Below are 144,179 nucleotides of genomic sequence, written 5' to 3' on the forward strand. Positions count from 1 at the left end.
TCAGCTCAGCTCTTGAAGTGGCAGCACTGACAGTGCCCTGCCACACATCTCCCCACTTAAACTGGCAGGCACCAACAGTGCTATGCCACAGTGACTCACGTTCATTTTTGCGTCAGCCAGGATTCTGAGATCTCTTTCCACTGTTGTGGTACTCAGAATGGTACCCCCCAGTCTGTAGGTGTGTTGGAGACTCTTTCTCCCCAGGTGCAACATCTTGTATTTATCCTTGTTAAATTGCATCCTATTCTGATTGGCCCACTTCCCCAATCTGTCCAAATCTACCTGAATTTGCTCCCTGCCCTCTTGTGTGTTTACTGTGTCCCATAGTTTAGTGCCATCTGCAAATTTGGACAAGGTGCTTTCAACACCTTCATCCAAATCTCTAATGAAACTATTTAACAGTACTGGTCCAAAGACAGAGCTTTGGGAGACACCACTGCCCACATCCCTCCAGGGAGAAACCGACCCATCCACCACCACTCTCTGGGTGCGTCCCATAAGCCAGTTTTTCACACACCTTACTGTGAAAAAATCCACATCGCAGCTACTCAGTTTTCACGTAACAATTGGTTGTGACACTGTGTCAAAAGTCTTTTTAAAATCCAGATAAATAATATCTACTTCCTCCCTTGCACCTAAAGCACTTTGTGACCTGATCATAAAAACAGACCAGGTTAGTCAGGTAGGATCTGCCTGCTATAAACCCATGCTGGTTGCCCCTTACCATTGTGTTACCCACTGGCCCCCTGCAAATGTCATCCTTTATGATTTTTATTAAGGTCTTGCCGAGAATAGAGGTGAGGCTAACTGGCCTATAATTACCTGGGTCCTCCTTCCTTCCCTTCTTGAAAATAGGGACCACATTGGCTCTTTTCCTCTGGGACCTGTCCCAAGTGCCATGAGCGCTCAAACAGCTGCGCCAGTGGTTCTTCTATGTCATCAGCCAATTGCCTTAGTACCCTTGGGTACAGATTGTCAGGGCCTGCTGACTTAAATATGTCCAATTCTTCCAAGTGCCCCTTCACTAGGTCAGTGCTGACCATTGGTGGACTGGTATTATTTTCACTCCAAACTAAAGACTCATTGGGAGGTGCAATTGTATCCATGTCCAGCAAAACAGAAGCAAAGAAATTATTTAAGAGCTCCACTTTTTCCATCCTAATGGATACTAATTTCTACTAATGAATTTGTTATTGTAAGGATTTGCCAAATAATTTGTGAACCTGAAACACTAAATACATTTTTAAGCAGTTAGCCCAGACTGAACTGCATGATGTACTTGAACTAGTTTTAATTGCAGTGCAGGATTGCCCCTTGTGTTGAAATACATGGGGTGTGGATATATACTGTATTCAGTTTATCATTACTAATAGTAAGGAAAATGTCACTTTTTTGCCTTAAATAAATCATCCTATTTTAGTAATAGAGCTTTCTATCTCCAAGTTTTAATGTGTCAATCTTGCAACTGAAATAAATCAATGTAGATCTGTTTAACTCCTGAGATCTATGTTAATTTACATTTGTTGAGGCTGTAGCTCAATATTGCTAGGAATATTCCTTTCCTATTTTACTTATTTGATCAGAATTTTGGGAGCACAATCACAGCAGAAAATTCTTTTAGTGTTTTTGAGGCATCTATACTTAATTTTTTTATAATGCAGTGGAGCAGAATATATAGTATGAAACCACATGTATTCTCTCTTTCCTGCAATTCAGTTTCCTTTCTTTTCATCTTAGGAGTTTACTGTACTTTGTAGTCATGGTTTAAGTTGCCATAGCTCTGCAATGCAGCGGAGCAATGCAGCTGTTGCACATTCCTGTGGAGGTTATGCCATTGAGAGTATAAACTTTTATACTGAAATTGTTTGCAATCATCATGGTTATGTAATTTCTTGATAATGAAAAAAAAAAGATAAGTGAATATTTGGTGCTTCCACAGCCATGCTTGATCATTCTTCACATTTGCACAAGCTACTAGGAACCAATCACTGTGAGAAGTCTAACCTGAAAGCTGAACACACTTTAGGGAATTCGGTTCTTTAAAATTCAATTAAATTTTAAATTCAGTAAGAAAGCAAAGGAAAAACTCCCACACTCTCAATCTATTCTAATTAGCTGCATCATTGCCAGTTCATTCAAAATAGAAAAGCCTTTAAAATTGAAGTAAATGTTAGCCTACTACTGCACTAACTACTGCAGTTCCATCTCTGGAAATGAAGATGAGGTAGTATTTTTTTTCATGGGGCAGTATTACTAACTGTACCAACTGAGGAAATAATCTGCTGCTGCTGAGGGGGATCTCATACTATACCCCTTCCCAAGACTATAGAAAAGTCATGCTGACCACTACTCAGGTCCTGACCACAATGAGGCATCCCCAGTATCTGTTTCTGCTGCTTTTCATAAGTGAATTTGTGTCTGTCACTATTCCTCACAGAATGTTCAGTATTAATTAATTTCACAAGTCTTGTCAACTTCACAGCACTAGTTATCTATGAGCATCATCCGTCTTTGGTGCAGAAGCTTCACAACTATATAAGCTAGATCTTTTTCTTTTTTCAGTTAAATAGATTTAGCATCCTGCAGCACTATTTCCTTTACAACTGTGATCAGCAACTTTTTTAAGCTGCAGGCTAGAGTGACCCAGTTCAGATCAAGGGACAGGCAGGACCTAGGACTCAGCTGCTACTGCTTAAGGTCTCTGCTGCTTCTCCCAGCCCCAGCAAGCCTTCCAGCCTTACTTACCAATCCCTCCCCACTCTTTCCCTTGCACTTGTGTCCCTGGTTGCACAGCTCCGAATGTGGTGGGGAATCAGCTTTTCATGGGACGGCAAAGGCTCTCTCCCATCCTGATGCTCTGCTCTCTGGGCAAGTTTCAGCAGTCTCCCCTGGCTTAGGCTGAGTCTGTGCCACCCTCTCTTCAGGGCTAGGGTCCGCTCCTCCTTTCCCTCCTCTGAGCTTTTCTTTTTTTTTTTTTTTCTTCTTTCCCCTCCCTCAGCTTTTATGGCTCAATAGCAGCTAACCTGGTCAACATTTAAACACTTCAATAAGAAGCATGTATTGTGCATTGCATACCCTCCTGTCTGGTAAAGCTTATGCACCCTCTGCAAAGTTTTACCTCCCTTTTCTTGCAGAGCTCTTAAGCACAGCTCATCCATTTGGTTTGCAGGCAGGTGAGCTTTGCAGCTGTTACATTATGGTTAGGGACCTGCCAAATTCATGGCAGAAGTGGGGTGTACTGTTACTCCTTTAATCTTGCGGGTTCCCCTCCCCCCCAGTGATTAGTGGAGGGTCTCCACTTGTGGCTTGCTCCTAATCAGCCGGGAGGTGAAAACTGCAGTTTTAAATATGGCACTATTTTTGCCTCCCACCATTGATTGGCTGAGGAGCCCCGGATGGCCCTGCTGTTTACTGCTGAGTGGGGAGCCAAAAATGACACCATGTTTAAAACCACTGTTTTAGCTTCTCTGCTGATCAGGAGGGAGCGGCAGGGTTTTTTGCTAATCAGCAGCGGGAGTGGGGGGCAAGGGGTGAGGTGTACACAGGAAAACATAAAAGATTAAATGAGCTATGAATTCAGTAAGTCCCTACTCAGGGTGATCGGGAGAGGTCCCAGACAATTGGAAAGGGCAAATATAGTGCCCATCTTTAAGAAAAGGAAGGAGGAGTATCTAGGGAACTATAAATTGCTCAGCCTCACCTCAATCCCTGGAAAAATCATTGAGCAGATCCTCAAAGAATTGATTTCTAAGCACTTGGAGGAAACGAAGGTGATTGGGAACAGTCAGCATGGATTCACCAAGGACAAGTTATGCCTGACCAACCTGATTGCCTTCTAGGATGAGATGACTGGCTCTGTGGATGCAGGGAGAACAATGGATGTGATATACCTTGATTTTAGCAAGGCTTTTGATATGGTCTCCCACAACATTCTCACAGGCAAGCTAAGGAAGTACAGGTTGGATGAATGGTCTGTAAGGTGGATAGAAAACTGGCTAAAGGATCAGGCTCAGAGGGTAGTAGTCAAGGTCTGATGTCTAGTTGGCAGCTGGTGTTGAGCGCCCCAGGGGTTGGTCCTGGGGCCAGTTTTGGTCAATATTTTCATCAATGACATGAAAGATGGGATAGACTGTGCCTTTGGCAACTTTGCAGATGACACCGAGCTGGGGAGAGTAATAGATACATTCGAGGGTAAGGCTAAAATTCAGAGGGATCCTGACAAATTTGAGGATTGGGCCAAAAGAAACCTCATGAGGTTCAATAAGGACAAATATAAAGTTTTGCACTTAAGATGGAAAAATCCCATGCACCAGTACAGGCTGGGGACCAACTGCCTAAGCAGCAGCTCTGCAGAAAAGGACCTGGGGTTTACAGTGGACAAAGCTGAATATTAACCAACAGTGTGTCCTTATTGCAAAGAAAGCTAATGGCATACTGGGATGCATTAGTAGGAGTATTGCCAGCAGATCAAGGGAAGTGATTATTCCCTTCTATTTGGCAATGGTGAGGCCACATCTGGAGTACTGTGTTCAGTTTTGGGCCCCCCACTACAGAAAGGATATAGACAAATTGGAGAGAGTCCACTAGAGGGCAACAAAAATGGTTAGGGGGCTGGGGCATGTGTATAGGTGCTGACTCCGTGGGTGCTCTGAGGTTCAAGCACTCACTGAAAAAAATAGCAGGTGCTGAGCACCCATAAGCCACGGTTGTTTTTTGGTTTTACATGTTAGATCTCTGCTTGCAAACATTAGAGAAAAAAACCAAAAAAACCCCAAAATGTGCTTTACTGGAAGGAGCACCATGTTCATTCAACCTGGCTCTGCAGTGTCTGTAAAGTTTGGGTGCTTCAGCTGGGCTTTTTGCACTTCTTTTAGCTGAAGCTGATTCAATCAGCTATAAGATTAAATTACCAAAAAGTCCTACTAAAGCACCTGATCTTTACAGATGTCAGGTAAGCCAATTGAAGTAATGCACTGCCTCTTCTTGGCATGTGCAGGGCTTGGCATAGGAATGTGCTGAATTTAAAATAAAGTGCCATGGAGGGGGGGGTTACATCTGCAAGAAACCACCAGCAAAAACCAATGTTGGTGCCTATGGGCACATGACTTCTGAGGAGAGGCTGAGAGAACTGGTCTTATTTAGTCTGCAGAAGAGAGGACTGAGAGGAGATTTGATGACAGCCTTCCACTACCTGAAAGGTAGTTCCAAAGAGGATGAGGCTAAACTATTCTCAATGGTGGTAGATGACAGAACAAGGAGCAGTGGTCTAAAGTAGCAGCAAGGGAAGTTTAGGTTAAATATTAGGAAAAACTTTCTCAGTAGGAGGGTAGTAAAACATTGGAACAGAGTACCCAGAGAGGTTGTAGACTCTCCATCCTTGGAGGTGTTTTAGACCTGGCTAGATAAAGCCTAGGCTGGGATGATCTATTTGGGGATGGTCCTGTTTTGAGCAGGGGGTTGGACTAGATGACCTCCTGGGATCTCTTCCAACCCTAATTTTCTACGATTCTAAGAAAAAGTAAATAGAGATTTGTTATTTACTATCTCTCGTAATACAGGAACCGGGGTCACAAAATGAAACTAGTAGGTAGTAAGTTTAAAACTAACAAAAGGAAGTTTTTTTCCCCCTCAGCATGTAATTGAAGTGTGGAACTCATTGCCGCAAGACGTTGTGGAAGCTGACAATTTAGCCAGATTCAAAAAAGAATCGAACAAATTCTTGGAGGAAAAGTGCATCAGTCTACATGAGATGCTAACTGTGCAGTAGCCTAATAGGACTGCACATTAGCGTGCAGGGCAAAACCCATGTTAATACACTACTGTGCAGTAGTATTTGGCTAGTGCACAGTTAGCATTGCTAAGTGTGCCAGTTACTGCACATTGATTTAGTACTTGGTTATGCAAGTACTAAATATAATTAAGGTAACTACAGCGCATTAATGACGTGTCCACGCATCTAGTAGCTATTAAGCACAGGAGTTTGGAGTTAGCCTCTCAATTAGAACTTCTTAGACCTTAATGATGGAGGCAGCAAATGAGAGAGAAACTGGGGGAGGGGCGCTAATTATACCCAATTCACTCTCCCCTTCAGCATCCATTCTTGACTACTGTGTGATCATCGTCTCTGAACCAAGACTTCTAGAGTTTTGCATGTCTTTTTGTCTCAGGCCAGCAGGCTACCCACACATCCCTGAGGAGGTCATTACCACCCCGCGCCTGAGGGGTGCTGTGGCGGGGGAGGGGCGGCCGGCTGGGCGCGGGGGAGACTCCACGGCGGGGGCGGAGGAGTGGGGGCCGCGGCCGTGACGCAGGACGCTGGCGGGCGGAGTCTGCGCAAGGAGCCGGGGGCAGCCCCTATTCCCGAACGCCAGCTCCGTGCGTTACGCCGTTTCCGTAGCCGTGTCCTCTGGTGCCTCCGCGGCGTCTCCAAGCGCGTCTCCAAGCGCTGCACATAAACAACATGGCGGCGGCGGCGGCGGTGGTGGCGGCAACGGCAACAGCAGCGACAGCCCCGCTTCCTGCCCGCGGGCTGTAGGCGGCGCGGGGGCTCCGGCGCGGGGAGCGGCCACCCCCGCCGCCGCCTGGAGCCGCTGGCAGCGCGGGGGCGGGCGCGGTTCCGGGCGGGGGCGATGCGCGCGGCGGGCCGGGCCGCGCTGTAGACAGCAGCGATGTCAGTGCAGAGCCCGCAGGCAGGCGGCAGCGGCGGGGCCGAGCTCCCCGCGCCCGCCGACCCGGGGCCGCTGCAGCCCGGCGTCCCGATGAGCGGCGACAGCTGCGTCCCCGCGCCCGCGGGGCAGGGGGCGGACGAGGACGACGACGGCCCGGCGGAGAAGGAGCGGGAGAAGCTGCCTCCCATCCGGCCCGCGGCCGGCAGCGCTGCCGGGGTAGGTGCGGGGCTGCTGCGACTCGTCGCCTCTCGGTCCGCGTGGTGCCAGGTGCTGTCCGAGCCTCCTTGCGGCTGAGAAACGGGCAGGAGAAGGAAGGGCTCGGAAACTAGGACAACAAGCAGCCGGCCACCCCGCTGGTTGCATCCAGGGGCGTGTTATTTCACCTGGGTTTTTTAATGGATTTATTCTTGGAAGCAGGGACAGTTAGTTGTGTTGGGCTCCGGGCACAGTAGTCGCTTCTTCTGGCTAGCAGGTGTAATATCAGCACCTTTAGGTGTGCCAGGGATCGGTGCGACTACCTGCCCCTGCTGTAGCCATCCTGGTGCCGCTCTTTAGCACCGTGTAGCCACATTTCCTTTGCTGGCGCGTGCACATGAATGAAATGCACTGTAAGGAGTAGAGCATGAATGACAGTGCAGTATGTTTCTGGTTTAATTTGCCATCTTGGAAAGAAAGTGGCACTAATGATTTTTCAGCCAGTAACGTCCCAGGATGGATCTCTTCTTTGGTTTGTTTAAACAGAGATCACCAAACATTTAATCACCAAACATGCCCTACTTTTGTGGTAGAATTAGTGCTGTTGGGTTCACAGAGAGCCCTCTAGTTTGACAGGTGTGTGGGGATGCATTAAATGATTCCACCTTCCGGTTATTTCTGAACTTGTTATAATGCAAAGGTTATATCTCAACCTTGTAGCTTTGATTTCCTCGTATACAATTTGTCTCTCTCTCTCTCTTTTTTTTAAGTAGCACAAACAAATTTAGATACGTTTCTTAGAACAAAACAGCAAAGAATGGTATCTCTAATCCTTTAACTTCAGAATTATGAAGCCTTTTAGTCCAGTCAGTTTAAATGGCATCCAGATTAGTAGAACTCATCTTTTTACACCATTTTAATGTGTTGAGTGTGAATAATGCTTGTGACAGTAAAGGAGTAATGGCAATGTTAAGCCAGGTAGTGTGGGTGGACTGTGAACTTCTCTGCATTATTCTGCTAGTCTCTTTGCCTAGAACATCCTTATTGCACTCTTTGGGTTCTCTTCAAAGAACGGTGCAGTTAGCAATTCAGAAGTTGACAGACAGTTGGGATTAGTTTGGGGTTTTTTTGTGTTTAGGATTCAAATCAGCACTTGGGCATGTTTTCAGTGATGGGCATATAACACCCATTGAGAATCATTCTGAGTCATGGAGCAAAAGCTTTATACACAGCTTTGATGAAGGTGGTGGATCTTGGGAAATTGTTGTACCAGACCTCACCCTTCATCAAACCCAGATGTCTAGTTCCAGAAATTTAGAAAGTATGCTGCCAGATTCATTGCTTAAATTGCTAATAGCACCAGAGTTGTGATTGAAACTTTGGGTATAAAGCACTAAACACAGATCACATATTTTAAAGGAGAGAGAGAAATTTCCGACCCAACCTCATTAAGCTGAAGTTAAGATAGTAGTTTGGTAATTTAAGGGAAAAAAAATCATATTAGAACATTTTAGTTTCTTTCAAAAATCAGAATCATGGTGTTGGTATGCAGCATCTAATGTATCCATTTAAAGTACTTTTGTTCAAATATGGAAATGCACAAACAACTCAAATACCATTAGCTGTGTTTCCCTATCCTTGTACATTCTCTCTCCAATTTAGCAACAGTCATATAGTAGCGTGCCTTACATCATCTGCTTTGACAATGAACCTTCTTGCTTTGTAATGCCAGAAAATCTTGCTTAGATTTTTTCACATGCTTGTTCCTTGTGTTAGAAATCCATTCAGTACTTGTGTAATGGGCATGGCTAGATTGTCTTGTGGTTGTTCCTTGAACTGATTACTGGAGTGAAGGTATGTCATTTTCCTTAGTCCCAGTTTTGGTGGTGAATGAAGAACAGGTAATACTCAACAAGGATGCTGCCAACTGCACTGCAGTTTTTCCCCTGTGGGTGTATGGGGGGAGGTGCTGTCACAGCTCAAAGACTGGCATTATGTTTGAATAAAAGATTTATCTTTAATTCTGGCTGTACCTCTTTGCATTGTGATCCTTCAAAGCGAAAAGTCAAGTGGAAGTAGGGAAGAAAGTTCTTGCTTGACCTTTCTCTTTTTTAAGCAGTATCTTGGGAGCTTAAAGTAGTCAGTGAATGTGTTGATCTTGCCATATGCTCAGTTCAGGCCTTTGATGCAGGTCAGGTGATTAGGGACTGATGCCTTCAGGATAGGAATCAAGGGGCACATCAAGACAGGAGCGCTTATGTGCGTTCCTCCAGGGACATATAGCAGTGGCACATAATTGTGCCGCTGCTATTTGTCCCTAGGGAATGTCCCTGCATGCGCACTCTGGTGTGTGGCAAATTGCCCTGGGCGGGGTAGGGGAGGCTGGGGTCCTCCCAGGGCTGCAGCGGCAGTGATCTGGGTGCTTAGAGCCTAACCGGCAGCCAGAGCATGGCTCTAGCTGGCCAGGCTCCAGTTTCAGGGAGTGCATGCTGCAGCCATGTGCACCACCCCTCTTTTTTTAGACCACATATATGTTTTCAGAGAACCTTTAGTTTAGCATCTTCTTTCCTTGCAGTGTGTGAAACGTAGCCTCCCAAGTCTCCCTTTACTACTTTGACTATCTCCTCTTGCCTGAGATTAACTTCAGTGACTACTTTTGCTTGGGATAAATTCAGAGAGGTGAGCTGTTCAATGTCTTGCCTGCTTCATATGGGGTTTAACCCTTTTGAAACTCTTTATTAATAATCTTGTGACAGAGGATGCAGAAAAGGCTGAAGTGCTTCTTCGCCTCGGGCTTCACGGGCAAGGTCAGTTCCAAGACTACTGCGCCAGGCAGCATGGTTTGGGGAGGAGGTGAGCAGCCAAAAGTGGTGAAAGAGAAGTTGATTAGGAACAGTCAGCATGGATTCACCAAGGGCAAGTCATGCCTGATCAAAGTGATTGCCTTCTATGATGAGATGACTGGCTCTGTGGATGCGGGGAGACCGCCGGTGGATGTGATATACCTTGATTTTAGCAAGGCTTTTGATATGGTCTCCCACAACATTCTTGCAGGCAAGCTAAGCAAGTACAGGCTGGAATATAAGGTGGATAGAAAACTGGTTGGAGCATTGAGCTCAGAGTAATCAATGGCTCGATGTCTAGGTGGCAGCCAGTATTAAGTAGTGTGTCCTAGGAGTAGGACCTGAGGCCATTTTTTTTCCAGTGTCTTCATCAGCGACCTGGAAGATGGCATAGAGTGCATCTTCAGCAATTTTGCAGATGACATCAAGCTGGGGGGAGTAATAGATAGGGTGGATGGTAGGGCTAGGATTCAGAGCGACTTAGACAAATTGGAGGATTGGGCCAAAAGAAATCTCATGAGGTTCAACAAGGAGAAGTGCAAAGTCCTGCACTTAAGACGGAACAGTCCCACATACCAGTACAGGCTGGGGGCTGACTGGTTGAGCAGCAGTTCTACGGAAAAGGACTTGGGGGTTACAGTGGACAATAAGTTGAATATGAGCCAACAGCACGCCCTTTTTGCCAAGGAGGTTAGCGGCATGCTGGGCTGCATTGGTAGGAGTGTTGACAGCTGGTCCAGGGAAGTGATAATTCCTCTCTGTTCAGCACTGGTGAAGCCACATCTGGAGTTCTGTGTTCAGTTTTGGGCCCCCTAATACAGAAATTGTGGACAAATTGGAGAGAGTCCAGCAGTGGGCAACAAAAATGGTGAGGGGGCTGGGGTACAGGGTATATGACTTATGAGGAAAGGCTGAGGGAGCTGGGCATTTATAGTACAGGCAGTCCTCATACTTACAACATAATTGGTGCCTGAAAACCATGTCTTAAGTTGAAACGTTGTAACCTGGAACTTATTTTCCCATAAGAAACAATATTATAAATGGGGGATTGGTTCCTGAACCAAGGCCCGATACCCTATTTTCACCAAAAATTACCCAGAATTTTGTACTCAGTCACTTAAAGATGAGTAATATACCTACAATAATGTATGTATATTGTAAATAGCAATCATATTGATTTGGAATGACTTCTTTGAAGTTACTTTGCTAGACTTTTTGAAGGGCTCTTTGTTGATTTTTTGAAGGGTTCTTGGCTGGGGTCTTCTCAGAAGTCTGGGCTGCAAGCTTTTCTGGAGTTTTGTCTGCTTTGTTAAAGAAAGTGTCCAAGGAAGTTTGGACAGATGTCCTCCAGAGAGATGGGCAATGCAGCAAACTTGTTCGCTGGTGTGGCATGGCATTGGATCAAGAGTTGTAAAGTTGAAACTGACATTAGAAAGTTGAAACAGGATGTCAATTTATAAATGTTGCAAGTGCAAAAAGTTGTAACTCGAAACATTGTAAGTTGAAGATTACTTGTATAAAGAAGAGGAGACTGAGTGGATTTAATAGCAGCCTTCAACTACCTGAAGGGGGGTTCCAAAGAGGATGGAGCTGACCTGTTCTCAGTGGTGGCAGATGGCCAGAACAAGGAGCAACAGTCTCAAATTCCAGCAAGGAAAGGTTAGGTTAGATATTAAGAAGAATTTTCTCACTAGGAGGGTAGTAAAACACTGAAACAGGTTACCCAGAGAGGTGGTGGAAACTCCATTCTTGGAGGTTTTTAAGACCCAGCTAGACAAAGCTTTGACTGGGATGATCTAGTTAGGGATGGTGCTGCTCTGAGCAGGGGGTTAGACTAGATGACCTCCTGAGGTCTCTTCCAACACTGATTTTCTATTATTCTAGTGCATAGAACTTGTTTTTGACCCCAGTTGCCTTTGTAATGCTCTTGTCAAAAAGATCCTATTTGCTCAATTTTTACATTGGTGTTGTACGGTTCTGTTCAATCCTAGAAAAGCCTGCCATTGTTGCCTGCATGAGAGAAGTTGCCCCTGCAAATGTCTACAACGTAGATCTGCGTGATTCTATTCTCTGTTATTTCATAATGGGTTAACCAATCTCTAAACCGATTTCTGGCTTTGCAGTTTGTATGCTCCAGAAATTATTTCAATGGTAACATAGCCTTTCTTGAGACTTAGTTTAATTTCAAAGTGTCCTTTACTTTCACTGGCCGATTCCTGCATATTTTTCCCTCAGGCTGTGGGGAAGACCTACTATCTTGTATTTACAGATACTTGTATAGAAGATGCAGAGAAGATATTTTAGTTTTTCTTTGTTTTAGTCTTTAAAAATGCCATTCCAGTTTGTGTGGTTGCCTGACACTTTGCGTGTTGACACTTTTATCTGCCTTATTAATATCTTTAGTATGTTAAGGGTTTGAAGTTGGAAATGGAAATATGGTAGTCTTGAAGTTCAGTGTCTTGCTATTCTAAACTTGTACAGTTTTGACTGAGTTATGGGCCAAGAAAAATGACCTTTTTTTATAAGCACAGTAAAGTTTTCAGTTATATAAAATTTCCAGCAGTATTCCAACTCCTGCCAGGTTGAAATGTGCAAATCTCTGGGCCTTGCTGAGGCTCTTGAGGTTACTGCAGAATGCATCTGTGGACTTACAGCTCTTCTCAGGACTCAAGCTACAGGATTGTTTCTCTAGAGGGGAGAAGATATGGGTAGGATACTGCACTAGTAATTTTATTTATTATTATTTGTATTTTATAGTATAAGGGATTTAGACTTTTGATAGATATAAAATGTTTAGTTTTATGTAGAAATCTGAAAAAAAAAATGCCATTTTAGTGGCATGGTTGGATGTGTTGATCAGATTAACCATTGGACTAATATGAGGATCAGAATCATCACTGACGAGAGAATGGATGTAAATCACTAAACACAGTAGAACTGAATTTGTCTGTGCCAGACGTGAGTTAAGGCTTTGGATTTTAGAGATGCAGGTTTCGATTTCTGCTCTGTTATGGATCTGTTATGTAACCTTGGGCAAGTTGCTTAATATTATGCTTTAAAATAGGGGTAATATTTCCTTTTTAAAACCCTGCAAAAGCGTAAAGTATTATTCTCAAGGGGGCTAAAATATTTAACATCTGCTTCTTTGAGATTTGAAAGCCGTAAACCATCCCTTACATGTTCCATCATAGTGCCTCATTTGGATTCAGTGCTGATTTCTAAAACTTATTATATCTACAGCAAGGGACAATGGTTCATTCAGCCTCTTTCCTGTCAGCACAGGCAGATCTTGAAGCAGCTTTTTTGATGTATTGGAAAATGTTCAGTCATTAACCTTTTATTTATAAGTTGACTGACAGTCAACACTGAAAACTTTTGAGTCATTGGCCTTCTAATTGGCTAGTAGTTTTACTTTACCAGCAAGCATCCCACATAAAAGTTCTTGGCCACATGGGGATATTTTTTTTTTTTTTTAAATACCAGATTTTATTTTTAGGCTCGGCTCTAAAAACAACCTTAATACATAATGTTGTTTTGATGTAGGAGTGTGAAATACTTTGCTGCATTCAACTCAGTTATAGTACAGTGTAATACAAAGATAATTATGAATTAAGTTGCAGGAGTTTATAACAAGAAGTTGATGTCATTCTAGCCATCTTGTTTGCTACTCGCACATTATCTGCAAAACTTGGCTATAAATTACTGAATAGCTTTTAAAACATAGAAAAAATGGAAAGTAGTTTTATGTTGGGTTTCATTATTCATTTGGAAGTATATGTGTTGAAAATATTTAAGTATTAATATGTTACTATTTCTTTTTCAAGAAATGCAGTATTTAAGTGTTCCATATAATAAATAATGAGTAAAATTACTTTTGTAATGATAGATATTAGTGCTTTATTGTATATACTTTTCCTGTGTGTAGGGGTTGGAGAGAGGAGCCAAAACTCAATTTTCCACGTTCAGCAATTTCATAACAACTATTAACCAAAAGAAAGAAGTCACTGAAAGCAGTAGTTCACCTACACAGCCTGTTATGTCCAACATCAAAAATGGTAAGAGAATAGAAATCGGTATTGTTCAGTCACTGGTTACTATTTATATTATGGTAATGCAAGGGTGTCTTTATTGCTTCAAGTTTCTCTTTATGGTGGGCACTGTCCAAGCACATTGTAAATGAGTCTATTCCTGAAGAGCTTGCATCCTGAAAGACAAGCTCTTACAGATAGATGAGGCAGTTACGGGGTTGGAGTCCTGTGTATTTATCCACTGTTTATAAGTATACAAGTGTTATGAACAGCTGTAATATAGTAGGCCAAATGGTAGTCACAATCACAGCTTGACACCAGCTTTGCCATTGTCAGATAGCAGATTTTGGTCAGTATCATGGCAGAAGTGGGTTTTAAAGAGGTACTTAAACTGAAGTAACATGACTTTTCAATGATTCTTTTTGTATAAATGTAATATAATGTGTCAGGATGGGAAAACAGGTATTTGTGGGGTAGGGAAATGGGTGATAAAGGCTTCTGTTTTCACAGAGTGCCAAGGGTCAATCTCAACACAAAATTATATGAAGTTAAATTCTGAAGAGTTTTGAAAATGAGAAATAGTGATTTTGTATTTGTGGTGATGAAGGGAAAGCCAGTACAGGGAAATGAAGGGGGTGCAGTACATTGAGTAATGAGCAAAGGAGAACCATTCTGAATGGTGGTAATTACTGCACACCAGCAGTCTCCGGCATCATGTGTATCAGCGTCCCCACGCTGAAAAATGGCTGATACACATTAAACTCCAGGTGCTTTAATTAGAGCCATTCTAATTAAAGTGCCCCCCCTCCTCCTGGAGCACATCTATAAACACCCCTTATATCTTGCAGTGTTGGATCCTGTGCTACTTTTGAGTGCCTGTATCCATTCTGAAAATACAGTGCTATGTGTATTAGAAGCTTTGAAACTGAAAGTTATTTCTTTATTGAACAGATTAATGTTGCAAAAGTAATGGAACACTTGAAATACAGAAGTCTGGTGTGACCCCTTGGATCTGCAGTTTGTCTTCATTTATTTACTTTGGATAGGATTCTCCATGCTGCCTAAGTCACTTTGCACCATTCAAGGAGAGCAAAACAGTCTTTAAGAAATTAGAAAAGACTAATGGAGAATTCTCTCTAAAGGAGAACTCTCTGCTGATAGAGCTGCAAGGCAGTTTGTTAGGCACAGGGCCAAATGAGTCAGAGATGGGGTGGTATTTTGTTAAGCAGGTCAGATCTGCACCCTTACCTCTACTAAAATAAGGTCATTTAGGACTACAGCCAGGCAACTGTAACTTGTATTAGAACCAGGGGCCCTGAACCAGGGAACTACAACCAGTTACTTATGACCATTCCTTTCATTCTTGTGATAATATAATACACATAAACTCAGTGTAAGCTAATGCAGTGCTGTCAGTCTGTGAAACTCTGAAAGAACTAAAATACCCGCTTCAAATCTCTATTGTGTTAATTTTGGACAATAGTGGTGAGAGTTTAACTGTCAATAACTACTTCACTGCTAACCATTTTTAATGGAAATGCAACTAATATTTATTCCAGAATCCCAAACCACTCTTTATCTTTCTGGTGTCAAAAGACCCATTTGTTTTCTATTCTACTATAAAACTCTAACTTCCTCTGAAAAGCTAAACAGTTCAATCTCAATTGCCAATTCGAGAATCTGTATCACATTTGAAAGACTGCAGGCACAGTTACATTAACATTAAAGAGATGCTTCAACATGAAATTTAAGATTTTTTTTTTTTTAACATAGCTATTTGTATATGTAAAGAATAGCTTTCATGCCTCTGGAGTACCAAAGGTCCAGCTTTCTATCAAGAATATAAATATTTTTTTGTTATAGTTATTACAGCATACAGTTGTAGAGGAGAAGCCACTTCAGATGTCTGTGGGGCATTGGAGATGTCAGGGGGGCATTAGGGGTACATGCCCCCTCAGATTTCTGTGCCAATAGTGGGGCACAGGCTGCAGCTTGGCTGGAGCCAGGACCCAACAGCAGTGGAGGTGGTGGCAGAGTAATTCCTGCTCCAGTGACAGGGCATGGGGCTGCAGCCCTGTTGGACCCAATGTCCAGCAGCAGTGCAGACAGTGGCAGAGTTGTGACCCCCACTGTGGTTGTGGCATGGAGTTGTGCCACCCCCTTCCCTACTGTCAGCACTTACATGTCACCTATGCTATGGGGTGACATGGACAGATGACAAGCCATTTGCCAAGTCCTATTGGCTTGTTTATTAGGATAAGGTAAGAGAATAGAAATCTGCATTGAGTACATGCATACATTTGGAGCCACTTTAAAAGGGGAGCTGTTGATGGGGAGTGCCCAGAAGCTGTTATGTCTACTTGTAACTATTAGATAAGAACAACTTGGGAGTGATACAAATGAACCAAAACTACTCCAACCTGAGGTGAAAGTGTTAAAATTGGAGCTGTTTTGCTACACTTGTATCTCCATGAAACTAAGGCCACAACTACTGCTGCAGTGATTCACAACCTTTCTGGAATCAAGGCACCCCTCCATAACTTTTGTGAATTGAGTGGCACCCTGTTTCAGAAACGAATTTTTAAATATATTTTTGCACATTATATTGCATTATGTTTACTTTCTTGTAGAGAGGGGTGGACAGTGGGGATGGGGGATTGGTTAAGAATCACTCAGCTACAGTATAGTTTGGAGCAAGAGTCCTGTCTCCTGCCCCTCTTTGGAAACGGCTCCAAATGTACTTGTGTCCATACCCTTAGATCAGGGGTGCTCAACCTCCAGCCCACAAGCCAAACAAGGCCCATAGAGCCATCACATCTGGCCCATGGGGACCCCCACAGCTTGGGAAATTTGGCAGTGGGGGAGCAGTGACTGTTAATGCAGCCATATTCCCAAACACCAAGTCCTGCACACCCAGTTGCAGCCAGGCCATGCTCCCTTCCAACCAGCAGGGCAGGGTTGGGGCTGGAACATGCCCCCTTTTCCCTGCAGAACTGGGCTGGGGTCAGGCCATGCCCCCTTTTCTTTGTGGGGCCAAGTTGGGGTGTAGCCATGCTGCCCTTCCCTCCCTCCCTCTGCAGGGCTGAGCCATGCCCTTCACCTCCCTGCCAGGTCACGCTTCTCCCCCTCCCTCCCCAAAGGCCTGGATGAAGCCCCCTCCCCCCTCTACAGGGCCAGGCTCAGGCTGGGCTGTCCCCTACCCCGCTCTGCATGGCAAGATGGTGTCCCCTCTGCTGATCCCAGGTACTAGATTGAAACCACCATCCAGCCTGTGGTCGGACCAAGCATTGCCATCTGAGCCTCCAGGGAAAAAGGTTGAGCACCACTGCTTTGGAGAAATCTCTTAAGCCAAATTATGCATGCTAGAACAGAGTTGCTTAGCTATTCATGCCTCATTAAGGTTTGTTACTCTGTTCTTCAGCAGACACCATTAATCCATCAAGCCAGTCTGTGGCACTTGTGGTTTGGGAAGCTGCTGTGTGTGGTACACAAGATCAGAGAGAGGCAAGGGAGCACAGGACAGAGAGTAAAAAGCAAAGCATCAGTCAGGATGGGGACCACAGGGAAAGAAGCAGAGCAGCAGATAGGATAGGAAGCACAGGACCAAGAACAAAATCAGAGCAGCAAATCAGGTGGGGAGAGAGATCTATGGCATTCAGGGAAGGCGTAGGGGTTAATCTGTGGCAGGTCTGTCAAAAACATTGGCTGCCCCCACTGCTCTTTAGGCTGTACTTAATTTTTTAACTTGATTGTATTCATTCAGAAACACATTTATTTAGGCTATTACAATATTTCTTCCTTTATTTACTCTTGCAGCTTTTGTATATCTAACTTTACACATGTGAGTGGTCTTCCTGATTTGATAGATGCAGGTATAAACACTTGCTAAGGTACTAGCAGGATTAGGACCCAAGTACATAAAATTAGTCATTATGTGACCAGGGAATTGCTTGACACAAAAGACTATATTTTATAGATTGAGCAAAGTCTGATATAACTTTGTGCTTTGAACAAAAACTTATTAAAATAAATGACAAATTTTGAAAGCTTTCCATTGATATTCCAGAAGTCACATGTGAATTATGACATTCTGTTAAATAAATTGAGTAGAGAAATGCTTATAAATGAATGCTTGTATATGTTTGATAAATTAAAGTGGAAGGAATATATTTTTATGAAAAAAATTAAATGGAATATGCACTGTTGCTAATGCAACATGAAAGCTAGGTTGAAGTACAGTTGCTGTAGTATCTGTTATAAAGGTTGAATTTGCAGAACAATTAATGTGTGTAAAATGAAATATCTTCATTAATGATCTTGATTGCTCTAATTCTGTTCTCCAATTAAATATAAACAAGGGTTGTTCACTTTGACTATTTTGGACAATTTCATCTGTTCAGTGTCTCAAAGTGATGGAAAAAGTCTACTGTTCTATACCTATTCATTTTTAATTTTGCTGTAATAATCATTTCCTGTTTGTCTCAGTAAGGCTTTTTTCCCTAAGAATTTGCAGGCACCCCCTTATTGTCATACTCTGATTAAGTGTTTGTATTCAGTGTAGCTAAGCAACAGGCTAAAAAGGATAACACGATATTACAAGAAAAGAAAAGGTTATCACTGCTTTAGCAGCTCAGTACAGAAGGTTCCAAGTTTTTGCTGAATAGAACTTAAATAACAGGTTTTCAACACTTTATACTTTTTCACCTTGCAGAGAGAGTGCCTATAAATCAACGATTTTTTTTAATATTCAAAAACATATCCTGTATTTAATATAAACATGTTTCTTTTTAAAAATAGATTATTTAGCTTTACATTTTAACAGAGGTTGTCAGTTTAAAGTTTCCCATCTGTATTGAATTTATTAAAATCAGTTTAATTTAAATAAAATAAATTATAGAGAGCCATTTGCTGTTAAAAGTTTTAAAGCAATTCAGGCCATCAGAGTGGTGGAAGTTTATAGGCTAAGTACCAAACCCACCATTTCAACCAATCTGGAAGAAGCTACTGCTGTTGTTGTCCCCAAAGGACAGTGAGTTCGTGCCCAGTGCGCTTGTGCCGATAAACACACAGGGGTGAAGGATCCAACTTAATCTTTATTTCTGCGCAGAAAGCGGTGCTTGGCAATCATTCGCAAAGCAAGCACACCCACCCAAGTGGGCATTAGCCTTATATAGCCTCTTCTAGCCTTACACACTATGCAGTTACTATAAGTTGCCTCTTTTGGTCCATGCGCACTTCACCCTAGCTACAGACCACTCCTTAGCCAGCTTGAACTTGTCTTCATGACAGTGTAATTTGCTGATGTGGCACCTGTTATTCAGCAAGCTCAGCCAGTAACCCCCCTTTCCAACTCCACCAGGGACCTCGCTGATATGGCCTTTCCTTCTAGCAAGGCCAGCAATTAAGCAACTAGGCAACAAGCGATCTCCCCCAGCCTAAACAACCTACTCTATGCCCTTGGTTAGATAAAATACTTTTTCAAAACATACAAAGCTGTTCCCAAAGTATAAAAAAACATATAAAAGTTTCAAGGGTACTCATCACTGTCATAGGGTCAGAGAGAATATTTTTTTCCTTTCTGTTTCATGTAGTTTAGTTCATTCAGAATGAAGAAAACTGACTGGGAGTTAAAACAGGCTTTCCTGCTTTTTTCATCTTCCAATCTGTGAATGAAAGCAGGATGTCAGCGGGTAGGTTTTTTATTACTCTAATTAATCTTGCGGGTCATAGGACACGTCCACACGAGCGTGCTTGTGCCTCTTGCCCCGCCTCAAACCCCTTAAGGCAGGGCAAGAGGCATGTGCGGGAACAAAAAAATGTTCCCTGCTCTGCAAACTTGCAGTACGGGAAGAAAATTAGACCCCTGGATACCCAGGGGTCTAAAAAAAAGCAAAGTATAAAAAAGCAGGGCAGGGCACGGTCCTCGACCATGACCTGAGGCAACTGGAGAGTCGGTTCTCCATAGAGACTCTCTTGCTGCCAGAGTGTCTCTATTGTTGGCCCCTCGCCCTGTTGCTGAAACATGTGGCCGGCCATGCCACATGTTTCAGCACCAGGGCTCCAGTGCCAGTGAGTAAGGAGTCGGCAGGGCTGGAGGAGGGGGGAAGGGACTGTGGGGGGAGACCCCAGCCACCCCCAAGCCCCCCGACCCCTGCCCTGTCTGGCCCCATCCCCCCCAAACCCCTGCCATCCCTGCCCGACCCCTTTAAAAACAAAAAAAACAAACCCCCCTGGCACTTACCTGCAGTTGGAGCTGCCTGTGGCCCTGCCCGCATAGTGCCGGGCAGGGTGACAACCCCAGCGGCCCCAGCTTGGGCACTCCTGCCCCTGCGTTGTCCTGTGCTTCCCTGGGGGGCTCTGCCAGGAGGCCCTGGAGCCCCCCCCCCCTGCTTCTAAGGTAAGCAGAGGCTTTTTTTTTTTTAACATTATTTTTTTTCTGTTCTTTTTCTGGGGTTTTTAAGTGATGGTGCCTGGGATTGTGGGGGTAGCCTTGGGGGCCTGGTGGTGCAAGTTTGGGGCTGGGTGGGGAAGCCATTGGGGGGGCTGCAGCAGCTGGTGGGGGGTGGGGCCAGGTGGAGCAGCAGTTGGGGGGGCTAGGGTGGGGCATGTGGGCCTTGCAGGGGGGGTGATAGTCCCTGCAGGGGCCATTTGGCCCCCATTGGGGGGCTGTACCCCTTGTGTGGGGGATGAACCCCTTGTTGGGGGGCCGTAGCCCTTGTGAGAGAGCCAAACCCCTTGTGTGAGGGCCACTGACCTGTGGGAGGGCAGCAAAATATGTATTCATTAATTCATGAAACCTGTATTTAGAGTTCACTTTATTATTATGATAAGAGACTTGCTTTAACACTGTAGATATATCAATAAAACATTGTCCAACTGATTGCTTTCTCTGTCTCTCTCTGTCTCTTTGTAGTGGTATTTTGTTTTACTTGTGGAGGAACATGGATTTGGGAGTATTTTAGAGTGATTTGGGGATTTTTTTTTTTTAATCGGGGATTTTTCAGTTTTCCAATAGGGAACACCAGAATTCCTGCTAGGGAGGCCAGTGGCAGGACCGGCCTGCTCAGAGCTAGCAGCACCTTAGACCCATGTGGCTGTGGCTGACCTCCTGGCCAAATGGGGCCAGGAGGACATGCTTTGATAGCTCAAAGCCAGGCACCACTCCCAGAACTTCTTCCAGGTGATAGCTGCCCAGATGGCCGGGCAGGGGGCACAAATGGCAGTAGTGCTGCACAAAGGCCAACCCTGCAACCGCAGTCCACTGGTAGCTGGTCCAGAGGGGCAGATGCCTCTACTGGCTCTGCACTCCCCATCTGAGTCTGGCAGGTGCACAGCAGGTCACAGCCAGGCAACAGCCCCCACTGCCAGCCTGCTGCATTGGGTAGAGGGTGTAGGGAACTCTCAGGGCTGCTTCAGCAGTCCAGCTGGCACAAGGGGTAGTGTCCCCAGGTACCAATTGGCTGGGCTCCAGAAGCTCCTGAGAGCTGGTATCCCTGAGCTACTTGCCAGGGCGGCTTTTTATACTGCTGAGGCCAGGACAGGGCGGCTTTTTATACTGCTGAGGCCAGGACAGGGCAGCTTTTTATACTGCTGGGGACAGCACAGGTGCTGGCCCTGGGCTCTAGCTCCCCCTGGCTGAAGATCCGGGAGGAGCCAGGCAGGGTTATTTTGCCCCTAGTGGCACAGTTTGCTCCACAAGAAAGTGCATGTCCAAGCACATGTGCTGAGGCAAAAAGCCCTGGCTCAAATTTGCACTGCTTCTATCTGAGCTGCTGCAAGCTCGTGTGCTTTCATGTGTGGACATGCCCATAGTAACCGGAGACAACCAGTTATTTTCACTAGCTACTGTTGATACTTCCTTTGTTTAATAAATGAGTTAATTTAAAATAGAAAACTTGTTTTGAAAAGGTAAAAAGAATATGATAGCTTTATTTTATTATAAAATAACTTTTAGAATGCTGTTTATATATAATTTTAATTGAATTCCAATTTCCAACCAAATGCAGATTGCAATTTATGTCAGTTTAAGAAGCCACGGAAATAAGAGATGCATCATTAGCTGTTTATTAATACTAAAAAGTATGAAAAAAATAAGACTGAAAAAATGTATGTAAAGTTCTATATCTCTTAGATGTGTATTGGCATAATGTCTAGTTGGCAAAAGAAATCTGTTGAATTCAGTATAAAGCTTAAATATAGTTGGTTACCAAATAAGTATTAATGGTTTTTAAAGAAAGAAAATCATCTCTTCTTTAGGAAAATAACTAAAGTATAAATGCAAAACAAGATTTAAATAAATCAAGGTTTCCTGCTTGCAGAATTAAACCATAATTAAAATCAGTGATTTAAGTCACTTTGGGTTAAATTAATCCACTCTCTTTCTAGAACATGATGTTATGCTATTTAGTAGAACGATTGTGCTTCTTATGCCTGGTGGGACTGTTGGAACATTGGTTTCAGTTTTTAAATTAGCATCTCATTCTCCTCTTTGTTCTTTTTGATTACTACTTTTGTTTAAAAGTCCAGCTGTGAGAACAGGCAAGAAACAATATCTAGAATCAGTGTTGGTGTGAAGGCAGTTCTGATCTGTTATCTTCTGATGAATGGTGGCTGAGTAAACCACATCTGCATTTTGGCTCAGTCATTAATGTGGGTGAAAGTAACCTACCTTTTTTCTACAGCTGTGGTTTCCCAATTGAGATCAGTGGAATTGGCAGTAAATTAGCAATACCAGTACTTTGGTATTTGAACAATTAAAAAAATATCAGCGAGTGAAAATGGGTAATTCTTGTATTGCAAAGGAAAAAACATTGTACAAGCTCAGGTTTAATATGCATGTATTATACATAACTTGTTTGGTTGCTGTGTGAAACAAACAAACATACCCCAAAGTTCTTGAACACTGAAACACTTATTAGTATAAACAAAGACAAAACAAGATTTTCAAATGAGTTCTAAAGGCTGTAAATATTAGGGGTGTGCAAAACAGGATGTGAATCGATTCGGATTCAGATTTGGCCCGAATTGTGGACAGTGATTTGATTTCTTGATTCAGATCACTGTCCCTGATTCGATTAGGCCAAATCCAAATCTGAAGATTCGATTGCTGATTCAGAGAATCAGGGTTTCCACCATAGACACAGCTTTAAATGTTTTTTTCTACATACCTCGAGGTACCAGGCTCAACTCATGAACGGTGCCATACTGGGGCAGATGGAGAGTCCCACTGGAGTGCGGCCGGGGGGGTTCGTGCTCGGCAGCGAACCCGGAAATGGACCAGAATACTTCCGGTCCACTTCCAGGTCCACTGCTGAGTGTGCTGGAGTCCTCCCTGCGCCCTTCCAGCTCAGCAATCAACCATGGTGGGACCCCAGGAGGCACCAGTCACCGAGCAGGAGGGGGGGGGAGTGCACCTCAGCGTGCTCCCCGATGGACCCGTAAGTGGACCTGAAGCGCTTCTGGTCCACTTCTGGGTCTGCTGCCCCCCCCCCCCCCTTTGCTCCTGTGAGATGCTCCATCTGCCCCACCATTGCAGCATTCACAAGCCATCTGGTACCTTGAGGTATATAGAAAAAATAAAGCTGCGTCTATGTCTGAATTTCTCCAAATTGAATCAGAGGGTTCTGATTCAATTTGGAGAGACTAAAGGGTCTTCGCATAGCCCCATTAAATATTTAATTAAGTGGTTTCTTTTAAATATGCTGCGTTAGACTTGCAATGGTTGGCAACATGTTGTCTGCAGAGCTACTGGATCTGGCCCATGGTGTTGATGGGGCTTCACCCACACAAGAGCCTGGCAGTGTGGAGCTGTGTCAGGTCTAGACACCTGAGAGCTGCACCCATGTCTCAGTCAGGAAGAAGTGGTGACAGAGACAAGTCATAGTAGCAGGTGGGTAGAAACACCAGCCTGTCTAAGACCCGAGCCAAGTTGTTCTGGCTTGTGGCTCTGAATACGTGCCAACTGCTGTATTAGAGTGTATTGATTAAAGGGAGGGCATGGGGAAAAAAAATTCAGGTATGGAGTTGGAGGAAAGAAACTTAAAACCCTTTTGTGTCTTTTTGGAGAAGTTCATATCTGCTAGTGAAGAAACATTGAATGTTTAGTACAGCAAAAATAAAGAAACTAGTGATGAATAACTAGCTTTCACTACAGCAGTGGTCCTCAATCCATGGCTCATAGGTAGGGGTCTGCCAAACTTGAAGTGGCTGCCAGCTGATTTTGCAGGCAGACGTAAGGCCTGGCAGCCATTTTCACAGGCAGTGTGTGATGGACGTCCCCTCCCCCCACCTCCCCAACGCCTGTGGCCGAAGGGCCCTGGAAGTTGCGCCCCTCCCTGCAGATTGCCAGATCACTCCAACCGCCACTTGCTTAACAACATGTCAATTAATGGCTTTCACAGACTTAAACAGGAGATTAAGGTCATGGGAGCCATTAATTGATGCATTATTAAGAAATCTAAGAACTTATTTAAGGTCTAAAATTAAATATCTTATTAAAATAAAGCTTGGCACACCATGAATTGTAAGTAATACTATCTATATACACTTTGTTAATTAATACCAACTATACACACTGAATTAAACTCTAAACTGAAATCTCTTATGAAAACAAAGCTATGCACAAATGAATTGTAACTAATACCAACTATATACCCCTTAATAAAGGACATTATAAAGAAGAGTTTAGTGAAACTGAATGCTAACCTTGAAACAGGTAGTTCATACTATTTATTAAATGTGAGCATGCTGCACCCAGCCACAGTTGCTGGAGGCACTCTCTGTGTTTCTGGAGTGAACACTTGTCCGTACACTGAGATGGCATGCTCGGCGTCCACCAAGTTAATTGGAATGGTAAGGCAGCATGTTGCCTGGGTGTAAAAATGTGAAAACTGGTCACAGACACAGTCCTAGAACAGGCACAGGCATCCAGCACTCTTTGACAAAGTACACGTTACCAGCACGTTCATTGTCATGTTCTCTCTGCCATCCCGGGATTGCTCTCAGTAGCTGAGGGTCAAAACTTAGCGAAGGCACCAGGTTGGGGTCCAAAATGCAAACAGCACTAAGGAAGGTGTAGTTGGTTTTCTTAGCCACAGTGGAAGTGACTGGTTGTCCCTGTAGTACCAGTTCAGATTCACAGCTGTTGCCTGGAACAGGTTCCTTCTGCACTGGTTTTCACAAGGGCAGCTTGACAGTTCTTGCGATGCCCTGTCTTCGACCCAGCTTATCAAATCCATCAGCTTGTATGCATGGTGGATCACAGTCTGCCATGTCAGGAGCTCTGTGATCCAGATGGCATTGTCAGCCACAAACATCATTTGATCTTCAATGCCACCTCACCCTAAGAGATCGCAAAGCTTGAGCAAGTACGGTGTGCTCGGTGTTTTTTCCAGCTCCTCACTCATAAACTGCTGGTAGTGCTGCATATGCTTGGTTTGATAATGGACTGTGTTGAACCACAAATTCCACCGTGTGGGCACAGACTGGTGGCAGTGGCAAGTGCCATGTGAATCCCCACTTTGGCTAGTGATGACCTCCCTATACCAGACCTTATGACCTGGACGGTACTTGAAGATTTTCTTGAAAAGGCTGTTCACCTTGGGGAACTGTGTGCCAGATGTCACTTACTAGAGACAAAATGTGCATGTTGCAGGTGACATGAACAGTGTTACGCAGCATTCCTTGGGTCACATGGGAGAAAGTTCCCATGTACATGTGCAAGACTATTTTGTAGCTGTGCTAGTCTGAGAGAGAGAGATGCACAAAGCTCTTGGGTCAGAAGTGATATATTTTGTTAGACCAACTAAATAATAGAAAAAAATTCCTTTCTTTGCAAGTTTTTATGCATAGACACCCTTCTTCAGGCTAAGGAGAATTCAGCCTGAGAGAATGTAAATGGCATTGTCAGACAGGAATGCTGAGATCTTGTTAAAGTCTGTCATAGCTGACAAATACCTTCACGATGACTTGGGACACGGTAGAAAAATTGACAGGTGAGGTGGACTGGTTCAGCTTGAAACACGGGCAGGTCCCAATCTGTCCAGCTCTGCAGTACAAATAAAATGGCATGTCATTATCTTGAGGGTTGGTGGCTTCATCACCTACAATGGAGAAGGAATGATACTCTGTCAAGGTGGCCTTCATGGACTGTATATGCAAAGCAATCACTGCAGGGAGATAGTGCTGGTGAAGTTTGTTGGCACATGGAAGGCATTTGGCACATTGTGGCTCAGGTAGTTTCTTAACTTCAGCTTTCTCCAGCAAGCTGTTCACCGCCACTTTAGCCTCTTCAAGGGAAAACGCCTCCTCTTACCTCGCCAAGTTGTGGTCCTTTTAAAGAGAGAGGACATGGTCACTTGCTTCTTGCTCTGACCTTCAGCCTCTGCAACAGCCGCCTTCTTCATGTGTGCCTTGGACTCCCAAGTGCCAATCTATGCAGGTTTTCCTGGACACATCCAGAGTTACATTTGCAGGAGCTACAGAAGAGTCTACCTCCATCTGTGTGCAAAGTCCTTGCAGTATATTGTCTTACACTGTCTAGCACTGAAACTTATTTGGCTGTCTTGGACGATTTTTAGCGTTCATCCCTGCTTTTCCTCAGGCAGGAGCATGCCTGTAGGAGTTTTAAAAGCCAGTGCCAAAATCCTCCCACTTCCTTGACTGGCCCCGGACTGGCTCCTGGACTGAGGCTGTATCAGGGGCTCAGTCTCCGATTTGCTCCCACTCTCCCTATCTCCGTGCTTCAGGACACAAGGGCTTCCCAACCTTTTCTGTTTTTGCAGCTTTTTCCACCCCCCCTCCACTCAGTAATTTTGCGCTTTTTTGCAGAGCCATTCTGAAATCATGGTTTCCACAAAAACTGAGAAATTACAATTTCGGTAGTTCCTTACTAATAGGCAACATGTTAAAAAGTTAAAACTGAAGTTGATGGGGAAAGCAAAGTATGATGTTATTCACAGTGTCTTACATACTCAATATTGCTACCTCTGGGATTGTTGCCTTATGGGCAGCAGTAGAAACAAGGATAACGATTATTATAATATTGTTATATTGTCATGATTATCTCAAGGTAGAACCTTTTTTATAAATTGGAAAGTAATTGAATTCTAGTCTAATTGTATTTGATGAGATACAGGTTAACAGAGCTTTTAGGTGCTGCCATGGATTAAAGGCCTTTTTTTTTTCTTGAGAGAGAGCAAAAAAGAAGCCAGACTTGCATGTGGTCTGAAATTTCATGACAGCTTTTACAAGATTAAGCATACCAATTGTCCTGAACAAATTCCAGTTTGCCTACTTCAGTCTTCCTTTAGATTACACTTGTGATATTTTTATTTTATTATGTGAAAAGTTCAGATTGACTTAACTTATTGTATGTCTTAGTTTTGAAAGAATTGATCTGACTTTTAGAGGTGCTGAGCATCTGCAGCTGCCACTTTTCTTAATGGGAATTTCTGGATGCTCAACAGTTCTTAGAAATCAAACCAAGCATAAATTTGTGTTCTGTTGCTGATGATGTGTTTTAATACTGTGGCAGTGAATGTGATGCCATAACATCTCTTTCTATAGCTGATTCTTTTAGTTGTTACTAGGGCTGTGCAAAATTTTGCTGAGTGTTTCATTTTGAAGCTGTTTCAACGTGTTTTGAACTTGAAACAGCAAAATCGAAACAAAAAAATAGCTTTGAAACTAAATGAGGGTATGCAAAACGTTTTGAATTTTGAAGCGGGCCAGTGGCGGGAGGCAGGGGAGAGCCAGGGCTGCGCTCCAAGTGGCTCCTCAGCCCCATGGACGTCAGCCCAGCAGTGGGAGGCAGAGCTCAGCCCTGGATCTGCCCACCTCCTGCCACCAGGCTGCGCTCTGTGGGTTGCAGGGGCCCATGGAGCTCAGCCTGGTGGCGGGAGGTAGAGCTCAACCCTGGCTCTGCCCACTTCCCACCACCAGGCTGTGCTCTGTAGGGCTGGTAGAGCCAATCAGAGCGCAGCCCTGGCTCTCCTATTGGCTCCACCAGCCCCACGGAGCGCAGCCTGGTGGCAGGAGGCAGGCGGAGCCAGGGCTGCGCTCCGCCTTCTGCTGCCGGGCTGAGTTCCATGGGGCTCCAGAGCCCCACGGAGCGCAGCGGGGAGGAGGACAGAGCCAAGGCTGTACTCCGCCTTCCACTGCCAGGCTGTGCTCTGTGGGGCTGGCAGAGTTGATTGGAGTGCAGCCTGGCAGTGGGGTGGCGGGCAGAGCCAGGGCTGTGCTCCACCTCCCGTTGGCGGGCTGAGCTCCATGGGGCTCCACAGCCCCATGGAGCGCAGCCCGGTGGTGGGAGGCAGGCAGAACCAAAGCTGTGCTCTGCCTCTCACCACCGAGCTGAGCTCCACGGGGCTGTGTAGCCATTCCAGAGCGCAGCCCTGGCTCTTCCCTGCTTTCCGCCACTGGGCCAGATGACAGGAGGCTGTCACTGCTGCCTGGGGCAAGCAGCAGCATCAGTCTTCCCCAGTGCTGGATGCAGGCTGCGCCCAGCGCTGGTCTGAGCCAGCAGTGGCAACCTCCTGTCATCTGGTGCAGATCCAGGGGTATGCACTCCCGAGAGGAGTCCAGCATAGCCCTGGAGCCCTCCCGGGGGTGTAGGCCCCCGCATCTGCACGCCAGATAACAAGAGGCTGCTGCTGCTGCCTAGGGCCAGCAGCAGCAACAGTCTTCCCTGGCACTGGGTGTAGGCTGTGCCCAGAGCCAGTTCCAGGCAGCATTAGTAGCCTCCTGTAATCCAGCGCACAGACCCAGGGGTCTGCACCTCTGGGAGGAGTCTGGCACAGCCTCACAACCCTCCCAGGGGTGCGGGCTGCCGGATCTGAACAACGGATGACAGGAGGCTGCCGGTGCCTGCAAGTGTCATGAGTTTTGCTTTTTCCAGTTTGAGGTGCAGTTTCTGAGAAACCTCTGTACCTATCTCCTTGAAACTTGGCAGGCTTCATGCCCTCAGAAGGGGCTCCCATTCCTGCAATTTTTATCCAAATCAGGCAAGAAATGACAGTTTTAGGCATTTTCATGTTTCCCCATTATCGCCTATGGGTGAAACATTGAAACGGCAAAACAGTTTGGACGAAACAAAACAAGACAGAGCTTTGAAACTAAACTAAACGACGAAATGAAACACTGTCCCTTCAAAACAGCAAAACAGATGTTGAAATAAAACAATGGTGTTTCACACAGCCCTAGATCATACATTCATAGATGTTAGGGTCGGAAGGGACCTCAGTAGATCATCGAGTCCGACCCCCTGCATAAGCAGGAAAGAGTGCTGGGTCTAGATGACCCCAGCTAGATGCTTATCTAACCTCCTCTTGAAGACCCCCAAGGGTAGGGGAGAGCACCACCTCCCTTGGGAGCCCGTTCCAGACCTTGGCCACTCGAACTGTGAAGAAGTTCTTCCTAATGTCCAATCTAAAACTGCTCTCTGCTAGCTTGTGGCCATTATTTCTTGTAACCACCGGGGGCGCCTTGGTGAATAAAACCTCACTGATTCCCTTCTGTGCCCCCGTGATGAACTTATAGGCAGCCACAAGGTTGCCTCTCAACCTTCTCTTGCGGAGGCTGAAAAGGTCCAGGTTCTCTAGTCTCTCCTTGTAGGGCTTGGCCTGCAAGCCCTTAACCATACGAGTGGCCCTTCTCTGGACTCTCTCCAGGTTATCCACATCCCTCTTGAAGTGCGGCGCCCAGAATTGCACGCAGTACTCCAACTGCGGTCTGACCAGCGTCCAATAGAGGGGAAGTATCACCTCCTTGGATCTATTCGTCATGCATCTGCTGATGCACGATAAAGTGCCATTGGCTTTTCTGATGGCTTTGTCACACTGCCGACTCATGTTCATCTTGGAGTCCACTAGGACTCCAATATCCCTTTCCACTTCCATGCCACCCAGCAGGTCATTCCCTAGGCAGTAGGTGTGCTGGACATTTTTCCTCCCGAGGTGCAGCACCTTGACTTTCTCCTTGTTGAACTGCATTCTGTTGTTTTCTGCCCACTTGTCCAACCTGTCCAGGTCTGCTTGCAGCTGTTCCCTGCCCTCTGGCGTGTCCACTTCTCCCCATAGCTTTGTGTCATCCGCAAACTTGGACAGAGTACATTTCACTCCTTCGTCCAAGTCGCTGATGAAGACATTAAAGAGTATCGGTCCAAGGACTGAGCCCTGCGGGACCCCACTGCCCACACCCTTCCAGGTCGAAACCGACCCATCCACCATGACTCTCTGGGTGCGACCCTCTAGCCAATTCGCCACCCACCGGACTGTGTAGTCATCCAAGTCACAGCCTCTTAACTTGTTCACCAGTATGGGGTGGGATTCCGTATCGAAGGCCTTCCTGAAGTCTAAGTATACGACATCCACCCCTCCTCCTGTGTCCAGGCATTTCATAACCTGGTCATTAAAAAAGACTAGATTAGTCAGGCACGATCTGCCTGCTACGAACCCGTGCTGGTTTCCCCTCAGCATAATTTGTCCTGCCGGGCTCTCACAAATGTGAACCTTGATAATTTTTTCAAAGATTTTGCCAAGGATGGATGGAGGTGAGACTGACTAACTTTGTTACCCCAAAGACAATTTTTGTTGCAAATTGCTACCCTGACATTTCTGCCAACAAAGTTGCCAGTAACTTTTGAAAGGGCTTCCTTGGTTATGTACCGAGATGTCAAACTTCTGAGCTCTAAGCAAGCTCTGACCCTGTTGGCTGCGTGAGAGTTGTTGGGCCAGTTTGCAGGCTGGATCGCAGCTGACCCCCTGTATCAAGTGCCAGGTTCTTCCCATGCGTTGCATTCCTCATGCACCAGCCCCACTCTGCGCATGGCCTGGACCCAGCACTGCACACCGCACAGGGGTTAGTTTGAGGCACAGGCTGCACAGTGTCCTGAACAGATGCTGGAGCCAGTGCACAGGGCAGATACAGAGAGGTGCCACGTGCTGCTCACACTCTCTGGGCTCCCTGTGCTGTGTGCAGCACTGGCATAGTCTGCATGCCACTTGCAGCACAAGCATCATTCTGGCCCAGCACATTGCATGCACAGCAGGCCATGGCCTGGTGACAGGCTCAGCATTGGGCACATGGAGCCAGCCTGGGGTGCATGCTGCATGTGGCTCCCCACTGGGCTGGCTGTGTGCTGACTCCAAGTCTGATCCGAATTGGACTGGCCCCAAAGCCAGCACACAGAGCCAGTTCAGTATGGGCAGTGCATGTTGCCCACATCCTCGGCTGGCCCACAGGCTATATGTTTGACATCCCTGTTTTATCCAAATTTGTTTGTGGGGAACTTCAGTGAGGCTACCCAATTATTGTTTATAGACCACAGCTAACTCTGCTTTTTCAGGAAGCACTGACCAGTAAACACCTGTAGAGGAAGGAGGCAGCCAAAAAACATCAGTGCACTGGACACAGGGAAAAATAGTATGAAACCATGTGGATCCTTTGCCACATCCCCTCTGAATTTGGAACCACCTTCGCCTATGTGGAGGTGAAGCTTTAGATACTTTTGGCAAGCTGCAAGTTTCTTTTTGCTTCAGCTAGAGTGGTTGGTCATCCCGTGTCCCCCCACCCATGAGTGGGCAGAGGGGAAGGAGTGCCCTTGAGTTAATTAGATTTTATAGAATATGATTGTATACTGAAGAGATGGAAGAGTACAGGAGCTCATGCAAATGAGAGAGAGGAAATACTATATCTTCACATGTTTGTGTAATTTGTTTAAACATCTTGTCTTTTCAACTGTGAATTCTTTAAGGCAAAAATAATCTTTTATTCTGCGTTTGTGCAGTATATTACAGAATGGTATCCCTGTCCTGACTGGGGGCATGAAGTACCACCATAATGCAAATTACACATAATGCTGATGGACAGCATTGGACGGCAGTGATCTATGATCTTCACATAGAATGTCAGAAACTTTAGGTGATCACTATAGAAGAAAATCTTTAAGTTATTTAATTTTAGAACATTTGGCTTTTGTAAAATCCATTGGAAATTCAAGCTATTTTCTTAACTTTTGTGTGCTTGCTGTTAGTGAAGGTTTCAAGAGTATTAATTTGCACATGCCATTAAATAAAAGAAGCCAACAGCATTTGGCTTATAATATAAACTCAAGGGTATTTTTTACCTGAAATAACAAATGTTCTACAATAGACTTCTATTTTGTTTGGTGTATTTGTAGGAAGATGGTTTGTCTGCCACTCATTTTTGTAGGCAGCATGACTGTAAATCATTATGCGTATATTTCAATTGCATTTAGAAATTCAGTAAGAGAAAGTTAAGATTACAGAGTTAAGAATTCAGAAGTTGGGGATGGTCAGTGTAAAGGCCACTTATGCATACTTAATTCTTCTTGTGCATATTCATTAAGAGAGTATTTCTGTAGAAAAATTGCTTTGTTCAGAACCCATTTCTCCTTTCTTAATTCTGAATTTCCCCAGGTGGAATTGCCTAAGGAAACTTGTTTTATCCTAAATACACTAGTATGCTGATATGCTTTCTGTCTTATTTCCCATTTGGGGTAATATCTATCTGGGAATAATATAGTAAAACAGAAAGCAGGTATACTTCATTAAAAATAACAAGAAGTTTTTATTGCTTTTGACTTTTTGCTTTACAGGCTAAAGTGTAAACTTTGATCCTTTGCTTACCCCTACTTCATATGCATTTATTTTGCTAGTCAACTTGAAAAGAAAATGTTATGTAAGTGATTATGATGTATTTAACCCTCTTTTAAAACTTTTTTTCAATAAGTGAGAGAGCTTCCTCCAATTTGCCTTGACGTTAGGCAAAAACAACGCATCTCGATAGAAACACTACCGCAGGAACTGAAAGCTCCAGTCCCTCCAGAACCTTCCCTTCCCGTACGAACCAAAACTGTGAAAGATTTCCAGTAAGTGTTGTAGATGTTTAAAGTGTATACTTTTATTTTGTTTGTTTTTCATTGCCTTTTTTGTTCGCTCTGTGGCTTTATTTTTTATTTTTTTATTTTATTATCTGGCTGAACTCCAGTGAGAACCAGTCAAAAATGGCAGCAGAATGTTAATCAGAACATAATTAATCAAATTAGTTCATTTAGGACATCGGGTTTAACGCATCAAAGCCACTTAAGGCTTGGTCTTTGGTACCCCTTTCCGTGAGCAAAACTCTGAGTGCGTCTAGTGGTCAGGGGTTTAGGTTGTAGCCGTGTTAGTCTAAGGATATAGGCAGACAAGGTTCCTTGGGTGAATTTGATATCTTTTATTAGACCAACCCAAATGGTTGGAGAATAGTTATTAAGCAAGCTTTCGGGTTCAAAAACCCTTCGTCAGGCTAAGAAAGCTGCAGCAGTGGGTGTGTGCTCTTCCTGGATGGAATGAAAAGTAAAGAAGCCAGGGGCTGGGCTGGGCTGGGCTGGGGAGTCGGTTGCCAGGCAGATTGTAATGTATCAAAAATCCAATGTCTATGTTTAGTCCCTGATCTCTAGTATCCAGCAGGTTGATGAAATGGAGCTCATAGGCTCATCTCTGGGATGTGTTGTGTAAATTTCCCTTGAGGATCAGGACTGAGAGATTGGAGAGAGAGTGGCCCTCCTGTGAGAAATGTGCCCCCACCGGTAATTGGGTGTTTCTGTCTTTGATGGATTTCCGGTGTGCGTTCATTCTGGTGCACAGTTGTTGTTTGGTCTCTCCTACATATCTTCCATCAGGGCATTTGGTGCATTGGATGAGGTATATTACATTTCTGGAGGTGCAGCTGTAAGATCCTGGGATGCTGATGGCTCTGTTGTGGGGTGTAGTAATAGTGGGGGGGGTGGAGATGTGGGGGCAGGTTTTGCATTTCTTGTCATGGCACGGTCTGGATCCTTTTGGTGTCTTCTGGGGTTGAGGAAGTTAGCTTCTGGTGATGAGGTTGGCGAGGTTCGGTGCTTGTCTGAAGGCTAGGATGGGTGACTCTGGGAAGATCTTTTTAAGAACAGGGTCTTTTTCTAATATGGGTTGCAATTTTTTGAGGATTTTCCGTACAGGTTCAAGGGATGGGTGATAGGTCATAACCAGCGGTGTGCGATTTGTGGGTGTTTTTCTTCTGTACTGCAGCAGTTCTTCACGTGGTATCCAGGTGGCTCTTTCAAACGTGCGATCTATCTCTCTGGAGGAGTGTCCTTGCTGGGTGAAAGCCTTTTTAAGATTGGTGAGGTGGCGATCCCGGGTGTTCTCTTCAGTACAAATTCAGTGGTATCTGAGGGCTTGGCTGTATATCACAGCTTTTTTGGTGTGTTTCGGGTGATTGCTGGTTCTGTGCAGATATGTATGTTGGTCTGTGGGTTTCTTGTATACTGTGGTATGTATTTTACCCTTCTGGATACTGATCCTTGTGTCTAAAAAGGGGATGTTGGTGCTGGAGTATTCTAAAGAAAGTTGGATGGAGGGATGGTGACTGTTGAATTTCTGGTGGAACTCAATCAGAGATTGCAGGTTCTCATTCCAAATGATGAAGATGTCATCGATATATCATAAGTACAGCAAGGGTTTGATGGTGCAGTTCTTGAGGAAGTCTTCTTCCAGGTGGCTCATAAAAAGGTTGGCATACTGTGGGGCCATTTTAGTGCCCATAGCTGTTCCCATCATCTGGAGGAAGTGTTGATTATTAAAAGTGAAATTGTTGTGTGTGAGGATGAAGTGTATAAGCTCAGTGATATCTTTGGGTCTGTATTCTGGGTTGTAATCTTGTTCCTGTAGATATGTAAGGCAGGCATGGATGCCATCCTGGTGTGGGATGTTGGTGTATAGGCTGGTAACGTCCATGGTGGCTAGGAGTGTGTTGCTGGGAAGGTGGTTTATGTTTTTAAGTTTCCATAGCAAGTCTGTGGTGTCTTGGACAAAACTTGCTCTGTGGGTGACAAGCGGTTTTAGGATGGATTCAACAAAACCTGATATTTCCTCAGTTAGGATCCCATGGTTGGATATGATAGGTCTGCCAGGGTTCCCTTGTTTGTGGATTTTAGGAAGCATGTAAAAAGTCCCTGGGTTAGGTAGCGGGGGGATCAAGGTCTGTAGTTTTTTTTGTAATCTTGGTGGAAATGATTTGATGGTATTGTTGAGTTTTTTGGTGAAAAGGGGAGTAGGATCTTCTTGTAGTGCTTTGTAGTAGGTGGTGTCAGAGAGCTGTCTGTTGGCTTCCTTTATGTAATCCTCACGGTTTAGGATGACTATGGCTCCTCCTTTATCTGCTGGTTTTATTACTATTTGGTGGTTGGATCTTAGAGATTCTATGGCCTTTTTCTCTGGTAGAGAGAGGTTGTGGTGGTGGCGGTGTGTGTTGCTGATTATTTCATTGTTCATTCTTTCCCTGAAGTAGTCAATGTAGTGGTCAAGGTTAGGGTTTCGTCCACTGCGAGGTGTCCAATCTGATGTTTTTTTGGGCTTTTTGGCATTGATCTTTTCTTGAATGTTGTCAGAGGATGAGTTGTTGGGAGTGGGTTCAGTTTGGTCGTGGAAATATTCTTTGAGGCGCAGGCGTCGAAAGAATTCTTCTAGTTCTCCACATTGAAGTATTTTATTAGGGTATTTTTCTGGACAGAAATTTAGGCCTTTAGCAAGGACAGATTTTTCAGTTTTGGTAAGCATGTGTGTGGAGAGATTGATAATATTTGTGGGTTGGTTGCTGCTTGCAGTTTCATCAAGTCTGAGGTTGGAAGGTCGTAAGGTGTTGGTGTTGTTCCTCTGATGGTTGTTTTGTGGCTGGGGAGCTTGTTCTTGGAGTAATTTGTTCCATTTCTTCTTTTTTATGTAGGATGAATGCTGTAGAAAGTTTTTCGTAGTCTCTTTGTATCCGCTGTATATTGTCGGGGAACATGCATGGATTTCTATCTTTTAAGTTGTTGTAGTGTATGACAATTTCCTTCCTGAGTTGGTCTCTTTTGGAGTAGAGTAGGTGAAGTAGATGATTTCTAATTTTCACCCTGCACTTGTCCATATTGAAACGCATCCTGTTTTTGTTAGCTCACCCTTGCAACCTACCCAGGTCTTGCTGCAGTCTTTCCCTCCCTACTAGCGTGCCCACCTCACCCCAAATTTTGGTATCATCAGCAAATTTTAAACAGGTTGCTTTTCAGCCCGTTGTCCAAATCGCTGATAAAGAAATTGAACAGTGCGGGCCCAAGGACCGAGGCCTGGGAGACACTGCTGCCCACTTCCCCCCAGGTCGAAAAAGACCCATCCACCACCACCCTCTGAGTACGACCCTTCAGCCAATTTGCAATCCATCTGACTGTGTAGGCATCAATGCCACAGTCGCCTAGTTTTACTTGAGTTAGGTCTATGCTAAGAAGTGCTGGCGCAACTGTGTTGGATTCAGTCGTGCTGACCAGAAAAGGTCTTTTGCTTGCTTAAGCCACAGACAGACATTAATTTGTAGCAGTAAGAGTTTCCCTAAAATCATTACAGCTAGAAAAATAGCCTGGAAGCTGGAATGTACATATGTCCAGTTCCCTGGCTGCCCTTATATGAGCCTATTAATTGACAGCCTTCCCTCTTCCCTCTGGGAAGGGGACGTGCTGTAAACAGGAAGTTTTACAGCTGGAGGCACAGGAAAGCAGGACAAGGGAGAGCTTCCATTACTCCCTGGAGCTCTTTTCTCTGTGGAGTCCCCAGTCTGGGGAAGAGGCACAGAGCAATACGAGGCTGTTCCACTCCTCTCCTGGATCACATCAGGAGGGAAGAAGAGTGCAGCATACAAGCATTCATTCTTGTGAGAGGAAGTTTCTCTTAGGAGAGATCTTTCTCCTGGAAGGGGCGTGTGTCCTTCTCAAGAAATGTAATGAATGTATTTACACTCTCTCCTGGTACAAACAGCGCCTGTACCAGGTCTTAGCTTATGTTCAGGGATGTTGGTAAAGCTACACCATACATTGCTCTATCTGTACATCTTGCATCTGTTTTAAAGGATTGTAGTGGCAGAGGCTCTTGTAGCAATGGTATTTACTAAAAGTAAAGCTTTGTTCCTACAGCTGCATCCATAGTACCAATATATTGTTATTTCATACTAGTAAAGTGTTCCTAGCGACTTTTCCTTGACTGTTCTAGTTTTCAGACAGATGGAAAAGATTGCTGTTGCTCTGGATGGCATATGAGCTCATCATTTTTAAATGCTTTGTTGCTTTTTTGTATGTTTAACATTTCTAGCATTCAGTAGGAGAAAAAAGTAATGCTTTTTGGTTGCCAGGTTTATTGAGCTTTTCTTCACTTGGAACATAATCCAGGTACCCCAGAGGAGCTGCTGGCAGAAGTATGTTTTTGGTCAGGCCTCAGGTGGTCAAAGAAATCTGAATATGGAAAATGTCTGAACTCTAAGCATTTATTTATCTGGAGTAAAATGTTCAGAAGTGTGTCTCACTAGGGCTATGTCTACAGGGCCTAACACACTACCATATAGAAATGGTAACAAGATGCCATGGCTGGTCTAATTAGGTGGGTCAGAGTGCTGTGCTAAGGCAGGTGCACAGTTTCTGGTACGTGAGCTAGCTCTTTTCTTTGTGTAGCCTAAGTGCTATTGACTCTCAGGCATACAGGCTCCTCAGTTGTTTAGGCCCTGATCTTGGAGGTATTTAGAGGCCTAACTCCTATTCATTTCAAAACGAGTTAGATACCCACAAATTGTGGGCCTAAAGCTATTTTGGAAAACGTTTTTTCCTGATAGCCCTTAGAGTGTGTGCTGCTGAAATCAGCAAATTAATCGCCCACAAAATATTAAAATACAGATTAGCTCTTACCTCATTGAAAAAGCCAAACTGAGGTTTTTATCACTCTTGCAAAAATAAGTTAAGAGTAAGACACTTGCTTCCTTGTTTTGAATGTATGGCTTTACAAAATATGTTCAACTTCATTGCAGGGAGCTTGAAGTTTTCTATTATTTCCAACTGGTAGTTTGTTTTAAAGGTATTTATATACTTTTCTCATAATAAAAGGACTTTGAAATCTCCCAGGTTTCAACAAAATGTAAATCCTTGAGCTTTGTTGTTGATTCAGTGAATACAAATGTCCAAATTTAATGTTAAATTAATGATTTTTTAAAAATCAGTTGAAAATATAAATCCATATTTGTAATACTTAGATTAACAGCTTTTTAAGATTTTAATTGTTGCTTTTATAACAATTATGGCAAAATAACCCTGCTATGTTGATCATTTCTTTTTAAAATGGAATACTTATAACCCAGTGAATGAAGAAATATTATTAATAGATATTGTTGTTCCCTAATCTTAGGGGATTCAGAACATGCATTTATTCTTTTGAGACACCAGTATCTTATAATTTTAAGGGGAGCTCTTAGAACAGAAGCAGCTTGCATGTCTATGTTCAGCTTCCTTAAAAATTTGTCTGGAGATGTCATACTGGAGTAAAAGGTATAATGCAGTTTGGGGATGGGGCAGGGGGTGTTGTGGGGAGGGGGGGGGGTTGTTGGTTTGTTTTTTTTTGATGAAGTACTTAATAACTGAACATAAGATTCTGTTAAAATATTTGTGTGTGCTCTTCCTTAGGGAGGATATGGAAAAAGCTAAGTCATCAGGGGATTGGAAAGCTGTACTTGACTTTTATTCAACAACTTTTGATTCTTTCCTGGAGATAAATGCTGCATTTAAGGTAGACACTAATTCATGATATTACTTAGCTATTGTAGCACTTTGAAAATAAAAAAGCACTAAAAAAGCATTAGTGTAAAACACCATGTATATCTCCTTTTAATTAAAAAAAAAAAAAAACAAAAACAGATGGGACTCATCTTTTTGTCTGTTACCTGTTGGTAGTAAGTTGCCACATCTATATGTGCCCCTACTGCGCAGCCATTAATGCGCTGTGTCAGTGGCACATGGTTACTTTTAGTTCCTATGTCACCAAAGCGATACACTGTAGCAAGGAAGCACATCACTACAGTGACACGGCTACAACGTCACAGTTTTTGCCTGCGAACACTTTGTCGCCATAGCATCTCATGTAGATACGCCCACGTGTTTCATCTTGCTTTGTTTATTACTCCCAGATTAAACAAACCAACATTTCAAGGAAACTTTTTGGCTGTAAAACTAAAGAAATACAAAAATTGGTGCTTAATAAAGCAAAGCAAACTTTTTCTAAAGCTGTTCCTTATGACCAAGTAATAGAAAAAAATAGCCATTTAGCCTGCATTATTCTAATATAATAAAAACCGTAGTCTGTCTGTCTGTCTGTCTGTAATGCTTTATTCTCACTCTGATTGGTTGTCTCAGCAGCCAATCACAATGCTGACTGAAACAACCAGTCGGAGTGCTCTGCACAGACAGACACATGGTGGAGCATTGCCATGACAGTGGGGACTGAGGAGCTGAAGCAGGGGAGCGAAGTGAGTTGTGCAAGCTTTCCCACCCCCCACCCCGCCAAGAAGGGGGAGGCAGTGGGGAAGAAGGGAGGGAGATGAGAGAGTTGGATGGGGAATGCGGGTTTCTGGTGGCAGCGCCTCTCCCCTGCCCTGCCCTGCTGTCACCACCTGGCCCCAACAACAGCTGGCAGAGAGGGGGAGGCAGCAGGGAAGGAGGAAGGAGAAAGAGACGGGAGGCAGGGAGTGGGGGATGTTGCATGTGGCCAGATGTGGACTGGTAGCAATGTGGGGTAAGAGGGGGAGGGCTACCACCACATACAAGTTCCCCTTCCCCCCCTGCCCTTGTTCCTGGGAGCTGGTGGTGGCACAGGGTAGAGTGGTGGGGGCAGGGGGGAGGGGCATACAGGGCCACATGGGAGTGGGGGGGGGGCGCATGACCAACCTAGAGACTGAATCCTTCTCTTCTCGAAACAAGTACAAGATAAGCTCCAGCAATAGGGTGTTCCTTGCCTTCTTAGGGAACTTTAGCTCAGTTTTGGAAGGTGAAAAGGTGCTTCATCCTTATTTCTATTAATTCTCAGTATTTATTCTAAGTCTGCATGTTATAATGCAAAATGAGCTTATGATGGAGAGTAGGATTTGACTTGAAGCCAGTAACTCATTTTATAGATGTGATCTAAGAGAAATTACAGCATAATGACTTTATTGCTATTGACAATTGCTCATTTATGCCAATGATTAGAAATTATAGGTTTCATAGCCTGTTATCAATTAATTGAGGCATCTAATATAATCTTATTACTTTAGACCAGGGGTAGGCAACGTTTTTTGGCTGGAGTGCCGAAAAACACCACAATGCCTACCTTGGAAGGTGCCTGAGTGCCAGCATGACAGAAAAACAAAATGAGGGCAACCGGTACATGGCAGGATGCCCTGCTTGTGCCCCTTGCCCCTCAGCCCTGCTGCCCTGTGCCCCAGCCCCCCAGCCCGGGCTCTGTGGCTGCCAGCAGCTACCCCAGCTCTGGGTAGCTGCTGGCGCCTGGGCTGCTCCCAGCAGGGCTTGCAGCATCCCAGCTGCCTGCTGGGAGCAGCCCAGGTTCCCAGCTGGCAGCAGCTCTCCAGAGCTAGGGCCAGCTGCAGCCGGGAGGCTCTAAACAGCTGTGCTGGACTCCAGTATCATCTCCGCGCCTCGGAGCGGGTGTTAGGGGAGGGGCCTGAGGCAGTGCAGCCCCAGTCTCTGCCCCGCTCCCAGCACAGAGGTGATAGCAGGGTTCCGGAGCCCAGCGCAGTTGTTTACAGTCAGCCCGGGCTCTGGGCAGCTGCAGCAAGCAGTGGGCAGGCTGCAAACATCTGCGCCAGGCTTCACAGCTCCGTCATCAGCTCCGTGCTGGTGGCAACTCCATGGGCACCTCGGGACGGGCTGTGCTGCCCTGCTGTCTGCCCTGAGGTGCCTGTGCAATCGCCACCAGCACAGAGCTGATGCCAGAGCTGTGGAGCCTTGCTCAGCTGTTTGCAGCCTGCCCGCTGCTTGCTGCAGCTGCTCAGAGCCCAGGCTGGCTGCAAACAGCTGCGCTGGGCCTTGGAGCTGATGCCGGAGCCCATCACAGCTGTTTGGAGCCTCCTGTCTGCAGCCAGCTCTGGCTCTGGGGAGCTGCTGCCAGCCGGGAGCATGGGCTGTTTCCAGCAGGCAGCTGGGACGCTGCAAACCCTGCTGGGAGCAGCCCGGGTTCCATCACTGGCAGCAGCTACCCAGAGCCGGGGCTGGCCATGGCGTGCCAAGCAAAATGGCCTTGCGAGCCATGCTCGGCATGCGTGCTGGGGGTTGCCAACCCCTGCTTTAGACTTTTGACACATTGGATTGATGCCAATTTTGTTTATATTTGAACTGTATACTCTTGTATTAGAATTGGAAAAATAGAACCAAATAAGAAACCTGTTCTTTTTTTTTATCAGTTGTTACAAATATATCATCAGTTTACTTTATTATCTGCCTTCTTCTTTCTAAAACTTGCTACTATGGCATAACAACTTGCTTTTAAGGGAAGTTAATATTGGAAATTAAACATTTACATTTTAAACAGTTTATGTATTGTGATTTTAAACTTGCAGAACGATGCTAATGCCCCATTTGATACCATTGAAGATTCTGGAATCAATGCTAAATTTGTGAATGTTGTTTACGATGCCTTACTAAATACCGTAAGTATAATACAATAATACTTCAAGTAAAAAAGGAAAAATGACATTAAAACTTCAGGAAATGCACAAGCTTGCCAAATTTGCTGCATGTCTCTCAAGAAGAGATACCATTCTTAGAAAATTCTCTCAGACTTTTAAAAAAATTCCATGAGAACTGCAGAATCTTGAAAATTTGATTCTGTTAAGAAAGCAACTTTTCAGATGCTATTAATGTTTAAGTTGTTATTGAACTCAAGGACCTCAATCAGAACCAAAAAGGTGTAATTCAAGAATAGGAAGGCAAGACTTCTGCCCAGAAATGTCTAATTTGGCACAAGATATAGAATAGAGTATACCACAGTAGAGTTTGCTACAGAAAAAAAATTCAAATTTTTTATTCTGACACCAGTCCACTTAGTTTTACTTTACTTTGAACAAAGATCCTAGTCTTCTACATTTTATGCACGATTCATTTGTATATACATTTATAATTCTAATGTGGAATTAACCAAAGTAGTTCTGATAATGATGATCCCAAAAGAGTATGCACAAATTTCCTCTTGATGTTAACTGCATTATCATTATTTTGAATTGTTCAAGACATAAATGTTGTAAACAGAATTGTTTTATTGCAGAACAGAAACCCTTTTCCTAATCCTTATAAATAAGAAAGTTTATCTTTCACTCATGATTCCATCATTCTAATCTTTTAAAACTGTAAAACAAAACAAACAAAAAAAAGTCTCTAACAATGCTGTTGTGTGTGTTTTTTTCTTTTTTCCTCCTCTTTTTTTTTCCCCTAGCCTCAAGATGTTCAGAAATCAGTCCTAAAGGGAATAATTAATGGTTTGCTACAGGAGTGGAAGGGGTAATTATGACTAGTGTTCACATTTGTATTGTCAGGGTTTATTCAAAACCAGCATATTGTGCATCTCATACACGACAAAGACCTAAAGTGTTGTATATTTGAGAAGTAAAATTCTGTGTTACAAATTATTTGATTTATAGATATTTTCATTTGGAAGACATTTCTGCTGATCTCCAGCTTGGACAAATCCCCACTCATTGATTGTTCAGATGTAACTGGAGCCATCACTTGTTCAAGGACTCTCCACCAATGTTGTACTATGTATTTCTTCCTTTGATTATGAGATACACATGCAGCTCAGAAACACCTTTTCACTGACCCCAAAATCCTTTTCCCATCAGAGAAATCTTGTTTTTTTTTAATCTGTTTTCTTCCATTGCCCTTCCATAAGGTAAATTGCAGTTCTTCCAAAGTAGCCCTCATGTCAGAGGCTTAAAGGGATGGATGTATTGGTAAATTTCTGTGGTTCCATGTACAGAATCCTCTTTCCCAGAGTAGTCTTGGTCATTCCTCCCTCTTTTGTTGGATACAGAGGAGAGGGAAATAAAAACAAGTTTTTTACTCCCACCAAAGTGGCTCAGCAGGCAGCAGTAGATTAAAACAAGAACTTTATCTGAATCTACTACTTAAGCATTTATAACTGGCTCCAAAAAAGGGCTGTTCTCACACTGAAATAATTTAAAAGTGGTAGCATCATCACTCTCTCCAAAACATACAGGAAAAACTAGCACATAGACTTCCTTATGAAATGTTTCCTTTAAGGAGCAGTAAAGTCAAATTAGGTACAAATTGTTGAACCAGCTTTAGCTAAAAAACTGGAGTCTGCTAGAGCACGGTAATTATCATGCTCCAGCAGACTTGATTAATCAAGTCTCCTTTAACACATTGTAATAATTACAACACATTGGAGCAGCCTCTTTGCATGTGTATAGGCGCCCATTGGGACCAACAGATCATAAACTTTTGTTGAAGTCCCAAAGGAAAGACAGCATCAATTCTAGAAATGCACAAAAACACATGGCAGAACTTGAACTTCCCCAGTCCTTCTATCATTAACCTCAGAGTAGGGATCCTTTAACCCAAAAAACAAAATTGCAGAACAAGAAGTCATTCACAGACTGGAATATATTAACCTTGATATCAGCAGGGACTATGGATTCTTATCCTATTACCTGGATTTGCTTTGGTGTCCCTTCAAGTGTTAACTTCTCCATTTGTCTCAGTTGATCTGTTCTACTCCCCCCAATTATCTCTCTTAGCAGTATTCTCTCCCTTTGTCCCTTTCCCTTCCACATAGTTTATTTTTCTGCCATTCCTTTCTTATAATTTGACAAAGTAGATTGTTGCCAAGAAAGCTCATGCCACTGAACCAGTTATTCTCTAAAGGTGCCTATAAACGTGCAGTGAGGTTGCTCTGACATGCTGTAATTACACCTTGTTGGAGCAGACTCAATTAATTGAGTCTGCTGGAGAGTGGTAATTACCATACTCCAGCAAACTCCAGCATCATGTGCATCAGCATCCCTGTGCTGAAAAATAGCAGCAGGGGTACTTTTAACTAAAGCTCATTTGAGCTTTAGTTAAAGCTCCCCTGCCACCACTTTTCAGTGTGGGGATCCTGATTCACCAGATGCTCCAGGCACTTTAATTAGAGCAGCTCTCAGAGCCACTCTAATTAAAGCGCCCCCTCTCCCCCTTGCTCTTTCTCTCCCTCTTTCCCCGTGACCCCCACTTCCCCCCCAGCATGTATATAAACACATTAAGGCCCCTGGCACATATTACACTTAAGATTCAATTAATCAGTTAATTACATCTTAAATAGTAACCCGGCCACATGTTCAGGCAGTTAATGCCACAACAAAAGCGGAAACTAGCCACAAAAATATTTACACAAAATGTGTTATAGTAATGTGGCTAATTTCTGTCATATCTTAAATTAAACATGTGGCAGAGTCCCTGCCATGCAGCCTGCATGTTGGGGTTTGGTTGACAGTTCCCCTGTGTCAGCAGGCTACTGGTCATATGATGCTCAAACTGGCTCTCATGGAGTCTTGGGGCTGAGACTGACAATCACCTGATGTGCCACCCCAGAGTTGGGACTGATCTGGGGTCTCAAACCTGCTCTGGTGCTGTCCCAGGGCTGGGACTGACCATTAGCTGATAGTCCATCTCAGCTTTAGGACAACACAATTCATGCTGGCCTGTGGGCACCAAACTTTCAATTTACCAGTGCAGGAGGAGCCTGCAGTCATAACCCCAGGCTCCCCCTGCACTAGCAAGTAGTAATGGCACAACTGGCATCTGATTCCTGAATCCCAAAATTGTGTGCCCTGCCTTGCATGCATGGCATAACAGGAGATGTATTTATTGGGATTGGGGATCAGGCCCTATTGTGCTATTAAGTGAGCATGTACTAGGGGCTGAAGTTGTCATCCTGCTCTAACTTCAGACTGACTTCATACTAACAGGGCTAACCACTTCTGTGCTTTTCTTTCATATGGCCACTTTTATTGGCCACCATTGACTCAGTCTGTTAGGAAATAAATACCTTTCTGCTTTTGGAAAGCTTATGAAACAAAGAAGCTGGTAACCCTTGAGCATCTTAACAGAGAAAAATGCCCTTTCGAGACACTTTTTTTTTTTTAACAAGGTCATGATTTAAGAACTCTTACATGTACATCTTTTAAGATTCTTCTGGGAAGGAAAGAACAGTATAAAAGGTCAAGTTCTTAATATTTGTCCTTAATGTAGAAGTTAGAAGAGTCAGAATGATGCATTCTCTTTTTAAATTAAATGCAATCATTCTGGTATACATTTGGAGGGCTCTTCAGGATCATAGATCCAGGTAGAAGAATGTCTCCTATTTTACATTTTCCTTAGCACCATGCATTGTGAGTATAACTACTTCAGAAGACCATTTCTGGCAAATCAGGTTGTTGAGTGTCTCTACCCAAGGGCTTATGATGATACTCTCTTGCTGCTTCTGAACAATCAGAGAAGGTGACTAACTGCCTGAGTAGTGGATCAACAGATGTGGTATTCCTGGAGAAGTAAAAAAGCTTAAGAGGCAAGACTCATTCTAACTGTTACTGTATGTCTATATTGTATATGTGATTCTGGGTATGATTGTTTGTTCTCAGGCCCCGAACAAAGGATGATCTTAGAGCATACTTTATACTTCTACAGGTAAGAGAAATAGAAACTTTTTATTTAAGTACATCAATCCACTTAATTCATTATGTATCATCCAGAAGACTGCAGACATAACTAAAATATATAATAAAGCAAACTGTAAATAGAGAGAGTTATAATATCATGCTGAAATATTCACAGCTTCATTTAGTAATGGAAAAGTCTGCTGCTCTGTGGGCTTTTGCTTGTAGAAATGAAAAGGCTTGTATTTCATTAATTCACCAAAAAAAAAAAAAGACAGAGAATTACTGCCTAAATACCATCTTGCAGGATGAGAGATCAAGGTACTTTTCTTATTTAGTCTGCTGCTGAGGTTTCTGTGGTGTTCAGTTTTCATGTCCACTACCTCAACAAGTTGTATTTAACACATTTTGAGCAGAATGCTGATGTTGCTCTAACAATTCAGGTTGTAATGTGGCAAGAAGCATACAGATTATCAGATAAATGGATCATAATCCAGTGGTTAGGTTGCCTGTGTTTGGTCGACATAGTATTTAGACATTTCTGCTATGGCTGCATTTCATTTGTAGTCTGAATTCTGCTAACAAAGACAAGGCCTGTAAATGCATTTTCTGCACAAATAGCAGTTTTCTGGTATTTGGGGAGAAGGTCAGCTGGGAATCCTAACTGGTACCAGAAATATGTTTCAAGTTTCAACTAGAAAGGGTCATACCCACCCTCTTTCTCACCAGTAGGGGCTGGGTCCTGAGGGTGGGGGATAGTGAGTCGTGAGTGAGGAACACCACCAGGGTTCAGCGAGCGGCCATGAGTGAGAAGCATTGGCAGGACCAGGGGGCTGTGGGTCAGGAATGAGGGACACCAGCAGGGTCAGGGGGCTGTAGGTCGGAGGCACCAGCGGGGCTTGTGGGTCAGGAGTGAGGGGCTACAGTATGGGAAGGGGCAGGGGTAGAGCACTGGCATATCAGGCCTGCTCAGCACCACAAAGCTACAGGGAGGGCAGCCAAAGCTGGACCTGTGTCCTCGTGAGCAAAGGGGTCAGGAGGTGCTCTGATTTTTCCATGATAAAAATCAAAATCAAAAGCCACAATGTAGGTATTTAGAATGTATTTTATTGTAATGATTGAGGCACTGGTAGGCCTCAAATTGTAAATATATCAACAAAACATTGTGTTCAGCTGACGCACATGCACACACACATGCATGCACACACACGCATTTCATTTTAATGGTGAAAAAGATGTGGATGTTAAGTGTTTTAATCAGAGAATTTGCATTTTTTTTAAACAGAGGAAACCAGGATCCTTGATCATAACTTTGAATTAAAATTGTAAATAAAATATGCGTTATTTTTTTTCTTGTCTTTATTATAGTAATTATTTTAATAGGTTGCAGTACTAACAGTGTTTTAATATATTTTGCAGAATCCTCAGTTTAGTAACACATCAACATATGTCATCTATGCTCACTTGCTAAGACAGACAGCAGCCTTGGCAGAAGCTGACCATCATTTTCTAGTTCACTGGTTTAAAAAGTAAGTAAATATTTTTCATTCAATAAGACTATGTTTATAGTACTTCCAAAGATGCTAAGTGCTTTTATAATCTAACAAGTTTTAGTTATATTAACTAGGGACTTTTTTAAAAGCATATTTGGGTGCTAACACAACCTTGCTTACAGTTTATACCTATTACAATATTAAGTAAAACATTTTAAAATATTTTCATTTATACAGATAAGGAGTAAATGCATTCAAGGCAAGGCAAATTAAGGATAAAGGTTTTTCTGAAAATCTGTTCAAAATTAAAAAATTAATACATATCTTTTTTTTCTAATATTCCCCTTGTATTTTTTTCAGCTTAGTATTGTAGCCTTGACTTGGTTGGTTTCACTATGGCATTTTTATATGCTAACTTGTTTATCGATCAATTAGGTTATATTCACTTAATTTTCACAAATTGTTTTAATCTGCAGTTTTCTAGCTAAATAAGTATTTAAGCATGTAGCTTTGAAAGATTTGATTTTTATTTATATTCTGTTACTGATTATGCTCTTTATATTCCAAAGCCTGCATGCAGATTGCAATACTTAAGGCCTGCTTATGGAGGAGTCCTCCAGGAGTAGATCCTGGCTCCACAGGAAGGGGGTGCTCAGGTGCCTTTTGGAGGACTATTCTTCTTCTGCCTATAAAGAGACCTCTCAGGGCAGTCTGCAAATGTAGTGGAAAAAGGAAGGAAAGAGCAGGTTGGGAGGTCATGCATAATTGTTCCCTCCCTACCTACTTCTAAATTATCAGACTAGAAAGTTAGTTCAGACCTAGATTGTTTTAACTTCAGCCTATATCTCGGTGGTAAAACCTGTGAACTCTGAAGCAGTTGTACTTATAGGGAACAACGGGGCTGTAGTTTCATCTATGATTTGTGACTTTTGCTTGACCATCCCTAGCATTTAAGGAAATCTCTTTCTATTTATCAGTGACTTTTTCAAACGTTTCTAAATAGAAAATTCCAAAAAAACTTTCAAAATGAAAAGACCCAGCATCATAGAGTCTCTGTATTGTTTTATATTATTAAACAGCCAATTAACTTTACTTAGCAAAGGAGTATTTCATACATTAGTGTTAAAAAGGTTGGTATCAGTTTAAACTATATCTAGTCTCTGTGGGATGCATTCACTAGGATTATTAAAAAATATAGCTCCCTGCCAATATTTAGCAATATGCAGATTTCATTAAACTTTATTTTTTGACTTTTTGTTGTGTGGTAAATACCTCAGAAAAGAACATTAGAATCTATTAATGTGAATTTCAGTATAGGCTGTAATAGCACAAGAGTAACTTAAGCATGTTTCTTCTAGGATTTCGCAAAAACGGTTCAAGCAGTTGATGGACAGGTTGCTGCAATTCATTTCTTTACGTCTGTTTCCTGCAAAACCTGAAGAATTTCCACCCATGATAAAATGTACCTGGTGGATTCCATCGGCAACCAAAGTCTTGTCTTTGTTTAGTAGGTTTTTTCCTAAACTTGAAGTATTTTCAATTCACGCTTCTATCAGAATGCACTTTGTTCTTTCTCCTACAAAGAGATCAGTGTCACTATATATAGAGCAACAAAACTGGAATGTCAGAAATTGATAAGGAGATAGAGACCACAGTTTCAACAAGCCATTTTAGTTGCTTTTTCTTGAGGAAAATTAATACACATCTTTCTTTTGCAACAGTAATCAATGATCCTTAAAACAGTAACAAACCAAAGTGAACAGGTTAAGATTTCACCTAGATTTACAGCAGGAAACCTTATTAAAGTGGTAACTGCCAAAATATCTATAAGTAGATCCAGATATGTAAAATGCTTGGGGGAACATATACACAAGATGGAACTTCGCTCCGATGAGTGCTAATTGGCATGCGTCAGAGCAGATAGCCTCCACGTCACACACATTCAGCATCTCTGCTTTTCAAAATGGCAGCAGGGGCGCTTTAACTAAAGCTTATTGAACAAGCTTTAGTTAAAGTGCCCCTGCCACCATTTTGAAGCGCAGGGTGCTGAATGCACATGATACAGCAGGCGCTTTACTTAAAACCACTCTCAGAACCACTCTAATTACAGCCCCTCCCCCACTCCACCCCAGCGCACATGTATAGATGCCCTACTTTCAGCGTCTGAGGGCATCTAAGTCCTGTAGTGTGATCCATAAAGACACCATTTCCCTGTTTAGGCACTGGGAAATTGTAAACGGTTATGCCTTCACAAATAAAGCCCTCCAGGTGCTTAATATTCTGCTATTGTACATTCCTGGAAGTACTGCCATCCTGGCAAGCTGTGTGGATCTGTGCCTGAGCACAGTTAGTAGTCACGAAGTAGGCATCCTGGTACTTAAAATTTCTGAGGGATCTAATCCAAGGGTTTAGAACATATCTGATGTGTCAACAGTACTGTGTTAAACACAAACCACAGGAGTTTTAGCTACTTTAATTAAAACCTGGCTGGAGGAAGTGTTGGTCGTGGTTCCACCTCTTTTATCATAGCTGAATGATTTGAAAGCTTGCTCAGAAAGTTGGAAACCTGGGTTCCATGCCGTTCTCAACCTGAAGAAGTTCAAATCTATCGGTGCAGTTGTATGTTAAAATTAGCACATGCTAACTGTAAGAAATGTAAGGCAGTATTAAAGTCAGCACCTGCTGTCAGCATTCGTATGTTAAGAGTTAATGTAGACAGTCCTTGGACTTATGACACAATTGGTTCTTGAAAACTGCCTCTTAAGTCGAAACATCATAACTTGGAGCCAATTTTCCCATAGGAACAATGTTATAAATGGGGGATTGGTTTCTGAACCAATACTCTATTTTCACCAAAAATAATCCAGAATTTTGTACTCGATCAACTATAGATGAGTAATATAGCTACATTAATGTATTTATATTGTAAATAGAAATCATATTGATTTGGAAGGACTTCTTTGAGGTGACTTTGCTGGACTGTTTGAAGGGTTCTTGGCTGGAGTCTTCTCAGGAGTCTTGGCTCCAGGTGTTTTTTGGAGTCTTGTCTGTTTTGTTAAAGAAAGTGTCCAAAGAAGTTTGGACAGATGCTCTTCAGGGAGATGGGTGACGCAGCGAACTTGTTCGCTGGCGTGGCGTGGCCTTGGATCAAGCATTGTGAAGTCGAAACTGACGTCAGAAAATTGAAACGGGTTGTCAATTTATAAACATCGTAAGTGCTGTTCGTTGTAACTTGAAACGTCTTTAAGTCGAGGACTGCCTGTACCCTCTCTCACATGCACAGCTGAGACTTGCCACTAAAGGGCCTGCAAGCCTGGGCCTGGTTAGAAACTGCTAAGTCTGTTCCATGCCTTCTGAGCTTGCTGACTCTCTAGTAGGAGTATAGGATCTAGGATGAGACCTGTGCCTTCCTGGAAGTTCACACAAACCCGACTGAGCCTGCATTGTCCCCACCGGACCCTGCGGCTGCCTGGTTGCTCCCCTCCTCCCACAGTTGCCTGACAGCTTCCCACCCACTTGACCCCACCCTTCTCCCTTCACTCTCTCCCTGCTTCCTCTTCCCCTTTTGTTCCCCCCCTGCACTCATCTCCCCTCTCTCCACTCGCATGTGACTGCTTGGTTGTCCCTGGCTGTCAGTCCAGGGCAATAGTTTTGGACAATACAATAGATAGTCCATGTGGGGAGCAGGAGCTAGAGGCAGTGCATCCTGGGATACTGAAGGCTACAAATTTCTGGTATTGGTCTTGTGGAGCAAACTAACATTTCTGCAATATGAGCTGCCTAATACTAACTGGAGATAATCCGCACCTGAGGAAGAATATTTTGAGATGCTTAGAGGGTATGTAGCTCATCTTTTCCTGCTTTAACATGTACACACTCCCATCTTAAGAGCATTTAATACACTTGAAGGTTAACATAGCAATACTCTGTCTCCCATCAAGCTTTTGGGAGACTGTTCATGTGTTTTGCATTAAAGAGAGCAATTGAGTAAAATAAGTAATCAGTGGTAGGAGTAGGGGCTTTCAGGCTGTTGATCCCAATGTCACATATGTATAACTCAGGGCTGCAGGTAGGAGCAAGGCAAGATTTGAAATGTACCCTTTCTTTTTACATGTTTCTTTTTGATTAGCTTTAGGTCTGAAAGAAATAGGTAGCTGTGTTAGTCAGGCAGAAGGCAGGGTAGCTATGCACCTTATAAACTGACTAAATTGGAGATCTAAGTAAGCCCTCTTCCTATGAAAGCTAATGCTATACACCTCTGATTTGGTTAGTCTCTAAAGGCGCCTATACATGTGCCCGATGCCTGCTCAAAGCGTTCTAATTAGAATGCATCAGAGCAGACTTGATTAGTCTAGTCTGCTGGAGTATACTAAGTCACATGCTCCAGCAGCCTTGGCATCACATGTATTTAGATGGTAATGGGGGCAAACATGCTTTAGTTAAAGTGCCCTTGCAGCCATTTTGCAGCATGGGACACTGAATGCACGAGGTGCTGTGGGCACTTTCATTAGGGCAGCTCTAATTAAAGTGCTTCCCACCCCAGAGCACATGTAAAGACGCCCTAAAGGTGCAGCTCTACCTCGCCTTCTGCCTAGTTTAGGCATCTTTTTGCTCAGCAGGCTTGCTGTTGCTGAATCCCATTTCCGATGCCTATTTTTCTGCATGCATTATATAGCAAATTTAGGGACAAGCCTGGGTTATTGAATTCCATTCTGGTAGCCAAACATTTGTGTGGGATGTTTTTAAATCTATAATGTCCCACTTACCTATGTATATATAATTGACTGAAGATCAGTTCCATTATGCTTTTAGTTGTGTGGGTTTGTGGGTTCTTTGTTTGTTTTGTTTTGTTTTGTTTTTCTCTTCCCCCTTGCCAGGATTGCAGTGAATTCTTAGGGGCATTGTATAATAGTGTTGTGTTACATCAGTAAGTTTGTTTGAAATATCTTTAACTAATTTATCAGGATGTTAAAGGTGAGGTAAGGTATCCAGGTTGTAGCTGTATAGGTCTAGAAGAAAAAGCAATCGGGGTTCATGGTAGAGGTAATATCTTTTACTAGATCAACTAGATTTTTCCAAAAAAAAAATTTTTTAATTGCAACCTTTTGGGCACAAATACCCCTTCATCAGGCATCGGAGACAAGATTGTAAAAGTTCTCCTGGGTATAAATGAAAGTTCATAGTTCATAGGATTTCACACATGAGTCAATAGATCGAAATACTCCTCTGGACAGGGTGAGGTAATGAATCGATTGTTTTCTTAATCAATATGCCTTTCGCTAATATCAGAGTAATGTGTTAACTCTGTTTAAAGCTATTATGATTAAGCTACACTTGGGGTCTTATTAGCGTTATAGACTTGCACTGGCATTCAAGATTCTTTAGATTTTTATGTTATATTTAAAAAAAGAAAGAAAAGGAAATGGAAAAAAATACTGTGGGATTTTGGTGTCTGTTATAAAAATAAGTCTCTGCTCATAAGCCTGAGCTTGATTTTTTTTTTTTTAAGTTTTAATGATAAAATCTGTTGAAGCTTTCTAAAATACCAAAAAATTAAATTTAAAAGTATATCCATAACCTTTCCTTAAACTAGAAATGTGTTTGAAATCAGCACAAGAAAGCAACTTCAGTGTCTACACTTATTATTCTTTTACTATATATATTTAAACCATTGATGTGATGATATAACATTTTATTATAATGGGGTAGTAATACCACTATGGGTAGTGTTGAAATAAGCTTACTGTTTTGCTAGGTGATTTTTGATAAATGAATTTCCACACACATTTGGTTTGTCTTCAGAATTGTCTCATTAGAGACAGTATTTTGGGAGAGTTCATAATATTGGTTCCATATATTTGCATTGCAGATGCTGCAAATAGTTTAGCTAGTCCTCCTATTATTTCATATACGGATTTCTACAATTCCACACTGGATCATATTGATCTAATGGAAGAATATCATAACTGGCAGTGCTATGGAAATTCTCACAGGTAAGAGAGGTAGATGATGTATTTTATTCAGTGTTGAATTTTAAAAAAACAAACACCCTATCTTCTTTTGGGTTTTTTTGGTTTTGGGGCATTTTTCGTAAGTATTGTATTATTCCTCAAAGTGGTTTAGACATTTTGGTTGAAATCCTTGTCCCAGTGAAATCATTGGATATTTCGCTATTGGCTTGAGTGGGGCAAGGATTCTACTATGCATGCGAATGAGATAACATGAAAGTTATAATATGTTTTTATTATTTGCTATTACTAACATAGACTTGTATTTTATACTAATTGGATATTTCTTAATATGATCTATGTAACATTGTAGAAAATTATTTTGGAGAATCACACATTATGGCAGGGGCAGGCAATTATTTTGGGTGGAGGGCTGCTTACCCAGTTTTGGCAAGCTGTCGAGGGCCACATGGGTAGCCCTGCCCCTTGACAGGTGCCTGGTTCCAAGTTGTTGACCAGGGGGCGAATGTCCCAAGGCCAGCACCGGCAGGGCCCAGAGTGGGGCACAGGCTAGCAGGGGTCTGTGAAGCCAGGCTGGGCTGCACCAGCAGGGAGAGAGGGGAGCTGGCCCAGCTCCACAGAGCCCCTGCTGGCCGGGACCCTGTACTCTTGCCACCCTGCTCTGGGCCCCACCAGCACTGGCCCTGGGACACCAGTGTGGGCCCCATGCTCCCGCACCTGCTCACTGTGTCCCCCTGAGCCCTGACCCTGCGCTCAGCACCAGCACCAGCAAACACTGCCCAGTGTGGCAAGTGGGGGGGCCGCTTTCCTCTGTGCTGAGCAGCTGCTGCTGCCGCAGCACAGCCTCAACGGGCAAGCCCAGAGCTGGCTTGGGACCCAGCCTGCCAGTGGGGTCAGGTTACAACCTGGTGCTGAATGCCAGGAAAAGCAGCTCCTCCCCCACCCCATGGCTGGCAGCCCATACTGCAGCTGCTCACAGCCCACGTGCAGTTGCGTGTGCCTGCTCAGGATGGCCCTGCGTGGGCTGCGAGCGGCTGCAGCAAGGAGCACCAGCCATGGGGCAGGGTGGGGGCTGCTTTTCCCTGCACTCAGCACCAGCTTGCTCCCTGCCTGCAGTTCTCCCCTGCCCTTCAGCTCTTCCCTCCGCCCCCCTTACCTGAGTTTCCTGCGCCAGTGCAGCCACAAGGAGCCATATGGTCCCAGGCCAGAAGCCCTGCTAGGTAGGGACTTCTGGCTGGGGGGGCGGGGCTGGGTAGGCCCTGCTGTTGCAGGAAGGCACTGGGGCTTCCCCTGGGTCCTACTGCCAGTGACTCCTGTTATCTTTGACAGGAACCAAAGACAGATAAATATTAATTTTCTAAATTTTTTTAGGGGCCGAATCTGGCCCGCAGGCTGTATTTTACCCACCCCTGCATTATGGGGAAAAAATTTACAATCCTTGAATCCTCCTTTGCCTGAAAAAGGGTGTTTAGGCCTGAAAGCTTGCAAAGAGAGACTTTTTTTTTTTTTGCTAGTATTTAGTTGGTCTAATAAAAGATGTCACCTATACCCCAAGAGTTTTGTCTACCTACACATTCAGGGGTGCATGCATTCCTTCCTCTCTTTTTCATGCACTTGTGATGAGACATCTAGCAGAATTTGCAGATTTGTTGGAGGTGTATGCATTTATATAAAGGTGTATTCTGCACCTGATTAGCATTTTACTGTGAACATTGTATCAAATAAACTTTCAGATGCTACATGCATCTCTTCAGTATTTGCCTCTGATCCTGCAAAATTTCAACTGCATGTTTAATTTTATACCTTGTCATTATTTTCAGTGAAGTCCTTTGGATTATTTTCAATGCATGAAGCTGTGCACATGTGTAAATCCTAACATGCTTGGAGACTTGCAAGAGAACTCTTACTATCATCTCTGTAAATCAGACTCCTCTAGGTTCTATATATAATCACCAGGGATCCTGGTTTTCCCTGATTAAAAAAAATCCCCAGTTTTTGGACTAAAAAATGTAACCCCAAATCCACATTTTTCTACGATTACAATGAAACACCACTAATAAAGAGAGAGATATTAGTGGTGCTTCATTTTAATCAAGGTAAATGTGGATTCTGGGTTACTTTTTTTAGTCTGAAAATTGGGGACTTTTTATCAGAGAAAACCAGAGAAAATCACTTCTAGTTATTTAAATGGAAGAAAACTTAATCTAAGTTATTTCAGTATTGTATTCATTTTTTTGCATCTTATTCAAGTTGTACAATGACATTAAGATTTCAGGTTCTCGTTGAGAGACAGGATATCTGTCTGGTTTACCAACATAATACTTAATTTGTTGAACTTTTGCAGAACTTTTAGCATAGAATTCTTTTCCTGAATTCTAAAAGAAATGTTGTGTTTAACTTCCCATCTATTTTATTACTTAGGTTTTCCTTCTGTCAGTACCCATTCATCATTTCTATAGCAGCAAAAAAAGTTATTATTCAGAGGGATTCAGAACAGCAGATGATAAGCATAGCACGTGTAAGTCTTTGTGATAAATGTCTTTTTCACAGTAATCACTATGATGTTATACAGTTTAATTTACTACTAATTCCATAGAAATATTTATTATCTCTGAAATGTAAGATTACTCCGGGAAAATAAAGGTAACTGTTTTACTACTCCTTGGATGCATCTACACGTGCAATTAGCACATAGCAATAAACTACAGTGCATTTTGCACCAAAGTTTTTCTCTCAGGCGCAGCATTTACACGTACACCTGGTACCACAGCATGTTGAGCCAAGGCAGAGCAGCCCTAGGCTGTCAGGAGTCCTGGAGGATCAGCCTGCCAGCCTGGGGCTGCTCCGCCCTGGCTCAACATACTGCAGAGGAGCTGGCTGGGGCACGAGAAGGGTGCAACAGTGTGCAGCTAGCTAGCAGGCAGCCTCCAAACTGTAGCACCCTCATGCCCCAGCCAGCCCCAGTCACTGTTTCCACATGGGCTTTAGTGTGTGTAACTACCCCACTGTAGGATAGTACTTGTCCTGGACAGCACTATCCTACAGTGGAGTTAGTTAATATACTGCTCCTGAATACCAGTGCATATATTGATGGTGACGCTTTACTGCAAAGCTAATTAGTCAGCTCCTCAGTAAAGCGCATGTGTAGATGCACCCCTTATCTTTAACTACAGTCATTGACAGACATTCGGTTAAAAGCATATTTGGGATCTGATCTGTGCCTGGCAGGAGGCATGATTGTGGGACTGGGGATCAAATTCCAATTGCACCATATTGCTAATGCTGATCAGTGCTTCAAGCCACAGAAACACATGTAGCCCCTGGTTGGACCTACTTAAAAGTTCTATTTTTTGAGGAGACGGGAGGAAGAGGATTTTAAGGACTTCCACAACACAGCACAACCAGTGCCTTTTATTTACTCTTCTTATTAAGATTATTTCAGTGTTACATTACAACTTTTGTCATTGCTTTTGACCAAACAACTGACATTCAAGAAGATGATATTTCACTGCTACTCTAAAGCAAGGATTCCACTCATTTAATTAATGCTATTGTCTGCCTTTCAGAAGTTTTTTAAAGCAAATTTGAGTGTAAAACTTATTTTCTTTTTTCTTTTTCTTTTTTTTCATTCTAAATAGCAAAGTCTTGTGGACAAAGTCTCTCGCAGGCAGAAACCTGACATGAATATGTTATTCCTAAATGTGAAAGTGAGGAGAACACACCTTGTTAGTGACTCACTTGATGAGGTACAGAGGATGTAAATGAAGATTGGTTTGTTGTGAAGTAACTCCGCCTTTTCAGTTCAAATAATAGGTTGTATTGAAAGCTTTTGTAATGAGAGCTGTGAATTCTTGTTATTGTTATGTGGTATTTGTAATTAAAGTATTGTATTGGTAAAGTAATAATGCAGAAGATTTTGAGATGATATCCTGAGCTTCAGTTTTTGTCATGGTGTTCCTGTATACCTACTAATCTCACACGTAGGCAAACCCTATATAAACATATGTACTTGCATGCCATCTAAATTTAGCTTAATTATTTATCATTAGGGATCCGGGTTTTCTGTTCACTGCAGAAAAACACAGTAAAACCTGGATTTTCCCTTTATTAGAAAAAAGTGTGGTAAATGGTGGGTTTCTTGCAGGCTGGCAGAGTTCCAGCTTGCAAGGAGCTGAGGGGAGCGGGAGAAGAGCAGTCAGGCAGGGGAGACACCATGTGCATGTGTGCACATACCTATGCACATGGCAGCCTGGAGAGCACCTCCTATAGCTCCTTGCATATAAGGTGGCAGGGGGGCCCATAGTAAGGAAAGGAGTTGAGTAGGGCTGGGGTGGTGCATGGGGCCTGGGGCTCAGGGCTGGAACGCACAGCTGCTGGACATGGGCTGGAAGTGGGATGGAGCTGCAGGCAGCTTGTCTGGGGGTGATGTGGGGCTGGCTTCCTGCTGCTGTGCAAATTCCTGCAGGTGGGGCTTGGGGGACACATGCCTCTTAAGTTTTGCACAGGGCAGGGGTGGGTGCCTCAGAGCTCCCTGCCCTGCTGCCCTCCCCATGAGGGCCTCCACGGTGCAGCAGGCAGGACCCAGCACAGTAGGCCAGAGCAGGGTGGGGAAGCTTGGTGCCGCAGCCAGGAGCCCTGCGCTACCATGGCAAAGCAGCCCCTACCTGCCAGGCAGTAGAGGGGTTGGTGTCATGAAGTTGTACCCCCTGCTGCTGCCAGGTGGGCAGGGGGCACCTTGCCATGGCAGTGTGGGGCTTACATCAGTGACACTGAGCCTACCCTTCCCACTCTGCCCTGCTGTGCCGGGTCCCACCTACTGGGCCGTGGAGGTGCCAATGGAAAGGGCAGCAAGGCAGGAAGCCCCAAGCCTACAGAGAGTAGCCCACATCCACCCCCCCAAACAGGCTCCGCTCTGGTTGTACTGCCCATGGGGGAGGGGAAGCCAGGCTCTGTGCTCCACTCCCTGGTCAGGTTGCAGCAGCTGCTGCTTCCCATAGGCAGCAGCTGCAGTTTGGGCACTAATGGTGGGGCAGTGGGCTGTAGACCTGGGTCCCTGGCCCTAGAGCCCTGGCAGCTGGGGTCCTCCTCTGGCAGGGCTGGGTGGGGTTAGGAATTGGGTGGGGAGTGAGGAGCCCTGATAGAACCCATGGGGCAGTGGGTAGGGAGAGTGAGGGGCACCAGCAGGGTCAAGGGGGCAGTAGGTGGGAAGTGAGGGGCAATGGCATGGGCAGGGCACCAGCATATCTGGCCTTCTCAACACCACAAAGCAGTGGGGAGGGACAGCCACAGCTGGACCCACATCCTGGTAAGCGAAGGGAGCAAGAGGGCTCTAATTTTCCATGATGAAAAAAACAAAATCAAACACCAAACTATATAGAATTTATTTTATTATAGTGATTGAGGCACTGGTAGGCTTCCACATTTCTGTAAAATTGTAACTATAACAATAAAACATTGTGTTCAACTGATACCTATACATATAGTGGAATTACATTGCAGAAAAACACGGGGGGGGTTAATCAGATCATTTGCAATTTTATTTATTTATTTATTTTTAGTAGAGACAACTAGGATCCCTATTGATCATATTGCATTATACTAAATGTTTATATAGGGGTGAAGTATGCTGCATGAGACTAGTTCTATTGTTCCACAGTAGTAGCTTCAACTTTTTCTAATCTCTCTCTCTCTCTCTATTTTGAAATTCTTTTTCCTTCACTGCCTTTTCTTTTCAGTTTTTAATTAGTTTAAGCTTTATTTTCCTAAATACTTATTCAAATTTTTAACTGATCCCTGTGTGTGTTCCTTTCATTTCTAAACAGCAGATTATTTTGAGTAGTATTGGGAAGAGAAACATATGTGTCTGTTTCTTTTCAGTCAGCCAAACCATGTTAATCATCATTAATCACATCTTGTTCCCTGATCTTCCTCAAAACCTAAAAATAGTCGGTTGGCTTTGAAAAATAATTGTAAATGATAAAAAGGTGAAAGAAAATTTCAAGACTGTCATTAAATAGTTAACATTTGTTAATCCATCAAATTTTAAGATTCTTCTATAATAATTTACCCTTATTATAAATGTACTTGCTTATAAATATAAATGCCTTCTTCCTTAGATTTTATTTCACTTCTGCTGCTTTTTTTCCATTTCTGCTGTCATAACACAGAAGTACTATGGAATCTCCCTTTGCATAGGCCATTCACTCTGTTTTGAAGAAAATGAAGGATGGTTTGTTTCATATATTTCAAATATTTGAAGCAATCTTTAGAAGATTAAAATTGAGGTTCAGATCAAATTATGCAGATATACAAAAATAAAAAAATCTTGTTACAATAGAAACTTACTGATGTGTGAATAAATGGAATGCAGGAGTTGTTATAACCAATGCTGCATTCTTGCTGACTTAATGTCTTCTCATTATTAGAAGAAAGTAGTTGGGTCATACTAATGCCTTTGGCTAATTGTGAAAATCTGTAATCTGAGGAAGATATAACAAAACCTTTTTCATAAAACCTTACACATGGAGACACATGGATAAAAACACCTGCCTACTGGGGCTGTGCGAAATTTCCCTGGCTGTTTTGTTTCAACACTGTTTTGACTCATTTCAAGCCTGAAACAGCTAAATCAAAATGAAACCAAGAACTTCAAAACAGCCTCAAAACGAAATGAGGGCAGCCAAAACATTTTGAAAGTTTCAAACTGTTTCGAGTTCCGAAGCTGAAGCTGGGCTTGCCTGCAGGGGAACGGAAAGTAAGGAGAGGGAGGGGGAATCGGGAGGAAGGACATAGTGAGGGCATGACTTAACACACTGGAAAAGAAGCTCCTTCAGGAGAGGAAAGGAAAGGTCTGTCACAGTTTGACTGCCTGAGATGCTGCTGGTGCTACTGTGCTGTTCTTCACTAAGTTATTATTTTGCCTGTTGTGATTTAAAGTGGTGGACTGGTCTGAGGCTGTAGGGGAGGAGGAGACCTCATTGGGGCACACTACCATGTTGTGTAGAGGCCCCAGCACCAGTGGGGGCAGACCTTAACATGCACCCAAAGTCACAGATGTCACAAGTTTTGCTTGTGCTGAGCTTGAGGTGCAGTTTCCCGGAAACCCCTGCACCTATCTCTTTGAAACTTGGCAGGCTTCATGCCCTCAGACGGGGCTACCATCCCTACTGTTTTCATCCAAATCTGCCAAAACTGACAAAGTTATAGGTAGTTTTGTACTTCCCCATTATAGCCTATGGGTGAAACGTCAAAAGAGCAAAACAGTTTCGACAAAACAAAACGGAACAGCACTTTGAAACAAAATGAAACTCTAAATGAAACACTGTCCTGTTGAAACAGCAAAATGGAAGTAGAAACGAAATGGTGCTGTTTCGCACGGCCCTACTGCCCACTAGTGTATTAGGTAGTAGGCCGCAGCTTTGTTAAAAGAGTTAAATTCTCAAGTAGATGGTACCTTAGTCCTATCAAGGAAGAAATGCTTCAGTGTAGAATGACATGAATTTGTCATAACAACAAGAGTCAAACACCCTTTGCTGGACCTCTCTAAAGCCATGTCTTCATAGTAGATATTCCCAGCAGCAGTGCCCTGCAGCATGCTGTGCTGCTCTGGGTAGGCTGCTGCTTTAAGTGGAAGCAGTGTAGCTGACTGCATAGTACTTTAAACAGGCTAATTGGCATCTTTGTGTGACACTGTCACTTATCCTATCTTCAAGCTAATTAGGCTACCTACATGGCTGATGACACCACTACCAGAGGTCTAACTTAAGTCACTTGGGGGATGCAGACAATTGCTAAGAGTTTCCCGTATGCGTACTATACCAATGATGAAGGACTAGAAAGAGCAGGTTCCCTAATGAAACCAAACTTTTCCAGAAAGTTACTGGATTCTATGCTTATGGTTCTACCAAACCTAGTCTGCTGTTTGGCATGTTATATGGAACAGTAGCCAAATGTTATGATGATTTGGTCCATGTCTTATCTACCAAATAGCTCTCAAGTTTTGACAGGAAAGTGGGGGAAAAACCCTCAGTTCACTAGTCATTTGTGTTCTGCAGGAAATTTCCTCTCCATTTCTCCCAGAAGAACAAATTGGTTAGGCCTGCAGGATAGTGGGAAGAGATGGTTCTTCCGTTTCCAGGACTGAGAACTCTGAGAGAGCTGTTTGAATGTTAATAAGATAGCAAACCCAGAAGAGCTGGGGTCAGGTGCTGGGAGTGGGAATTATCCTTCCTTTCCCAAACCATACAGTTTTTTACATGTAGGTTTAATGTATGAATTGGAGTTTAGTAAATGTGTATAAAATAAAAAAATATAAATGGCTATAGCTATAAAATATATATAAAAATAGCTATAGCTATCCAAAAATATTTCTACTTATATGTATGTGTATATATTACATTTTTTATATATAATGTCATAACATTGATCAAATGCAGTTCTTCATTTTTTTTAATAGCTGACAAGGAAGAGAGCAGATTTAAAAAAGAAGTTGAAAGTTACATTTGTAGGGGAGGCTGGACTTGATATGGGTGGTCTGACAAAAGAATGGTTTCTTCTCCTGATTCGCCAGATCTTTCACCCAGACTATGGTGAGTCCTCATAGTTAAGCTTTTAAAATTAATTAATTTAAAAATCAAAACAAATTAATTGAAACATTATCTTAAGCCTTTACGTTAATGGTCTCTGTTCAAGGAGCATATCTGAGTTATAGCAATGGGGGCAGAGAGGTGGGTCATTTTGTGAGAGTGGTGGATGGAGATGGAAGTAATGACCATTAACAGTTTCTAGTTGCAGCTGCAAAAGCAAAGGAGTGAAAACTACAGCTATATGTTGGTCATTTAAAAAAATAAGAAAAACTTCAGGCCTAGATATTGGATGAAGACCTGTGAGAAGTTGGCATTTGTTGAGACAGTTCAAGTGTGTTGGAAGAGCTGAAACTTCTTTTCACTGGTTTATCACATTAGACCAGTGGTTGCAAAGCTTTTGAGACTCAAGGCGCCCCTCCAGAAGTTTTTTGAACCGAGTGGCGGCCCATTTAAAAAACTAATTTATATATTACCTCCTTGCAGACGGGGCCAAGCTTGGGAGAGAGCAGACAAAGACAGCTTGATCCTGAACTTATCTGTTTATCTCCTTACATCTTGCTTATCTCCTCATCTGGTAGCACCCTTCTAAGAATCTTGTGGCACCTGTGTGCTACATCACCCCAATTAAGGATCACTGCATTAGAGAGTTTAGTAACCTCTGATCAGGGCAAGTTCTAGAATGTCAAGTGAAGGCAGTGAAATTAATTCTTTGGGGCTTGGGTCACCTTAAATCTAATTCAGTCCAATATGACCAGAGTAATATTAATCCATTCCTGGTACTTGCTCACAATGTCCATTACTGTTGCCTTTTCTGTCTGCTGGGAGCTGCTTTCTTCTGCATTGTCTGCCTTTGTTGAGTCCTCCACTGTAGCTGTTTGGGGAGGGAGGGCAGTGGTTGCATAGATTTACTGAGCTATTTAAGAACATGTGGCTGCAATTTTTTTGTGCCCAGCAAGGGGGAAAACTGCTGATTTTTGCAGCAGTCCAAATATAAATGGTTCAGAGTTTCAATAATCGTTTACTGTCTAAGAGACTTGGGGGTCATCATTGACCACAAGATGAACATGAGCCTTCAATGTGATGCTGCAGCTAGTAAAGCGACCAAAACGCTGGCTTGCATCCATAGATGCTTCTCAAGCAAATCCCAGGATGTCATTCTCCCCTTGTACTCAGCCTTGGTGAGCCCGCAGCTGGAGTACTGCGTTCAGTTTTGGGCCCCTCAATTCCAAAAAGATGTGGAGAAGCTTGAGAGAGTCCAGAGAAGAGCCATGCGCATGATCAGAGGTCAGGAAAACAGATCTTACGACAACAGGCTGAGAGCTATGGGGCTCTTCAGCCTGGAAAAGCGCAGGCTCAGGGGTGATCTGATGGCCACCTATAAGTTTAGCAGGAGTGACCACCAGTATCTGGGGGAACGTTTGTTCACCAGAGCGCCCCAAGGGATGACGAGGTCGAACAGTTATAAACTACTACAAGACCGTTTCAAGCTGGACATAAGGAAGAATTTGTTTACTGTCCGAGCCCCCAAGTTCTGGAATAACCTGCCATCGGAGGTGGTTCAGGCACCTACACTGAACACCTTCAAGAGAAATTTGGATGCTTATCTTGCTGGGATCCTATGGCCCCAGCTGACTTCCTGCCCCTCGGGCAGGGGGCTGGACTCGATGATCTTCCGAGGTCCCTTCCAACTCTAATGTCTATGAATCTATTAAGCTTTAGTAGTCTGATAGAGGTGCCTACATGAGAGTCCACTTCAAGTGCTTGGCAATATAAGTTCCACTGCTAGTGTACATGCGTTCAGTGTATACGCAGCAGAATTTTTCAATCATGTTTTCTTCAGAAATGGATCGCCGAACAGGGATAAGAAAGTATGTGAGGGTCTGGAAGGCTCTAGAACTGGATGGATTAGCCAAGTGTATCATTTCCAGATGATTTCTCTAAAGCAATAACATGAAATTAAAACTCTTTCCAAATGAAGAGGATATGATAGGAACATGGAAATGGATTGTATGCTGCTCCTAACTGAACAATTAAATCTGCTGTCTTCATATCAATGGAGTTTTGATCCAGTTGATTTACACTTAGGAATTTTTTATTTTGGAGGTGGTTCAAGCTGCTTGTATTGTGGGCTTGCCATTGTTGTAATTGATTTCAGTTCAATGGATATCATTGCAATGGAGGTTATCATTGGTCTGGAACATATCTGTTTGTTTGTTGTGATACACCTTTCACTGGCATTGCTATCAACTTTGCCTTTTGTGATAATAGGTCTTGTGACATGTGTTGCTGAATGTGTGGCAGCATTCTCCAAGGCTGTCTAGTAATATCGATGATGGAAAAGGAGGATAATGTCTAGCATGAATGCATATGTAGACATACCTTTGCAAAGGATGTGCGATCTCCATCACAGGAAGTTTTTTTATGTGTAAGTTAGATAGGGATGTTCTTGGCCTGAGCTGAAGGTTGGCCTTAGTGACCTCCTTGGTAACCATGTTTTTCTGTGGGTGCAGACACACATTAAGGCCCCACTAACATGCTTTATATAAAGTGCCATGAGTTGGGACCTTCCTTCCTCCCAACTTTGCCTGTTGGGTCAGGGAGGGGGCTGGAGCCAGCCTGCACTGACCCTGACCAGCAGGTGGGGGCACTCCAGAAGCCTCCAAGGAGGTTGCCAAACCACCCCTCATCCCCCCCCCTCCCCCCCGTCCCCAGCTCTGGGGCTGTCATCAGGGGAGGGAGGGAGAAGGAGGAGGGAGCTCCTGGCCGCTGAATGGCCAGAGCTGTGAAGGTTGGGGGCGGGGGGGAAATTGAGCCCCCTTGCCTTGCGGTCCCAACCCAGGGTAGCTGAGGGGGCCCATAAGGCAAAGGGGCTCTTCCCTCCCCCCTTGCCATTCATCAAGTAGGAGCTCCCACCCCTCTCCCCACCCCCTGTGTGGAAGAACATTGGAGGGAACACAACCTGATTTGTCCAGGGTTTATTTTTCACACAACTGGACATTTTAAAAGCACTCTGCAGCTGTGAACATGTTATGGTGTGGCTGTAGAGCTCTTTCAGGGGCCAGATTGCTCAAAAAATGTCACTTCTGTCTGCGCCCATCATAATAAAAATATGGAAGAATAAGACACAATTATGTGCTTTGGGGAAATGGTTTATTATGAATAAACATGAAAATAATTTTTATATTTTACAGGTATGTTTACATATCACAAGGATTCACACTGTCATTGGTTTAGCAGCTTTAAATGTGAAAACTACTCTGAATTCCGATTGGTTGGAGCTGTATCCTTTGTCCACAACAGAGTACTACATGATTAGTACCTTAATTAGTTAACTGTAAAAATAAAACAGCAGGAATGTCTGAAAAAAATACAACAGACTTTTTAAGCTTTTAGCATGGTTTTCCGTTTTCAGGTGACATCCCTTTTTAATTTTATATAGCCAAAATAGAATACACTGAAATTTGTAGAAGAAAACTAAAAATAAGAAAAATATATTTTAACTACTTGTGTATACGTAGGCATGATTACTAGGAATCAAGTACTTCAAAACTGGGGCCCATCATAATAAAAATATGGAAGAATAAGACACAATTATGTGCTTTGGGGAAATGGTTTATTATGAATAAATAATAAACCATTAATAATAAACCATAATAATTTTCCAAGGCTCCAGTTCCCTAGGGCAGCATTCAGCTGCGCTACCCATTACACTTTTTTTTTTCTGCCACCTACTGGGTCATACAGACAATAGTCGCCCTCATAGCACCTCCTTCATTACCAATTTGTGGGAATATCTTGAAATTGTCAGCTATAGAATGTCATGATCATCATAGGTCTTACCTAATGTTTTTCTATTTTTATTGAAGCATTGATATTAAGAATACAGAATTCTTGAAGTAAAATTACTGTATCTGTAGTTTTAATGTTAACCAGTTTGTCCTTGCGTTAGTGATATAGTATCTTGAGTGTAAAGGATTTCAAGAGTTCATCAAATTGCATTCTATAGTAATTTTAATCTTATTTACTTAAAGTATATCATATAGTTGCATTTAGATTTAAAAAATTATGGACGTGAAAAAAGGAACATAATTTTTTACTTAAATTAGTATTGTGAGTACTCTATGTATATTAAGTTGTTTATCTAAGATTGCCTAAAATTATTAAATAATAATAAGAAGGTGATTTTCCACTTAACATTTGACATTTATAGCTTATGGGACTCGCTGTATATAATAGTATTACCTTGGATATTCGCTTCCCACCCTGCTGTTACAAGAAACTGTTGAGTCCTCCCATTGTTCCTTGTGATCAAAATACTCCTGTAGGCATCTGTGATGTTACATTAGATGACCTGTATCAGATTATGCCTGTAAGTATAAATCATTATTTTAAAGGCTGATTTATTGAAATAGCTAGTTTAATTTGATTACTTGGTTGCTTCTGTTTTTGTTTAATGTACATATAATAGTTGCTTTTCAATATGTTTACAACTTTCTATACTATTTGCCTTTTAGGCTGCCTTTTTGTGCTAAATCTCTGCTTGCCTACTCCTAAAAGGTTGAACCAAAATATCCTTTCTATTATTTGAGTTTATGGGGAAAAACTGGAGGGCAACACAACTGCAGAATTGTATTATGGGAGACCCATACTATCCTGCAGTCAGTAGACATAGTAAAGTTATTGGGCATGCATCAGTTCTGGAGGAACAAAACTTTCCAAGCTACCTACACATGGCCCCATCCGTTATTTTGTGACCAAAATCCATGCTGGGGGCAGCATAAACTCAGTCTTAAACCTCTCCCCCTGGGTCAGGGGTTTCAAATGTATATGGCTCAGATGTGGCCTGTGGAACCCCTCCATCTGGCCTCCGGTGCTGCCCCATGGTCTGATCAGACCCACAAAGGGCATGGCACATGTCCATAGCACAGAACCGGTCCATGTGGCAGCTGAGTTTGACACCGTTACCTTGACATAACTGCCAGCCATTTCAGTTCCTTTCTTCACAAGTCTCAGTCTTGAATTGTAAAGTCAAAGATGATATTTGTATGCAGTTTCTTAAGTGAAGAAACAAAGAGATACCTAATTGAGGACAGGATCTTCAGCTTTTTTTGCCTTGCAAAAACCACTATATCTATGAGTAGCGTTCCCTTTTAAATACCAGCAACCCTAGTGCCTATTGCTTTCATTGTTGAGGAGGCAAAGCATTTTTTCAGATAAAGATATGCAGACACAGATTTACAAAATTTAGCTGGAACATATGATGGTGCAGGTAACTGCCTACTGGGATTTTCATGAGTTAGGTGGCTGCCATCTGTTGACTGTCCATGTAGGTGAAGAGTCTAACCTGCCTAGGTGCTTTTGAAAATACCATTAGGGGCACGTATACACAAGCCCGGTGCCTGCTCTAACGTGGTACCTTGATTAATTGGGTCTGCTGGAGCGTGCTAATTAACAAACTCCAGCAGTCTTGGCATCACGTGTATTCAGCGTCCCTGCACTTCAAAATGGCAGCAGGGGCACTTTAACTAAAGCTTATCAAACGGGATTTAGTTAAAGCACCCCCGCCACCATTTTGAAGTGTGGGATGCTGAATAGATGAGATGCTGCAAGCGTTTTAATTAGAGCGACTCTCAAGAGCCGCTCTAATTAAAGCACTCCCCGCTCCCCCCTCCCAACACACACACACTCAGAGCATGTGTGAAGATGCCCTAGGTGTTTATCTTCCTTGTTAGAAGGCTAAGTACATATTTAAAATGTGGCCCTTCATGTTCTCATGTCACAGGAGGAAGTTTATATGGGGTAGGCTGGACATAAAGGGTGCAGACAGAAGTGTAATTCCCAGATGTAACTCAGAAATATTTCTGCAAAGTGTTCTGAGTTACAACATTACCCCAGACCAAACAGAAGTTCACTGTTGGTTTCAGGGGGTAGGGGAATCTAGCTGCCTGCTGGGAGCCTGCACCCAGGTTCCCATAACAACAGCCAGGCTCTCTGCCAGTGCTTGCTGTCTTTAGAATGGGAGGGAGGAAAGGCAGCAGAAGAAGCTTGTTCTTGTAGCTCCCCAGCTAGTGCTGAAGGGTGGGGTAGGTAAATTGGAGCCCACCCACCTGGGGTGGGCAGAGGGGCTCTAGTACAACTGCCCCACTCTGCAGGGGGTGCTAAAAACCCACAGATTGAACTCCCTCCTCTCCCTTTCCCCACTCCCATTCTGAAAACAGCAACAGGCTGGGAGCTCAGTGGACACAAGTTACAAAAGATGCTACATTTTGAAGCATCTTTTTTCTGATACCTCATGCAGTTAGGGGTGAGATTTTCACCCAGTCAGCCACTTTTTAAGGTGTCAGCAGCCGTGCACTTCTGTTTGGTCATAGCTATAAACTGCTTTCTTGTCCAGATCAGGCAAAAATTGTCACTTCTGTCTGCACCCAAAGCAATGTTATTTATCTGGATAGAGTGAAGCCTTTCATTAGGTCATTATATAGGTGTTTGAGGAGGAGTTTTTCTTCCTCATTAACTTGCTTCTCCAGCTCCCCACTGTAAACAGGTAATATGCAAAAAGAGATCCTAATGTTCCCAAAGGAATACCACCTAAAAAAAATTGAAAAGCTATCTTAACAAGTTTGGCATCTGATCTTCACCCCATTGTCAAGGCTGTCATGATTTTGGTGGGGTTTTTTTTTTTAAAGAAAAGGTAAAGATAAGAAGTAAACTTCCACTACTGCCTAAAAGTTTCCGTAATTCATTTTCTGAGGACAAGCGTTCTGAAGAGCCATGCCTCTCTTAGAACGGATGATCATTTTCTTTGGCCCTTAGACTCCAGTTTGCTCATTGCAGACCTAGATACAGGTCTGCGTAATCCACTTAAATAACCGTGATAATCACAAAATCCCTTTTCTGGAATCATTTATTCTGGATGCCTGGTTTCTACTAATATTAGGGTTGGTGCTATACAGAAATCTTATAGCAGGATAACTTTCTGGGGGTTTGATCCAACTGATAAGAATTTGTATATGGCTTTTGTATTCTCCCACTGAGGAGTTTGTATGATTTCAGAATAGTTTCATAATGAGATGGAATGATTACCCACTAGAAATGGCTTGAAAAGGACACGGTGGAATTGTATCTAATTTGATAAATTTAGTGAACTTTTTTTGCAGGAGTTAGCTCATGGACTAAGTGAACTCCTATCCTATGAAGGCAATGTCGAAGAAGATTTCTATTCAACCTTCCAGGTACTATAAATAGTAAAATTCTGAGTGATTATCAAACTAGATAAATAGATCTGTCCATGTCTCCAATGGAGTGGTCCATCACCAAAAATGAATATGGATTGTTCAGCCTTTAGGTGGGTAAAGGATAAGAGGCTATAAGGTAATGGTGGCCAACCTTTGGCATACTTGCCACATGTGGCATGGGCAATCTTTGTGACATGCATCGAGAGATCAGGGGACAGGCAGGACAGCTACAGATAGGGCAGGAAGCAGAAAACAAAGCAACAGCAAGGGAAGGGGATCAGAGTGAGCACAGGGCTGACCTTGTGGCACATCTGCCAAAAAGGTTGGCCTCCAGTGCTATAAAGCTTGCCTGAATTTGAAAGTTACTGTGATCCAGACTTGCTTCAGTTTTGTGAAGCAATAGGTTGAACCACAATAGGGTCCTACTGTGACCCTGTTGTGGTCCAACCAGGCTTGCTTCAGTTTTGGAGGATTGTCTCAGTCTGAAAGTTGAGCTGAAAATATGATTTAGGTAGAGACTTGCCCAACTTAAAAGATTTATCTAGCCCTGAAATATACTGGGTAACTATTTGATATATTCAAGCCCAAAAGTCTGGCTTAGAGATCCCTGTTCCAGTTATGAAAGAGTTGGTATGATGTAGGAATTTAGCCTAGGTAAAGGTGTGTTCTAGCATATAGTCACTTTAGTTCAGTCGGGAAAATTGACTTTTAATCCCCATGCAAGCCTGAAAACATTTTAAATTGGACATCAGCTTATTCTTGTTCAGTTTATTTTGCTGTAGTTCAGTTATTGTTATCAAGTGGTATGGAAATATTCATAACATGAATTATTTTAGTTTCTATGGGACATACAATTAAGAGTTTATTTCTTCCAGCGTGCTTAATGGACATCTATACACATACTCCAGGGTGTGGGGAAGCGGGGTTAATTAGTGACTCTGAGAGCTGGGATGATCTGACTGGGGTGATCTAGTTGGGGATGGTCCTGCTTTGAGTAGGGGGTTGGACTAGATAGGTTAGATAACCTCCTGAGTTCCCTTCCAACCCTCATTTTCTATGATTCTATGAAAGCTGCTCTAATTAAAATTGAGATTTTTGAAATTAAAACTGTGGAGTCAGGTAGCCCCTTTGCTCTCTGCTTCCTTCCAACCTTTTCCCTTAGCAGCCCCTTCCCCCTTTCCTTACTGTCAGATACTGCTCTCCCTGAACGCGTGGAAATGAAGAGCAAATTTGAAAATAATAACTTTGAAATTAAATAAAGCTGTAGCAATTTGCATATAATACCCATACACTTACTTCATGGATGCATGTTACCTTTTTTTAAACTACTGCAAATTTTGGCACAGGTAATCCATAAACACTTTTCTACAGCACTATGCATAATATTAGTTCAAAACCAAAGCCTTGTGATTTACCACATAGTTTATTGGGCTGGGACCTACTCGTGTCAACAGCATTTCAAGCCATAATGACTCCAGAGGTCAGCTTGTGTGTATATACCAGATTACCCCTCCTTCCCCTCCCCACCATAGGAACCATGTGCTAATTTGCTTTAATTCATGACTACAACCAATTGTTTTTGTCATGAGTCCTGGGATGCTCTTAAAATTTATATGCAGATGCAAGGCAGCCTGATCCAGCTTCACCTCATGGAGGGTAGGGCCGCACTAATCATATGCTCCAGGCTGAGAAAGGGGGTGACAGAAAGATTCTGCATAAACTGTTTGGAGCTCTGCTTCATGATGTTTGCCAGGCATTTAAGGCTGCTGAAGTAACAGGAAACATTGGAAAAGGAAAAGAAAGGCACAGCTCAGCTGTGAGAGTAAAGAGGAAATTGATATTTATTCAATATGGTGGCTCACCATGGCTTGAAAAAGAGTCAGCGCTGAGGGAGAATAATTGCAATGGGCACTACCAAATATCTGATTCAGATGGGCTGTACTAACCTATCTTGTGGTAGGTTCCCACCAGCATGTTTGCCTTATGTGGGCCATGCATTGTGCAGTTATGCTCAGTGTTGGCTGCATTTAATCAACTTCATAGTTGGTTTCCATTGCTGAGCACATACAGCTTTTGGCAGTAGTTTAATGGTTGACAGTATATTTATTGAGGTTTCCTTGTATGCAGTTATAAGACATGGGGCTTTTTCCCCATGCCAGTTGGGAAGGAAAGCCTTGTATTCAAGTAAATATGATGTATGGCAAAACTGTATGGTTTGTATTGTGCAGAAAGTCAAACTAAATGGTCTTTATGATTCTTTCTACTCTGGTATTTATGAGTCTATTGATCTGTTCATCATAATTAATACTAATAGGAGTTACAGGTATTATAATGTTGTCTCTCTTCAGGTTTTTCAAGAAGAATTTGGAGCCATAAAATCTTATAACCTAAAACCAAATGGTGATAAAGTTCCAGTTACAAATCAGAATAGAAAAGGTACATTAAAGATACAATAAATCAAAAAGAAAATGCATCCTCTGTAATAAAAATATATGTAATTTCGTAGAGCAGTAAAAATTATTATGCTATTTTTAATTCTACTTAAACTGTATTTTAAATATTTCTGTATTACTTTAGCTCAATTTAAGATACAGTGCAGCAAAGGATTATCTGAAAGTTGTTACTTTATAATTGAAAGAAAATGAAATACTTTTCTTTTCAGAATATGTGCAGTTCTATGTTGACTTCCTTCTCAACAAATCAATCTACAAACAGTTTGCAGCATTCTATTATGGATTTCATAGCGTCTGTGCTTCTTATGCATTGATGGTAAGATTAAAGTGGAAAATGTTATAAGAAACTTTATTTAATATTGTTAATTTTGTATTTGTGATGCAGCATTGTTAAAGGTTGATCTGAATTTCCTAAATTATTTTTAGTAATTCAACTGGTTTTTGTTTTATTGTTCATAGAGACTCGAATTCAGCAACACATTTAAGCAAATGCCTAACTTTTAAGCATCTAAGACTGAAAATGACTAGAAGTGTGTTTAAGAAAATGAGCATATAATTAAATAATTAGGGTTCCACAATATTCTGTTTTCCAACTTTGTGTTCTTCTGAGGATTTTAAGTTCTTAAATCATTTTAATGAATTTCTTTTCTCAATACTGCTGATATGTGTATTTTATAATCTAATCCCCATTTAATGGATAAATACATTGACACAGCTTAAACTAAGATTTTGTTAGAGGGTACCCCAGGTTAAAAAAAAAAGACTTGATTTTTCAAAAGGACTTGGTACTCAACCACTCCCATTAAATCGGTGTTCTGTACTTTTGAAAACTGCAGCATTTATTTTGGTGCCCATGTTTAAATTTGGAGTTCACATTTATAGATACAGGCAGTCCTCAGACTTACTACACAATTGGTTCCTGAAAACCGCGTCTTAAGTCGAAACGTTGCAACTCAGAACCAATTTTCTCATAAAAAAACAATGTTATCAATGGGGGATTGGTTCCTGAACCAAGGCCCGATATGCTATTTTCACCAAAAATACCCCAGAACTTTGTATTCTGTCAATTATAGATGAGTAATATAGCTACATTAATGCATTTATATTGTAAATAGCAATCATATTGATTTGGAAGGACTTCTTTGAGGTGACTTTGCTGGACTTTTTGAAGAGTTCTTGTCTGGAGTCTTCTCAGAAGTCCTGGCTGCAGGTTTTTCTGGAGTCTTGTCCACTTTCTTAAAGAAAGTGTCCAAGGAAGTTTGGACAGATGTTCTCCAGGGAGATGAGCGACACAGCGAACTTCTTCACTGACATGGCGTTGCATCAGATCAAGCGTTGTAAAGCTGAAACTGATGTCATAAAGTTGAAACAAGGTGTCGATTTATAAAAGTTGTAAGTGCAAAACGTTGTAACTCGAAACATTGTAAGTCACCAACTGCCTGTACCCACATAATTATTTTTTTTTAATTTTGGCCTACATAGCCATAACTTTTTAGAAAGATCATGAATTGAACCCCTACTTTGTGATTTCAGTCTTCTTTCTCTCAAGTCTGTGGTCCCCAGGTTTTTGGTGTTCCATCTCTGTTTCTGTGACAGGTTTGCAGTAGTACCCTACAGTCTCATGTGCAGTAATCCAGATGGTGTCACCTGCTTAAGTCTGTGCGGGCCGGGAACGATCCGAGGCCCTTTTTTTGTGCCGCGGGCTGTGGCCAACAGCCCGGACACGCCGGGTCGGGGAAGGCAGGCGGCGCACTAGAATTAGGCACAGATGCTTAATGGTTGTTTAAGATTGTTTACTTACACCGAAGATGGTCACCGTGTAGGCTGGAACGTTTCCAGGAATACTTCGCTTAAATCCTAGTTTAAGAACTCGGACAGAACTCTGGATTCACTCACAATTCACTCACATGAAGATGTCAAGGCTCCGTGGAACTTTTGCGCGCAGGGAAGGGTACATCGAGGGATCGTTCAGCGACGGGGAGAAGAATCAATAGGTGATCAGTCTATCGATCAGCTTAGTCGCAAGTCAAATCTCCTTAGAGGCACTCTGCAGCGTGCTCGAAGTTCTCCGACTTGGGCGGAAACCACTCAAGCCTCTTATACGGCTAACAAGCCAATTGCTAGCCGCCACGTAGGAATAATTTAGAACTGACCAATAGTGGGGTACGAATTTAAATACAAAGGGCGGGAACTCCTTGCAACATGCATTTTTGTGTTGCAACGAAGAAATGCGCCCTGCAAAGAAAGCTACAAACGGCAGGAAAATAATTCAGCAGTGCCGAAGCACGCACACAAAAAAAAATCACACCCTTGGGTTGTGACAAAGTCCACTCTGTCCTCTTCCATTCTTATTCCATTTTCTTCTCATCTATGTATATTTGTCATCTTTTCTTATTCCTCTACACTTTCTTCCATTTCTCTCTTATAATCAGCTGGTTTGTGAAACCCACTGTTTTCAGCCCCTGAGTTCTCTCCTCTTTTACTTTTATCCCCCTTCCCCACAGATTCTCCATATTGTTATATTCTGCTTCTTCCCTTCCTTCCATCCCTTGTTTTACTCCCTCTGTCTCCCATCCCAACCCTACTGTCTCCTCCTTAGAATAATAGAAAATTAGGGTTGGAAGGGACCTCAGGAGGTCAGCTAGTCCAAGTCCCTCCTCAAAGCAGGACCATCCCCAACCAGATCATCACAGCCAAGGCTTTGTCTAGCTGGTTCTTAAAAACTTCCAAAGATGGAGAATCTACAACTTCTCTGAGTAATCTGTTCCAGTGTTCTACTACTCTCCTAGTGAGAAAATTCTTCCTAATTTCTATCTTAAACTTCCCTTGCTGCAACTTGAGACAGTTGCTCCTTGTCTGTCATCTGTCAACACTGAGAACAGTCTAGCTCTATCCACTTTAGAACCCCGCTTCAGTTAGTTGAGAGTTGCTACTAAATCTGCTTTCACTCTTCTCTTGACTAAATGAGTTCAGTTCCCTCAGCCTTTCCTCATAGGTCACATGCCCCAGCCCCCTCACCATTTGCATTGCCCTTTGCTGGACTCTTTCCAATTTGTCTACATCCTTTCTGTAGCAGGAGACCCAAAACTGAACACAGTACTCCAGATGTTGCCTTACCAGTGCTGAATAGAGGGGAATAATCACTTTCCTTGCCCTGCTGGCAACACTCCTACCGATGCAGGCCAATATGTCATTAGCTGCCTTGGCAACAAGGACACACTGTTGGCTCATATTCAGCTTATTGTCCACTGTAAACTGTAGGTCCTTTTCAGCAGAACTGTGCTACCCAGCCAGATAGCCCCCATCCTGGAGTGGTGCATGGGATTGTTCCATCCTAAGTTCAGGACTTTGCACTTGTCCTTGTTGAACCTCATGAGATTTCTTTTTGCCCAGTCCTCCCATTTTTCTGTCACTCTGAATCCTAACCCTACCCTCCAAGTACATATCTACTATTCCTCCCAGCTTGATGTCACCTGCAAACTTGCTGAGGGTGCACTCTATCCCATCTTGAGGTCATTGATGAACATATTGGAAAAAAACAGGCCCCAGGACAACCCCTGGGACACTCCATTTGATACTAGCTGCTAACCAGATCTTGAGCCATTGATTACTACCCTCTGAGCTCAATCCTCCAGCCAGTTTTCTATCCACCTTACAGTCCCTTCATCCAGCCCATACTTCCTTAATTTGCCTGCAAAAATGTGGGAGACCATATCAAAAGCCCTGCTGAAATTAAGGTATACCACATCCACAGAGCCAGTCATCTCATCATAGAAGGCAATCAAGTTGGTTAGGTATGCCTTGCCCTTGGTGAATCCATGCTGACTATTCATAATCACCTTCTCTTCCAAGTGCTTAGAAGTGGATTCCTGGAGGATCTGCTCCATGATTTTTCCAGGGATTGAGGTGAGGTTGACTGATCTGTAGTTCCCTGGATTCTCCTTTTTCCCATTCTTAAATATGGGTACTATGTTTGCCCTTTTCCAATAATCTAGAACCAATCCTGATCCGCATAAGTTCTCAAAGATAATGGCCAGCACCTCTGCAGTCATATCAACCAACTCCCTCAGCACCCTCAAGTACATCCTGTCTGGCCCTATGGACTTGTGTATGTCCAGCTTTTCTAAATAGATTAATAGATGCTAGGATCGGAAGGAACGTCAACAGATTATCGAGTCTGACCTCCTGCCCTAGGCAGGAAAGAGTGCCCCCAGCCAGATGCCTATCCAGCTTTCTGTTAAAGACCCACAAGGTAGAGGAGAGCACCACCTCCCTTGGAAGCCCATTCCAAATTCTGGTCACCCTTACTGTGAAGAAGTTCTTCCTGATGTCCAACCTAAATCTGCTCTCTGTCAGTTTGTGACCACTGTTCCTTGTTACCCCAATGCCACATAGAGGGGAAGTATCACCTCCTTGGTTCTATTTGTCATGCATCTACTGATGCACAATAAAGTGTGGTTAGCTTTGCTGATGATTTCATCTCACTGACGACTCATGTTCATCTCGGAGTCCGCTATGACTGAGAACCCTTTCCACTTCCGTGCTGCTGGGAGGATCATTCCCCAGCCAGTAGGTGTGCTTGCACTTCCTCCAGGTCACTCAGTTTCCCACTTACCTCAGGGCTTTGGTTTCTATCCCCCAGCGAACCTAGTTTAAAGCCCTCCTCACTAGACTAGCAAGCCTATCTGCGAAAGTGCTCTTCTATCTTTGTCAGGAGGGTCCCATCTCTTCCTAGCAATCCTTCTTGGAATGACAGCCCATGGTCAAAGAAGTCAAATCGCTGCTGGCGACACTACCTGTGCAGCCAGGCATTGATCAGAATAATGCACCCACTCTTGCCTGGGCTGTTCCCCTTGACCAGAAAGGATCAAAAAGATCCGCCCCCTTGACTTCCACGCCCTTCACCCTTGCACCCAGAGCCTTGTAGTCATTTCTGATCTGCTCAGGGACTCTTCTAGCAGTCTCATTGGTGCCCACATGTATGGTAGTAGTCAGAGGGCCAAATGAGTCTCAGTAATCCCTCCCTTGGGTCTGGGCTTCGGGCAAGCAGCAGACTTCCTGAGGCAACATATCAGGTCAGCAGATAGATCCCTCCATCCCCCACAGAAGGGAGTCTCTAACCACCACCACCACTCATTGCTGCTGCTTCTTGGTGGTGGTCTTGATCATGGTGGATGGGTAGGTTTTCGTGGTGGATGGGTCGGTTTCGACCTGGAAGGATATGGGCAGTGGGGTCCCTCAGGGCTCAGTCCTTGGACCGTTACTCTTTAATGTCTTCATCAGCAACTTGGACGAGGGAGTGAAGTGTACTATGTCCAAGTCTGCGGATGACACAAAACTGTGGGGAGAAGTGGACACGCCAGAGGGCAGGGAACAGCTGCAAGCAGACTTGGATAGGTTGGACAAGTGGGCAGAAAACAACAGAATGCAATTCAACAAGGAGAAATGCAAAGTGCTGCACCTAGGGAGGAAAAATGTCCAGCACACCTACAGCCTAGGGAATGACCTGCTGGGTGGCACGGAAGTGGAAAGGGATCTTGGAGTCCTAGTGGACTCCAAGATGAACATGAGTCAGCAGTGTGACGAAGCCATCAGAAAAGCTAATGGCACTTTATCATGCATCAGCAGATGCATGACGAATATATCCAAAGAGTTGATACTTCCCCTCCATCGGGCGCTGGTGAGACTGCAGTTGGAATACTGCGTGCAATTCTGGGCACCGCACTTCAAGAGGGATGTGGATAACCTGGAGAGGGTCCAGAGAAGGGCCACTTGTATGGTGAAGGGCTTGCAGGCCAAGCCCTATGAGGAGAGACTGGAGAACCTGGACCTTTTCAGCCTCCGCAAGAGAAGGTTGAGAGGCAACCTTGTGGCTGCCTATAAGTTCATCACGGGGGCACAGAATGGAATTGGTGAGGTCTTATTCACCAAGGCGCCCCTGGGGGTTACAAGAAATAATGGCCACAAGCTAGCAGAGAGCAGATTTAGACTGGACATTAGGAAGAACTTCTTCACAGTTCGAGTGGCCAAGGTCTGGAACGGGCTCCCAAGGGAGGTGGTGCTCTCCCCTACCCTGGGGGTCTTCAAGAGGAGGTTGGATATGCATCTAGCTGGAGTCATCTAGACCCAGCACTCTTTCCTGCCTATGCAGGGGGTTGGACTCAATGATCTATTGAGGTCCCTTCCGACCCTAACATCTATGAATCTGCCCACCCTGGGGAGGCCTGGCCTACCCTTCTCACCAATGGAATGAGCTCCTTGCCCTCTGTTGCTAGAGCTCCATATCTATGAGTTCCATTGCTATGATTCTGTGATTCTCCACTGCTGCACATGGAGATGAAGATTTCTGATTTCTGCCAGAGGTCACAAGCTTCCATCTTTCACCTTCCTGAGAGTCCACGTCCTCATCCTTTTCTAGCTCCTCTTCCACAGTCCCAGAGGTCTCCTCCAGTATCAAACTAATAAATTCCCCATGGCAGAGGATGCTTTGGAGCCTCACCACCTCCTCCTGTAGCTCTCTTGCCTGTTCCCTGAGAGACACCGCCAAGGGGCACCCCACCTGGCCGTCACGAGACAGAACCTGCAAGCACAGTCCCTACAGCACCAAACCTGGACCTGGGTGAAAGCCTCAATGGCGAGCAGTCCTGCCTGGGCAGAAACCTCACAGGTGCAAGCAGAGGCAGTGGCTCTGGCATTGCAGTGTCCTCCAGCCACTTCCCTGGGTCTCTTAATCTGTCTCTTCTCTCTTCCTGCCCTTCTTCCAAGCACACCTTCTCTAGTGAACTTGCCTGGAAGCTGGCCTGGCAAAGGGTTCCTCTTTTCCTGCTTCCTCACACTAAGCTTTCCCCTCAAACAGGAGTGGGGAGGGAAAGGTGCAAACCGCTTGCCCTGTTTGCTGCCCCTGCTTGTTTGCTCCCTGGTGGCACTGAGAGTCTCCTTTTGTACCCTGCTGGGCCTGGATTAACTCCACCCCCTTGCTAGGCTTTTGGCAGGCACAGGCAGCAATCACTCAGGAATCAGCAGTCACTAAACTAGCAATGTTCCCAGCTTCTCAGAGCGCACATCCCAAACACACAGCCCAGCCCACCCCACAAACTCTCAGCAAGCCAATGGCACAGGCAGCTCTGGATCACTTACCTTCCCTGGGCAGGATCTAGTGCCTGCTGCCTGGCGTCTCTTTCCCTTCCCCTTCTTTCTCTTGTTCCCAGCAAACTGCTTGCTTTATTTGCTCCCCCTGTTCGCTTCCTTCCTCATACATAGTTGATAATATGCAAAAAAAACTAATTAGTGACAGTTTTTATTAGAGTTGGGATAAACCTACAACTGTCTTGATTTAATAGGTAATTCTTTGGGCAAGTTGATGAATTTCTAATTATTCTTATCTTGGAAATTAATGGGAGGGGGGGTGGGGAAAAGGAAGAAAATCACCCAAAAGCCAGAATAAAGTATAAATCCATTTACCCTTCCATGGGTCTAGCATTTTCTGTATGGCTTGCCTCTACTTCCAGGGACCTACCCCTACCCTCCTGGGTCTAATATATATATTCACTGGAAGTAGAGGCAAGCCATAGGGAAAATGCTGGACCCATGGAAGGAAGAGGGAGCGTTATTTTAAATGGGTTATCTCGTGCTCTCTGTCTCTCTTATTTTTATTATTGGCTGTACATTGCCTCCCTCTGCTGACCACCTTTTTGCCATCCTTCTAGTATCCGCTTCCAAAGTGCTTTGTAAGCTGTGACAGAAGCTTAAGAACTGAGATCCAGATGTATTGAAATGAAATAAACACAGCTAGCTAGTAGTAGGGGAGAGAGCAGCTGCCTATCTCTCTCAGACAAACCTGAAACACTGAGCAAAACATTAATTTCCTGTGACAGGTTTTCTGAAGCCAGACCTTTCTATCCAAATTAGAACCATTGGTAGCTTTGGAGAACCTAAAAAAGAAACCCAGCAGCCAGTTCAAAAACTATTGTATGCTACCCACCTAGGAACCAGTTTCTGTAATGAGGATAGTGTCTGCGCTATCTGTAATGATCCATGAGCATGATCATCAATTACCATAAAGAATAAGACCATGTACTCCTTGGGAAACATTATGACAGTGTGTGTGCGTGTGTGTGTGTGTGAGATTGACCTCCAAAACCCCATATTCATATTAACTTCCACTGGAAGAATAGTAGAAGGCAGGGCAGGGTGGCACCTTAGATGCTAACTACATAAGCTTTCATAGTTGGTCTTGAAGGTGGTGTTACCCTTTCCTGGTTTTCTGCCTGACTTTAATCTAACATGACTAACTAGCTTTCTCTAGTATTGGAAGAATGTACAAGACCAAGAGTCAGGGATTCTTTTGTATTGTATCTTTTGTCCTTCCCCTTTTTTAAGTCAGAAAAAATTAAGAAGAGGAGGTGATGAGCATTTCTGCTTTCCAGTAAGGTTGGTCTAGTATGGCCATCTTCATCTAGAAATATTTTACTAAATGCAATGAAGCTTCATTATGGGGAATGAAAGTCCATTGAAATGCTTTGAAGTACTTTTAAAGCTTTTGCAGCAAACTATAATATGCAGCTGTGGTTTCAGAATTCATTTTTTATTTAGTCTATTTTCATATTTGCATTGCAATACCAGCTGAAGGCCCAAAGGAGGCAGCATGGTCTAATGGATGGGGCACTAGTATAGAAGTTGGGTCTTGTTCCCTGTCCTGAAATTGATCTGCTGCGCAACCAGAGGTGTCATTTCAATTCTCTGCACCTGTGTTTCACTTCCAAACTTTAGACTGTCTTGTTTATATTATAAACTCCTCAGGGCAGTGGTGCTTTTAACATTTTGAAGTGCTGATTTTCTTTGGGACGTCTGGTGCTACCAGACTACAAATAATAATGAAAATTAAAATCAGCGCCTCCTTTGTGCTAGGTGCCATGCAAACAAACTTGAATTTAAAGTTTCTGTCCCAAACCAGTTACGTGATTCCCTTTTTGTCATTGACATTTAATAATGTAACAAGCGTAATAAAAAAGGAAGCGTGAACACAGTAATAAGAATGCACAGAAGGATAATGCTAGCCAATACATTTTGCTCACTAGTAGTTTTTTCCTCAGTACATTCAAAAATCAGTTATAATTTTGAATCCTGTTATCATTATTTATCTTGAATAAGTGTTCTGCCAGTAAATGGTGTAATGCTTTTTTTTGGCAGTTGCTTCGTCCAGAAGAGGTTGAAATTCTTGTTTGTGGAAGCCCTGAACTGGACATGCATGCTCTACAGAAAAGCACCCAGTATGAGGGATACCAGAAAACTGATCTTACTATAAGGTAGACTTAATTTGTGCTTAAAAATCACATTTGTGTTCCCAATAATGCATCATTCTATGATATTTTCTAAAGGAGTATCAAATATATTTTAGACTTACTAATATATGACCAGTGTAAAAGAAATATTTCAAAATGAGATGAAGATGCTGTATTCAAATATTCTTAAATAGGAAAAATTACTGTAGTTAAACCTCCTTATTGATATCTTGCTCTTCACTGATTTCTTTCTGTACCTTTAAAAGGATGCAGCTTCAAGTCTATCCATTTTTAAAGAGCAATAATTTCAGTTATTTCACTGATCCACTGTGTGATCTTTTTACAATTATTTCTGTTTTCTAATAGCATATTAAGTGACGTCATCTACCTAGAACAGTGGTTCTCAACCTTTTAAGACTGCAGCCGCCCCTTTGAATGTTTAGCAGCACCCCATTAAAAACCCAAATTAAATATATTATAAACATTATAATTTTATTAATATGTTCTTAATGTATCTGATCATTATAATTTATATGCACCCTAGTGCCACCACTGCTGTGGCAAGGTGGAATTGCACCACATGCCTCTCTGAACCGGGTTGGGAAGCAGCTATGGTAGGAGCACATGAAGTAGTAACTTACAATCACTTGTATGGTTTCTTTTAACAATAATAAGATTTAACATGGTTCCAGACAGAAATATACCTGTTAAGTTACATTGCCTCTTTAAATAATATTTGGTTAAAAAAATTTGTAAGTTAGGGGTAAGAGCATGCATACCTCAGCGAACACATTATCTTCAGTCTATCCCACTACTACAGGTATAAAATCCAGCTCTGAATAAGAATTATTTATTGAGAAATGTCATTGACAATCTATTTTAAAATGCGTATAACCATGTGCATTACTTGCAAACTAAACTGTTTTTAAAACCATACGTATGTTGGTAGATCTGACTTTTCTTCTGCATTTAAATTTTGTATTAGTTTTACATTACATGGCAGTATTTGAGCCTAGGTTGTAAAGACAGCATTAAAGGCTGCTAGACATTAAAACCCACCTCCCACCCCCCACCCCAAAAAAATCACACTACTAGAAGCAGCAACGCGTTACTTTGACCCAGCTCCATAACATATATATATTGGATGCTTCAGCAGGGCTTTGTTGTGCTTTTATCTAAAGCCAATTCAATCAACTATTATATAGAAATGTCAAAAATGCCCCACTAAAGTGCCCTATCTATACAGATGTCAGGCAAGCTGGGCCCAATTAATGCACTGCCTCTTCTTGGCATGTGCTTGGCTCACCATGGGAGTGAGCAAAGTTTAAAATAAAGCGCCGGGTTTTTTTGTTTTGTTTTGTGCTTTTAACGTCTGTAAGCAGCCAAATTGCTTTTGTCAGGATAGTAATTTTATTTCCCCAATGTAGATACTTCTGGGAGGTAGTTCTAGGATTTCCACTTGACCTTCAAAAGAAGCTGCTTCATTTTGCTACTGGAAGTGACAGAGTACCTGTGGGAGGGATGGCAGATTTGAATTTCAAGATTTCAAAGAGTGAAACATCCACTAACTGGTACGTAACTTTTTATTTTGAGATGTTACATTTATTTTCCATGGAACTAGCATATTTGCGTGTGTTGTAAACAGACAAATGTAAATTGAATTTATAACTAAAAAACTGTATTAGATTATTTTAGCTTGAAATTTCAAATATTAAAACTAATAACTTTATTGTATGAATTTAACAGATTGTCATTTAATAATGTCAATTTCCTGAGCAGTGTTTACGTATGGAGTACAATTTTTGCTTTTGTAAATGAGTTGTTCTTATACCTTAGCATTGTTTGTTTGTTTCTTTTAATTACCAGCTCTAATTCTTGAAGAATTAATTCAAGAAACAGCTTTTCAGTCAAAAGAGTCCAACAGTGTCATCTGAGCACTGATCTTCACTCGTCTATTGATTTTACTCTGGCTCTTCACAAACATAAAGATCCACCTGCTTGGATCATATTGAAGCATCAAGGCAGTAATAGTGCCTAAAATTAAAGCCATTATATATATAAAATATGCTTTTCAAGGTATACATTATAGAAGGCTTCAAAGTTGACAAACACCTGCAGTACTGTTGATTTCTGTAAGATTTATGGATGCTCAATGTCCATAAATGCAGATTGTCTGACTTCCCAATGGTCTAGAACAGGTGTGTTTTAACCACCAGCTTTTGGGCCAAATGAGGCCCATGGAGCCATCACATCTGGTCCATGGGGCTCCCAGTGGGTTGGGAAATTTTGCAGCAGGGGTGTACTGGCCATTAAAACAGCCACCCTCTCCCCTGCACTAAAGTCCTGTGCTGGTCAGGGACAGGCTGGGCTGGCTGCAACCCCTTTCCCTGTAGGTACCATGGCCCCACCCCCTTCCTTCTCTGCAGACTTGGGTTGGGGCCTAGTCACGCACCTTTTCCCTGTGAGGCCCGGTGGGGCCTGGCCTCACCTCCTCCTTTCCCACTCCCCGTCCAGGGTCAGGCCATGTCCCCTTCCCTCCCTGCAGGGCCAGGTTAGGATCTGGCCATACCCCCACCTTCTCGCAGTGCTGGGCCCCTTCCTCTCCATGAGGCCAGGACAATGTCCTGTCCTCTGCAGGGCTGCACTGCAACTGGCCTACCCCTTGCCCCCTTCAACGTGGCCAGATAGTGCCTGCTGTGCCCACCCAGGCACCAGATGAGGCACACTGGCTGGATCTGGCCTGCAGACAGACTGAGCACTGCCAATCTAGCCCGCCAAGCAAAAAGGCTGAGCTCCACTGGTCTAGAGGTGTGGTGCCTCCTCCTTAACCTCTTTCTCAGACAGTGAAATTTAATTTACTGTGCCCTAATACTGGTGCACATTTAGACAGTAACGCTTTACTACGGAAGCTAATTAGTCAACTCCACAGTAAAGTGCATGTATGAATGCAAAGGCCTCCATGATGAAGGAACTGAGTTAGTGGAACAGTAACATGCCTTAAGAAGACATTTTTGCAAATTGTTCATGCTTGCAAGAGTGCACCCTTTAGGCTAGACCTAAAATTCCTGAGCTGTCTCCTTCCTAGACATGTCTATGGGAGTATGCCTTTGGTGTACAGTAAACCATGATTTTTACTGAGATATTAGCTTGAATTATTCAACCTTTCTTACAAAAACTATGGGCTCCTATAGACATGCGGGGAGCCTGGAATCCAGTGCATCAGAACAGACTTGATTAATCTTGTATTGGCCTAGCTGTTTGGGTCTTGGCCTAGAGGGGAGTGTGCTGACTCCAGGGCCATAGAGTTGCAAGTTCAAGCCTGGGTGTGTGCCTAGGCTCCTGGGTGGACCCCGGGGTCCAGGGATTTTATCACCAAAGAGGAGTATACCTCCATAGCAAGAGTACGTAGGGAGGCTGTTAGGAAGGCTAAGGCGGAGATGAAACTAGCGCTAGCAACAAGGATCAAGGACAACAGAAAGTCCTTTTTAAATACATAGGGAGCAAAAAGAAGGTACTAGGCAACATGGGGCCCCTGCAGAATATGCTTGGCAACCTGGTGGATGCACCAGATGAAAAAGCAAACCTTTTTAACAAATTATTTGCCTCCATTTTTCTGAGCAGGGACCGGAACTTTTCCCCCACCGGGATACAGATCAGACTCAGGAGTAACTTCGCCAGGCCTAGGGTCAGGGAGTATCAAGTTAAGGAACTTCTGGAGGGGCCGGACATGTTCAAATCAGCAGGTCCAGACCTTCTCCACCCCAGGGTGCTGAGGGAATTGGGGCCCTTGGCAAAGCTGTATGAGCACTCATGGTGCTCTGGCCAGGTGTCAGAAGACTGGAAGAAGGCCAGTGTGGTCCTCATTTTCAAAAAAGGGAGGACGCAGGCAACTACAGGCCCATTAGTCTTACTTCAGTCCTGGAGAAGCTCTTTGAAAAAATTATCCAGGAGCACATCTGGGAGGGACCAGCAGGGGGAGGATGCTCAAGGGCAACTAGCATGGGTCCATTAAGGGCAGGTCCTGTTAGACCAACCTGATAGCCTTCTACGATCAGGTCACAAAATCATTGGACACCACGGGTGTCGCAGTAGATGTCTTTCTGGACTTCAGGAGGGCCTTCGACACAGTCTCCCACCACATTCTCATTAAAAAGCTAGGTGACTGTGGTTTTGATGCTTACACAGGTAGGTTGCAAATTGGCTAGGGGGCCAAGCAAAACTCATGTCACGTCTAAGCGTTACAACATAGCGGGGTGAAAACTGCAGGGGTGGTAGCTCTTACTGAGGCCACAAAGCCTGCCAAGTTTCAAGAAGATCAGTGCAGGGGTTTGGAGGGAACTGCGGACAAGCAAAACGCGTGCCATGGGTGCTTATGGGACTGACTGTGTCCGTCTTGCGGCGGGGAGGGGAGACACTACTGCACGCCTGGCTGCTAAGCTGCTGTGTTACCAGTTACCAATCAATCAGTCATGATTTGCTCAGGGACCAGGGACTCTGGGACCGGCTCAATACACAGGAGCTAGCTACTACATAACGACTTAACAAGCGTCAATTAGCACCTACAAAACCAGGCTAAGGAGAGGAAAGAATCAATACAGACAACTGCCCCAAGACAGAGACAGCCTTGGCACGAGTTTTGCCTGTCAGCAGCTAGGGGTGCAGGGCCCCAGAACCCCCCTGCACCAATCTCCTTGACACCTCGCAGGGGTCGTGGCCTCAGCAGGGGCCACTATCGCTGCAGCTGTCACCCTGCTATGCCTTAACACACGCAGTGTCACCCATGGCACAAGGTTTTGCTTGTCCGCAGCTTGAGGTGCCGTTCCCCCCCAAACCCCTGCACCCATATCCTTGAAACTTGGCAGACTTTGTGGCCTCAGTAAGAGCTACCACCCCTGCTGTTTTAACCTCCCTGTGTTGTAACACACAGCTGTGACATGAGTTTGGCTTTTGAGAATTTGGGGTACAGTTCCCCCCAAACTCCTGCACTGATCTTCTTGAAACTTGACAGGTTTCATGCTCTCAGCAGATGTTACCATCCCTCCAAGTTTCATCCAAATCAGACAAAAAACAACAAAGTTATAGATATTTCATTGATTCCCCATTATACCCTATGGTCAGATCTCCAAGGTGGCTCCAAAGCTTCGGAGCCACTTCAGCCAGATTGAGGCAGAAACCCAGTCCGGAGCTCCGGATCAGATCACGGCCATCCAAAGCGGCTGGATCCAAAGCCAGATTGGATCGCTGCCTACTTGCACAGGCCTAGCTGGGGTCATTTGGGCTTAAACTTAGTAGGGGTCATAAAAGCCCTGTATTCATTCCTGCCCATGGCAGGGGGTTGGACTAGATGATATGCTCAGGTCCCCTCCAACCTTGCTTCTGTGAAACTATGAGTCTGCTGGAGCATGGAAATTGACGTGCTCTGGCAGCCTTCTGCGTCATGTGTATCAGTGTCCCTGCACTACAAAAATGGTGACGGGGCTCTTTGAAATAAAACACATTCAATGAGCTTTAGTTCAGAGTGCCCTGCTGCCATTTTTTCAGCATGGGGATGCTGATACACTTGATGTGCAAGCGTCTTTAAGAGTGCAGCTCGCTAATTAAAGCGCCCAGTGCCATGTCCCCCCAAAAATGTAAAAGCACTCTATGGTTCTTCAAGAGGTTTTGATCAAACATTCCATAATCTACCTTCTTTTCCATTACCACAAGAGTGATAATATCTAGATTTGATATTGGCAAAAAACTGGGGTTTGGTTGTGGTTGCTCTTGTTCTTTATACCCTCAAGACAGGAATCGGCAACCCCTGGCATGCGTATCAGAGCATGGCACATGAAACCATTTTGGTTGTCATTCCACAACTGGCCCAGGCTCTGGGCAGCTGCTGCTGGCCATGGAGCCCAGGCCACTCGCAGCAGGCAGCTAGGAGGCTACACATCCTGTTGCAAGCAGCCTGGGCTCCATGGCAGGCAGCAACTGCCCAGAGCTCTGACCAGATGTGGCAGGCAGCTGAGGGGTTGCAAACAGCTGAACTGGGCACTGGAGCCCCAGCACCGGCAGCGGCTGCACACACACCTAAGAGCGCACGGCAGGGAAGAGGCAGAGGCAGTGCAACCCTAGCCCCTCCTCCGCTGTCTACCTGGAGACACATGTGCAGATGCCTCCAACAATGAGTCAGGCCAGGGCTCAGTTGACCTTGCTACAGCTGTTTCCAGCCTCCCTGCCACCTGCTACAAGCAACCAGGTTCCATAGAGTACAGCAGTTGTGGACAGCTGTTGCTGGGAGCTGCAAGCCACTGCACCGAGGTCTGCAGCACCCCTGCCTGGCTTATAGCTGGCAGGGGAGAGGCTAGGGTTGCATTGCCCTGGCCCCTTCCCTGCTGTGTGCTAAGGCACACGTGCAGCCGCCACCAGTCATGGAACAAGGCTGGGACTCCAGACCTCAGTGCAGCTGTTTGCAGCCTGTCTGCTGCAAGCCTGGGCTCCATGGCCAGCAGAAGTTGCACATGCACCTTGTGGCACGCAGCAGGGCAAAGTAACCCCAGCCCCTACCCTGCCATCCGCCTAGAGGTGTCCATGCACCTGCCACCAGCAGTGAGGATTGGACCCCTTGCAGCTTTCCTCCCCCTCTCTCTCCTGCAGCACATCCCTACCCTTGACATGCCAAGCCAAGGCATGGGTTGAGGTTGGGGTATTTTTGGCACTCCAGCCAAAAAGTTGCTGACTCCTGCCCTCAGGAAGCATAAGGATGGTCGGGGAGCAGACATTGCCCCAAGCAAACTCTGCTGACAAAAAGAATGCAGTCCTTAGGATGTATGTTCAGTAGCAATGGAATAGATATGGAGAGCACACCTTAGAGAACTAGTATAACTTACTAAAATAAATTACTGTAATAAGTAACAAATTCTTCTAATGGGTTTTGTGAAAGCAATCTGCATGATTTAAAAGATATCAGTTCCTTATGATATCCTAGTTCTGTTTCATTTCTGTATAGAAAATGCACTATTTGTTTTTAACTTTTTTAGGTTACCTGTGGCCCATACCTGCTTCAACCAGCTTTGCCTCCCTCCTTACAAGAACAAAAAGGAACTGAAGCAGAAACTGACAATTGGAATTTCAAATGCAGAAGGTTTTGGTCTAGAATAAAATGAAAGACTTTACAAAAAAAAAACAGCATTTTTATGTAGCACTCACTTTCCTCTACTTGTGCCTTTAAGCTTTTGATGTTTCTGTCTCTTGATACTATGCCAGTCTTACCCAACTTGGAACACTGAAATTTTTTAATTAAATTTAAAAAGCATTCATTTTTGCTGTATGACAATACACTTACTGCTTGCTTTGGCACAGAGAATAATTTTAATAAAATATAGAAAGCTGATTTACTTGAGAGTAAAAATCTGACAGAGGTGACAAATTGAAGGTTATAGTTTTATCTTTGGTTATTCGTAATAGCACTTTACTCTTAATTTACATCATGCATGTTCCACTGGGAAAAGAAACATAAAAGAGTTTGTTAGTTAAGCCCAGTGGTGGGATGTTTTCAATTACTACACACAGTAGCAAAGCACATAACTGCCATTAACATGAAGTATGTGGCCATATTTTCATAGGGGCAAATAGCAATTTTAGTGTAGATAAAATGTATACAGTTTTAATATTCTAGTTTTAATTTCAAAAAAATTAAGCTGGATGTTTTAAGAAGCATGTAAATAAATGCCTCTGAAAGAATAGGGTTTTGATAGTGCCATTTACTGCTAAAGATTTATTTTTACAAAATATGGGGGTTTAGATGTTATATATTCAGCTTTTACAGATCAACAGGTTTGATTATATAGGAACGTCTATGGTAAAATTTTAAATTTTTAAGTTGATTCAAGGCAGACTATTAGTATTAAATAAATAAGCTGCATGTTCTTTCCATGAAATTGGCAGAAAACTAGTCAGTTTCATTTTAGTTTTGTAACCACAGATTACATAAAGCAATTGGATGAAGAAAGGAAGTTTAACTCATTTACTCACTTCAGAGATAAGTTATTTCCACAATGCATGGAAAAATTGTACACTGTGCTCCACTGTCATTGAATCAACAATTTTATGTTGGAAATGTTTTAGTAATATTTAAAGAAGCTCTGACAAAAGTGAATACAATAACATTTTATTAAAATGCTGTAGCTTTCATTTAACTTGAAGGTCAGAATTTAGACAGTGTTTTGGGTTTTTTTTCACTGCACGTATCGAAGTAAATGCCAGGTTACTCACGTTTTGAATGTTTTAGCTAATACAGTGGTGGAGAGAGACTTTTTGGCATAATTATAAGTCTATATTTATTCATAAGTTAAGACAGTTTATCAGCATGCGGCATAGTGTTTGTATATTTTTATATAAAGAAATATCTATTGCGTGTTCTATTTTTTTTTTTAACAGAACTAAAACCCAGATCCTCAAGGGTAATCAGGCATCCAACTCCCATTACAAACAACATTGTTTAAACATTTAGAATTTATCTTTTAGCATCAAATTTCTTTGTCTGTTGCATCAATATAATGTTATAAATAATTGGAATTTGCCTGATTGCTTTTGATAATCTGGGCATGCGTTGCTTATTTGCAATAACAGTAAAATGATTTAGATTAACTTTTTTATTTTTATTTTTTTTACTTTCTATACTGCTTGCACACAACCAGCATATTTCTATATGGTGAATAAACATCTAATTACTCTGTAATTCCAAAGCCAGTAATTCTGTAGTAAATACACATTTCATTCTATTTTTGTCCTTAAAGGTGGTGGATAATTTTACCATTTTTATTTTATTAGGAGCAGAAATAAGCACTGGTTTGTTTGAGTTTTTTAAAGCCTTTAATATTGGTCTAACTCTCTGCTCCTACATAAGACTGATGAAACTCCCATTGACTATAGAATTTGTTGGCCAGTGCTTTATAAAAGTACAGCTTTGGAATTGCTCTTTTATTCTGGACATCCCGAAAAAAAAAAAAAAAATCTGATTGCAGAGTTAAGGGAAGTGCTTCATCATTGCACTGCCTGAACTAGTAAGAAATTTCAAATACTAATACTAATAAGCACAAAAACAGTGGTTATATAAGAAATCAGAATTAAGTATATTTTTATTAATTTAAACTGGAAACAATTGTTGTTCTTTAGAGCCTAATTCATGGATAATAGTGCACATAAACGAGCCAAAATATTTTATGACTCAAGCCCGCATTTAATAAGTTTCTGCCCATCATCACTAAAACAAAAGCTTTACATTCCAGTCTTTTTTTATTGCAAAATTGCACTTTGTTCAGTTTTATTTATTAAAAGTTTCTTGGGGGCGGGGAGGTTACTGTGTAATATTACCTCAGAATTCTAAAAAGCTATTATATTAGCATCAGTTTTGAAATAAGGTAGCTAATTGTCACGCAGTTGCATTTTATATTTCCTGACATTAATACATTAGATATAATATGAATTTTGTATTTGTTAAATGAAAGCATTACACCGTATTTATTAAATAAGCCTCTAATCTCGTCACTTAATGTTATTTGCTCATCTACCTTTTGTTGTCCTTTTGTCTTGCTGTGTAATTTAGCAACCTTTTTTATCTCTGCAGTTGTTCTGTACATTGCCTAAGGAAATCTGCTTTGTATAAATTTGTTCATTACCAAGTATCTATTTTTATGTATTGAAATTGTGCAGTCATTAAATCAAATGTTTCCGTTTCTTAGCCTCACTTACTTAATTCCAAATTCATAGAAATTAATAATTTTCTGTTAAATCTATTCACTGAGTAAGACATCCTGAGTTACTAATACAGAGGTACCATAAAGCCTGTACCATATCTGTATTTTGAACTGTAAGTCTTGTATTGTTTATCATGCTATAACACAAGAATGTAAAACAATATTGATCCTGAATCTATTCTTCCTTCTTTTCCCTGAACTTTCAGCTTCAAAGCTGTTCTACCTTGTAATGTTTAGCTTGTAGAATGCTCTAGCCATAACTCTCCAGTCCCACTCTGACATCTAAAATGGAAAGGGCAGCTGCAGTGCTGGTTACTTTGGCTTTATGCTGCCTAAGGGTTCCCATGCAGAGGAATAACCTCCAGCCAGTTTCTAAGTCTTTCTATCCAGCTTTCTATCTCATTTGCAGCAGTGGAGTGCCACAAAAAGGATTGCATCTGGGAGAAGTAGTCCAGCTTCTGATCTTGACCATTAGTTTTTTCTTCCTGAGGTAGCAAGACAGATCTTTCTCCACTCCAACGTAGCCAATAGCTCAGTGATCAAGGCACTCACCTGGGAAGTTGGGAAACTGAGCTTCAAATCTGTTCTTCTTTCACCCAAGCCAACAAGTGAATGAGCTGTCTTTCTGGGATATGAAGTCAGGTTCTTGCTCTCTCCATTCCAATTAATATTTAATTATTTATACAAAGCAGAACAGTTACAGTAGGAGAGACAGAGACAGACCCATTTTCAGATAGCAAATAGCTTCATGAGTATATAGTAGCCATCTAGGATGTACAAGGCTGAGGATTGATCCAAGTCTTTGATTCAGCTGAAGCAGAGCAGGGATTTTGAAGTTGTCTCCCACATCTCAGCTGAGTATCATAAATGCTGCCTATACTTCTGGAATGGATGAGGCTCTCATTTTTGCTCTCTTTTTGACTAGAACTCAGTCCTGCCCCAAAAAAAGACTTTCCTATCAGAACTGGTATGTATGTTCTCAGGAAAAGTTTTGCTTTTGGCAAATAGGCATTCAGTGATAAAAATTGGCCAAAAAAATCTTGCGTGGATCTAATTCTGGCATCTTTATCTGGCAGATGACTAACTAGCCTGGGCTTAGTTTCATGTGCAAGCTTTCATTTTCATCCACTCCAGTTTTTGGTTTATAGCTCCCTGGTCCTTTTGCTTTTTTAATATACTACATTCATCATACAAATCTCCACCAATGGTCATTCTTATACCTTTTAAATTGATGATAGGCATAATGGACAGGAACCTGATAGAAATAGTCATTTTGATCATCCTGTCACCTGGGACTGCCTCTTGTGCAATTGGCTATAAATTATTGCAAATAACAAATTATTACTACTTCAGCCAGGATCTACAGGGCAAATTAGGGAAGATCCAAGCAATGGCATCAGCTGCTGTCAGTCAGGGCACAAATAGCATGGCAACCAAATCCTTGTTAGGAAGAAAGGAATTTTTCAATTCCGCTCTATCATCCATGCTACCAAGGTTCAGAACTATAGGGCAGATGGACACGTTTAAAACTGCTTAAGAAAATGCAACCATCAATACTCCATTTGCCTTCAGTAGATTTTTTTTAAGTCCTCAAAAATCTGACCATTTTCCTTTGAAAGTTTCACACATCATGCCTCTATTCTACTCACCTGTAATAGCCAAATTTCTCAAAGGTACCCCAGGATGCTTAGGTTGTTAGGCTGCCTGAATCCCTATATAACTATTCCAAGATTATTTTGGCCTAATGCCATTCATCCATTAGGGCCTATGTCACAGATCAGTTGGCTGACTTTAGGCTGATGAAGGAGGATTTTACAGAACAGTGGTTTCCACAGCACTATCTTCACATGTAAACTGTGGGTTTTTTGTACGTTAATCTGGACCTTTTAAGAGCATAATGCAAGGATATAAACTTAAATTCTTTCAAATTTTACATTTCTAACTTTTTATCTGGGTTTGAGCTCCTTAAAAGTCCAAACTGTTGCTATTGGATCTTTAAAAGCAAAGTGAGTGCTCCTCTTTTGGATTCTGATCTAAAGGATATGTTGGGGGGGGGGGAGGGGGGAGGAGCTCAGTTGCTTCAATTATCATGAGTGAAAGCCGTTTGATACCAGTGATATTTAATATACCTTCATAATCTCTTTTTGAACTCTTTAAGTTGAAAAAATTCGAAGACATTGTGCCATTTTAAATCTAACCTCTGCTGTCAATCTTTCCAGCCAGTAGTATGCAAGGACATCTTTTTCCTGCTAGATTCTTTGCTTTATTTTTCATTAGGACATGTTAATAAGACACTCTACTTTCTGTAATGGTCTCTCCTTTTCTTGTGGGTCAGGTAGGTCTCTAAAAGTAACATCTCTAAGATTCTACCTTCTGGATCTTTTTAATAAGGAGTAGCTAAGGTAAATCCTTAAGCTTTTAAAGATGCCTTATATCTAAGTAATGGTGGTAGAGTGGTAAGTAAACTAGCTCTTAGCTATTGGGGATCTTGGGATTAATTATTGCCTTGAAACTTCCTAGTGCCAAGTCAGCTATATTATGGTTCTTTTTAATACAATGAACAAAAGAGGGAGACTGTAGGAGACACAACTTCCATTTTCTAACTCAATGATTTATATCTTGAATTTCAGTAAATAGAGTGGCTTTACTTAAAAGATAGATGATGCATTAGTGGCATTAACATAGCAGTAGATCAGGGCTGTCCTATTTCTTGGTGCTAGGGAGCTAAACACCACACAGGTCATAGACACACTCCCCCAGGCTGTATGCTGCACAGGTTTCACACCCTAGGAGCAGCCCTCCTGGATTCCTCCTCATGTTACCTGCCTTCTGGTTCTGCTCTTCCTGGCTGCACACTAATCATGGGCAGCACAGCCCTCCCTGCGCCCCACCCCACCCACCATGTTGCCCTGCTCCAAGAATAGGGCAGAAAGCAGAAGCTGCAAGAGAGACTGAAAGCCCAGAGCCCCTGGCCACAACAGCAGCAAGAGCAATGGCAGTAACAGTGGCCAGGAGGGAGCCCATGTGCTGCATGTTAACCCCTTGTGGTTCACATGTAGCCAGGTGGACAGCCCTCTGTAGAAAGTTAGTAACCATATTAATTTTCCATATTTAAGGTGTTTGCATCCAGAGGTGTACCTGATACAAAAATAATATCATCCTACAAAATAGATATCAGAGAGTGTGACAAAGTGAAGGCAGGTGTTTTTGAGATGACTGATGGAAAACAAGTGTCTTCGCCTTTACCATTGTCTTATTATACCCATGTCACACTTTTTGATGACATAACTGTTCTTTTATGATGTGTTAGGCAGTGCTTGAATTATACTACAGAAATATGAGCATAAAAGACAACAGTGCCATAAATCTAGTAAGACTGAGGCCTCCAATGTAAATAATAATAATGAATCTAATCTCAAGTTATTACCTCTAGGCAATACCATAATATACAGTGTAGGGTTTTGATAACTATTTCTCTTCATGCTTGTACATGGTCATTGTATGGTCGTTATTTAAGTCATTTGTATGTCTGTGTATGCATTCTAGTATCCTGGACTGAACAAAATACAGATACAGTCCCAGACATGCTTACTGTTTATGTGTTTAACTTTTTCATTTTTTTGTTTAGCAAAAACTTTATAACTGTGAGAAAACTGCCTTTTTTTAAAAAATACAGCTTCTGGGATTCAGAAGGGACACTGATTAAATCTTTATGCTGAGAATAGGGGTTATTGCAGCAAATATCAGAACACGGACCAAAGGAAAGGTGGTCAGCTAAAAATGCTTCAGAATGCTTTTTCATTTCTTATCCGAGAGAGTAGTATAGGCCTAAGGTACTCCTAAGAGCAGTATAGGCCCCTACTTCATCAAACTTGCATTCTTGCAACAGGATTAACCAGCAATCACAGGCTCTCTGTTACCATAAGATGGGAGATGTTGTTCTGCCCTAACTCAGAGGAGGTGGTTTCAAGCTGGAATGCATACATGCTGCTTTTTGCTATTGTTGGCAGTGCGAAAGTGTAAAGGAATGCAGAAGACATTCTCTTAGGTTTTAAACAGTCATCTCATTTGAGGCAGTCCTGATCCAAGGCCAAACCTGGGGCAAAAGAGCAGCACTGCCCTTCACATGCATCTCTTCCAAGCTGCCTTTCTGATCCTCCACCAGTAGATGGTCAAGGAGAGCACACTGCCTGACAGGCTTGTCTCTATAATGACTAGCATTAATTGGAATGAACTGTAAGTAACTTAAGAGATGCACAGTATTGTTGTGGGGAAAGTGTTAGTGCAATTTATCTGGCATACATCACAAGTACTGACAGCCCTACCAGGATCTCATGATAAAAGGCTTTCACCCAGGAGAAATGCTATGGTCTGTCTACACCCTTAATTCTTCACCTCCAAGCTTCTAAGCTTTTCGATGGAAGTAGTGTGTCCTGGTACAGCCTTAACTGACATTTTAACCCCTCCTTGCTGTTAATTTCATCAATATAGACTGTATACATTAAGAGTCGTGTATCTTACTGGCTAAATCCTCAGAGTCAAAAGAGTTGACTGACTTAGCTGCGATGCATCTTTTGGTGTACCACTCAATTGGACCATTTTAATAGCTCTTTGATTACAAGTGTGATGTAGGTTGATCTCATTGTGTGAATCAAATTAACCAGTTTATTAAAACACAAAAAATCTATTAAATTCAATCATAACATTATTTTCACAGGGTTCAGAAATGATCCAAGTAGGGTGTGGGGCCTGGGGCAAATCGGCGAGTGTGGGGCCCTGCTACCAGATGCAAGGAAGCTGGTGGCAGATTCAGCGGCAGGGGGGGAAGCAGTTGGACATGAAGCCGACAGCAGCGCAGAGTTGCCTCACTGCTCCACAAGGCCCCCTAAAATATGGGGCCTGGAGCAGTTGCCCCAATTCACGCCCCCGCCCCAGGATGGCCCTGGTTCAGCAAAAGAATATGAACCAGTAGAGTCTCAGTCAGACACCTATAACATGAGCTCTAGAATTAAAGTTCAACCACCAGAGAATTTGATAAAAATTCCTTTTGATTATGCAACTGTTTTTTAGATAGCAATGATGTAATGGAAATCAAGAAATGTGAGTTCTGGTTCTGGAAAAAGAGGATTGTACAGTAAGTTAGCCTTCTCAATCTGTAAGGTACTGTATCTTGGTCTCATATTAAATCCTGGGTTATATTCCTTACTGGGCATGTCTACATGTGTGCATTTACTGCGCAGTAACCAAAATTACTGTGCAGTACAGGCGCACGTCTACTCATGTACACCCATACTGCTCAGTAAATATGGCAATTTACACTGACTTGAGTGTAAATTTGATACCTGCATTATGCAAGTATAAAATTTACGCCCAGTTAGTTACTGCACAGTAATGCGCATGTAGATGCCTTACTGTGCAGTAACACTGTGTGTGGACAGACTCAGGACTAGTTTTAGTGCTGAGTCAGTCCACACACACCATTAACGCACTTTAATGCCTGCACACGTAGATACCAGCCTATCTCTGCTTACTGCACAGTAAATTTAAGCTGGCATAAATGCACTTGTAGACACGCCCACTGGTAAAAAACCTTAGTAATCTCACAACTTGTTTTCCAAAAGTAAGATGGAAGCTTGTACATGACTTTTTTGTATGGTTGGTGTTTAGGGCTGAGGTTAATAGAAGTGTAGTGAGAAACATGGTAATATGAAATATAATGAACAGAAGTAATATTTGAACTTGTGATATCATCTTACCCAGCTCAGGGAACTTTCCTCAACAGTACAAGGTGTGTTGGCAGTGGGGAGCTGTGTGTGTGTCTGTCAGTTTCTGTCATTTCCTCGATCCCTGATGGATGACTATCTGAGCAGACGTAGCAAAACTACTGGATACAGTGGGTCTATTTAATTGTTCTTTTTTTTTTTAACTTATGGAGAAAAAGTAATAAATCTTGATACAGAATGCTATGGGTTTTTTTTAAACTGGTGCTGATTTAATCATTAGAACATGAAGAACAAGCCACAGATACCAAAGTGTGTTAGATTTCTCCTAAAGTAAATTTAAAAAATGAGACAATACATAGAAAAACATCAGAAAGAGGTGAGCTGGAACTTGATATATCAACCAAGTTTCTACCAAAATGTGTTTCATTTGTCTTTTTTTATATATATATAGATTTTTCAAAAATGGGCTTTTAAAATTCCCATTAAACTGACATGTCTCATCCTCAATTATGCTGTTGTGAACAGCATCAGGATACCTGGTTTGGATAGTGTTGGCAAACCAGCATTACTGCTTATATTCTGTCTCTTTTCCTCATATTTTTGTAGCTCATCCCAATGCCTGAAGATTTTTTTTTTTTCCTTTGCAGAGCAATATGTCAAATGGAATGGTATTTGAGGGTTTTATGTGAATTGACAAGTAAACATGGATAAAAAAAGGTGAATAATAAGGTCAAGAAGGTAATCCTCATTTATTTGTGTTAGGAAAGGGGGAAAAAATGCAGAGACTCTGCAGATGATGACTCAAACACAGTGGTCACCAACCGGTGGATCCCAATTGACTAGTTGATTGTGGAACCTTTGACAGACGATCTCAGTCTGGGGGCGCTAAACGCACCCTAGGCTGAGCATCCCCTCCAGACTGAGATCAGCTGTTAGAGGCTCCATAATCGGGAGCAGCGGGATGCACGTGCAGAGTCCAGGAGCGGCAGGATGCACATGGCTGGGCTGAGCTCTGCTCCCTGCCACCGGGGCTAGGCCGGGTATGTGGGGCTATCCCCCCTCCGTGCCCTTCCACCCTGCAGTCTGAGGGAGTGTCAGAGCCTGGACAGCTCATTCAGGGGTGCGGGGGGCACTTCTGTGCTGCACGCACCCAGGCAGAAGCCCAGGCGTGATGTGACCTCCTGAGCTGCACACTGGGCTTTGCGCCCTGAGCCCCACACACAGATAGATGGGGGGAGCACATGACCCCCTGGCCTCCACCAGGGTGTGTGCAGCATGGAAGCCCCCTCCCTGCACACCTGGACAACCCCACCCATCCTGCCCAGGGCTCCACTCACCCGGTGGCAGGGAGTGTGGGGGCATAGGCAGCGGAAGTGGGGGGCCAAATGAGCTTAACTCCCCCACACGTGGGGCAGTGGTAGGGTCACAAGGCAGTCTGGCCACAGGCTTCTGGCAGCTGCAGCAGGAGTGGGGAGGGGCGCACCCACAGCAGTGAAGGCAGGAGTGGAGCAGGGGCCAGCACTGTACAGCTGGGGTGGCTCGTCCAGGGAGACAGGTAAGGGGGCGGCATATAGCCTGGGAGGGCACAGGGGGCACGTACCCCCAGATCTGCACATGAGGCAGGGCAGGCTGGGGCCAGAGCAGCACCAGGCTTTTCCCAGTGCAGCTCTTCAGTCACGGCTCTTTGGCTGGGCTGGGAAGGGGTGGGGAGGCTATGTCAAATTTTGGGGAGCCTACAGCCCACCCCCACCCCCCTTAGCCCTGCTCTGAGCACCGTTACTGCTGCCTGACCAGAAAGCCACACCAGGAAGAGCCAGCTGCCCCAGCCTGCCGCACCCCACATGCAGATACGGGGGCAGTGCCCTCTTTAAGCCACTTGTGGCTCCATCCTGCACCCGCTCCAGCTGTGCAGGGCCTGCCCCTGCTCCACTTCCTCACCATTGTGTGTGTCAGCGGGGGGAGTGCAGATCATGTCCCCAGTGGTGAAGGAGTGAGTGGGGCACAGGCAGGAGCAGGGGCTGGGGGGCACATGACCCCTGGGCCTCTGCTTGTCCCCCCACCAGGCCCAGCCAGGCCCACTCCCCCCAGCCCCTCCTCCTGTTTGTGTCCCTCTCCCTCCCTCACTACTGGGCCTTGATCTGGCGCACCCCCCCTCCCCCATAGACTTACCTGCTGGCGGGGCGTGCCCCCAAATAATTTTTTCTCCCTCTGCCTCAATGTGTTTTCCCCCCCGCTTCCTTCCCCACAGACTGATCTGTGGGGGTGGAGGGTGGGATTCAAAAAGTGATCTACCCAAAAAGGTTGGAGACCACTGCTCTAACAAGTGAATAGAGCCAAGGACAAACCTGAGAAAAAGAGCTACAACCTGAAAGAGGAAACCAAAGCAAGCAGTAAAGTAATAAGGAAATGAGCTACAAAAAGAGCATAGGAAGAAGAATAAAAGGTATCGAGAGAAGGTAGGTATGGTGAAAAAAGTATGGAAATTATTCAGCTATTTACATTGCTGTATTGAATTTCTCTTTAATAATAGAAACAAAATGAGAAATATGCTTCTAAATACAATAATCTTTACTTTCATTTAAGAATTTTGGGTAGTCTTTTAAAGAGCTTAAGAACTGAAATCACTTTCTCTGGTAACATGGATATCATTTATTTTCTGAGCAGATCACATCCTTTCCTCTACAGTTGCAAGCTGTCCACAGTATTGTCTATGTGTTCCATCTACTGGATATATTCTGAATAGTTTTACTTTGGTGATTGCAACTTTTGTGACATTTTTTTTCCAAAGAAGTGAAAACCTTCCAGAAATTAGATCAGCTTTCACTAGCATTAAATCATTTTCATTCCTGCAAAATGAGGCTTTCAAAGTTATACCCTTCAGTCTGCATCTTTTTTAAAAAAACATTCAGTGCCTACTGTATCACATAACTATGAATTGTTTCAGAATACCAAAACGTTGTCTTAAACTGTGATTTTTTTTTTAGGAGGTAGTGAAACACTCGCTTCCCTCAGCCTATGTCCTGAAAAATGTGCTTGGTGGTACATGTTATAGTACTTAGACTAGTGAAAAGGGGCTTGAACCTAAAATACCTGCTTTTGTTGTTAGCTCCTATGTGGGTAATGCGCTACTCCGTGGAATTCTAACTACCTGAGAAATGCTTTGATGAGTTAGTAGGCAATTTCTCTTGTGATCATCTAGTACAGAGCCTGGGGCCCCCACACTGTGCATCAGAAAACAGGAGGTAGAGGAGGGAAGGGGAAGTTTTGCAGACCCCAGTGGCGGTAGCGGCAAGAGCAATGACTGAACCAGGAGCCTGGAGGCTGCAAATTAACCCCTCATGCACTGCATATGGCCTGAGTAGCACCTGCTGAGTTAAGCTTGCAAAGTAGATTCCATTTTCACTTATTTTAGTGCATGTGTAAGTCTTTAAAATGCTCTTGTTTCAACTGAAATTTTCCACAATTGTGACTTCTTTCCTTCAGAAAGCATACAAAGGCAGTCCTCGACATAAAACGTTTCAAGTTACAAAGTTTATAAATTGACACCCTGTTTCAACTTTCTGACATCAGTTTTGACTTTACAATGCTTTATCTGACACGATGCCATACTAGTGAACAAGTTTGCTACATTGCCCATGTCCCTGGAGAACTTGCTTGGACACTTTCTTTAAGAAAGCAGACAAGACTCCAGAAGAACCTGCAGCCAAGACTCCTGAGAAGACTCCAGCCAAGAACCCTTCAAAAACTCCAGCAAAGTCGCCTCAAAGAAGTCCTTCCAAATCAATATGATTGCTATTTACAATATAAATGCATTAATGTAGCTATATTATTCATCTATAATTAACTGAGTACAAAATTCTGGGTTATTTTTGGTGAAAATAGAGTATCGGGCCTTGGTTCAGAAACCAATCCCCATTTATAACATTGTTTCCTATGGGAAAATCAGTTCTGAGTTATGATGTTTCAACTTAAGATGCAGTTTTCAGGAACCAATTATGTCATAAGTCCAAGGACTGCCTGTACATCTTTTCAATCAAAATAAGCTGTACTAACAAAGCTATCTTGGGCAGCTTGGCAAAATAATTTTCCTTTATTTTTTCCTTCAATATGAAAACAGCACTTGTAAAATATTAATACTGCAAGAACAAACAAAACTCAGGAAATTTGAAAACTCAGTGTTGCTGTAACAATGGTAACTCAACTGTGGGTGCATCTACACGTCACCGTATGGAAACGTTGCTGTGGCACTGTGCTTTAGTGCTTCCTTTAGGAAGTACTAAAGCATGATGCAGTATGGGCGCTTACTTGCTGTGCTCATGGCGCACGGTTCGATTTTGCCACTACGTTGCCATAGCAGCAGCACGCTGTACTGGGGGAGCATGCCGCTATGGCGACGTAGCTACCGATCACATGTAGACCCACATGATCACTGCATCGCCGTAGTGTGCCATACATTGCCATAGCACATCTCTACCTCACTGTAGGGCAATGTGTACGCTGTGTTGACTATATGTAAAAAAACAAACAAACAAAGAATATGCTAAAAACTTGAATATTTATGTTCTCATTAACATGTATCATAAAGCTTACACCAGGTGAAACAGGGCTGAGTCAGCAGTACCTGAACTCTTGATATTTCTTTACTTCCTTTATTTGATTTTTGCCAATTCAACATGGATAAAATAGGCTTTTAAAAATTCATTTGCAGTAGACAACCTTTAACTACTGCAGTTTTCTCATCTCTGTGTTCTTGCTTTTCTGAGTCTGAAGACAAAATTACTGATGTTATATTTTTCACAGTGTTTTGCCTAGCTTCCCCTCCTTGCCTTTGGAAAGTTCAGGAACATAGTAATGCATCAAATCTTAAATATTTCATGGCAAGACATTCCCAACTCCAGTCTTTGGTTTTCATAGTTAACTTAATCTCTATGTTGTTGTTGGTTTTTATAGTAGGGATTACTAATTATATATGACATAGCATGGAGGTCATGTATAATTGTGCATTCAGATACCCTTTCATACTTAAAGGTGTGTCATGAAAAAGGACTTGTTACTTAACACCTAGCACTACCAATCTCTAATTTGGTTTCTCCTGACAGTCATTACATACACTATCAAATCTGCACTCTTCAAATTAACACCCCTTTTCACAATCTTTAAGCATTCTTAAATGCTTAAAGGCACAAAGGGAGACAATTCTGATGCGAGGAAAAAGAGGGAAAGGGGCGAGGAGGCTTCCTTGGCTGACCAGAGAAATCCAGGGCAGCCTACGGGCCAAAAGGGGAGCACATAAAAAGTGGAAACAGGGAAAGATCACCAAAGAGGAGTATACCTCCTCTGCTCGTGCTTGTAGGGAGGCAGTTAGACAGGCCAAAGCTACCATGGAGCTGAGGATGGCATCCCAAGTAAAGGATAACAAGAAATTATTTTTTAGATATATTGGGAGTAAAAGGAAGGCCCAGGGAGGAATAGGACCCCTACTAAATGGGCAGAAGCAATTGGTGATGGACAGGGGGGACAAGGCTGAACTCCTCAACGAGTTCTTTGCCTCAGTGTTCCTAAGCGAGGGGCAAGACAATTCTCTCACTGGGGTTGTAGAGAGGCAGCAGCAAGGTACCAGACTACCATGCATAGACCCTGAGACGGTGCAGAGTCACTTGGAAGAACTGGATGCCTTTAAGTCGGCAGGCCCGGATGAGCTCCATCCGAGGGTGCACTGGCCGACATCATTGCACAGCCACTGGCAGGAATATTTGAATGCTCGTGGCGCACGGGCCAAGTCCCGGAGGACTGAAAAAGGCCAATGTGGTCCCCATTTTCAAGAAGGGGAGGAAGGAGGACCCGGGCAACTATAGGCCAGTCAGTCTCACCTACATCCTTGGCAAAGTCTTTGAGAAAATTATCCAGGCTTACATTTGCGAGAGCCCAGCAGGACAAATTATGCTGAGGGGAAACCAGCACAGGTTCATAGCAGGTAGATCATGCCTGACTAATCTAGTCTCCTTTAATGACCAGGTTACAAAACACCTGGACGCAGGAGTAGGGGTTGACGTCATATACTTAGACTTCAGGAAGGCCTTTGATACGGTATCCCACCCCATACTGGTGAACAAGTTAAGAGGCTGTGACTTAGATGACTACACAGTCCGGTGGGTGGCGAATTGGCTAGAGGGTCGCACCCAGAGAGTCGTGGTGGATGGGTCGGTTTCGACCTGGAAGGGTATGGGCAGTGGGGTTCTGCAGGGCTCAGTCCTTGGACCAGTACTCTTTAATGTCTTAATCAGCGACTTGGATGAGGGAGCGAAGTGTACTCTGTCCAAGTTTGCAGATGACACAAAGCTATAGGGAGAAGTGGACACGCCGGAGGGCAGGGAACAGCTGCAAGCAGACCTGGACAGGTTGGACAAGTGGGCAGAAAACAACAGAATGCAATTCAACAAGGAGAAATGCAAAGTGCTGCACCTAGGGAGGAAAAATGTCCAGCACACCTACTGCCTAGGAAATGACCTGCTGGGTGGCATGGAAGTGGAAAGGGATCTTGGAGTCCTAGTGGACTCCAAGATGAACATGAGTCAGCAGTGTGACAAAGCCATCAGAAAAGCCAATGGCACTTTATCATGCATCAGCAGATGCATGACGAATAGATCCAAAGAGGTGATACTTCCCCTCTATCGGGCGCTGGTCAGACCGCAGTTGGAGTACTGCGTGCAGTTCTGGGCACCGCACTTCAATAGGGATACAGATAACCTGGAGAGGGTCCAGAGAAGGGCCACTCGTATGGTTAAGGGCTTGCAGACCAAGCCCTACGAGGAGAGACTGGAGAAACTGGACCTTTTCAGCCTCCGCAAGAGAAGGTTGAGGGACGACCTTGTGGCTGCCTATAAGTTCATCACGGGGACACAGAAGGGAATTGGTGAGGTTTTATTCACCAAGGCGCCCCCAGGGGTTATAAGAAATAATGGCCACAAGCTAGCAGAGAGCAGATTTAGACTGGACATTAGGAAGAACTTCTTCACAGTTCGAGTGGCCAAGGTCTGGAACGGGCTCCCAAGGGAGGTGGTGCTCTCCCCTACCCTGGGGGTCTTCAAGAGGAGGTTAGATGGGCATCTAGCTGGGGTCATCTAGACCCAGCACTCTTTCCTGCCAATGCAGGGGATCGGACTCGATGATCTATTGAGGTCCCTTCTGACCCTAACGTCTATGAATCTATGAATCTTTTCCGTTCATAATCGTCCACACATGAAATGTAAGCTTTCACTTAATTATTTTTGCACTACAGATATACTGGCCTATAATCTTATCATTAAATAGTACTCCACACAGAAAGGCTCAGATACTGTAGAGGTACTGGAGTGAATATAAATTTTCCTCATTCCATTCAATCCATGTCAAGATTTTCAAAAGCAAAAATATTGTTTTTTATTTGAGACTCCCTAAGTAAGTGAGAACTATGTGAAGTATTCATCCTACACATTAGCAGAGTCTTTAAATGCCTCAGAAGTTCAAATGTATTTTTCCTCACAGCAACCCTGTGATGTAGGTAAGTATTCCATCACCCTCATGTTATTACATCAGGGGAACTAAGGCATAAATACACAAAGGGCACTGACAGATGTGAAGCTCCCTGCTGTAACTCATGGTGCTTCACAGGAAGTGCCATAATTTACAGCAATCCTGCCCAACGCAACAGATATTCTCTTGAGTCTGGGGGTTTGGGAGATCAAGTTCCAGTTTGGAGCTGGCTGCATGTCTGCAGCCTCTCTCTCCTAGCCCCCTGTCGCCCCTCCCAGCTCCAGTACTGTCTTCAGGATCGGAGGGAGGAAGGAAGGGGACAGAGTTTGATCTGGGGTTGCCCAACCTGTGTTGGAGGGAAGGGTGGGTTGATTGGAACCTCCTCCCCTACTTTGGGAGGGCTGGCTCCAATCCAGCTGCCCCTCCCACCTCCATGTACCCCCAAACCTCCATTTTTTTCCCAGGAAACGTATTTACTAGCAGACTGTGAGCTAGACTGAGTGGCTGAAGGGCATGCTCCCTTTTCCTCCTGTTGTACCTTTGTTACTGTACAAAAAATAAAACAATATTCATAGGGCAAGAGAGATCAGGAAGAAGCAGAGCATACCTCTTTGAGCTCATTGTTGAGACCCCACACCTTGGGGCAGGGGAGGCCTAGGTTCTGTTCCCAGTATTGCGTCATACATTTTTGTACTAAACAGTCCTGGGGCCTAACTGAGTACCTTGCTGGGGCATCGTGTCCCAGCTCCATTCATGTATGGAATGGGAATCCAGTGAGTTGCTGTATTAATCATTTAAAATTTTTCCTAATATCCTATGCTCTATAAAATACTATTATCAAAGAGAGCAGAATGATTGTATACCGTGTTTATCATTTCTTAACCCTGTGGCCTAGGACAGTGGTTCCCAAACTGTGGTACATGTACCACCAGTAATATGCAGATGACCTGGAAGTGGTACATGGAAGGCTGTGGGGAGGGAATGCACAAACCCAGAGCCCAGCAGCACTCTGCTGCACGTGGCCAGGAACACAGCACCATGTGTGGAGCAGCACCCAGGAGGTAAGTGTGTTGGGGGGAAAAGGGGGCAGATCAAGGCCCTTACAGTGAGGGAGGTAGGGGGGCAGAGGCAAGGGTTGGGGTGAATGGGGCCCCAGGGCAGGTGGTGAGATGGTCAGAGCCTGGGCGGTTCAGCCAGGGGCATGTGGGGGGCAGGGACTCCCTGCCATTGCATGCACCCTGAGGGAGACATGTGGGCCATGTGCCCCCTGGATCTGTGTATGGGGCAGAAGCAAGCTGTTGTTGCACACTGGGCTCTGCACCACACTGACACTGCCCTCGGAGTCTTGCATGATGCCATGTGCCTGAGGCTCCAGAGGCAGCTGTAGCATGGTGGAGAGTGTAGTGGCAGCCCACTGCTCCCTGGGGGTTTTCTCCCCTCAGGCTGGCTTTCCCCATCCTCAGGGGCACAGGGGGCTTCTGCTGCTGGGTGCACCCCGGGGGAAGCATAGGAGGCACATGCCCCCTGGTGTGTGCGTGGTACAGATGGGCTGCGCACTACACGCTGGGCTCTGCACCACATGACACTGCCTCCAGACCTGCTGTCCCAAGCAGCTCTGGAGGCAGTGGGGGGTGGGAGGGGCTCCTGCTACTATATACACCCTGGGGCAGGCATGGGGGATATGTGCCCTTCAGGTCTGTGCACAGGGTAGAGGCAGGCTACATGCTGGGCTATGCAACACACTGCTGCTGCTGCTGCCACTGCCTTTGGACCTGCGCAAGACACCATGTGCCTACCACATGCTGGCCAAATGCCTCTGCCCACCTGGCGGTGGCAGGCACATGGCATCCTGCACAGGTCCGGAGACAGCGTGGTGCAGAGTCCAGCATGCAGCCCTCCTCTGCCCCATGCACAGATCTGGGGGGCACATGCCGCCTATGCCTGCCCCAGAGTGTGCATAGCACCCCCGCCTCCTTCCGCTGCCTCCGGACCTGTATGGGATGCCATGTGCCTGCTGCCACTGGGCAGACAGAGGCACTCAGCCAGCGCACAGCAGGCACATGGTGTCCTGCACAGGTCTGGAGGTAGTGCCACATGTTGCACAGCCCAGTGTGCAGTGGGCAGCCCACCTCTGCCCCATGTACAGGTCTGGGGGGCACGTACCCCATATGCCTGCGCACAATGGTGGAGAGCCATGCCTCCCCCAGATCCCCTGGATGAGCCACCTGTGGCTCCATCCCAAGACCTGCCCCAGCCCCAGGGTCCCTTTCGCCCCCGCCCCACTTCCTTCCTCACTTTGGGGGCCTTGATCTGCCCCTCTTTCCCTCCACAGACTTACCTGCTGGACACTGTGCATATCTGTCTGTGTGCGTGTCTATCACTCTCAAGCCACAGCCCCACAGCCCTGCTGCTGCCCCTTACTCCTGACACACAATACCCCACATCCTGCCAAGGTGTGTGAGGACCACCTCCCCCTCTGGCTCTAAACACCACACGCACCCACAGCCCCGAACACCTTCACAAATTCCCCCCACACAAAACCCCCCCACCCATATAAAGTACCTGCATAATTTTTAGTTTTTCTGTGCATAATATTGAGTTTTTAGCTGTGCGATTAAAATTGCAATTGCGACTAATTTTTTTAATCGTGGAAGTAATCACAATCACTTGTTTTAATTTTAATCCTTTTATATGGCTACCCTAACTGATAAAACAATGTTTTATGATTACTAAAAGTTTTGATGTTGTTTTAATACATAGTCTGTTACCTATGTGTATGAAAAAATTTGCTGGTGGTACTTAAGGCTGTATCATTTTAAATTGGTGGTACAGTATCTGTCAGAGTTTGGGAACTGCTGGCCTAGAATCTTTAACAATCTTTAAAAGCACATGTGAATTAATCTGAAATAAGAACAAGTAAATTTAAACAAAGACTAGTGTCTTAGATTGCTTCCCAGTATCAAACACTAAGGACAACATTTTCTGGCTCAGTTTTTGCCTGTCAATTCTTAATATATGGCTTTTTAAAAATTAATAAAAAATCCAAGTTACATAACAGGAAATAATCTTGCAGTAGATATTTCTGCACTGAAATTCAATATTAGAGTCTTACTGTGAAATGAGAAAATGCCTCAACATGTGTTGACTTGTCTTTGTTGCCATCACATTCACTTTCCCACATAACACATTTGTTTTTACAATGTACACTGACTAAATTGTTCCATTTTCCATCTAAGGATGATCAGGCATTGCATCTCGCTGTGTGATGTAAAGAGGTAAAGTTTAATGTCCAACTGCTATAGTCATGGGTATTCTAAAAATACTTAAATCAGCACGTTCCATTGGCTGAAAGAAGTTTCCATTGGCAAGCTCTCCTAAAGCAAATGAATTACCATCCAGCAACGGAGCCCTGCAGTCTTGGAAGTGTCTTGCATACTTTTTGAATGGTAGTTACATACAAGCATAACCAGAGGGTAAGTTTCACCCTTCCCACTGGAATACAATGTGCAACAATATTTTTTTTACATCAAAGCATTGTTACTTTAGTGCTATTACAATGCATCCAGGTAACTAAAAGTGAATTTCTTTTATGTTTTAACCTAAGACATTCTGACCCTCATATTGCAGTTACAGATGCACTAGAAGTGAACTAAATACCAAGGACACCATGTGAGATAGATAAAGTATCAGTGAATGTCTGACTATAAGCATTGTATATCTCAACAAATAAAGATGATGAAATGGGGTTAATATGTAATCCAAGTGATTATTAGCCTTAAATCACAGGTTTAGTGTTGTGACAAGTGAGAGGCTATCTATTCAGATTCTTTGCTTCTGTAATTGAGGAGGATCTTGCATATCCTTTAGGTTTAATATTTTCTCACATGCAGTATACTGAAAGCAGAAGTAAACGATATTTATGCTACAACTTGATAAAGCATTAAGCAGCAAAACAATTTTTAACCAAGCAAGTGTATTCTGAGGAGAAGATTGTTACTGTGTTAACCATGAAATGGCATGAACTTTGAGCATTACTCCTTCAATAGTTGCTGTCATGCCACAGTCAAAAGCATGTGTGATACCTCTCCTCTCTCTGATAAGCATGAGCAGGGGCAGATTCAGAGGGGTGCAGAGGTGCATTTTTACCCCACTGTGATTCCTGCTGCACCCAAACTCTAAAATCTATTGCCTGGGAGGAGCAGCAGCATCTCTATTGAAGTAGGGCTGAAGGAGTCCATTGACTTCATGGCTCATTAGAATCTACCTGATTCTTACTAATCTATCTTCACTCCACAGGTGTTAATGACTCTCTCCTTTTTAGCAGTCTTGAAGTTCCTTTAATCAAGCTATCCTTTATTCTGCAATTCTGCTATCTGTTAACCATTCCTGGTAACATATCTCTGATTTCAGACCCCCCCAGACTGTTTTTAGCTCAAGCTAAACACTTTGACTCAGGTGTGGCAGTATTAACTCAGAAGAGTATTAACTCAGGTATGGAATTGACCAATAGTGAAGCATTGGATGCAATGTGAAAATGCTCAGGAAGGCTAGATTTTGTTTTACGGATCTGAATGAGAGATGCTCCTCTAAGTAATGACTTAAAGGACTAATAAAATAATTTCTTTTGAGTACTTTTTTTCTTAGTTTGTTAGGTTTTTAAAAAGTAATAGATAATCTAACCATGAATGGCGTGTGCCCCCAGCAGCTCAAGGGGCACGTCTGCAGTGGCGGCAGTGGGAGCATAGCAGTGGCACTGAATCGGTGGTAAGCAGGGAGCTGTTGCAGACAACAGCGGCACTGTCGGTGGCGGTGAGGGTGACGAGCACCAACCAGGGGTCAGCAATCACCCACAGGTGCCACCCGTGGCGGTGGCCAGTGGGGATCGCTGATGGGCCACAGACACCGCCAGCAGTGTTAGCAGTGGGAATGTGAGTGGCGAATGCTTGCAGGCACCGCCAGCGGTGTTGGTAATGCTTTTTTGCAGAGGGGGCATGGGGCGGGGGGGCACGTGCACCCACATGCATCCCTACACATCGCCCCTGAATGTAGCAATTGGTGCAAAAATTTTTAATTTGGTTTTGCTTTGATCTTAAACTGAATAATATAGTGCTAGGCCCCTAGCATATTAGCAAGGCTTCTAGTGTCTCTTTAACTGAAAAAAAATAGGTGTTCTGTTATGTGATTATGCACCACACTATCTCCATGCTCCTTTCCAAAATTCTAATTCTAATTTGGTCCCTAAGCATGACCAGGTCAATAGAAGAGATGGAAGGTGGGTATTCCCAGGTTGTCCTAACCTGACAATAAAGATACTCCCCTGGGAGTTGAGAGATGTTGGTTGAATCTCCTTAGTCTCAGATGAACCTGGAATCTAGGTCTTTGGCTTTATGAATCAACTCTCTGACTATGCGAATGATGGGCAGCCTTGACACCACTGTGGCACCTGGGTGATAAATCTGAGTGGGTATTCCCTTAGCTGAAACACCACAGCATCCTACCTTCATTGAACTGTTCCTGGGATATCTAAGGGCATGTCTACACATGCAAGTAAAGGCACGATGGTAGCTAATGTGTGATTGTAACAAAGCCCTTACCCCATTAACAGTGGTAATGTGTAGAGGGTGCACAGGAGTGCACATGCACCCCCTGAGAGTGCTGGTGAACCCCCTGATAGGCCACACTCCCCACTTAGATGACGGGCAGGGGAGTGGGACCGCTGGATGAAGCACCATGGCCACTTCTGGGAGCACCGCAGGCACTTCTGGGAGAGATTGGCTGCATGGGCTCCCCCTCCCCTGATTGTTGACTGGTCGCTGTGGGGGCAAATGTCTTCCCTGACTAAAGTGGCTCCAGTATCCCATGCCTATTAGTGAAGTGGAGAGGGAGTCAAGGGTCAGCAGGCAAGTCCCAGCCTTTTGGGCAGATTGCTAATGGCACAGAGTCCTTGAATTAAATAGCTGCCTGTCCCAGGTGTGGGCAGCAGTTGATAGGTCTGGGGTGGAAGTAGAGGGTCAGATGACTCAGAGATGAGGCACATAAGCCCAGGGCCTGAGCCAGAGAGGGGCAGTCTGGCCTTACAAGCTGGAGAGAGCAGCGCTCAAGAGAGTAGATGGGCCAGACTGCCTAAGGAAGAAGGACTTCAGACTCCAGGGAAGCTGCAGGGAAGCCTTTGCATCACCAGACTGCAGCTGATAAGTGTTTTGAGCCTGTGTTGCAGCACTACCATGGTATTGGATTGACCCCAGGTGGAAGCCTTATTTTTTTGGAACAGATGCTTATATTTTTTATTATGCTTAAATACTGGAGGACTGGATGTGACTGATAGGGGTGGATTGGAGGTCAGAGGGGTGCTGCAGGGGCAGCCCCCACAGAGCCCTTCCAGGGTCTGGGACCTGGTAGGCTGTGTGGGAGCAGAAACCAAAACACTTCAGAAGGAGGGCTGCTGTTTGTCAAAGACTGTGGTACCAGAGAGAAAAGACTGAGGACTCAAGTCCATGAGGGGCAAGACCAGGGGGCCAAAGAACCCAGAGCCAATGAGGGGCAAAACCAGGGGGCTGAGTGGTCCAGAGCCCATGAGGGGTGAGCTGAGACCCAGAAGCTTATGGTGCAGTGGACCTTGGGCAAAAGGAGCCAGCTACAGTAAAGTGGACCAAGGCCAGGGGTCCTCAGCCCAGACAAGGGCTTGCCACCCAAAACCCTCTTTGCCTTCTAGGGGCAGCCTCCCTGTCAGATCATAACATCAAGGCATAACATAGCAGGCAAGATAACAAAGTGGGACCCTGAGAGGCCAGAGGGGGCAAAGGGAAGTGACTTTGCTGCTGTAGCACCAGGCACATTACAGCAACCCACACAATTGCACCTCCTGTCATCCCCATGTGGCATAATTATAGAATCACAAATTGGATCCCATCACACCTTCATGGGGATATGGATTGGATCCCTTCCCCCATGTTTGGGAGACTGTAGCTGCTGTGATTTCCTAGCCGTTGGGGCACACTATGCAGCTAAGAGATTTCAGCAGCTGGTCTTCCAGCTATGCGGGTGTGTGGGGTGCCCCTCTGGCTGCAGGATCACAGCAGTGGCTGGTAGCCCTGTCAGCTGGGAGCTCCCAGGATCAGGGGTGCACATTGGACCCTCCAGCTGGGAGCTCCAATCAACTGATAAGGCTCCCAGGCACTGTGGCCCCTGGCCACCCATTCAGTTAACAGTGTGGTAGGAAGCAGCTACAAAGTTCTTATGCCTATTTCATGGAATAACTTTGTAGCTTATTCCTCTTTTTACCATGCCTTTAATTGAACAAGTGGCCAGGTGACCACTTAAGGCATGATTAACTGGTTAATCACTCCTTAAGTGTAATGTGTAGATGGGGCCTCAGGCTGGCCTACAAGCATACCCTGCATACTCCTACTGAGCTCCACCATTGATGTAATTCTGCTAAAGTGGCTGTTTGGGGGGTTGTTTTGAAGAGGATATAGTTTGTACCTTTATGAAAGCACTGGTACCACTATTGTGTTTTACTATTGGTCAGGTCTGTGAAAGCTGTGGATACTAATTAGAGTCCTCTGAATATTCTGCCTCTGTAGTTTGCTTTTGAGCCACTGAAGAACTTGAGCTTAGGGGTTAGCACAGGGGCAGGCAATTATTTTGGGCGGAAAGCCACTTACCCAGTTCTGGCAAGCTGTCAAGGGCAGCATGAGTAGCTTCGCCCCTTGACAGGTGCCCTGCCCCCTGGTCACCATCTTGGGACCAATGTCCCAATGTCTTGGGACCAATGTCTCAGGGCCAGCACTGATGGGCTCCAGAGTGGGGTGCAGGCTGGCAGGGGTCTGTGTAGCCAGGCTGGGCTGCACCAGCAGGGAGAGGGGGGAGCTGGCCCAGTTCCATAGAGCCCCTGCTGGCCAGGACCCTGTACCCCTGCCACCCTGCTCTGGGCCCTGCCGGCGCTGGCCCTGGGACACAAGTGTGGGTCCTGTGCATCCGCTCACTCCCAGTGCCCCCCAGCCCTGTGGTACAGGCGGGGGGCAGTGTGCAGCCCCAACCCCCTGCTTGCCAGCAGGGAAGGAGCTGATCCTGAGCATGGGCCCCACATGGGCTGCAAGTGGCTGTAGCAGGGAGCACAGGCCACAGGGCAGGGGAGGGGCTGCTTTTCCCCATGCTCAGCTTTTCCTTGGGCCCCTTCCCTGCCTGGGGTCCTCCCCCAACCCTTACCTGAGTTTCCCACCCCCGGGCAGTCACATGGTCCCAGGCCAGAAGCCCCTGCTGGGGCTTCTGGCTGGGGGGGTGGGGCTGGGCAGGCCCTGCTATTGCAGGAGCTCTCCAGGGCTTCCCCAGGGTCCTACTGCCCCTGGTGGTTCCTGTCACTTTTGACAGGAACCAAGGACAGATCAATATTAATTTTCTAAATTTTTTAGGGGTCCCGTAGGCCAGATAGAATGGCCTTGCAGGCTGGATACGGCCCGCGAGTTAGCAGAACCTTTGAAAAAATTGCTGGGATTAGTAGGTCAGTGGCCACAGGTTTCCCAAGCAGTCAAATGTTTAAAGTAGCTCATATATGATTGCATGGGGCATCTTTGCAGAGACAGTGAGGCTGTTTACAGAGTAGTCTCTTTGTTTTTGGGGGTTTTTTTTTTAAGGATTTATTCAAGGTTGTTGCAGTCAAGCCAGGAATGCACATAATGTTCTTACGCTGGATTTTGCGTTTACATCTCTTCTGTGTTTAACTGTTCTTTATAACACTGTAATGACTTTTGATTGAATTATGCTTCAATGCATGTTCAGCCTGAAAATCAAAAAAGTATGAACACTATCAGCAGATGATCAGTAAGATGAGGAGGTAGCTGTGAGCTGTTGGTACCATGGGTTTGTATTTCTCAGGTCTAAGACAGAAAGAGGAAGCTGCTGAAGCAAGTATTTTGTCATGTAGCTTTTTAGATTACTAGTGAAAAACATTTAATAATGTGTGAACCAAGTCTTTGCTAAGTTCAGAGGGGTGATATTATAAAGATTAGGAAATGTTGCATAAAAAGTCAGGACTTCATTATACAGTCACTGAATATTATTTGTTCAGAGCAAAGAAATCTCAAGTTACAGTAGTATGAAAAATGTTATATATAACAAGGCCTTTTGGGACAGTATTCCTACACCTAAGGAACTGCAAAGACTTTAATACATTAATTTAAACAGAATTTTAAAAATGTATATGTACAGATATTAAAATTTTAATTTTAGTTATCATGAGTCATTGCTACTTTGTCATGAATCATAGAAATGAATTATGCTTGAAATAATATCCTGCAGTGTTAGTACTTTGCATCTTCAAGGCATCAGGAGGATTGATTAACATCTCTGGTGGGTATTTGTTATCTCTACTTTTACAGGTGGTACCAGGGTTGTGATTTCCCCAGTCTTAATGAGGGCAGTCCATATCAGAGCCAAGGAAAAACACACACGTGCTTACCTTCTGGTCCTTCAGCTCTCTACTGAAGTGTTTTCTATACACTGAAGCCAGCATTTCAGTATGCGCAATACATTTGAAGTTTATAGCTAAAAATGTTAGAGAAAAATGTTAAAAATAATGACAGTTTTCCTATAAACTTCCTGAAATGTATTTGAGTCCCTTAATATTGGACTGGAAAGGAACAGAAAGTTGACACAAGTTTAACTCTTATTATTCCAGTACTAGTTCTGTTTTAATGGCAATGAAAGACTAATACCTAGTTTTACCAATTTGCCTCAACTTCTTAGGATGCACACTGTGCCAAAAGAAAACTATTGAGAACCTTGAATCATGAGTCAGCAACTGCCCAAATGTACTGAAGAAGCTTGATTTATTTTCACCTTGTAAAGATTGCATTGCCCAGACTGACCAGTTCTGAAGAAGGAAGAACAGTAACAGGTGACCAATGTTATTGTTTTACTGACATACCATGAGACTAAAAGAATTTAGCAAATGCCTTAAGTGTTTGATTTCACCCCCAACTTAGGGTGTTTATAGACATGCTCTGGGAGGTGGGGAGGGAGGGGATGCTTTAATTACCACAGCTCCAAGAGCTGCACTAATTAAAAACACGTGAAGCGTCATATGTATCAGTGTCTCTGCACTGAAAAAATGGCAGTGGGGTGCTTTGAACTAAAGCTCATCCAACCAGCTTTAGTTTAAAGTGCCTCATCACCATTTTTCAGTGTGGTGACACTGATACATATGACACTTGATTAATCAGGTCTGCTCTGACATGCTGTAATTATAGCACGTCAGAGCAGCCTCCCTGCACATGTATAGGAGCCCTTAGTTTCCAGAACAAGTACCATCTGATTCGTGAGAGAAAAGAAACTGAAGTAAATTAGATGTTGTGTTTGATTTCTGGAGTTTCCATAGATCCCAGATTTGCTTCTGTTCTCTTTCAACACACAGATACCAATTCCATCCTGCCCCACTGCACGCTGAATTCTGGCCTATAGTCTGGCAGTAAAAATATATAAGCCAAAACATGATTTTTTTTTTCATGACTAGTCACTGTGGATACATACAGGGAGGTTAGAGCACATTAAAAATGGCCACTTATCTAACTTAGTTTGCCCAGATGCAGACCTTACATTTCAATCCCTGGTTAAGTGGATTGAAGTGTAAATTGTATAGAAGTTCAGGACACTTAGATCAGTCTAAAACTGGCTGGCCCGATCTAAGCTAACTGTACTTTTGAGGTACTGTAACTTAGATCAGGTCCAATGACACCAGTTTGACTGAACTTTTGTATAGTTCCCAGTGAAGCCATGGAGCTGGGAAAGCCCAGCCACTGGCCCCAATCCCACAACTGTACTTTCCCTATCCACGCCCTGGCACTGGGCTATTTTTAGCCCCCTCAGGCCTCCCTCCCCACCCCCAATGGACAGCCCCTCCCCCCAAGCCCAACAAATTCCCCCATCCTGAGAGCCACTCCTGGTGCCAGTTTTACTGGCATTTGCTGATGCTGGGAGCCAAGGAAGTAAGTTGGGGTGAGGGGAGAGGCAGGAAGAATGAGATGTTGGTTCACCGGAGACATTGTTTGTCTGGGGGTGGGGAGGTTGGGGAACTAAAAATAGCCCCTTTTCCTATGGGGTGGGGGAAAGTCCCAAGTCCCCTCTGCAAGGCCCCCTGATCCTCCCTGTGGACCCTGTTTGCCCCCCTGATCCTCCCATGGATGCCACCTGCCCCCCATAGGCCCCACTTAGACCTGCAGCCCCTCCACAAATCATCCCCAGGGACCCCACCTGCCCTCCATCTCTCCCAGAGCCACTTGCCCCCTGATCCTCCTCAAGTCCCCTCTGCTAGCACCCCTCCACCCATCCCAGCTCATCTTAAATCAGGTGGTCATTTTTAACTCAATCTAACCACCTCAAAGGTCCATATGCACCCTATATTTTATACTTAAAAAACCAAACAAACCTAGCAACACTTGCAAAGCCAGAAGTCCAAGGCACTTAAGGGAGCCCACCCCTGCCCCAGCCCTAGAGCAAGCTACAGGTAAGACAAGGTCCCCCAAAGGGACACTTGCATGACTGTACACCAATGCTAGGAGCTTGGGGAATAAATAGGAGGAACTTGTCCTCCTGCTCAACACAAATAATTACGATGTCATAGGGATAACAGAGACCTGGTGGAACTCCACCCATGACTGGACCATGGGTATAGACAGCTATACCTTGTACAGGAGGAATCGAGTGTACAAAAGAGAGAGCTACACCTCTGCCCATGTCAAGGAGAGCTATGTGTCCCTACAAGCCAACGTTGGCACCCAGAGTGGGCAACTAGAGACCTTCTGGGTTAAAATCCATGGGGAACATGGCACAGGAGATACAATGGTGGGAGTCTACTACAGACCTCCCTCCCAGAATCAAGAGATTGACCAGGAGTTTGCCAGGGAATTGGCTGAGGCTGCACGCTCCCAGTCCATGGCTGTCATGGGGGACTTCAACTACCCAGACATCTTGTGGGAAGAGCGCTCGGCCAAATCTGAATGGCCACAAAGCTTCCTCATGTGTGGATGAGCTCTATCTGACTCAAGAAGTCTACGGGCCAAGAAGAGGCAAAGCGCTGCTTGACCTAGTACTGCCAACCAAGGACGACCTAATCAGTGACCTAACGATTGAAGGGAAGCTGGGTGACAGTGACCATGATCTGATCACCTTCACCATCTGCCAAAAACCTGTCAAGTCAGTCAGCAGTAGAGAGGTCCTCAACTTCAGGAAGGCTGACTTCGACATGCTCAGGAGACTTGTCGGTGAGGCCCTAAGGGACCATGATGCCAAAGGGAGGGGAGGCCAGGAAGAGTGGTTGCTCCTCAAGGGAGTGATCCTAGATGCACAAGCTAAGGCTATTCCATCTCAGAGGAAAGGCAGCAAGAGGGCACAGCAGCCCCCTTGGCTCTCCAGGGAACTAGTGGTCCTCCTGCATCTAAAAAGACAGACCTACAAAGGATGGAGGATGGGATCCACCTCCAAGGAGGAATACTCTGCACTGGTTCAGACCTGCAGGGAGCAAACCAGGAAAGCCAAGGCTGCCATGGAACTCCAATAGGCTACAAGTATCAAGGACAATAAAAAGTCCTTTTTTAGATATGTGGGGAGCCGGAGGAAAAGCACGGGCAACATTGGACCCCTGCTAAACCAAAAGGGAGAACTGATGACCGACACCCAGGAAAAAGCCAAATTGCTAAATGGGTACTTTGCACCAGTCTTTCACAAGTCCCATGGGACATCCCTGCCCATTATGGGACAGAGACACCTAAGTGAGAGTGGTTCCTTGCCCTCCATCAATGCTGACCTTGTGAAGGAACAGCTTGAGAGGCTGGACACCTTCAAGTCAGCCGGCAATGACAATTTACGCCCCAGAGTACTCGAGGAGCTGGCTAGTATCATAGCTCAGCCCCTGGCATGGATCTTTGAGAGCTCCTGGCGCTCTGGTGAAGTGCCTGATGATTGGAAGAAGGTGCCTATCTTCAAGAAAGGGAGGAAAGTGGATCTGGCAAACTACAGGCCCATCAGCCTGAACTCTATCCCAGGGAAGGTCTTAGAAAAAATCATCAAGGAGAGGCTATTCTTAATGGATTGGCTGAAGGCAACACCCTGAGGGATAGCCAGCACGGGTTTGATGCTGATAGGTCGTACTTGACCAATCTCATTTCCTTTTACGATCAGGTGACCTATCACCTGGACAAGGGGGAAGAGATTGATGTCATATATCTCGACTTTAAAAAAGCCTTCAATCTGGTATCCCATGATCACCTTTTGGCAAAACTGGCCAACTGTGGCCTCGGGTCCACCATGATCCACTGACTGGGGAATTGGCTCTGTGGTCGGACCCAGAAGGTGGTGGTTGATGGAAGCCAATCGTCATGGTGCCCTGTGACCAGCAGGGTCCCTCAAGGCTCTGTCCTTGGACCTATTTTGTTCAACATCTTCATTAATGATGTGAACATTGGAGTCAGAAGCGGACTGGCCAAGTTCACCAATGATACCAAACCTTGGGGTAAACCATCCAGACCTCAGGACAGGAGGGCGATCCAAGCTGACCACAGGCTCAGTAAATGGGCAGATGAGAACCTGATGGTGTTTAACACTGAAAAATGCAAGATTCTCCACCTTGGGAGGAAAAACCAGCAGCATATCTGTAGGTTCGGCAGTGCTACGCTGACTAGCACTACGGACGAGAGTGACTTGGGGGTCAGGATTGACCACAAGATGAACATGAGCCTGCAATGTGATGCTGCAGCTAGTAAAGCAAGCAAAATGCTGGCTTGCATCCACAGATGCTTCTCAAGCAAATCCCAGGATGTCATTCTCCCATTGTACTCGGCCTTGGTGAGGCCGCAGCTGGAGTACTGTGTCTGGTTTTGGGCTTCACAATTCAAAAATGATGTGGAGAAACTTGAGAGAGTCCAGAGAAGGGCCACGCACATGATCAGAGATCAGGAAAACAGACCTTATGATGAAAGGCTGAGAGCCATGGGATTCTTCAGCCTGGAAAGGCTCAGGGGTGACCTGATGGACACCTATAAGTTTATAACAGGTGTTCACCAGGACCTGGAGGAACGTTTGTTCACCAGAGTGCCCCAAGGGATTACAAGGTAGAATGGTTATAAAACTCTTCCATGACTGTTTCAGGCTGGACATAAGGAAGAACTTCTTTACTGTCCGAGTACCCAAGGTCTGTAATGGCCTGCTGTCGGAGGTGGTTCAAGCACCAATGTTAAATGCCTTCAAGAGAAACCTGGATGTTTTTCTTACTGGGATCCTATGACCCCAGCTGACTTCCTGCCCCTGGGGTAGGGGGCTACACTTGATGATCTTCTGAGGTCCCTTCCAGCCCTAATGTCTATGAAACCTATTAAATCTATGAAGAGCTGCTGTTCTTATAAACTTTTCAAGAAAAATGAAGGACAAATTCTTCTCTTGACAAATCACATTGATGATCCACAACAAATTGCATGCTTTTTTGGCAAACTTTGCCCGATTTTTTGTCTCTCAAGATGGGCCTGGCCCAAGAAGAACTGATGTGATACTGTCGTGTGGGTGTTCACACATCCTTCATCCACAAAGTTAGGGTGGAATGACTGCAGGTTAGCATTTGCATTGGGGTCAGTGGATGAATTTCAGTAGTGGTGATCAGTTGATTCATGAATATGGCGATACTCCCTGTGCAAGAGGAATGAAAGTGATGCAAGTGTCATGAAGTGGTTCCAGTGCCCTTTCATGTCCTGAGAAATCTGTTCCTCTGTGCAGATTGTCATGGGATACAAAGACCTGCCAGCCAAGATTTGCCCATGTTTAATCAGAAAGAGGAGAGCCTGCAGTCTAGTTAGTTTTCATCCTTGTGCAAACATATGAATGATTATAGAAGTTTAACTCAAAAATATTATTTTTTGCTGAAAAAATTACTATCACTCTATTGTCATGCTGCTCTGACTAAGATCAGTAGCATTCAGCTCCAATTGGTTTTCATACAATATAATAGTTCTTCCTTACTATCTCTCTCATATACTTGCATGGCTTCTGTGGCTGCCATATCTGCGTGCCATTAAGGAAGAATGATTTCATTGCACTGTCCATAATCTTTCTCCTTGGGGTCATCTAGTGACTATTACACTGAATGACGATTAAAACCCTTCTCTTATTCCATTTTGTATTTAGAACTGGAAGGATCAGAGGGTATAACTAAACTGCCATTAAAGGCTTAATAACACAGGTAGGCATAGCCAAGCTAAAGTAATTTAGCTGTCTTGGGTATCAACAGGAATGTAGCTGTGGCAGTACAGACTTCAACAAGCTCGGATGGGCCTGTACAGCTCACTTTGAAGCCCATGCTTCTGCACTTCACTGCTGTCAGTACCTACACTATGTAAAGCTAGCTCAGGTATGTTTGTCTAGAGCTGTGACAGCATTTTTAGTAAACAGTTTAGACTAGAGAGTCATTCTCTGTCTACCAACAAATATTTAGCTAAGTTGTACAAAGAGGAGCAGCTTCAAAAGAAGAGCTTGAGAGAACCAGCTTCAGAGCACCCCATTGTCTGCTGGATAGAGAAATCTGAGAGGCAAGAGACACTGGCTCAGAGCCTTTCTCTGAATCTGACACAGGGTAGATTTCATAGAAGTAATAGATTTCATAGACATTAGAGCTGGAAGGGACCTTGAAGATCATCAAGTCCAGTCCCCTGCCCCAGGGGCAGGAAGTCAGCTAGGGTCAAAGGACCCCAGCAAGATAAGCATACAAGCGTTTCTTGAATAAGTCCAAAGCAGGTGACTGCACCACATCTGAAGGGAGTTTATTCCAGGTCTTGGGGGTTTGGACAGTAAAGAATTTTTTTTCTTATGTCCAGACTAAAACAGTCTTGTAGGAGTTTATGATTGTTGGTTTTTCCTGGGGGCACTCTGGTGAACAAACTTTCTTCCAGATCCTGATGAACACCCCTTGTGTACTTATAGGCAGCAACCAGGTCCCACCTGAGCCTGCACTTTTCCAGACTGAAGAGTCCCATGGCTCTCAGCCTCTCTTCATAAGGCCTTTGATTTGAAGTTGGATCCTGGGTGAGTGGCCTAATCACTGGGCTATTGGATAAAAGGGGATCAGCTTCTCTAAGATTTGGGAAATGGTGCCTAAAGTCTTGTCCTTTATATCTACTTCTTCATCTTTGTTAAAGATGCCCATATCAAACTATAACTTTTTGTTTGATCCAGAGTAAAAAGGGTTTTTGGGGTTTTTGTTTGGGTTTTATTTGTTTGCTATTATTAATTTTGGTAAGGTTGGGAGCCGCTCTGAAAATTTTCACTGTTGATTTAATTTGAACCACTTTTTTAATTGTTGTTCTTTTAAGTCACTGGCTGAACTTAAAAATCAATCATTCACATCGCCCTAGAAGCAGTCACCTTGCCCAGACACAGTGTAGAGAGAATCCATGAGGGTTGTAGAAGGAGTCAGCACCTGGGAAAATATTCCATGAGACACATGAGATTAACCAGACTCTGGTAACTAAAAATCACCATCTTTTTTTTTTTTTTTAAACAAAAAAGGTTGCTGAATAATGCACAAGATAGCAAGCCAAAATGACCTTATTCATTTAAAAGAATATTTTGAAAAACAAAATGAAGCAATGAATTATGATGAATTCATCAGCTGCCATTGATCTCCTGCTTGATTATGTAGTCCTAGAAAATAAAAGATATTTTTCTTATATCAGGAGCCAAGTTAGGAAATTTATACCTATGTGCAGTTTCTTAAATAATTGCTGCCAGTTACTTTCCAATATTTCAGACAGCAATCCACAACTTGTATAATAATTCTATTTAGGCAACTGAAATATAAACCTTATGTAAAACTAGCATTTGTAAAATATACATAGAAAACATTTTAAATGGCAACTTGGCATAGTTCTTGCACATCAGCCAGGGCATACTTATCTCTCCTCTCAGTCATTCCTTCTGCTTAGCCCTTTTGAATACTGCAGCTATATTTAGTTATGTTTTATTCTTCATTTTGGTACTTATTTGCTACAGGTTTTGATGTTAGAAGAGTTTTTATATTTAAAATGCTCAAAGAGAATGTCGTCATATTTGAACAAGGTTTAGAAAGTCCACACAGATGTGTAAGAAATTCAGAGAATTCCCATGAAATGAGTAATGTTATGTCAATAATGGCAAGGTTGAGAAGAGGACCTCAATTTTAAGACTCAAGTCCCTCTGTCCTAATTATTAGAGAATTCTGCCTCTTTTAATATTAATTACTTAAGCAAACATAGGGAATATTAAACAAACAAAAAAACCCAGTAACCATATTCCTCACAGAAATATTTACTTTTTATGTGAACTTTGTAAACTGAAAAAAATTGTTGTGGAAAAGCATACCTACAAATATTTAGAACCTTTTAGATTTGCAAAGCTTGTAGCAGTTTTGCAGAAACAAAGGCAGTGACAACACTGCCACTCATACTGTTAAAAAAGCATGTAAAAGTTCTGGTACAAAGTCAGTGATAAAATTCCCACTGACTTTAGTGAGCTTTGGATCACACTTGTATTTACCAACTATCAACAATGCTGCCAATACAGATGTTCAGTTTGACAAAAGAACTGAAACTGAACAATGAATTTCAGTAGCACTGGGATCTTGAGTTTACTAACCACAAAAAAAATTTCAGCATGATTAATCCAATATCTGGTTTAGCATGATGATTTTTATGCACTATTTACAAATGTGTATCTATTAAAATCTATATATATGTACTTATTTTGTGATTTTTTTTAAGTTATAAATTCTATGAATTAATCTATCTCCTAACATTGTAAGTTTGCAACCATTTGAGCCAATTATTCTTTAAATAATATACTTGAAGTGCATTTGACCAATTAAGTCCAAGTTTTCATCATTGAAGTCTGCCTAATTATTCTGTAGATATCTGGTACTGTGAATTAAGGCAAGATGAGAATAAAGTAATTCAATCGCCTACTTTTTACATACACTAACTTTCAAAAGCAACTAGTTATTTTAAGGTTCTTGAGTTTTAGGTGACCAATTTGAGAAACAATAAAGGATGCAATTTTCAGAATGTCTGAGGTCTTTAGTTTCTGCAATTAGACCCCTTAATGTTTTCCGATGGACTAAAAACTAACAATCATTATCCTAATCTGAATTCTTGTATCTTTGTAGATATTTTTATATAATTTCTCCAATTCAGTTATTTTTACTTTATTCTGAAGTAGCAGTCTGTTGCTCACAAAACACTGTCTTCTTCCTCTGCTTTGTCCTTGTGGGAGTCTGGGTGCCCTCCAGTTTTCCTCTAAGCTTGTTGAAGAATTTAAACTTTATTTAAGCCAACAAGTGCCTTTCGTACGCTGACATTGAATCTAGTTGGGAAGCTTGCTCAGGTCAAATGTATTGTCAACACCACAGATTGTGATTCATAGTACTATGAGCCAAGTCAGCTATTTATATCTATAGAGACAGTGGGTGGAGATGAAGCCCATGGCTCAGGCTTTACTCCCCACTCCCACCCAAACTGGGAGCCAGGCCGATCACCTGACCATGCCCCTCCTTGTCTGCCAAACCAGCTGAGAAGGGAGTGGGAGGGAAAATGCTTTTCCCCTCCCCTCCTGGCTCTGAACCCCCAGCCAGGCTGTGCTCAGCGCAAATAGGGGGGAAGCCCTCCTCGGGGGCTTTACTCCCCTCACCTGAGCTAGAAGCCAGGACCTGGGCCAGTCACCTGAGGAGCTACCATTTTAAATGTACATGCTAATCTTTTCACATTGGTTCCTGACCCTTGACCATATTTTTCCTTAGAATCAGAATGTACTGTCCTGCATGTCCAGCAGGCCAGCTGAGGGAGTGGTGGGGGAAAAAAATCCCCCTCGCACACGTGGCTCTGGACCCCAACCGGGCTGTGGCTGGTGGAGGCAGGGGGAAAGCCCACAGTGAGGTCTTTACTCCCCGTACTCAAGCTGGGAGCCGGGCTGATCACCCAGCCCTACCCAATCCTTGGCTGGCTGGCCAGCTGAAGAGGGAGTGGAGGGGAAAAACGCCCACCCCAGCTCTGGGAGGGGAAAACCTACAGTGGGGGACTTACTCCCCCTGCCTGAGCCAGGAGCCAAGGCAATCACCCAGCCAAGGAGGGGGCAGGGCCAGGGAAATCAGCCTGGCTCCCAGCAGCAGGGGTTGGAAAAGCCTCCCACTGACAGCTGGGAATGGGGCCAGCCCTTCTCCACTAGAGCATAGCCCAGGACTGCATAGCATCCTGGGATGCTAGAGGATTGTAAGTTAACTTGAATTGGGAGGGGGTCTGGGACAGAAGTGCCATAAAGCGGTTTGACCTAAATCAGTTGAGTCTGGTACTACATCCAACCAGGTTTATCTTAAACTGGTTTCAGCCATTTTGAAAGTGGTTTATGTGCACTGAACTTCTGTTCTGTTACAGGTTTAAATTGATTCCTGATCACCTAAACCAGTTTATGTATCATTTCTTTCCCTAGTCCCAGGCCTGAGGCAGCTGAAAGCACTCTGGAGAGAAGCATGTGGTCTGTTTAGGGGTTGTTTGGGGCTTGGGCACCTGGGAGAGCTGTTAAGTGGGTCAGAGAGCTCCAGGAAATGTTGGTTTAGACCAGGGGCGGGCAATTATTTTGGGCAGAGGGCCGCTTACTGAGTTTTGTCAAGCCATCAAGGGCTGCAAGACAGGCAGCCAGGGGCAGATAAATATTAATTTTCTAAAATTTTTATAGGCCTCACAGGCCGGATAGAATGGCCTGCATTTTGCCCGCCCCTGGTTTAGTCTCTGATGAGCCTGAAGGGCTGATTAGGACTGAGAAGTAAGTCTAAGGAGTGGGTGAGAGAATGGGGTGAGGTCCCCTAATTCTCAAACTCTGTATGGTCCTGAGTGAGAGCAGGCCTAGTGATATGAATGTAGAGGGAGAGGCACTGAAGTTTGTCCCTTTTGACTGAACTGAGGTCAGGACTACTTCTAAACTATCATTCCCATCAAAGCTGTAGCAGGCAAGGAGGCATTTGAGATGTCAAGAGAGGGCAGGCCAGACCACTCTGGGTCCTTGGAGCCTACTAGACCATCCCTGTGGCACTGCGCATGATAGGGTTTCAAAATTTAGGTTTTTCTTCCACACTAGCTGTGGCTGGGCATCTGGCCTACTCCCTGGCTCCAGTTTCAGGCTACATATGTGCAGTTTGAGGTGACTGAGTAGCTAGCAGCCAAATTCCCTTCACGTTCCTTGGATCTGAAGTAGCACTAGACCCAGCTGGATCATCTTTTGACATGCAGGACAGTACATCCTGATTCTAAGGAAAAATATGGTCAAAGGCCAGGAACCAAGGTGAAAAGATTAGCAAGTACATTTAAAATGGTAGCTCCTCAGGTCTCGGTTTCTTACTTTTTCCCAGTGGTAGAAAAGGAATAATATTATTTACCTCCATTTGTAAGGTGTATTTAGACCTATGGAGGAAAAGTACTATGTTCAGTAAATGCTAGTATTTACAATTTTGTTATATGTCAAAATGTGAGGAGCAGTATTTCCCCACTGAATGTATGTATGCATGGGGTAACTTTGCCTTTGTTAAAGTGCATAGCTAGTCCTAGAAACTCACAACAGTATTTTCATATTTGGCCTCCTCATAATCTATGCTGAGATTTTATCATAGTCTAGAGATTAATGAGTTGGTAGTAAATTATCTATCTAGAAGGTCTTGGACAAGTGGTTTTAATAACATTTGCCCTTCTTATTTATTTGATTAGTATAAAAAAAGAGGATTTAATAAGTTAGATATTTCTTTTTTTCAAAGAGCATAAAGATGACCTTCTGTTCAGCAGAACTGACAACCGTAGCTTCAATTTAATTTTGAGCTCTTATGCTGTCCATTTCTCTTTACATATTTACCAGATAACCTAGATGCTCTCTGAAGCTTTTCTACTCTGAACTGATGACCTTTTTAGTGCCATCTTGCAGTACATTTTAAGTATGTACTGTGCCTCTTGGCACCATTCAGTTCATGGGGATAGGAAGCTTGTTAAATATTAACTCTCTAATTCAAATATCAAACTCTGATATGGAGAGAGAGAAATGGCTCCCCCTTCCACTGTTATGGAAAAGTCCTAATTAATTACATTTCAGCTTTAAAACTAAGCTACAGAACCTTATATGTTCTCCTAGAGGTTCTGTATTAAAAGAATGGATATAATCTTCATTATCTAGGATATTTTAATAACTGCTACAGATTTCTAACTTCTGTCTTATTGTGCTGGCTTTCTTTATTATATTCTATAAGCCTTGTATAAAGAAATGTTTGGAATTTTAACTTCTTATGATCTTTGTCATCTTTCCAAAGTGTGTGTGTCTGTGTGTGTGTGGAGGTAGCTAGTGATTTCAGTGGCTGAGAGAACGAAGGATCATTTGTAATTAAAGCAAAACTCAAGGTATGCGTTCAGTTCTGGGGTTGGTCAGTTAACTCACTCAATACCTCAGTTACCCTGTCAGTAAAATGGATATAATATAGGGTTTCTGAAAGGATAAAGCTATTAACATTCAGGTAAAGATGGGATAGTATGATGATGGGAGCCACACAACCAGGAAAGACTTGCCTTATTGCTTGCTAAGCATTGGAGAACAGTGGCAGTAAATCTTGCTTTTGAAAAAAATACAAACAAAAAACCCAAAAACCAAAACATCTTCTCTGTAAAATAAGTAGTTTCAATATTATATAGATATCTGGAATGAATGTTGAAGTACTGCTGAAGAATAAAGATGATTCTGGGTGTCTGGTTATGACCAGAAATAGCTCTTTCTTAAGCTCTGGCAAAAAATTCTTAAAGACAAAATAAACAGATTCCAATTTTTTCTTAGGTCCCTCCTTCGCAAAGCAAATTGTACATATGTAGCTGCCAACTTCTGTTGGCTCAGTTAATAGTCTTTTTGCGAAGTCAGCTCTAACTCCACATTACTGATTACAATAGGCTTTCTTTGTCTTTATATGGTTGTTTCATATCCCAGTGGAGCTGGTTCAGCCAACTCCCAATTATATGTTTATAGTTTAGGAAATTACAAGCCTTGGGTTTCTGGCCATCTTTCTTGGTTTATTAAAATAGCACAGAGTTTTACTGTTTATATTAAAAGGATTCTTTTAGTATACTGTGTTGAAACTTGGTATCAGCAACAAAGCTTGATATTAAACTAGTAAAATACATGGAAAAACTTTTTTTCACCGTTTCAAGGGTAAAATATACTTTGGTTATTTGTTCTTCTTTAGGATTTAGTTCATATTTTGCTTGTAAGAGTTTGTTCTTGGATAACCAATAGACAGTGCTTACACTGGAATAATAAATCTTTGCCCAGAAGTTCACCATGTTTATGTGAATTACTTTATTCCTTTCCATTTAGTGCCTCTGCTCTCTGCAAATCCATTCATAGGATTGGAAGAAGTAGGTCGTTACCTGTGAAGGCATAGGCCTTTCTGCCTGAGTTAGTCTCTAAGGGCATTTATACATGTGCTGGAGGTGGTAATTACCACGCTCCAGCAGACTGGATTAATCAAGTCTGCTCCCACACATTGAAATTACAGCACATCAGAGCAACCTTGCTGCATGTGTATAGGTGCCCTAAGGAGCCACCCTGCCCTGCCTTCTGCATGTTTATGTAGAAAAGACTTACAGTTCCCCCATTAAGTTCTTCCCAGGGCAACCTGTTCAACATATACTTATATTGCTGGCTTCTCTTCAAACAGAAGTTAATCAGTTCGCAAAGGGATGCACAGCTATTTAACTGTGTGGAATTCTTGATGATGAGTGTCACTTGATTGTAACTTTAAACATTATGCTACAATGCTAAACTTCAAGATTGTAACTGCTAAAATATTGATAGTGGCTCGTTTTTGGTTCGTACAATGTAGCATACATCCAGGTGGAAGAGGGAGCAGACTGTGGAGAGACCAGGGCATGGGAGATATAGTGGAGCAATGCAAGAAATGTTAATGTTTACCATGATGTATTCCACTTTAGTTTTTTCATTCCCATAATATCAGCATGGGGCTGATCCAGGCAGTGGAAAAGACTCTTTTGATTCTAGTTTGCTTTGAATTGAATCATGCCAATGTAAAGGTACTAAGGCCATTGTCTGTTAGCTGTGCTCTTGTATACCTAGTTTGTGTATTTTTTTAATCAGATTTTTGGAAGATGATGGAGTCCTTCAAAGACAGGAAACAAATGGTTTTCTTTTGCACAACATTGGTACTGAAATCCACTGGTACAATTATGGTTTTGGAATAATTTTGTAGTCGATATTGAAACATGTTTTCCTTTTTTCATATTTCCTCTTGTATAATATCAGCATAACCTGAAGTCCATCCAAAATGTTACTAGGGGCATTCCTAAAGCTCTTTAAAATTCAAAAGAGATTTTTCAGGAAGCAAGAATATAATGATGGATCAGTAAAGTATTTGGAACAAATGGAAATCATTTAAATTCTTAAGAATTAAGACATTCTTGCATTGTGGAAATACTAAGCCGGTCATCCATTACCTCACATTGTATGGGTTTACAGAGCAACATAGCAAATACTGGGTCCATTTGGTGACAGAGTATGTTGATGTATTCTGCCTGTCTCTGCATACTTAACAGAGAAATGCTATTCTAGTTTCTGCCAGGGTTTCCCTGGAGAACCCCTCTGTGTTTCCTGATGAGAAAAGTTGGGTAGAGGATGTTCTGGGGCTAGACTGTCCAAATAGTAATACTGCAGAGGTCCAGCCAGCTTGACCTTCTGCTACTGCCTTTAAGATTATTAAGTAAACTGAGACAAATTGCCAGTCTGTGTGCCGAACTTCTTTTCTAGGGGTAGACTAGTTTCCGATCACTTTTACCAGTAAAAATGTAATGTCTGCATCTGACCCTGGAGATCCAAATCACTGTCTAACTGAGTGGCTTTACCTTCGACTCACTACTTATCTCACTGCTTATTCAAGTCACTGCACCAGAAAGTTTTTGCCACCAAGGGCCTATTAGGTTCTGCTGCAACATGCAGCAGTGGTTGAATAAGTATGCAGCAACTATTCCATAAATATAAACTTAGTGTAGCCTTTATTAGTACTGTCAGCCAGGTGATCAGACTGGCCAGCAGCAGGGATGGTACAGGGTTAAACGGTTAAACACAAATCTAAAAATGTTCTATTCTTGTGTTACATGAAGGGCTTGCAACAAGCCTATATCATGATTGCCTACACATGATTGATCACATTTGGTGCCACACACCTTACAATTTGCTGATTATGAACTTATTTAAGTACAATATTCCTATATACCTTTCCCTGGATGTACCAGATATTGGTTTTTACTGTCCTTGCATGCTTTTCTTATCTACTGTGGGAGGTGGTACTAATTCTGTCCATCCCAGAATGTTCTTGATCAGCTTCCAAATGTTCTGATTAGGGTGCTTGTACATGTTCGTGACTTTGTCTAGATCAATATATTCTTTGCACTCTGGTGCTTTCCTCAGAACTTTAGACTTGCAGATTTTAACTCTTATTGCTCTTGTCCTGTTTTATGGCCTACAAATAGACCCTAAACATGGCTTAAGTAAAACTTAAGTGGTTTATCAGTTTTGTGCTGGCCCTCTGCACAGAGACAACTTGCATTTTCTGTGAATACAAGTCAAGGAAGGATATAAATTTTAACAAAGCCATGGATCCGTGACCATTTCCCATTGATATTGATGTTTCATGTCTGCAGAATGATGATGTTTTTGCTCTTTGGGTATCTAGATATTCTGTTTCTATTCTGAGCTATGTATCCTATACAAATTTATTTGCAGCTAGATGAGATGACATCCCTGTCATTCAAAAACAACAAGCCAATGCCATTTCCTTGCTCCTAACACTCCAAAAGACTTTCCTAGGCAGGGCCAACCCATCCTATACTGCGAAACCTGTGGCTGCAGGGGGCCCTGCAGCTAAGGGGCCCCCTGCGCATAGGCAGTGGAAGTGGGGGACTAACAGGGCTCAGCCCCCCCCCCCCCCCCCCCAAACATAGAGCCACAGCAGGTATTGCTTAAGGGCAGCCTGGCTACAGGGTCCTACAGCAGGGTGGGAGGGGTGGGCTTGTTGAGCTACCCTGCACACTTGCAGCCAGGATTGCAGCTGGCCCAGCCACAGGCAGGTAAGTTTCTTTTAATCTGTTTTGTTTCTTTCCATAGGCGTGGGGGGGAGGGCAAATCAAGACCCCCCACAATGCAGGAGAAAGTGGGGTAGTAGAAGGGTGAATCATTCACCCCTGCCCCTGGCCCGCTCCCTCCTGCACTGCGGGGATTGTCCCACAATTTGGCCCAGTCCCCATTCACCGTGACTGGGGCCCCAGCCTGGCCGGGTCATGAAACAATTGGAGCCCAGCAGCTCCTCCAGAGGCGAGGCGCAAGGCAGCCAAGTGGGGGGAGGGGAGGGACATGGCCCCCTGATCTTTGCATGGGTGAGGGAAGGCCACAGCTGCAAGCTGGTCTCAGCCTCTTCTCTGTCTCTGTGCCTCGCTGCTGCAGCTTTGAAAGTGGTGGGTGCTGCCATGCGCCTTGCTGCCCAGCTCACCCAGCAGCAGGATGCGCATGCCGGTACCTGCCACGGTGCCTGCCGCTTTCAGTGAGGCATGGAAACATGGAGCAGAGACTGAGCCCAGCTTGCAACTGTGGCCCACCCTTGGCCATGCAAAGAATGGGGCCCATGTGCCCTCCCCCCATTTGGTTTCCTGGCACCATGCCTCTGGAGAAGCCACTGGGCTCTTCCTGGGGACGACGTGGGGTGGGGCAGGGCAGGGCAGGGCAGGTGTGGAGGTCCTGGGGGCTCCATCCACTCCAGGCCAGCAGTGCAGCTGAGGCTGGCCCTGCTCCAAGCTGTGGCTCTGGGTTCCCCTGGCTGGTGTGTGGCCGGGGTGGGGCTGGGGAGGCAGCTGGAGCCAGTGCAGCCAAGGCAGGTGCCGGGGACGGGAGGCAGCTGAGGCTGGCGCGGCCAGCGCTGGTGTGGCTGGGAGGCAGTTGGGGCCAGTGCGGCCAGGAGGCAGCCGGGGCTGGGGCCAGTGCAGCCAGAACCAGGAGGCAGCCATGGCTGGTGTGGGCCGGAAGGTGGCCAGGGCCAGAAGGCACCGGAAGGCAGCCGGGGCCAGCTGGGAGATGGCTGGGGAAGCATAGATTCATAGATTCATAGATGTTAGGGTCCGAAGGGACCTCAATAGATCATGGCACCAGGCAGTGCAGTTCCCCCCCCTTGGCCCTTTCCCCTCCCTGTCAAACTTTCCCAAGGTGGGGAGGCACAGGGGGCCTCTTAGCTGTGGGGCCCCCTGCAGCCGCAGGTTTCACAATATAGGACGGGCTGGCCCCAGACGCACAGCCGGGGCTGGGGTGGGGAGGCATCCAGGGTCAGAGCCAGGGCAGGTGCCAGGGCTGGGAGGTGGGTGAGGCTGGGGCGGCCAGCACTGGTGTGGCCAGGAGGCTGCCAGGGCCAGAAATGGCATGGCCGGGACCGGGATGCAGCCAGGCCTGGTGCAGCATCCGGGGCTGGTATGGTCAGGGCCAGGAGATGGCTGGGGCCGGGGCCAGGGCAACACAGCACTGGGTAATGCAGTTCCCTCCCCTTGGCCCTTTCCCCTCTCCCTCAGACTTTCCCAAGGGGGTGGGTTTGTGCATGCACGTGCACACACGCGCTCAGCTGCCCCAAACTTTGTTTTCTTCCTCTGCCTTTGTCCCTGAGTCCAGCCATTCACCACTGCTAGCTTCATGTCCAGCCGCTCACCATCCCTCCCCCCTGCTGCTGCTGCCAGCTTCTTCAGGGCAGGGGGCCCCAAAACTATTTCTTGCAGGGGAGCCCCAAAAAATGTTACACCGGCCCTGTGCCTAGGCACTTGCTGTCAGGTTGCTAATAGCGACTTTTTTTTCCCTTTAATCAGTGGGCCCTAAGTGCATATCTAGTAGACCCTAGAGCAATGGTTCTCAACCGCATTAGATTCACGACACCCGTTATTAGACTCAAGGCATCCCTTAAAAAATGCCAGCTCTTAGCTTTCACTCATGTTTTGACTACAAAAAATAAGAAAGCAATTCTTTTGTTACATAGAACTCAGACTGCAACCAGCAAGTCAGAACGTTTTAAGCACTATGGATTCTTATTTGAAATCTCTGGTTTTATTTTGTGAATATGGTTTGCACAGCTAACAGTGATAACATGGCATGACATCCCACAGGACCCTTTGGAGGATTTGAAGGAACTGCAGAGTGGTGCAGCAACCTGGCTGAGAGTTACTATTCTAGCGGGTGCTGCTGTGACTACACATTCCCCCCTTGCTCCTGTTCTGTGCATACTAAATGCTGGGAAAATGAAGCGTGCACTATGTGTTGCTAGGTGTGCTTTCAGGAGGGTAGATAAGCATACCTGGTGCTGCTCCAGCAGCGGCTACATAGAAGGAAGCAGGTGGGTAGGGTGCATTTCCCTAGCATAGCTGCAGTATAGACATGTCTGAACCTCTACTCTCTTTCCCAGTAGAGGAACTCAATGGAGAGATTCTCATTAAATTCAGCAGACTTGAGTCAGGTCTGTCAGCACTGTATTAGAAACATTTTCCATGTTATAAACCATAAATTGTGAAGATTGCTATGGTAAAAACCATGTATGGGAATGTGTTTTGTACAACACTTGTGTAATAGGGCCCTTATCCTGTTTGCAGCTGCAATCTGAATATTAACTAATACTGTTTTGGGAAGCATATACAAAGGAGCACCCTATCCTCTATTTGCTGCTGCTTTAAAACGTGGCTACCAGCATTTAGGGAAGTGTTAGCCACCACTTCAACATCTGCAAAAGTAAAATATAGCATAAATAAATGCACTAAGTCTCTGTAACTCCATGAAGATAGTGAATATTCTATGAGCCGCTTGGATAGCTTTTAACAGTGCATATAAACATTTGCAAAATGATTCTATGTCATACTTTTACATTCTAATAATAAAGGTCCACTCAGATTTGTAAAACAAAATTAATACTTTTAAGAATTAGCTGTCAATAGGGATGCTTGTTATTAACAAATAAATACACTAATAGGGCCAGGGCATTGGTAGTGCTTGCATTTTCTCTGTTCTTTTCTATGACCCATTGCAGAGGTCACTTTGTGGTTGTGGAGCTAAGCAAGAGGGACAGGAGTGGATTTTCTTGGGAACCTTTCAGACAGATGTTTACTTCATGGTTGCCTCTGAACACAAATGATGGGACACAGTGGCCCAGATGTTGCCTTCCTGCCCAATATTCTTATATATCTATATTATTATAGATAATTAGTTTGTTGGATAGCTAAAGAGACAAAGTGAAGGCGATATTATGATTTAATTTTTTATAAGCTTGCATTTTAAAAAGTGTAAATGTTCAAAAGAAAACCTGGTTATGAATATAGCGTAACCTTTTATTTTTGGTTAAAAGTCAGTGCATTTACAAACCATTCCCTGGTTCTACAATAGCTCATCTATATACCAGTCTACAGTGTTGTCCTCGAAAATATGCTGATGCTGAAATAGGAAGCCCACCTTTCCAGGCCACTGCATTGTATTGGAAAGGGTTGGTTGTTGGGGGAGGGGTAGTATGTTGTTCAAATTAGGGAATCTGGGACAGGTTAAATGGAAATATATAAATATTCAAAACATATCAAGATAATTTCATGATTTATATCAGCTGTGTTCACACATGGCACAGCATTCCTTGACAATATAGCAGTACTTACAATAAGAAATACAGAATACCTCAATATGGAAAAATACAAAGTACTCCACCTGGGGGGGGGGGAGGGGGGCAGAGGGGAAACATGCAGCATGCTTATAGGCTCGGCAGTGCTACGCTCACTAGCACCATGGCCAAAAGGGACTTGGGAGTCATGGTTGACCACAAGATGAACATGAGCCACCAATGCGATGTCACAGTTGGTAAAGCAAACAAAACTCTGGCTTGCATCTATAGATGCTTCTCAAGCAAATCTCAGGATGTCATCCTCCTGACCATCCACTTGGCGTTGTTGAGGCTGCAGCTGGAGTACTGCATCCAATTCTGGGCTCCACAGGATATGGAAAAGCTTGAGAGAGTCCAGAGGAGAGCCAGGCACATGATCAGAGGGCAAGACAACATGTGTTATGATGACAGGCTGAAAGCTACGGGACTCTTCAGGCTAGAAAAGAGCAGGCTCAGGGGTGACCTGGTGGCTACCTATAAGTATATAAGGCAGGGGCAGGCAATTATTTTGGGCAGAGGGCCGCTTACTGAGTTTTGGCAAGCCATCGAGGGCCGCATGACAGGCAGCCAGGGGCAGATAAATATTAATTTTCTAAATTTTTTAGGGGCCCCACAGAATGGATAGAATGGCCTAGCAGGCTGCATCTGGTCCGCGGGCCATATTTTGCCCACCTCTGATATAAGGGGTATACATCAGGATCTGAGGGAATGCCTGTTCACCAGAGTGCCCCAAAGGATCACAAGGTCAAACGGTCACAAACTCCTCCAAGACCATTTTAGGCTGGACATAGGAAAAATTTCATTACTGTCTGAGCCCACAAGGCCTGGAATAGACTCCCTCCAGAGGTGGTGCAAGCACCTACCCTGGACTCTTTTAAGAAACAATTGGACGCCTATCTTGCTGGGAACCTTTGATCCTAGGTGACTTCCTGCCCCTGGGGCAGCGGGCTCGACTCCATGATCTTCCAAGGTCCCTTCCAGGCCTAATGTCTATGAAATAAAACTGGAAATGTGCTTGAACTTACAGGAGTGATCTCTTTTCTTGCTAAAATAGGTTAGATACCACAGAGGCTACAGTAAAGGTTTGCCACTCATCAGATATCACTTTCTTAAACTCAAAGTTTTAACACATTGCAGCAAGTATGTTTGAAAAGTTGCTTAGTTGCTGTCATATTCGTGATAGAGGCTATTTTATTTTAAATAGGGGTTCTTCAACCTTCTCACAGTTGGCAATGTGTGCCTGAGCATGTACTGCAAACGAACAGCTATAGCTGAAATTCACTTCAGAGACCCATGTGGCATTTAAGTGTGCATAGGCTTGCACAGACCTTCTTCACTGGAGTGTTTCACAAGAGCAAGATAACTTTATGCAGAGAGGATGAATTTTCCCCAAAGGGAACATTTTGTGGACCTTGCATGGCATTCTAGGCCCCAAACTCCTATTTTGTTGTCACCTTATAAAAAGTAAAGATGCATGTTTAAATGTGATGCCTCCCCTTTGGGGGCTAGTCAAGAGACAGCATGTTAGCAGGGGCAGAGACTTACTACAGATCAGCTGATTTGCTATAATCATGTCTGCCTGTCCTTATCTCATAAGTGAAAGCTGAATGGGGACTGCCTACCTTTTAATGAAATGCAAGTAAGTTAGCCAGGCCAGGTTTAGCTGCCACTTGGTGCGATATAAGAGCAGCGAACAGTCACCACACAGCAGATCCTCTGTAGTAAGTCTAATGGTCTGTTAACTCACTGCAATTTGATCGTGTGTCCATATCTTTACTTTCCAGCCTCTAATGAGAAGCTTTCCACAATAAGTTATTGGAGGTCTGGGATAATCACTCAGATGGCAGAGTGGAAGAAGGTAGGACAGGGTGGCACCTTGAAACTAATTGGTTCAGAGAAGCCTGAGTTGTTGCAGGCAACACAGTACTTCATCAGTTCCTCAAGAAGATTGGAAGTGATAATACATGACTATAGAACCACAGAAGAAACAGTGTCCATATGTAAAGTATATAGACAAAGAGAACACCAGTATTAACAGTGGCTACAATTATTCTCCTAACATTGACAGTGAACAGAAACTATAATAGATGCTTGCAAATTTGAGTAGATACTTGACTGATTTTCAAGTGGGACAAAAAAATACTAGCCAATGGCAACCAGAGTCCGTTAAATTGTTTTCAAGTCTCAGCATTCCTAAAAGAAGATAAAAAATCAAGTATGGTTTCTAATAAAACCTTCCAAATGTGAAGTAAATGCAACAGACGGGAGGTTTGTCCGCATTCCACCGAGCCTGAAACAGGAGCTCCAAGGTGAGAAATGCTCCATATACATCAGTGATTCCAAAGTCAATAATGATACTTCAGAGGTTAACTCTCTGCTCATCAAAGCACTGAAGAAAGAAGAGGTGTCCCGTTAAAAAGATGTACAGCAGCATTTCTTAAAGTGTGGGAAAAGGGAGTCAAGATGCATTCCTCAGTGTGGTGAAGAGGTGGTAGACAAGCAGGCAGGGTTAGGTACAAACACTTGTTTTCCATTTCCCTGATCGACAGGGACGTAATTTTCGAAGTTTGTTAAACACTGTCCTAGATAAAGAAATATGCTTATTCAACTCTGCATACATAGATTAAGGATGGGAAAAAAAAGATATGCTCCACAAATCCAGTCACGCACAAGCTGTGTAAATTTTCACTAAATGGACAGGAAATAGTTGCCAGTCTAGTGTCTTATCTTTTCCCTCACTCCTAAAGAAAGGTACCCACTTCCTAGGTGGAAGAATAATTAGTGAAGCCCTGAAGCATGTATTTCAAATAAAATGCTAACTTATGGACCATATTTTATTCCATGTTTTGGGGCCATAGGTCATTTTACATAACTACCTTTATTAGTGTAATCCTATTCCACCCTATTCAAGTCCCTGAAAAACTATTAATAGGAAAAGTGTATGGGTCCTCCTCCTCACTGCTTTTTTGTGAAGCTATCCTAAAGGCAAGATGACAGCATACCTCAAAAGTAGATGTATGGATAGAATAGAATAGAATAGAATAGAATAGAATTGATTATAGGCACCCAAATCCACGTACAAGCTCAACAGAACTAGGATCTGGTCCTCTGTGTTTGGCGTAGTAGGTATGACATGCTTTACTGAGATTTATTGTACTTGAGGTAAAATGTAATGTATAAGGTACTGCTGTACAGTTTTATTTTCTTTTAGAAGGCAAAATGGTATTACAGTGAGAATCACGTAATGTGGTCATTTTATTTAAAGAAAATATAGTATTGATTCAGAAATGGTTAGTTTTGGTTCCAGTAGAGGCCTTTTTAAAAGAACTTTACAAATACATTCAACCATATCTGCTTTTACTTATTATTCATTACATGAGACCACATAATTTTTCATTAATAATAAACACAACTGGATATTTTTCCAAGCAATCCTTATATCTACAATACAAAATGCTCTCCTTGTAATATGACTAAAGTAATGGTCCTAAAGAATGATTATAGCAGCAAATACAGATGAATTGAGAAAAGATTATATGCCCAGTTATTTAGGCCCACCCTGTGAGTTCTGCCTTGTGCATTTCACATGAACAGTTAGTAATTAACCTAATTTTTGAGAAAATATCTTTATTTAGCAAAATGTAGAAAAGTGGTGAAATATTTAAACTGGCTCAAAGTCTGTGATTATTGTGTGGGTAGCACTAGCTAACATTGTTTGTTTGTTTTTTATTTTTAACTCAAAAGGTACTCAAAAGGACAGAAATGTTTTGTGAATCCAATCCAAAGAATACATTTCATCATTTCATCATAGTCAAAGCAGACTTTTCATCAGAGAAGACCGTTTATATTGGCAATTTTTCGAAGGTTACCCACTAACCATCCTCAAATCAGGTTAGTTCCACTGATAACTCCTCTTTTATTCTGAACATTGCTTCAGAGATTGTAATCATGTAATAAAAGGCAGCATGTTAAATTTTAACTGACCTTTAATAGTCTCCTAGTTTTCTTTCTGATATAGAAACTTGAGTTAACTAATAACTATGCATAGTAAATATATTTTTAGCTCATTGAATGTTAGCAAACAATTGAACATGAACTGAAAATTTCCATTCTTCAGATTTTCAGTTCTACTTTCCTGGTTCTTTTAAATATATATATATATCTATAGATATATATATCTATATCTATAGATATATAGATATATATATCTAGATATATATTCAAACTGAAAAGTAGAACTGATCACTTTTGATTCACATTGTATGAAGTGTTTTCTTCACTGCTAGCTGAAAGTACGGTAGTTCCCTATAATGAAATAAGCTGGTTAAGAAGTGACGTAGAATTTTTCCTTGGATCTGCTTAAATACACGTGTGAGAAGTAAAGCTTTCTTTCCAGTAAGTTTTATTTGCTGTGAGGTGCTGGTCTAATTCTGGATGATGCCCATTAGCCCCACATTTCTCCTTTAAAAACCTTTGCCAGAAGTCAGATAAACTAGTCTACCCCCTAGCTTCACACACAAAGTAAGTTTAGCCTCTGAGGCACCCAAACAAAACCTTGCTCAGGGTAGATTATGCAGATATTCAGAATATGACCACATGCCTCTACAACTACTCAGGCACAGCTCCCTGCATTTGAGGGCTTATTGCCAAAAGGCTCTACTGGGTTTCTTAAACTCAGCTACTCTGTGACTGATTGTCCAAGGGGAGGGGGAATGGAAAATGTGGGCATCCCCCAAATGCATTTTTTAATACCAAGATGCAGTTTCCTTGCAGTGAATTGTGGAGCTGTGACTCATCCTGCCTCCCTACCCCTACCCATTTTTTGTTTTTTAATGTAGCGGAGAAAATAGCACCAATATTTAATTTCATCGCTGATTATCTGAGTGTGTCCCTCACCGAGATGAACGGATCAGTTCATACTTCTCAGTGCTGTTGTTCCAGAGTCTCTGCAGATGCATCTCTGCATTGGTTACAATTTTTTCACATTAGTGAGACTTCTCTGCAAGGCAGAGTAGCTAAAGCAGTGGTTCTCATCCTTTTTAGACTCTAGGCATCCCTCTTTATATTCCAGGCACCCCTCGAAAAATGCCAGCTCTTATTTTTTTACTCATTTTTTGACTACAGAAAAATAATAGAGCAATTCTTCTGTTGCTAAGAACTGAGAGACTGAAACAGGTCAGAATATTTTTTAACACTGGATTTCTATTTGAAATATTTGGGTTTACTTTGTGAATCATGTGTAGGTGTTTGCCCACTTAATAGAGCTAATACTGACCAGCACCCTGTGGAACCCTTGAAAAGATCTCTCACTCCTCTTCTCCCCCTTCATCCTCCCCCCGGAGGCCACATCACCCTGGCTCAGAATCATTGTACTTTATAAAGACTGGCTATTTTTTAATGAAAACTGAGACTCTAGAGAACAAGATGCTAACCTCAAAGAGATGTTCCTGGGACAACCTGGCTGTTTCCTAGACCTAACTCACCAAGATTTAAAGGCCAGCCTCCAAATGGCCCAAAGAATTGCAGACCAAGGCCCCCTGCAGGTTTGATCCACATAAACCAACTTGTATGCCTAGGATCCTGTTAAATTAAGGAGACTCTGTATGGACACAAAGCTCTGTCTGTGTGGACACAATTGGAAAACTAAGGTAAATCTGTTCAGAACTTTCATTTATTCCATTGGCCTGGAAAGAAATAATACATAACTGAAGGGGCAGGCTACTTCTGTATTTCTCAGAGTTGTCCAACTTCTAGGCTGTGTGTAGACACAGCGAGAGGCATGTGTGCACAACACTTTAAAGCGGGCTAAATGTTTTTACACCGCTTTAATGGTGTTCGTGTTTGCATGCCTTGGAGGCATATGGCACATTAATTCCAGCCGCTGTAGGAAATTCAGCAGCGTAATGAGTCTTAAATGACTTGGGGCGCAGCAAACTAAAACTCTTTTGAGGAGTTTTAGTTTGCTGCCCCTACAGCTGTAGAGTGAAGCACCAGGCTCCATGCAGCTCCACGGATCTGCAGAAATCCCTGCATGCAGCCTGGCAGCAAGCTGGGAAAGCAGGCTCCCCCCCTGGCCTGCCTGCCTGAGCTGCATGGGGGCCAGGTGCTTCCCTCCACGGCAGTGGTGCCCCCGCAAGACCACCTGAGCCGGGTGCCTGCAGGTGAGTGCAGCCTGGGGGGAGGCCACTGCTGCCGTATAGGGAAGCACCCCCTCCCAGCCCAGCGACCGCTCTGCCCGCTGGCAGCTCACCCTCCCCTCCCCACCAGAGAGGTAAGTCAGTGGAGTGTGTGCACTACATGGGGGTTTAATCAACCCTAAATTAAAGCGGTATTTTTAAAACCTACCGCTTCAATTTAGGGCCCCTGTTTCATCTACACACAACTTAAGCAGCCAGGGGTTGCATGCTACACCAGCACGGACTGTGGGCCCCCTGGGCCACTCACTGCACAGACAGTCTCCTTCCCCCATCACTGCTGAACTGCACCATATTATGCTGTGTGAGCATCTCTGGTCCTGCAGGCTGCACTGCCTTGCCCCTAAGGTGGAGATAGGAAGCAGAAGCCAAAGGAGGGAGGATGAGCCCAAAGCTCAGTTAAAGTGATGGGGAAGAAACAACAGGGTGAGAGACCCAGGACTGCAAACTGACCTCTTAGGGGTTGGATGTCGCCTGCAGGCTGTGAGCTGGACAGCCCTGATTTATGTCATTTCACATGGGAGAGCACTATAACTTAAAAAAAAAGTTTCCAAATTCACCTAGGTCCTAAAATTTTACCTAGTTTTTTCTTAAAATAATTTACTGTGTATTTAACATATCCCTGATGAACTAGGAATCCTCATTTACTGATTTCTCTCTTTCCTATCAAGCAGTTGTTTACTGTAACACACTGTTTTACAAAAGGGATTTGGTGTGGCTCTGACTAGAGGCTGCAACAAGTGCCCATCATGTGCTACCTGGATGGGAATCTGATCTTGCTTGGGCCAAAGTATCGCTGAGGAAGTGTCACACCAGCAAGAAACTGACACCTCCTTCCTGCAGTATCTGTACTGGGTAAAATATTGGATACTTTTAATTAACATTTAAATTCTTCACTGAACTTGTAACTTAAGCTGTATAAATGCATAAGGTAGCCATCCTAACCTGCATAGCTTCTTAGTCCAAGTGTGTTTCCTCTCTACTATAGTGGCTTCTCCTGTCCTGCCATACAGCACAATCTGATAAGTTTGGTTTCCACTCCCAAGTTCTCAAAATTATTGCACTGTACAAAGAACTGCCAGAGTCGGGGACAAATGGGGAAAGATGCTCTGCTTTTCCGATAATTAAGGAAATGTAACAAGCAGTATAATATTTACTCCTAGCTATGACAGCAATATTTTTCTGTAGAACTAGAAGGAAAGGCAGAACTGAACAACCCCCAAAATCACTGAAAGATTTACAATCAGTAAAATAAATGTTTGTCCTTAAATGGGCCCCTTTGGAGACGGTGCTTACGTGGAGCATGTCATATACGTTGGCTGTTGTCCCAGTGGAACAGTAAATCAAAGAATATGTCATTTAGATGTATTCTCTGACCACTTTGAAGCTCAGATCATCATTATGACTTCTCGAGAGACCTCAGATGCCTGGTCATTCACCAGACCCAGAATTTGAGGTCCAAGTTTCTCAGACTCGCAAATATTTCTGAGAGTCAGCATCTCAGCCAAAAATATGCTTTAAGAGATAAAATATTTCCTTCCATCCTGAAACTTTCTAAAGCTCTAGGCTAAAAGAAATATGATCTTCATTCCCTGCCAGGAACCATCCCGACATACTCAAGGTCATGCAGAGGGGAAATTTGGTTGGTGTAGGGTTCTCTTGTTCTTTGTTATACTTCGTTATTGATAGGTCTTTTTATTTTGTCAAGGACCCATTTGTGGATTTAAAGTAATTGGTAAACTGGTCTCATCACTGTGTGACCATTCTCAGATGGTGGAAATATTGTGAGGAAAATTAGATTTCATGTTGTTTCAGCTCTCTGAGGGCAAAAAGTATAATGAAAAATGTGAGCAAAAACATAAATGCTATGAGATTTAGGTTAATTGGAACAAGCACCTATTCAGCGATAAGCTTTCATGGGTTAAAAGGCCAAAAGGGACTATTGTGAAGAAGTAGTCTGACCTTAGTATAGCACAGGCTACAGGGCCTCCCTGAATTATATCTTGTTTGAACTGAAGCATATCTTTCTGATAAACATCTGATCTACCTGAGCCCTTGGTAAGTTTTTTGTTTTTTTTTTTTTTCAATGATTATTTACCCTCAGTATTAAAAATCTGTGCCTTATCTTGAGTCCAAATATATCTAGCTTCAGTTTCTAGCCTTAAGATCTTGTTATACCTTTGTCTGTCTGACTTAAGAGCTCTCTAGGATCAAATTTCTGCTCTGGGTATAGGTATCTGCACTAATCTAATCACTCTTTCAACCAACTCTGCTAAACTAAGTAGACTAAATTCCTTGAATCTTTCATTATACGTCATGTTTTCCAATACCTTTTAATCATTCTCATGGATCATCTCTGAACTCTCTCCACTTTCTTAACATCCTTTTTGAACTGTGGACACTAGGGCTAGGGACAGATACTCAAAAAGCTTGAGCCTGAATTGATTCAATCTTTTCAGGTTGGTCTAACCTGGCTAGACTAAACTGCTCTGTAACCACACAGACATCTACTCTGGACTGAAGAAATGCAGGCACATGCCTGCAGTGGCTCAGGCTAGAAGCAGCCCTCCCTTCCTGTCACAGTGCTGAGCTGAGGGAGGACATGGCCAGGCCCTGGCAGGATGCTCTGATTAGGGAGGGGTTCCCCCACCCTCGTTGATAATAGAGCATTTATCAGCTCTGTTATCAGCATTTATCAGCCCATCAGAAAACAAAAGCCTCTCATTAGTTCAAGGAGTATATGTTGAAGCCGTGTTGGTCTAACAGCTGCACCTCCAAAAATGTAATACATCTCATCCAATGCACCAAATGCCCTGATGGAAAATACATAGGAGAGACCAAACAACAACTGCGCACCAGAATGAAAGTACACCAGAAATCTATTAAAGACAAGAATACCCAATTACTTGTGGGGGCACATTCCTCACAAGAAAACCACTCTCTCTCCAATCTCTCAGTTTTAATCCTCAAAGGGAATTTACAAAACACTTTTTACAGACGAGCCTATAAACTTCACTTCATCAAACTCCTGGATACAAAAATCATGGACTAAATATAGACATTGGATTTATGATGCATTATAACCTACCTAACATCTGACTCCCCAGGTGCCCCCCGCCCCACCTGTCTCTCACCCACTGACTCCTCAGTTTACATTTTCACTCACTACCTTTCTTGCATACATAGCAGCCTCTGGCCTCTACTATTCATTCCATCCGGAAAGAGCACACACCAACTGCAGATGCTGCCTCAGCCTGACAAAGGGTATTTAAACACAAAAGCTTGCTAAGAATTTTTCAAACTATTTAAGTTGGTCTAATAAAATATATCAGATTTACCCAAAGAACCTTGCCTCATTAGTTCAAGATCTTCTTAAACAACTTTTTCCAGGGAAGGAATGGAGGGACATTACCAGCTACCTGTTAATTAGCTCCAAAAAACCCTTAGCCAACACAGTTCTGTCTGCCATTGTCCCATCTGGCACAGCACAAACCATAGCCAGCATATGGTATGCTAGATAATGCTAAAGGGTGTCTGTGTAAGGCAAAGGGAGGGGGAGGAATCCTTGCTTAGCAGGAGTGGTGAGGGGAGGGGGGAGCAGGGGGACACCAGGCAGATGCCTGCAGTCTCTGCCAGAGCTCTAGCCAGAGAGCAGAGGGGCAGGGCCAGCCCTGCTGTGGAGCAGAGAATCCAGAGAGCATGCTAGGATGCTGGGGGAGTCTGGTTTAACTTAAACCAGGAAGGGATCTGGGACAGACATTGCCTAAACAGGTTTGACCAAAATCAGTTAAGTCTAATACTACATTGAACCAGGTTTATCTCAAACTGGTTTCAGCCATTTTCAAACTGGTTTATGTGCATTGAACATCTGTTTTGTTACAGATTTAAACCAGTTTCTGATCACTTAAAACCAGTTTAGGTGTAATGTCTGTCCCTAACCTAGAACTGGTCATGAAACTGTAGAAATGTCTATACCAGTACCAACTTCTACACTGCTCAATAATATTTTCTTGCTTGTACATCCAAAAATAACTTTTGCAATTTTGGCTGCTGTGTTGCACTGGGAGCTCAAGTTGAATTAATTATTGTGAGGGCCAGGGGCGAGCCGGGCCCGTCTTTGCGCACGCGGGCTGTGGCCAGCAGCCTGGGCACGCGAGGCCGGAGGAAACCATGTGGCGGCAAGGCATGCACAGGCTAGAATTAGTCACAGAGGCGTAATGGTTGATTGAAAGATTATTTACTTACGCCCAAGTAGTCGCGGTGTAGGCTGGACAGTTTCCAGGTGCAGCTCCGCTTAAATCCTCGTTGGAGGACTATGACAAATTCGGTTCTTTGGCCACGGAGTTGTAAGGCTCCGCAGGTTCGGCAATTTTTTCCCACGGAGTTGTCGAAGCTCCGTGGGCTCTGTTCAGTTCTCAGGCCCCGGAGTTGTTAAGGCTCCGTGGGTTCGAAAATTGATCATATAGGAAAGGGATACGTCTAGGATTACGCTCGGCGATGGGGAGAGGCCAGAGGCTGATCAGATCTCTGTTGCCTGCTTGAAATGCGTTGGGTCCGTAAGGATCCACAGCGCTTAGAGATCTTCACACAGGGTGAAGACTCCTCCTCCTGATGTTTGTGGAGTCCTCCAACTTGGGCGGAAACCACTCAAGCTCTTTATACGGCCAGCAAGCCAATCGCCAGCCGCCACATATGCATATATTAGAGTTGCCCAATAATGGGGCACGAACTCTTATACAAATGGTGGGAACTCCTTTGCACCATGCATCTCTGAGATGCAAAAGAAATGCACCATGCAAAGAAGCTACAAATTTGGCGGGAAATTCCCCGTTGCACCGGAGTTCACTCCCGCAGCAGAGAACTCCACCATGCAAGGAAGCTGCAATTTTAGCAGGAACATAATTTAGCATTGCCGAAGCGCACACAAACAAAAACTCACAACTTTGGGTTGTGACAATTATTTACCACAACTGCAACTCCTTTCCAGAGTCTTTTTGTCTAGTTGTATAGTTTTGTCTAGTTGTACGGCATGACATTTATATATTAATTTTTTTTTGCTTGCACTCAGCTCACCAAGTGATCTGCATTGTTCCTGTAATAGTGGCCCATCCTCTTCATTATTAACCATCCCATGATCTTTGTGCTAAAGCTGCACCACCTATATAAGTCTCACGAAAGTTAAGGGGACTATTCACTTATGTCCCTTCACAGCATGTGATGAAGTGAGCCCTTGCTCACAAAAACTTATGCATCTTTGATTCAGTTAGTCTATAGCAGGGCTGTCCAACTTCAAAGTGGCCAGGGGCCACATATCTCACATGTCACAGCATAGTGGGCTGCAGAGCACAGGGCCAGCATGAGCAGAGCCATACCCCCTTCCCCCAGGCTGCACTCCCCATGCATCTGTGTGGGTGGGCACTCCCCTCTGCTTCACTATATGCAGGGAAGCACTCCCCCATGTGGCGTGCCCCCCCCCCTTATCTTCTGCTCCCTGCGGGCACCCTTGTGTCACTGCACTGCACGGGCACTCCAGGCCATCATTCCCCCAGCTCTGTTGGTTGTGCCAGACTGCACCTCACTGCCCCATCCCCTGGGATGGAGGCATGCAGTGGCGGGGGTAGGGGGGGAGATGCCAGCTGCTCCTACAGCTGGAGCAATAGGGGCAACAGTGGTCACATGCTGCTCATGGGCTGCCATTTGGACAACACTGGTCTGTAAGGTGCACCTCCACCCTGTCTTCTGCCTGTACTTAAATAGATGTCACTAAATAAAGCAGAACACCTGTGCTGTATTGTCCCAGCACCGTTGTTCTGCTTCATTGGGCCAAACTTGCATCACCTGTTGTCCCACTCATACATGCAACGTAATCCCCTGGGGCTCGAGGGACCTGATACTGCACCGTCTGGGAATTCCCATGGAGGATTGGGCCACTCAACTCCTGGAGCACCTACCCAGCCTTCCCTACTTACCAAGATGCATCCCT

The 144,179-nt window shown here is 43.7% G+C and overlaps 1 protein-coding gene across 2 annotated transcripts; it reads left to right on the forward strand.

Annotated features, from left to right (window-relative positions):
* Nucleotides 1-6,369: 6,369 nt before the first annotated feature.
* Nucleotides 6,370-89,996, forward strand: HECTD2 (HECT domain E3 ubiquitin protein ligase 2). Of its 2 annotated transcripts, XM_014607794.3 has the most exons (21): nt 6,370-6,884; nt 13,632-13,761; nt 32,485-32,623; nt 38,249-38,351; nt 41,173-41,262; nt 42,045-42,109; nt 45,250-45,295; nt 46,684-46,793; nt 48,116-48,264; nt 52,627-52,750; nt 55,148-55,244; nt 56,365-56,472; nt 61,182-61,314; nt 64,503-64,591; nt 65,522-65,680; nt 68,469-68,543; nt 70,895-70,982; nt 71,209-71,315; nt 80,189-80,304; nt 81,708-81,851; nt 87,300-89,996. In XM_014607794.3, exons 1-21 carry the CDS (start codon nt 6,669-6,671, stop codon nt 87,418-87,420), a joined length of 2,409 nt encoding a protein of 802 aa, XP_014463280.2. In that variant the 5' UTR covers nt 6,370-6,668; the 3' UTR covers nt 87,421-89,996. The 2 variants fall into 2 exon arrangements, with proteins under 2 accessions (XP_014463280.2, XP_019339804.1); XM_019484259.2 differs by lacking the exons at nt 6,370-6,884; nt 13,632-13,761 and adding an exon at nt 19,333-19,424.
* The last annotated feature ends 54,183 nt before the right edge of the window (nt 89,997-144,179 follow it).

Source organism: Alligator mississippiensis, chromosome 6 (genome assembly GCF_030867095.1).
Source record: "Alligator mississippiensis isolate rAllMis1 chromosome 6, rAllMis1, whole genome shotgun sequence".
Taxonomy (NCBI): domain Eukaryota; kingdom Metazoa; phylum Chordata; order Crocodylia; family Alligatoridae; genus Alligator; species Alligator mississippiensis.

Bases quoted from the DNA above. Each gene is read 5' to 3' on its own strand.
- HECTD2 (XM_014607794.3), top strand. From the start codon at position 6,669: ATGTCAGTGCAGAGCCCGCAGGCAGGCGGCAGCGGCGGGGCCGAGCTC. The intron at 46,794-48,115 runs GTAAGTAAATAT...TGTTTCTTCTAG, and splicing joins CTAGTTCACTGGTTTAAAAA to GATTTCGCAAAAACGGTTCA. The intron at 80,305-81,707 runs GTAGACTTAATT...TCCCCAATGTAG, and splicing joins AAAACTGATCTTACTATAAG to ATACTTCTGGGAGGTAGTTC.